The sequence below is a fragment of the Semicossyphus pulcher genome, unplaced genomic scaffold, assembly GCF_022749685.1.
Source record: "Semicossyphus pulcher isolate SPU_LCO1_2020_fin unplaced genomic scaffold, fSemPul1.0.p SCAF_14, whole genome shotgun sequence".
In the NCBI taxonomy this organism is placed as follows: Eukaryota; Metazoa; Chordata; class Actinopteri; order Labriformes; family Labridae; genus Semicossyphus; species Semicossyphus pulcher.
Window position 1 is genome coordinate 27,868,826 of NW_027211648.1, and position 144,179 is coordinate 28,013,004.

Sequence of the window (144,179 nt, forward strand, 5' to 3'; positions counted from 1 at the left end):
GGATATGTAGTAGAATCGATGAGGAGAAGACGGGGACAACCTCAGACTTTAACAGACATCTGTTCAGGAAGCACCCAGAAAAATAAGTGAGATACAAAAGTTACTTGAGCCTACTGGTCAAAAACCCGCTAACAAGCGGCTTTTTTGCTGAGTGGGAAAGGCTACAATCTGCATTCAGACCCGGGTCAAATGACTCTGCAGTAGCAGGGTAATTATCGCCTCGGCATTGATGGGAACACAAAACCTGTGTCAACACGTTAATCTCCGCCCCCTCTCTGGCGCGATGCTGTGCTCCGTCGGTAACTCCTGCGACTCCTTGTCATCTCAGCTACAAATTCCGCCCATCTCCGACCGATCAGCGCTAGATACAATAAAGACCTAACCACCGTAACATCTTCACTGTTTACTAACCCTGTCTCCGTCAGATGGGGACGCAGCAGAAAAGAGGCTGACAGGAGTATACTCCACTGGCAATGGGAAAAGAGACAAGCGGCATCTATAAGCCAGTCTTCCCGGGTCTGAAAAATCTGCGTCAACACTGGGGACTGTCACTGTGATAAACAGCCTTTTTACATGAGAGTAAATCCAGATGACCAAAAATGTACACACATATCTGAGCAGTTGAGAGACGTCCAAATAACGACGTAAGAAACATGTTTAGTGGTTCTTTAAACTGAATAATTTCCAGTGGTCCTCAGTGAGAGAAAAGAGAGATTCTTATGGCTGCGATCAATGAAATCTCTTGACCATTATGCAACAGAGGCCTAAAAATTCCCCCTCGCTAAAAATGCCGAGCACGAGAGCTGCTATAAAAGGAGAAGGTATGCACCACATTTTCCAGGCAAATAAATCAGCTGTACATGATGGCAGTAGTTTTGCTTTGAAGAGGATTTATCAAGCTGTTATCATGAGAGAGTTATGTGATAACATAATGTTTACTGACAGCAGGAAATATAACCCGAGATAAGAACAAGGAACAGGCTGAGTTAGTGGTACAGAGCAAAGATACTGAATGAAATGCTGTTAATGGTTGTTCAATCAACCATTAAAAACTGCAGAGAAAATATTTCTTCAAGTTCAAGCATTTCCCTTTGCAATCTATCTACATTTAATCATTTGAAAGTCAAAGTTTTGAAGTTATGGGATGTTGTCAGATATCAAATATGTCTCCTTCTGTGCGTGGAGAGAGTACATGACAAGTTCCCTGCAGGAAACAGAACTCATTTAGAGAGCAGAGCGAAACATTCCTACATAAATCACTCAAAAGCAAAAAGACAGAAAAACAAGCAGCCTGATAAAACCTAAATGTCACCCTGTCCATGACTTCTTGCTCATCCCCAGATCCATCCCACAATATTGCTGGTCTGGGTGATTCATATACAGTATTTCAGGAATGCAGACTGAAGTCTGATATGCCTGGGCCTTGCAAGCATAACAGAGGGCAGAAGCCTCAGAGAATAACACATAACCAAAGCCCTGAAGAATTCCCTTGGACTCAGCTACTGACCAGAAAACGGTGCAGCCGAGGGGAAGGCAGGGAGCTGACAGAAATAGCTCAGACTCCGCTGCTGGTGGCTGCCTGAGATAGACACTGAGCACTCTGGTTAGGGCTGCTTTTGGCCATAACTGAAATTAGATTAAGATACATTTACAATGCCCCGATACTGGAAGGGATGATGAATGTGTTGTGTTTTCAGAAGGATGTCTAGAAGTCAAAAGCAGCCAGACTGTTCCGGATCCTTTCATTAACTCAGTCATTTTGTAATGTGAGAAATGTTTAAGCTTCTTTCAGCTCATTGTTGTCAGTCAGCGGCCTACAGCTTCACTGTGTTGGTCCACACACACAGGGGCGGATCCAGACTTTTTTGGGGTGGGGTGGGGTGGTCCATTTGGGGCACTGACTTAGGCCGTGGTAGCATGATGTATGTGTCCCCACACACACGCAAATGAATAGCATTTAATTAACCCTTCCTTCTAAGCTTAATTCTTGAACAAACAGAAGACGTGTGGTCAGAGTAACAATTTAAAGTACGAAAGGAAATGTGCCACATTGAAATAGAAAGAAAGCTACAAGCAGCCTGTTGCAACTCAGTCCCATAGAGTGTATAAAAAGATGGCAGCTCCCTGAAAGAGAAGCCAAACCCTCTCTATCGCCCCCTGATGACTGGCTGCAGTATAGGTCATAAAGCCTGCCTCCTCCATGTTAACAGATGGGACATGAGTCAAACTATAAAATCAAAATACACGCCCGATAAATGTTTCTCAAACATGGTTTCTGTCATTATAGTTAGTTCTTATCATGCTGATTTATGTCCAAGTGTTCATTTTTCTGACAAGTTTACTTTTAATTAGTTATTTGATGCTGTCAAAACGATGATTGACAGCTCTGATGACAAATACGGCTCCTGCAGCCAATCAGTTCTGGATTAGCAGAGTAGACGACAAATAGCAAGAGGAGACATAACTAACACTAACACTACAGTCATTGAAGTTTCCATACCTGTGAACGTTAACCTCAGATCAACACAAAGAAGCTGTTCTGCTGTTAAACACGCCGGCGTGCGGGATCCTTGCTGTTTTTTCGGTAAGTTAAGTGTGTGTTTGGGTTAGCGGAAGTGGCTATGGCGGCGCTACCCGCCGATCCCTTCTGCGCAAATCTGGCTCCAAATGACATCACCATCGCAAGATGGCAGCGCCTATCGCAGGGGCTATTTTGGCATCACTTTCGCACAATGGGAGCAGATGGAGACGCGTCGCCCATCTATATATGCAGTCATTGCTCAGTCCAAATAGTTGATTTTAAGTCCCGCCTCTGACGAGACAAATAGCCATTCCTAGTTTAGGATTTTGGGGTGGCACTTGGGGTGGCCAATCAGATTTCTTGAGGGGCCCCAGGCCACCCCTGGCTACCCCTCTGGATCAGCCACTGCACGCACACAGCTCTCATTAACTCTGTTTTGGAGTGGTCCGCTGCTTTAGGGTGGCCTCTTCTGTTCTACTGAATCAGGTTTCTATCAGGGTGAAAAACTGTGCTTTTACTCATTAAACATTTGTATTGATAAAAAAATAATGCCCTAACTTCTATCATCAATATTGTTATATTTATCGTGTGAGTATATCTTTTTCTTTTAGTGCTCAGTAATGTTGAGAAATGCATTCCTTACCTATACCTTTTATTATAATGAGTCCAGTTGGTTGACATCCTATACATCCACTCATCCATCATCTATACTGCTTATCCAGTTCAGGATCACGGCGGGGCTGGAGCCTATCCCAGATGCCTAGAGGCGGGTTATACACCCTGGACTGATCTTCGGTCAATCACAGGGCTGACACATAGAGACACCTTTCGTGTTCACATTCACTGACTTACTCCCCTTCATCCTCGATGGGACATACGGGACATTTTTTCCAGCTCCTGTGTCACATTTCTGAGCCAGGTGGATTTGGGATTGTCTGTGTCTGTGTGTGATTTCCCTGGTGATGCTCTGGCTACCTGTTTTCTTGTACAGTTGGTGATTGGAGATTTTGTTTGGCCAAAAGATCTGGCATATTCGTCTGAGGCATCCATTGTAGAAAACTTCCACTCTCCTCATATCAGTTTTGTCCACTCGCCAACTCTCTCTCGTTCACATTTACACCTACGAGCACATTTAGGATCACCAATGAACCTAACGAGCATGTCTTTTGACAGTGGGAGGAAGCCGGAGAGAACCCACGCATGCACGGCGAGAACATACATACTAACCCTAACCCATTTTAAATTTGGAAGATTTGGAGATAAAGTGTTGTATAATGTGTTCTGAAAATCCTCCACACACTTACAGTCATAACAGACATTTAAACACTGGAGGCAAAGAAGCTCTTACTTCCGTTATGTTTTGAAGAGCAGAGGTGAGATGGTAAAAATAGCATACACACAGTACACATAGTGATGTAATGTAAGTAATAGTTCTTTGTTACGGTACTGAAGTATTTTCTGGGAGTATCTGTACTTCATGAGTTTTTATGTTTATGTTTCCACTTTTACTCTGATACATTTACTTAATAAAATGTGCAGTTTTACTCTGATACATTTCTCCTAAAATCTTTGTTACTCACAAATAAGTCGAATGATTTTGTTTTTTTGTTGTTTTTTTTTTACTGAAAATACGTCTTTACATGAACAGAAACTATGAGGATAAAAACTGTGAAAGGCAACACTGTGGATACCAACTGGTGTAAAAACCTTCAAGTAGAGGAAGAAGACAAAGAAGTTGAAGAAGGCAAATCAAGTGCAAACGTACAACAAGGAATTTCATAGCTGCAGTTTTGCTTTTAACTGAAGTCGCGGCAGGTCTAATGCCTATGTGAGTAGAATACCACTCGACGGTGATACTAGATGCATGATGGACACAGAGACAGCGACCGAGTCTGCACCACCTACTACGATGACAGATGACAGATGACAGAGGTTACCGTGGTGACTGTGAAGACGGTGGTGATGAAGACTAAGACTAAAATCATGATTTTCACCAAAGGGGGTCTTTAAGTTGAGAAGATCTTGTTTTTCTTCACCTAATTTTTGAGGTGGTTTACACTTAAGCAGTGTGGTGACCACGTCATCTTTACTTAAGTCTCAAGCAAGTCTCGAGTAATTTTGTCCAAGTCTCAAGCAAGTCTCGAGTCATTTTTTCTTGGGCAAGTCGAGTCAAGTCAAGTCACAGGTTATGTCAAGTCAAGTTGAGTCCTTAGTTAAGGCAAGTCAAGTCTCGATTCAAGTCACTTTTTTTCCACCTAAGATCCAGCACTCTTACCTGTAGTATCTGGTCTTTATAAAGAGAAAACTCAAAGTGTAAGCAGCCCGTCCAATAATGATATTATTGGCCAATGTATATAACCTGTTCAAAAAGTATGACAATGAATTGTATCTGTGTTATCTTGGCACAGACGCAGCCATGATGATGGTCTGCTCTGAGACCGTATTGAGGAGTAACAAGTACGACTGATGAAGCTTCTCTTTGGGGTCTTTGATGTTGCGTGTTGCCATAGCGAGGAGTTTGACTGACAGCCAGTCATCCAATCATGACAATCACATACCGGGGAGCTTTTTGAGTCGTCTAATCATGATGCCCAGTTTGCACAAACTGCACACATAACTGATAGTTAGACAGAAACTTTGAATGATATCATTTTATATTTAACAGCTAACATTCAAACTTATGAGTCAAGTCATCCGAGTCATTATGCCTCAAGTCAAGTCTCAAGTCATTAACTTGCAAGTCCAAGATGAGTCTCAAGTCATTTATTTTTTAAGTGTAAGTTCATACTTTAAGACTTTCACTCGAGTCATTTTCTGGCACTTTTACTCAGTTATGGCTATCAGCGGCGCTGGTTTAGCTCAGTTGGAAGAGCAGGCGGCCCGTGTTCAGAGGCATAGTCCTCATTGCATCGGCCGCAGGTTTGACTCTGACTTGCAGCCCTTTGGTGCAATGCCACAAAAAAGGTTGCTTTCAGGTCCTCCCTGCGTCACACACTACATGTTAACTTACATGTGGAGGTCACTGCATGGTCTAACCTCTCACCACAGAACACGTATTTACTCTGAATGTGACTGTTAGCATCTCATTTCTTTGAAACTGCACTGGTGTTATAAACCAACCTTTTTCCCACGCTCACTGGATATAGCTGTGTTAATGTGGTGTGTGCAGATGTTCCTGAAGCTGCTCCCATGCAGCTGAGACAGGAAGACCTCAGTATGAATGAAGGCGGTTTCATGTACGCATCTTATTGCTGGTAGCTCTGTATTTGATGTTTTTTCCCAACAAACATTGATGACCATGTACCCAGTGTTCAAAACATGAGTTTCCATCCACCACTGTGAATGTTACCATGTGTGTGTGTGTGTGTGTGTGATGACACTCTCAGTTTACGCAAGGCACCATAGAAGCAGAAGCTTGTCTCTAATCTATCTTTTGGTTAACGGAGCATCTTGGCATTCGACCACGAAGCCTCTGTGGTCTCCCTCAGACAGAACTGGGACTACACACACACACACACACACACACACACACACACACAGCAACATATTCTATGGAATCCATCTAACCTCAACCACTAAGCCACTGAGAGCAGCTACTTAACCGAAGCATCATCTTCTCCTGCTCTGTAATGACGGCCCGTCCGAATCTAAACCACTCTGTTTGAAAGGAAGGATGCCTTCGTCAGGGACTGATTAGCCCGGAGCAGAGGAGGGTACTCTGTTCACAGATGGGTGGAATGGGTGTGTGCACTCACAAACAATGTTCACATGTACTGTTATAGTGAATGCAGGCACTAACAGAGTCTCAGAGTGAAGGTTGTACTGAGTTTATTGTAACAAAGTGTTATTGGCAAGGTGATTAAGGCTTGTCCGAATGGGGAGGTCCCCAGAGTCCGGGGCTGGCCAGGCTGGGAAGGTTGAGGTCCCCAAGCTGGGTGCTGGAGGCACAGAGATCGCGACACAAGGAGAGACAGGGTTAACAGGACACAACTAGATTTCCAAAAGAGCCTGAGCTGACTACCACGCAGGGTAGAAGAGTCTATAAAGCCATGTCTACACGTACACGGGTATTTTTCAAAAAGTTTTTCCCTCCAAAAAAACCCCCCGTCCACACAAGCATGGTTATAAAAAATCCCCGTCCAAAAGAAAACGCAAAAACACAACAGAGACGCTGGCATGAGAATGCCACACCAACAGGCGGCGATGTAACCCAGTCATGCAAAGAAGAAAAAGAACATCGCAGCCAATCAAAAAAATCTATTGCCGGAAGACTGACGGGCTGCAATGGCGCATCAAGGAAGGGGGACGACATATCAATACAGTGGACGAGTAACTGTACATATGTGTGAAAACATGTAGTCCTGTTAGCGAGGTTAGAATCATCACTGTTTTTGGCACATCCGTCATTTTGCGAGGAATGTCACTTCATTAGTGACGCCTCACAAAGGAGATAACGGCACACAGCCTGAGGTCACCAGCCAAAAACGCTGTTTACTCCATCTACACGTCTCCATGGAAACATGGAGTTTCTAAAAGCCGAAACGCAGAGAAAAAGCTACGTTTTAAAAAATACCTGTGTACATGTTGACATGGCCTGAGGCTGAGCCGGGCTTGATTGCAGACGAGCGGCAGGTGTGCAGACTTGATTAGCATAAACGTGTGTGGATCCACAGCCAGCTCCAAGTCAATTCAAGTCAAGTCAATTTATTTATAAAGCACATTTAAAAACAGCGGCAGCTGACCAAAGTGCTGTACAATGCATAAAAGAAGCAACACACAGAAACCAAAGCAATGAGACAGAACAAAACAAAACACAGCAGGCGGTCTATTCAGGATGTCAAAGGCTCGCATATACAGGCACGTTTTGAAAGACTCGACAGAGGGGGCAGACCAGACCGAGGATGGAAGGCTATTCCACAGTCAAGGGGTCTTGACTGAGTATAAAATTGCTGAACACAGACACACACACACACACACACACACTGAAGACAAACAGGAACACACAAACACACACAGAGAATCAGGAAGAGGGGAAAGGAGAGTAGGATCCTCACACTGACGTCCTGTTATTTTCATCACCTACATTCAACACAAATATCTTCTTCTTACTATTCAAAGAAGGCTTATTACAGATTCATGACTTTATTTCCAGCATATGTTTATGTCGTATTATTATTCATGTGGGAAAGAACTGTTCTCTTATTATCCAAAAATACTTATGATGCAAGCCAGCAGAATATGTAGGCTGGTGTGTTTGGGCCTTATTTTACCTGCAAACCACATTGTTTCATGTGAAGCAGCAAGTTATTCAAAGCAAACACGTCATTATTTCTAAGCTGTTCTTTTCATTGTCTTTTCCCAGTTAGGACGCCTCTGTGATTTGTGAGAGAAGAAGAAGATGAAGAAACAACATTTGAGGGGAATTCTCGGCTACTTCTGTTTTGCATCACTGTGCACATTCCCTGCAAGACCAATGTCAGCCTTAATGGATGAAACAAGCATGGAAGGGATGATTCCTTTTCATGTCTTTTAGTGCACATCATGCACGACAGACAAAAGAAGACAAGAGAAGGAAACCACAGAGGACAGGCGTCGAGTGAAAATAAGATGTCTGTGTGTTCATTATTTTCAATGTATTGTTTTTATTCATCAAGTTAGAATAATTTAAGTTTATCAGTCTCTAAATATCTCAGAGAGCTACTTATTACTTTTACCCTGAGGACTCTTCAGAGCCTGGACTCTAAACTTTTGCTTGAGTTAAGAAGTTGAATGAGTACTTGTACTTTCCTCTTTACACAAGTATCTGTGCTTCCAAAATAAGTGAAGAATCTGCATTTCCTCTGTACTTACAGTACATTTACCCTCACATGCATGTAAATGATTACTAAGGAAGCACAAACACTCCCACAGACTCCTTGTGTACTGCTTGTGTTTGGTTGTCAGGCTACTGCTGGTGTTGTAAGCAAGCAGTGGCAGGTTGCTCTCATGTCTAATGAGGCTGGATTTTATAACACGGAGGGAAATTTCAGAGACAAATCTGTGTATTATATCAGTAAGACTTCTCAAGTTAAGCCAGTTGTTGCATGTTATTCGAGACTGTTTAATGTGAGGGCAGCATGTGTAACATCTTCTTCTTGAAGGAACGACAACTGTTTCTTGTTCTGCTGCTTTTCTATTGGGGTCATTTTCAGATTATCCTCTCTGCAGGGCACATGTTTGTTCCCATTCTAATAGAACCTGCATTGAAGTCATCTTCCAAACATCCAAACAACCACAAACCAGAGCTAAAGACTGTCAGAAGAGAGCTGCACATGCTCCCAGTCAGGCTGTAATCCTCCGACACAGAGCACACCTTTTTGATTAACTGCCAGGCCAGAGACAAAGGTGTCAAATGCTGGCAAAGATGACTGAAAAACAGGTTTTTTCTTTGCCGCTGCAGCACAAGTTGTTTTTGCCTTTAAGGTTCTACAAGTTTAGAAATGTACTTGGTTGAAGCAAGTGGCCTCCACCTTTATCTGTATCAAAACAACTGTCTGTACTGCACCTCAGTCCTTTCAGGGCTGATGAAGCATGTATGTGTGTGTGTGTGTGTGTGTGTGTACGCATGCTTGCACATGTCAGCATGTGTTACGATCATCCACAGTGACAATTCCATTGTGACACTTTCTTACTGCTTACTATCATCTGATCTTTCTGTGAACCTGACGCAGGACACATGACGGATGAAGGAAGGAATAAGTCCGAATAATGGGGAAATAATTTACTAGTAAAAACATTTAATTGCTTCCCTTTGCCAAACAAAGGAATTCAGTTTGGCTTACATGCATGCAAACTGTGTACAAATAGAAAACAGAGTGTTTGTCTCTTTGTTGAGGGTTAAAAAGTCTTGCGTCCAGATTTGAAGTTTCCGTGCGTTGTCTCGTGCAGTACAGTTGGTTGCCTCTTTTGAGGTGAAACCACAGCTATGTCAGCTAAAGCTAAAGACAACTCAAGGACCAAAACAGGATATTGAAAAAAGAGTTCACAGCTCCCTAACAAGCCCGGTCCGGCCCTCGGTTGGTGTTTACTGCGTGCACTTTTCTGTCAAGGAAACAGATTTAACTGCACGGTATAATTGTTCTGTAGAAAGTGGACGTGGCTGCTTCCTCTTTGAAACTCTGGGTCCGTTTTGAACAGGCTGCAAACCCTAAGTCATGTGATATAATCTGCATGCTTGTTTAAAGTATATGCTCACATTGGTTACTATGGCCTTCAAGAAAAAAGTAGCCTTTTCTTTTCCACTGCTAAGACAGAGGGAGTGCTAACAGATGTGTTGCTAACAGTTACTGTCTGTCATGTGTTATAAACCATGAAACAAATGTCACAACCAGTCTCAGGAGCTACCTGAGAAAGTAAATACATACAATGTTTAGAACGTTGTACTCTCTTACTAATACAGCTGAGCAGTGTTCCATAACCCACACTGACACCATATCCAGTTTCTACAAGTACAAGAAGTTATCTTTTTGGTCTGACTGATTTACATGTGATTCATACTGTGGAGCTGGTTAAGATGTGCAATTGTATGACTGTATCCTCTCGTCCACAAGTTGTGACTTTGTCACATTCTGAAGGACTTTCTGTCAATGGAGGCGGCTGAGGTGGTTGGTGCATCGCTGGAGACGTTATAAATGTCATCTGGCCCAGAGGAGCTGTAAACTGTGGTTGGAAGAGGGACATTTGTACTAACTAAGCCTGCTACAGTCAGAAACAGGACCTTGATCAGCAGAAGAAAATGGAGCGATGAGTGAATACATTTAATTTACTATTATTACTAGTATTAATATCACAGATTTTCTTGTAAATAAATGTCTGTTAAGTAACTATCTATCGCCGAATGAGGTAACACAATGCTGATTGAGCCTATGGCCCACTGATGAAAGCCTTTAGATCTGCAGTTTATTATGGACTGGGTGTCTGTGGAGACATTCGCGAAAAAAAATCACAAGTGGTGCCCAGTTAGTGACACATTTTCCATCCGCCAGCAGTGGTTGGTCTGCCAGAGAGTGCGTAGGCGGAGCTCTACAAGTGTTTCGAGTAAACAGTAATGGCTGAACAAACAAAGAAAAGTCGGATGACTACAGATACTACTTCAAAAATAAGTGAAAATCCAAAGAAAAAGAAACAAATTCGATGCTCAGATGAAGCAAACAGTCTAAGAAGGAAAGCGACCGTCAGCCAGGAAAATTGAGAGTTACAACCGTAACAAAGAGAGCCAACCGTGGACGTCTTGTTCAGTTGGGAAGTGTGCTCCTGCAATCACCGTTTATCGCCAAAGAGAAGGAAACTGAAATTATCTGAAATTATCTGTCGAGATAACAGCTTTAACTTAAAGATTATGTGGCACATAGTACTTTGTTGTCTTTACCAACTTTGCTAATGGCTTCAAGGTGCTGCAAGTTCTAGCTTTAAAAGTCTGAGAAAACAACTTTTACCACTGTACTTGTTTTTTCTCCCCCGGGACCCTGAACAGGATACGATGTATAGATAATGGATGGATGGATGGATGGAGTTCTTCTGGCCTGGTTTAACAAAAATGAACCTGCATTGTATTTGTCCAAACATGCACCTTCAAAGAACATGTGTGCACTTTTGATGTGTTTTCAACTTGGTTTGCAATAAAAGTGAGGTGAAGTCTTTTGAGACAGTTTAAAACGTTTTAGCCAAGAGCTGTGGACCTCAGACATGGCTGCCAAACGTTGTGTTACACCTGAAAGCCTTGTAAAATAGTTCCCTCTTTGAAGTTGTCTCACTGCTTCAGGGTTCTCCTAGAGAAGCTTTTGTTCAGCCATGCATGGAGAGGAGTATCTGCCTGACGGCTGCCTGAATCAAATGACTGGTAGCATAATTTACGGCCTAACACGTGAACATGTCAGCAACAGTTCCCTGAAAGGCTGCACTTTCTTTTCATAGAGCCTTAACCTATTACATAATGCAGAATATCCCTAACACACAGACTTATTGAAGAGGAGCAGGGCTGCATGTTAAAGCATGTGAAACACATCCTTTTCAATTTATTATCCTCACACAATCATCTCATGAATGCTCATCCCTGTGTGAGTGGACTGTGTAGGTTGTCCTAGTAAGTCTTCCATGCAACCTCATATCACAAGTTATAAACAAGCGTGCTTGGGGAACAGGGACAAGGAGCCTATAGGGAACATACTGGGGGTTTTCATTTTCAGAGTTCAGGAAGTTCTTCTGTCATGGTTTATGAAATATTTTTGCAACTTGGCTGGTTTTAATTTTAGATGTTGATGATGATAAATTTAGTGTCTTTCAGTTCTTTCGTCCAAGTTCCTCACACACACACTCACACACACTCACACACACACACACACACACACACACACACACACACACACACACACACACACACAGCAATCTGAAATTGGTACTGTAGAAGCAACCACACTCGTGTATAGTGCCACACATTCTTTATAGCAAACTTGGTATATTATTATCTACACATTTAAACCAAACTGCCCACTGAACTCAGCCGTATATATGGCACTATTATGCACAACAATACACACACACAAACACACACAAGTCCTTAAAAACAAGGAACCACACAAGTAGTATTTTCTGTGGCACTGAGGAATGCACTGGAACAAACATGATACATTCTGTTAAATGCCACCATGAAACCACACAGCCTTCCCGGTAGGCTTGCTGGTGTGCAGCTTTGGGGGAGGCCTCCTGGTAGGCTATATTTGGGGGGGGGCATACAGGGTTCAGGTGAAATACCAGAAACAGCATGACACGCATCCACCGAAATTGGAGACAGGGTCAAAGCCACCACTCCCTCCCTCCCTACCAAACACAACACATATGGTTCTGTGTACATCAGCTGATAAGTGAATGTGTGTTCTTTTCCCCTGGTGGATGTGCAAAGCCTCACATTGTGCAGGTAAAACGAGGTGACAAAGTCAACTTCAACCTTGTGAATAAAAAGATACACATACAGCTAAACCTCAGGTACAATAGGGTGTGTTCATGTATGTGTGTGTGAGCTTGTGCCTGCATGCAAACAGGCCGGTACCTTAAAGGAATCTTCTGCATTCCACTGGGTATATATTTTTTGCCCTCTTAGCTCCACATCATGCGTAAAACATACACACACACACACACACACACAAACACAAAAGCTGCAGTATGGTCTCTCTCATTTGTCAATCTTTAATTTCCCTTGCGGAGAATTTAAACTTTTGGTGGATCAAAGAGACGTTTGTTAAAAGCTATGATTTTGTTTATTTTTAATGCATACATGCAGTACATAAAAAGAAAGAACTGTCCTATATGTACATTTGTTTTGGCATGTAATACATGGTTATTTATGGTTTGTTGCATTGCAAATTGTGCCATTCTTTGCCTCACACTCAGATATAGAGATTGAATAGCATCTGTAACATCTGCATATTGGCTAAAGGAAGGCCCGTGTTTTAAGCATTAACAAAAATTAGAAAATAACTTTTATTTGACAAAATTTTGCGAAATATACAAATATTACTATAATATAATTGTATGAACCAATCAACTATTATATTCAAAATCAATGCATATTTCCAGAACACAATGCTTATTGAGGAATCCAAAATTGTTGTCACTTGCACATCTTTCTTCCTCAATGAAAATAAATATCATGAACAATATGTCATCAGAAATTCTATTCAAATGGTTAAATAGCAAACACTTGTAAGTTTATTACTTTAAAGAAAGTGGTTGATCTTGGTCAAATATCCTCTTGAGTAACTGAGACGCATACAAAAGTGTTCCCTACCTGTGAAATCTATTGTTGTTATTGAAACTATTTGCATCAGTTACTGCTGATGGCCTAATTTGTGTTGAGTGCCTACAGTGCTTAATACACTTCTGTCAATATGCCTGTTGAATGAGTCACTGAACATGCTGTGACCTTTTGTTTGCTGACAAAACACATGCTAAGGAGAGATTAATAAACATGAGAAGAAACAGCTTTGAATCCCTGCTTTATTTTCACATCTTACAATGTGTTCAGTGTTGCTCACATTACCCCTCCTACACACACACACACACACACACACACACACACACACACATAAGTCCCTGATCATCTCTCTGACTCATACTATCCGGCATTTGGGGAAATGAGTGAAAGAGGATTGATGGAATGGCTGTTTTATTACTCTGATGAATCATCCTCTCAAGTATAGACGATCTTTGTCAGTGGCGGTGACCAACGTCGCTTAGCAACCGGTTACAACAAACGTCAAAGAGCGTTGCACCGACTCTTGCGTTAGCCAGTGAGCTAACTGGCTAGTTGTGTTACGTGTTTAAGAAAAACCAACTGAACTAAAGAGTTTGTGTCTCAACGAAATAAAAAATGGTCAAACAGACGATACAGATATTTGGTCGCATTAAACCCACACAGAAAACTGCGGCGGTAAGTTAACAACTTAAAAACATTCAAACACTACTAAGTTTATATGAAAGCTAATGCTAACTAGATTTTATGTTTATGTAAGCTAGCTAATGTTGGCGTAACGAGGCTTAAATAGAGAGCATGCTAGTTTAGCTACATTCCTAAAACGTTAATTATCTCCGTTCACTGCAAACACGTTGTCATAGCAGGAAAGAAAAGCACAGTTGTAGCTAATGACCCAATAAATGATGGCTCACTTCCATTAAGTGTCAAATAAATCATTGTCATTGATGAAGAACATACAATGCAGCTCCAGGTCCTTGGAACTAACACACCTGAATGGAATGCAATCATTAATGTTTTCATTTATGCCTGTGCCGTGCTATGACATGTCTACTGTAAACAGGTCTGTGTCTAACACTATATAGCAACCTTAAATTTGACAGATTGCGTTTTGTGTTGATTTTCTGTATGACTTAAGTATGTGACTTAAGGATGCATGATTATTACTTATAACCCATAATGCAAAATCCATCTTGTTTGAGCCATTTGCTGAAACATATTTCATACCTAGCTTAAGAGACCTACTAGTCTCTACTCTAGTGGAATTAACATATTATTATTACTATGCCTACTTACTGTGATGTCCCAGCGGCAGATTCAGAAAATACAATGCTTTTCAAAATGTGCACATTTACTGGGCAAAATTATTTTAAATAAGAAATCTACTCCAACTTAGGTTACATGCAAAACATGCCATACTTGTTTTTGTTTATATATTTATTTTTTATGTAACATTTTCAAAGCTGCATATTGCTATTGTCATATGCAGAAATGCTAATTCCTGGCAGATAGTTATTTTAAAATTGTAATCAAATAGTACTGATGATGTGCTGATATTATCTAGCATCCTTACATGATTTGTGTTGTGTAAAAAGACATACAGATTTTTAATATTTCTCCTGTAATTTTATGACTAATGGCTAAAATCACTTTGCTTTTTGAGACCAACAATATTTAATATTAAAGCTGTTGTATTACAATCAGGTTTAATAAAGAGCTTCCCAATGACAATCACAGGCATCAATGTGAGGAAACATCCCTGGCAGCACTGTCTGCTTTCTAAAGGGCCAATGAAATGATCACAGATACCTCCCTGGAGCAGGTTGAGGTTGTACATGTGTCCATGCGAGGACCACAGACACAGTGGTGTTCAGGAGGCAATGCTGCAGGCTGGGTGACGGTGAAAAACAAACCAATCATTTCGGTCTTATCTTTTATTCCTTATACCCCGGGGACATGTAATTGCATCAGTGTCCATTGGAAACATATGTCAGAGCATATGTTGAAGCTCAAATACAAAGAGTAGGGGGTGTTTAGATTGACCCTACCAGCCCCACTTTTAATGTCCTCCACTGCCAAAGCTGATTCTATATTGGTTTAATGTTCTGCGGTTTTCTCGTCTCCCCTGAGGCTTCTGGTAAATGAAGGTGATTTTATAGAGCTTGCCCACATTGTGCACTGATCATGGCTGTTCTGTTCTAGTGCTTTCCACAGGAAATATGCTTCATAAACTACATCTTTTCATTTTGGGGCTTGCAATACCCAAACCGCAAGTGGGCAAACATATATTTTAGACCTTACATGATGTATTGTCACTGTTTTTATTTTAGGCTGCATGTATAGAACCACATAGCATAACAGCATACATATCATTGGACACATACAGTAGTGGACAACTCTTTTAAAACAGTACATGCATATGTGGCTACTCCTGAAATATTCCCGTGTGATGTTAGGCAGCAGCCTGTAGGCCTTGTTCTGCCATAGGACTGACTCTGCTGTTGTCTCTGGCTCCCTCAGGTGTACTCTGTGGACAATGAGGATCAGACAGGTGCTTCCCTGGAGTTTGTGGTACCCAGGGATCTGGCTGAAGGCTTTGTTAACAACAAGAGGGAGTGCTACAAGTTCAGGTAGGGTGAAATGTAGCAGTATTTTCTTTGTCTATACAACCTTTTATTCACTTGGTGCCGTTGCACATCAGCACCTCTATCTCCCTGTATAGTAAGTTTATTATTTATTATATTAATTCATGATGTTTTAGTGTAATTTCTTAATGTATGAATCTCTGTCTTCTAGTGTTACAGTATATCGACTGTGTATTTGATTGGATAACTTAAGTCTAATTTGGACTAATCTAATTTGGTCTAAGTGAAGTAAAGTTATTAAATCTTAATGGTTTACATTTTTTTAATACCTTCAAACTCCTAAACGTCTCTCCGTCGTTTACATCATAGAGTATTGATTTAACTTTTATATAGAGTTGTAGCAATACCGATTACAGTATCAGATTTGCCTCAGATACAGCTTCAAATCAGGTATCAGCAAGTACAAGAGACCATTACAGCCAAACGAAAGGGCGCTGCTTCATCATGTTCATATCAAACATTTGGCCTGATGTCGTGATCATTTCTATTGAGTCGTTTTGTGGAGCTCACACGAAACATGGAGGTTTGAAGACATTTTGTAGTTTTTCATGTAGGTGTTTTTGTATTAAAAGTTTCAAGGTGAAAAGTCATTTTACAATCAAACATTCATTAATAAGAAAGGAGGGCAATAGCTTTGATTTGAGCCTAGTTTCAGCTAGCACACATGTGACAGATGTTGGACATACACTGCCTGGCCAAAAAAAAGTCACACACTCAAACATTTCATTGGACCGCCTTCAGCTTTGATTACGCCACGCATTCACTGTGGCATCGTTTTGATAAGTTTATGCAATGTCACAACATTTATTTCTGTCCAGAGTTGAATTAATTTTTCGCCAAGGTCTTGTATTGATGATGGGAGAGTCGGGCCACTGCGTAAAGTCTTCTCCATGTGTTGGACAGTTCTCAACCCAATTTTAGTAGTTTCAGCATCTCCTTAGTTATTTTCTTTGCTTGATGCAGGCCAATAATTTGACCCTTCTGAAAAAGAGTCGCATCTTTTCCACAACCACAGGATATGTCTTTGACACGGTTGTTTAAGAAATGAGAAGCTACTCACTGCATCAGTTATGGTTAAATAACTTGTTGTCAGCTGAAACATTTTAATCACTGCAGTGATTTTCCAATGGAAGGCTCTTACCTATTTGCGTAGTTAAATCCAGGTGGTGACTTTATTTGGCCAGGCAGTGTATTATGTAGGCTACTTTTAACCTTTTGTAACCTACAGTATGTTATGTTTTTGACAAATCAGTTCAGAAAGAAAGTCGGCATATGAAACATTATTGTTAGAGTTCATACGTTCTCAAAGGTTTTTGATAACACACACAAAAACAAACACTTACTCTGTCTGTAAGACACACACACTCCCACCCACACAAAATAAATAGTTTAATAAATACAGTAATCATTGATTTTGCAACCCTTACTTTTTTGCAACACAACAAAACAACAGGTTTTTTTAATTACTTTTCTTTTACTAAAACCCCATTGATAACTGTAGGGACAACCAACCCTGTGGTGGGGTGTGTCAAAGTGTCTTTGACGGTTAATAACTTGCTCTTAAAATCATTGATAAGAATGAAAGGGATACCTATTTTAAGGCAAGACTTTAAGCTTCCGTCTAAGTTGGGAAAGACCACTGTAATTAAGTAAGTAAGTATTGATCGTGAGTAATTCACACGAGAGTAAAAAGCATGACAACCAACCCCGGGCTCCCCTACACTTGGGCTGTCTGTGCACCTATCCAAAACTGTAATTCATCAGCACAGAAAACTTCTTTTACAGGAAGTCAGTTCTTCTTTGATCTTCCATAAATTAGCCAAAACAACTAGTTGCACAATCAACCAATGTCGATTATGACTTCCACTTGCAACTACTGTTTTAGAGTGTTGAAGAAGAACTCATGTTAGGTCATTTATCTTTTTAACACAGCGGACAACAGTTGAATTAAATTTGAATTCAAAGGATTTATTGTCATGGAAGTTTTTAGGAACAATTTTGCCAAAGAATCAAAGTACAAAATGATCAAATATTTGGACAGTATCTAAAAACAGAAAAAAGCATGGCTGTGAGAGATGAGGGAGAGATGAGCCAAAAATCTTCTCCAGACAGAATTGTTTATTCCGAGACTGATTCAGTTATGACTGACTGTCAAACACGATATGTAAGAAAGTTCTGTTGTATTCATTCTCTGTATGAATTTGTTTGTGCTTTGTAAAAGGGTTTAACATGAGCCAGGCCATAAATCAATTACAGAAATCGTATTAAAGCCATGCAGAGTTAGTAGTATGTACTGTTTATAGAAATAGAAAGAAGACATTTGAAACTTAATTGCATAGAGTGTACATGTAGTTTCTCCATAATATCAGAATAATTAGCTACAGTCTTATAATGACCTCTTATTTAATGCTAAACTTGGTCCAAGATGTCCAAGAGTGGTTTAACAGTAGACTTTAAAATGAATAAAGATACCGTACAACATTTAAGAAGGTGTGTCGCCCACCAGAATTTTAGACCTTTAAGGTTGCATAAGAACTTTTTCCCATGAATAATTCATCCACCAGTTGTGTCGTTGCAGAGCCAGAACATCTGTTTAAGGCTGGTGGTGAGCGCTGCAGCCTTATATACCCTCTGGGCAGGGCACATGCCACGCTTCCAAGCCCTAAATTCACAGTTAGGGAGTCAGACAGCAGTGGACACTGAGAGCCTTTGAAAACCACAGAGCCTTAAAATAGCCTGCGGAGGTTCCCTTGTGCCCTTATAGAAATAAAATTTCCGCATTTAACAATCTTCCTGGGCGGATTCCTCTCACATCGCTCTCATCTTTCTGTGGGATAAAACATGGTGGCTTGAGACTGTTTTAGAAAACAGAATGACTAAACTCCTCCTAATCCTCTCGGGCAATTATATAGACTGCTTTATGTGCTTATTCAGTACTGCTGTGGGGAACTGTACTAACCCCTGGATGTTTGCACTAAACCAGCAGCATTTATTTATACTGTATGTTATGGTAGGAAATGTAAATAATTGAGAGATGTTCTGTCATGATGGTTCTGTCTTTGTTCTCTTTCTTTTGTTCAGGTTCCAGAAGGTTTTTGATCAAGCAGTAAAACAAGAAGATATATTCGACAACATTGCTAAACCAGTTGCAGACAGGTAAAATCACCTCTCCTACACTGTTCCTTTCAAAATGTTGATAAATGCTTGCATTCAAACCATTATTTTAGCCTCTCCCCTGTTATTTTAGCCTCTCCCCTGTTATTTTAGCCTCTCCCCTAAAAGTTGCCGAATTGAATCATCAGTTGAAAAAAGATATAATCTCGAAGATTGTGAACTTTACGGTCTCAAATTGACCCTAAAAATTTTGTTGTTCACAAGGTGCCGAATTATCTGCAGATGTCCCCTCTTTTCCATAGCAAATGGACCTGGTGATAAAATACAGTAAAAACACTTTAAAAAGCACCTTCACATTAAAAATCAGTGTTACTCAGATCCCTTCAGTGGACACGGGCCGTCTCATGGGCTGCAAGCTGCCACTGGCCTGTCGGTTGGTGCTCTGCTTGTTTTTAGGTCAGGATTTCTTCAGTGCTGCTAAACTAAGCTAACTAGCTGACTAAAATCCTTCATCCTGTTAAATGATGAAGTTAAAAGCAGCCATGACATGATGTGAAAGTAGTCAGCTAGAAATATTTGAATGTCTGACCAACAGCTGGCACTTATGTAACACTCTAAAAACAGGCATCTTACAGGTAAACATAAGACTGATGTAGGAGTTTAGTGGAGCTGACCTGAAAAAAAACCAGAACAAATAGTTGAAGCTTTGTATTAAACAGGCAAATTGGATTACAACTGACCAGTTGTGAGATGGGTTCAGCCCTCCAGGTAACTGAAAGTGTATGTTATTTCTTTAAAACCCGTCTTCTACCTCTAAATATCTCATTCACAAATCACATATTCAGAAGATATCCCCATCCACCTGTGCCCAGCAGTGTTCACCTCTCCATGAAGGGTTCAGGCCACACAGTCTTCAGCGAGGCATGTTGACAGGAAGTCAGTAAAGCTCAGTTTTCTTTAAGATGGAAATGGAGGGTGTCTGTGATTTTTGGCGTGCTTAACATCCTTAAACCACTAAGTGGACTGAGCTGGCAGGCAGGATGGCACACTGTGCCATCTGTGAGTGTGAGAACATTTCAAGCCACAACACAGAGTTATAGTATGTACTGTAGCTGCTCACTCAGTTTGAGCTGTTGTTTCAGTTGTCATTCCTTAATATCACGTTCATTTGACTAACCTGCTGAAAAATCTGGAGAAGATATTTGTTAACACTATTCAATTGAATGAAATAGGGGGGCTACCTGGGCCTGTAAAACGTTAATTAAATGTAAACACTGGTATCACTGGTAATCATTATATTATTTATATAATAAACTAATTCACAGTCCATTTAAGCCAATATAACTACTTTTGAAGTAAATATTTAATAAGTGGTTGATGACTTAGTATGATGATTGAAGGAAGCATATTTCCATCTTAATCATGAACAGTTTTTCTATAGGGAGTTAGTTTTTCGGGATCCAACAGCTTTATTCAGAGCTGCATTCAAAATGGGGATTATTTCCAAGCAGGCGTACAAAAAGGAGGATTCGTCCAAGTATTTTGGTGCATAGCAATCAACTGAAATAGAATACAAAATAGAAAGCAGGTCAATCTCGGAAGCCGTCAGCTATAGTCTGACAGCGACACAGCCTCTGGGGACAACGGTAAACATGTCGGGCGTGTCCGGTTTAGCCAGCGATTAGCGATAAACGATTGTTAGCTGAACTTGCTGCAGATGTCTGTTTATAGAGATTAATAAGAAGCTAAATTATCGTTAGATGCTGATTGGAGCCGGGATGTCATTACGGTGGATTACATTCCGCCTGCTTTTAGGTTTTTCCTGCATACGCCGCTGCCTGCTGATACGTGATTGGTCCGACTACAAGCGAACTACAAACAGAAAACAGAACCCTTGCCGTACCTAAAATCCACATTTCTATGTAGAATTTGTAAATAGAGATTAAAGCCAGGTGAACGAAAGTACTGCAAAAGTGAAGAAACTGAAATCTCGTAAAATAATGTAAAAATATTGTGAAATATGTGCAATGTATCTCATTTTAAAGTTCACAGTTTGTTCAGGAATGTGTAAGATATTGTCCTAGAAGTGTGCAAACATACAAAGAGCAGTGTACAGAGACAACATCTGGACGATGTGGGGTAATGTAATACAAAAGAATCAGATACTGTGACTTTAAACCTCCGGGTGACTTTGAGGCTGGATGAGAGTGTCAGGGGAGGGGAAAGGTTGAGGGGTCAGAGGCCCCTATTGATAAGGCCAGCTGCTTATTGGTGTGAGGTTTTGTTTGATGGACAGCAGCCTCTTGCTAAAGGAGAAAGTCTCAAAAGTTTGTGTAAGGGGTGGTAGAGGTCGGCCACAATCTTACCTGCACGCCTCAGGGTCCTTGAAGTGTACAGGTCATGGAGAGATGTTAGATTGGATCCAATAACCTTCTCTGCAGAGTGGATGATACGCTTCAGCCTGCTTTGCCTTTGGCAGTGGCAGCAGAGTACCAGATGGTGACAGAGGAGATGGGGATAAACTGAACAATAGCAGTGTAGAGTGCAACATCACTGTCTTTGCTGGTTGAGTTTCCTATGTTGCTGTATAAAGTACATCCACTGATTTGGATGTTGGTTGTGACAATACTTAATTTACACAGACCACACTAAAAATACGACACATTTATTGAATATACCCAATACAACATGTTTTTCATCTCCTTATCTCTATTTACAGATTCTACATAGTAGAATAGTGTACATAGTAGAATCTGTAGGCAGGCACGTGGATTTCCGGGAAGGTAAGTGTTCTGGTTTCCGTTTGAACTACACTTGTAGTCCGAGTAATATTGACCAATCGCGTATCAGCAGGCTGCGGTGTATGCAAGAAACACTGTGAGGAGAGCAACAGCAGGCGGAACGTAATCTGCTGTAATGCGATCCCGGCTCCATCAGCGTGATCTGATGATGATTAGCTTCTTATTAATATCTATAAACAGAAGTCTGCAGTAAGTTCAGCTAACAATCTGTTCTACATCTAAAATTTGACTTGAGATGAATTCATTTGACGCTGTGTCATGAAGGCCGTTCAGCGTTCAGATTTCCCGACTTCCTTGCATGCATCAGATAAATCCGACCTCCGTTCTACAAACGAGCATTTTAAAAGTTTTCTTCTCCTCTTGAGGACAGACCTGACAAAGCTTGAATTTTTACTTCTTACAAATCTGCATCATGATGTTGAAATTTGGGCAAAGGTAAGACCCATAAATCACAATAAGTAAAGTAAATCACAAGAAAACGGTTTCTCTTTCTGTAACGATGCAGCACGCGGAAAAGGAAGTCTTGGCGGGAAGTCGTTTATCGCTTACCGCCCGGCACGTTCACCCAGAGGCTATATCGTCTCAGACTATATCCGATGGGATCCAAGACTGTTCATCTCCCAATTAGCTGAATTGTGTCTCAATGACAATAATAAGTTCCTTCTTTATCTCTACGAGATGTTTTTTTACAACATTTCAACAACTGAAAACTCAGCACCCCAACAATTCACCCCCTGCCTTGTCTAAATCAGGACTGCCTAGGAGGAGAGGGAATTCATTTGGAATTTCCTGTGATCAAACGTTGGATGTGTTGTTGTTCTGTGAACAAGGTTCTTCCTCTCCCTCTCCTTGCCAAACCCTGTTTCCTGGCTCAATTTAGCCCCGCCATCTCCTCAATCACCCACCCCCAGTCTACTTAGTCACAATAGGGTCTATTTGTGGAATCCCACAAGTGCTTTGCATTATCTTTGCTATAAAAAGACATATAAACAACATTGTGAGACGTCTGAGTTGGCTGACTACAGACTTGGATGTGTTTGACCTGACTCACACAGGTTCACTGACTCGGGTATTAAGTTGCCTTCGGCAGCCCTCCCCAGCCAACCTCTTAACAGTTCCCCCTTTGTTGTGGCAGATGGTAAACATCTGGTTCAAAATTTCTGTCACAACCAGGCAATGTCTTGCTTTATTAATGTGAACTTGGCGTCTTTTCGTCTTTGATATGACTACAACGTCTGCAGGCTGAAGGACACTACTCATCCAGTCTGGCCATGACCAATCTGTCTCCACAATCAGACATTTCTGAGAGCACTGTCAGTTTAATGCTGCTGATGAATGTTCTGAATACCAAACAGTTTTAACCTTTTCAGTTCAGTCTGACCACTGTGGCTAAAATACAAGTAAGGGAGTAAATAATTATGTCCAGCCAATAAATGTTATTCAGGCTATAGCCCTTTTTAATCCAAGGAACTATTTCTTTTCTCCTACGGCTCTTCTGTGTCCGAACGTATTATTATTATATTGGTCTTGTGCTTGGGTGTTGGAAAATGGCTCTATACCGCCCCCAAAAAATTGTTCAGCACATGTATCAGGTCCAGACCTACAAAAAAGCCACCGGGAGCTGTTCCTTAATATGGATAGGAAATCAGTCATTTGATTTTTTGAGGAAAACATTGGTAAATAATTTTATTTTTCAATTTTACAGTTCTCAAACTTGTACGAACACATCCAAGGTGGTTCATGCAGTCCACCTCAAACTAAGTCAGCATATAGAAAAAGACCTTAACGAGGAAATTTGTAAAAATCATACATTTACCTCCTTTGTGCTGTGACCAAAACACGTAGAAAGTCATATCCATGTCAAAGGTTTGGTGTCTTGTCATGGGACTGTCGCTTTCAACATTGCTTGCAGCTGCAGGAAATTAGAGGAAGGCCGGGAATAAGGCCAACCATCCTTGCTACGAAGAGTTTTGAAGGAGATACTAAAGACTCCTAGCTGGTACTGACGTAGACTAAGCAATGTGAAACCAAAATGTTGGGCTGATAGCTATGAAGCTTTTGTTGATATTGACTTGGTCCCAGTTACAGAAGCCTGTCTGTTCACAGACATCAGAACCAGAATGAAATTTGGGAAGACAGATTGTTTTTCCTGCAGGCCCCGCAGTCGGGAAACATTTATTCAGATTACATCAGGAGCCACTTTGATTCACAGCAGTTTTGCTGTCACTGCACTAAAACTCAATTTTGTAGACATAAACGCATATCCTCTCAACCAGCAATAACTGTCAGGTGGTTGTTTAGGTTGGTATTCTTTCATACTTTGTGCACTTCATGTTTAGCCAAAAGCCTTAACTGGTTTACTTGCACACTAGTCTCGGTCTTTGCTGTGGTGTAACCGAAACCAATCATTTCAACCTCAACACAGAAGTTTAAAAACAAACCAGTATTAACAGGTCCAGGAGAGGAAGAGCCAGTAATGATGCTGGGCTGGCAAGGCAAACCTTCTATCTGGATTGTAATCCCATTTCACAAGGCTGTGAAACCTGCAGCCCAAGTTCAAATAAGAATCGCTCTGTTCAGATTTCTAATGAACCCATATTACCGCCAACGTTTGGACATACTGTTCCTCATAAAAAGAACTGAAATAACAAAGATCTTCTAGATGATAAGTCGCCAATCTCCAGGAAAGCTGAGGTGTAAACAGGAACAAGCATTGGGAAACGCCAAAGCCTCAGTGGCACGGCCCAAGCCGCATCATTAGCACTGACATTAAACTAAATACAGAGCGTGTCTCTGTCCATCACTGCCATGACTCACACTGGATTAAATGGTTGCCAGTGTCCGTCCAAGTCAGACCAACCAACCAGCATTTCATGAGTGGACACAGTGTTTTATATAAACTGACATACAGTTTCCCTTCGCCTTCTCATGCAGGGTGTGGAATTGTACAGCACACAGGGAGGGAAACTTGCACACTGCTCAAATACTGGGTAGGCAATTCCAATAAAATAAGTGAGAGGCTTAAGTTCGTTTATAATTCATCTTGAAAAATATACCATCAAGATATCCTTTTTCTTGCAGTTGGCAAGTCAGAGAGGAAAGAGTTTATCCTCACCTTTGATGCAAGCTCCTGTGTCAGAGGCCCCTCTGCCATTTTACAATTTCATCCTGGTTTATTTCCAAAACTAAAAAACAGTTTTTTTTATACGACAATTTATACTACCTCTTATGAGTACCATCATACTGGATGTTCGTTTCATTCAAACCGAACTAGATACAGTTGGTTTCCCTGGCTCTTGTGCACGTGCAGAAGGGCAGTTCAGTGCCAAACCAAATCTTACCGGCCTGGTCGAGTGGGTTTGGGCTCTTTCCGTCACTCATACTCCGAGACATTCCTCCCTTACCGGCAGATGTCTGTCGCCAGAGCAGCTCTGCACTCACTGCCGCCTTTTCCTGTGGATTTAAAGTGTCAGATTCAATTCTCTCAGACTTTTGGTGCCCGGGAGACACTTTAAAGTCCCTTGCACTCTTTCAAATTCAAACATTGATGTCATAAGAGACACGCAATGAGTTGATCAATGTGGTTACATACAGACCAAGGAAAAAAATCTTTACTTTCCAGTGTTAACAATCAATTATCTGAAGGCCTATTTTGTTGTCTGGTTGAATAAATTTAGCCTTCTTTAAAAGAGCACAGCAGTCATCATGAACTGTTATTATGTATGCTGTCATTCATGTATTTTTATGTTGTTATGGAGCAACATCAACATCATCTTCCATGACCCGAGTGCTGTTCCAGGAGCTCCTACTGCACATGTCAAATACGCTTGCTCTGCCACCTGAAGTCACCTTGGTAACTTAGCGAATGTTAGCTTATCTGCCTACAAGAAAAATCATCAAAAACTGATCAAATACAGCGACTGAATAATTCTAGCAAATCCCTATTGATGTTTGGTGCATTGTTTGAAGTGCAGAAGTCACTAACTGAAGTAAATGTCAGAGTGAATGGAGCTTGTGCTCGACTCATTTCAGCTAACACCAAACTTCTGTATCAGCCTACATGTATCTCGTGTCTTACCTGCTGTCATCTGAACATTTAAACATACTGAGCAAAAACACTTTGCTTCAAGTCAAGTTACCGTCCTATCCTAGCAGAATGAATGACTGTAGAATGATTGCTAGTGAGCCGAAGGTAGTGGCAGCTCGGCTCACAGTTACTGAAGCCCCACAGAAGAGTGTTAGAGACCAGAGTCAAGTCACTTTTTGCAAGTTCAAGTCAAGTCACAAGTCTTTGAGGTCAGCTGTCCAAGTCAAGTCTGTTCTGGTTTTAATGCACAGGAAAGAGACACTCTGAAACAAAAGTGTGTACCGATGTGATGCGATGCGCAAACTGTCAAAATATTGTTTTTATTTGAGGTCTTCACAGGCTAACCTACACTAACATCAAAAACTGTGGTGCTTTGAAAACACTGGATCTGTCTGAGGGACACCATTTCAAGAGGTTACACTGGGAGAGAGCAAGAGAGAGAGAGAGATCAGGCAGATTCACCAAAGCAGGACCCGTGTCTGTTCTCTGTAGCCTTGTAAGAAATATATAAATCAGCAAAGGCCAGTCTAAAAGTTAACCTCCCACAAAACTAACATTAGTAGCAGGCTAACATTAAATATCTGATGCAGCTGAGCTAAACATGTTTGCTAACTTGACTGACCTGTCTGGGTGCATTTTCAGGTGCCTGATGAAGTTGGATGTTGTTGATCCGGCATCTTTTATGTTGATGCGACAGATGTTGCATTTGGCGATTCTTTTGTTTCGGCTTTGAATGTAGTTATTAAAGCCAAGTGTGGAGTGTGGCTGCTCGCGCACCAGATGCGGATGTAATGTAAAACTGCTTTATTCATGTTTTGTTTTGAAGAGGGGAGACACCTCTGCAGATAACAGTGAAGGAATCTTAACTTAAAAACTAACTGAGAACCTAGAAAGAAGGTAGCAGCATCAGCTCACAGCCCCCAGACAAAGTGTATCTACTGCAGAGTGTCAGAGAAACACACATTTTGAATGTGGAATCTTGAATGTTGTTTTGGACAAGAGGGATCCTCCTTGTGAAAACGTAAGAACTGAAGGGACTTTTGAGACTTGTTTTATGAAGTTTACAACTCGTCATGCCGTTGTGCCTGCATTGTGTGCAATGATGCAGCCAACAAAAAAATAGAAGCGCGGATATTTGAAATTTGGACTTTCAGATGGCAGGTGGCCTAATAGGGACACAAGAGAAAGAAACGACACCTCCTTAAATAACAGCTGGAAAAGGCTGGACACCACAAAGAGATATTTATTAGTCTGAGGTTATTTTACTGATTTCACAAGCCAAGGGTCGACTTCTGTGCTCCTAATTAAAAAAAAAAAGTTTTCTAAACATAAATGAGTGTGTGTGTTTGCAGTGTATTGGCTGGCTTTAATGGCACCATATTCGCCTATGGCCAGACGGGGAGTGGGAAGACCTTCTCCATCACAGGAGGAGCCGAGCACTACAGGGATCGAGGGATCATTCCCCGCACCCTCTCCTACCTGTTTGAACGCTTCAGCCAGGTCAGCAGAGAAGTTTATCTAAATCTGAGTTTTACATTAATTCTATACTTAGTCCAATTATAAATGCTATGTTTTTTTGCTCCTCAGGACAGCAGTATGGTTTATACCACACACATCTCCTACCTGGAGATCTACAACGAGCTGGGGTATGACCTTCTGGACTCCCGGAATGAAGCATCTCGACTGGAGGACCTACCGTCAGTTCCTTTTAAATCTGTTGCTTTTTACTGCGCTGATGCTTCATTTAACATTGTTACATTTCATCTTGAGGACATTCACTCATGAGTGCTAGATAGACTTATTTTCAAACTGGAAAGACCAGTCATCCCTGGTCCCATTATTCTCTCAGACACTTGCGGGTTCAGCTGAGCTTTATTCCTTGAACTGCCATTTGTCAGCCTGGCCTGGTGTCAGTGTGTGGTGAAATATGGAGACTCTAGTATTTACCACCTCACTACAAACTGCCAGCTGACATAATGAGACTGTGGAACTGCGATGGATGTGGTCAGCCTGGTGGCGGACTCTGCCGCTGAAGTGGAGAGCAGAGGGTCATGTGGAGAAAAGCTCGCGGCTGCAGCAGCCGGTCTGAGGGGAATTCTTTTTTGTCACTCACATGTTCTTCTTCTTTGTAGCATCCCTCTCTGTCTGCCCTGTAATTCTTGCTTTGAATCTTTCCATCTCTCTTTTAATTTATAATTTAATCTGTCTGGAGGTTTTTCTGTGTGTGATCTATTTGTTACTTGTTTGCGTTTTTTGTCATACTGAACACTTATTCATTTCCAAGTAGTGGTTGCACTCCAGGCGCGACATTTAAGTTCTTCTCTCCTCGCAGAGGATCCAGCTCAAGGTTTCGATACCCACAAATCACAGTGTTCTGGAAATAGTCAGTGCCCGTTGTTAACCATGCTGCGGCCACACTTGCTGATTCAAGAGAAGCTGTGGCAATGACAGATTTCTGTAAATGTTGGGCGGCTTCTGTCCTTCACTGCCTGTCCCTTCTCTTCTCTCTGACATGCTTGTTAGGGACCAGCAGAGTTTGTTTTCAAGTCTTATATTATTATTTTTATTAGTAGGTGTAGTTGTGTTGTAGTGTTATTATTACTATTTTTAAAAGAAGAAGAAGAAGACAGACTTTATTAATCCCTGAGGGGACATTCAGTGTTTTCACTCTGTTATTACTAACATGCCACACAGACATAGGCCTAAAATACACACATGCACAAACAGGACTCTATGGACATGCATTAACGGAGAGATGTCAGAGTGAGGGGCCTGCATGTGGACATGCGCCCGAGCAGTTGGGGCATTCAGTGCCTTGCTCAAGGGCACCTCAACAGGGCCCAATATTACTATAATTCCACCCGGGTAATTTTCCTCTTTATGCATTAAACTAATCTATTCCTTGCTCATAGTTCCAGTCTGATCCCAAACCTCACCAAATGGCCCTGTGTGCTAATAATCCTGATGGTGGTATTAGAAATCTATAATGGTCATATGCTAAAACTTTTACCATACGTATCTCCTTCAGACTGTCAGATAACTGATAACTCACAAACATAGCCCACAATGCATCAAAATATTTTGGTGTCAGCAGAACTGTAAACAAACAGCTGCTGCAAATACAAAAGCAATCTTTAGGAAGGAAGAACAATTTTAATGTCATTGTAGATGTAGTGGTTAATTCCTGATCATCAAGTAAACAACTGCAGTCAATAAGCATCTTGAGATGTTGTTGAGATGAAGTCTCAGTTTTTTCATAGCTGAATATTAGAAATCAATTTGAAATCTGCCTTTCCATGCAAAGACAGCTGTTATCACACGCCTGGTAGTTGCCTGATTTTTAATGTAAGGCCACCTTCTGTTTCTCAGGGTAGCTCAACGTGATCCGGAGTAGGGATGGGCATTTCAAACAAAAATACTATTATATAATCTCTGGGAACTACTCGACTTTTAATATTCGAAGATCATAGTTGTTGTAGACTCATTATATGGTAGTTTAACCTTTCAAAGTTTGCACTTCTTGTTTATTGTCTCAGAAGAGTTCCACACAGAACTCTTCAGCGGCTGCAGAAGTCTCTGCATTTTTCTCTGGTTCTGAATCTCACAGCGCCACACCCGCTTTACCGGCACCTGGCACTAATGCACTCTTCTTCTTTTGTTATTTAATGGCAGTTAGCAAACAGCTTTCAGGCGTGCTACAGCCACCATCTGGCGGTAGTACCGCATTACAGGTGCAGGTAAAAACAATGGAAAAAAAATATTTTTGAGACGAGATCATAGTCGCATGAACTTCTTGATTTTTTTTTTATGAATAAATAATTATGTGGATATTCAAGAATCATGTCCTGGCCCTAATCCGGATGTGCTGTTAGTAGCAAGGATTGCAAGTTTAACCCCCAGGTGATGCTGTATAAGCATCCTACAGCTGCTGAGCGTATAGAGACACGACTTCGAGATGAAATGATCTCTTTGAAATGATTGGTTCTGCTGATGACCCTCCTGTCTTTCTCATTTGTCTTCCTACTCTTCATTTTTTCATCTTCCACCCTTCCTCCTGCTTATTCCTCCTCAAAATGGCCATGACAACTAGGGCTGAACGCCAGCGTATTTAAATCATCTTGACATGTATCCAGAATCTGTGTGTCAAAATACAATAATCATAACCTTTTTTGGATTGATGGTGCTTTTGAAATAGGCTACAGACCTTTAATCACATTAAGATTAACACTGTTTCATTCAACAAATTACCTGCACATGTTAGCATAATTATCTACATGTGTTCTCCACTCATTCCTCCCTCTTTGACTTCTCAATCAGCAGCAGCTACACTGTCACAGCCCTGGTAGCATGATGGAAATGATACAGTAGGATCATAGGAGTCATTCTGGCCCCATCTGTCCAAGCACGCTGTGTTTCAGAGCGCTTGATGTGGGCAAAGACCAATCACCTGTTTGTTTTTAAAAGCCAGCCCTGTCTGTTATCATGTTTTGAACCCCCGGATAGAAAAAGCACATGTCAAACGGGGTCGCAGCCCACACTGACTTGCAGATGTGGTTTGTTTGGATTTAGAGCTGAGCGAGGCAGAGGCGAAGGGAGGGAACTGATGACATAACTGACATAATGAGTTTCTTATAATTTCTCTTGTGTTGGATTATTTGGGCTTTGACTGGATTTTGTCTCTTCTAAGTCAGTTTATAATGCTAGAATTTCCTCTTAACAGTATTTTTTCCTCTTCTCCAGAAAAGTGATGATCATGGAGGATCCAGAGCAGAACATCCATCTCAGGAACCTGACGCTGCAGCCGTCTGCCAACGAGGAGGAGGCTCTGAATCTGCTCTTCCTGGGTGACACCAATCGTATGATTGCAGAAGTAAGAAATTCAGGAATTATCTGCTTTCAGAAATATGTGGCAAAAGAATGATCGCATTATTTTCTCTACATGGATCAATATCCAGTTAATTCCGAAATGTAATTTGATAAGGCTCCCAGTTTCAGGCGTATCTTTGTAATGACAGAAGCCCGAAGAAACCAGAGGGTTCATTAGATAAACATATAATCTCAAAGGTCTCAGCTTCGTTCTCTTTGGCGGCGCATGTAGTGATAAACGGTAATTGCGGGAGCACACTTCCCAGATATCCAGACAGTGCTGCATGTGTGACGTCCACGGTTGGCTCCGGTTGTAACTCTTGATTTTCCTGGCTGACGGTCGCTTTCCTTTTCAGACTGTTTGCTTCATCTGAGCGTCGAGTTTGTTTCTTCTTCTTTGGATTTTCACTTCTTGTTGAAGTTGTATCTGTAGTCATCCATCTTTTCTTTGTTTGTTCAGCCATAGTAGATTACTGTTTACTCGCAACACTTGCAGAGAGCGGAAAAGCAGCTGCTTAGCTCCGCCTACCTTTTCTGGCAGACCAACCACTGCTGGCTGATGGAAAACGCGTCACTAACTGGGCGCAGCTTGTGATTTTTTTCCACGAATGTCGCCACAGACACCCAGTCCATAATAATTCTATATACTGCAAATGCAAAGGCTTTCATCAGTGGGCCATCGGCTCAATCACTATTGTGTTACCTCATTTGGCGATAGATAGTGACTTAACAGATATTAATTTAAATGAAAATCTGCGAGATTATTACTTTAAACTTCAGATTATATAGTTTATTATGAGTAAAATTAAATGGCTGAATTCTTTAAAACAATTATGTATCATTTAAACTACTTAAAGTGAGGAAAAAAAGCAGTTTCACATTAATAATCAGCTTTTCTCAAACGCTTTTTGACACAGAATGTCCATGAGGGCTTTATGTTAATCTGTAGTTAACTTTAACTCAGCTTGTTTTTAGCTCAGGATTCTTTCAGTTCATTGTCCTTAATGTTTTTTACGAAAACCGAAATGCAAGGCAAACCATTAACATCATAATTATGCAGTTTCAAATTAGTAATTTGTGTCTTTGTCTGACGCTCTTTAAAAGACACAGGTTGCAGGAGGGGCTGCAAGCCAAGCTTTAATTTCAACTTCAACTTTATTGTCCTTCAGGGGAAATTTGCAGGCAAAACCATGAAACATTTAGAAAACACAGGCACATAGTCATAGAAGCTGCTGGTCATGTTAGCTCAGCTTGTTTTATAGGAGTTAAGTTTCGAGTGTTCTTTGTTCAGAAGGTTTTTACCAGGCCCACCATCTCCAAAACAAATGGACCCAGTGGATAAAACCAGTAAAAACACTAAATGAAGAAGTGTTAGATTAATTTGGAAGTGTTTCTCTGACGCTCCTCAGCAAACACAGGATGTCTCTTAAAGGACACGGTGTTATACAGAAGGTAGCTCAAACAGTGCTTTACAGTGGGAAATGAGGGAGACCTCTGGTCTGTACTTCACATGCAAGCAAAAAAATGCACACTCACTGGCTTATGTTGCTCTATCTGCTGTATAAAAGGCCTTTCTTGTTCTATCCATATCATGTAAAAATGTCTAAAATGATCCTCATCGTAATCATCGGTAAATTTTTTCACAGTCCCCTTTTGAGGTTATTTTATGGCCCAGCTCTAGATGTGCCTTTTAATTCACTCCCTTTACATGCACTGTTCCCAGTAAGGATTGTAGACAGCAGCAAAAATGCATACCCACTTCCTGAGTGCCGGTAAGTGGCATAAAGGGTATTTTTTTGGTCCACATATGCAATATGCACGTAAAGGTTACCTTAAGACCCTTCTAAAATATTATTTTTGTCCCCTGTGGTCTCTTTTATCGTGTTTTTCCTAGTTAAAACGGGAATTCTCTCTATAATTTCTGTTTATGTTGTGGTGTTTTTTTCTTAACTCAGACACCCAGACTCCCCACACTGATGAGGCATGCTGTGGGTTAACCTTTGCTTTGCAACCTGAGGTTTGACACAAAGGGCCGATCTCACCTTGTTTACTCTTGTTGCTAGTTTGTAAGCAAATAACAGAGAGTAAAAGTGAATCACATTATATGGTTTCAATCACAGACTGTATAAAAAGATGGCCGACATGACAGCTCCCTGAAAGTGAAGCCAAACCCTCTCTAGCGCCCCCTGCTGACTGGCTGCAGTATAGGTCATAAAGCCCGCCTCCTCCATGTTAACAGATGGGACATGAGTCAAACTATAAAATCAATACATTTTTCTCAAACATGGTTGCTGTCCTTATAGTTAGTTCTTATCATGCTGATTTATGTCCAAGTGTTCACTTTCTGAGAAGTTTACTTTTAATTAGTTATTTGATGCTATAAAAAAGGGGTGTGACCTCATGATTGACAGCTCTGTTGACGAATCGGGCTTCTGCAGCCAATCTGTTCCCAAGTACCAGAGTAGAGGAGGAACGGCGAGAGGAGATGTAACTAACACTAACACTACAGTCATTGAACTTTCCATAACCGTGAATATCTGCTTCAAACCGACACAAGAAGCTGTTCTGCTGTTAAACACGTGGACCTGCGGGATCCTTGCTGTTTCTTCGGTAAGTTAAGTGTGTGTTGAGTACTGAGCAACTCTGTCTCCAAATGACGTCACCATCGCAAGATGGCAGCGCCTATCACGGGGGCTATTTTGGCAACAGTTTCGTACAATGAGAGCAGACGGAGAGATCTATACAGTCATTGGTTTCAATCAGAGATACTCATTTTTGATAAGTATCGCAAAGTGTTTGATGTGGCCTAAGTTCGCCATGAAAAAGAAACGACACAAAATAAATTTAAGATTGTATTTGTCTGGAAGTAGCTGGTATCTAGTATGTAGTGGGCCTTTCTGTGTGGAGTTTGCATGTTCTCCCCGTGCATGCGCGGGTTCTTTCCAAGTACTCCGGCTTCCTCCCACAGTCCAAAGACATGCTCGTTAGGTTCGTTGGTGACTCTAAATTGCCCGTAGGTGTGAGCGTGAAAAGTTGTCTGTCTCTGTGTCAGACTGTGATTGACTGGTGATCAGTCCAGGTGTAACCCGCCTCTCGCCCAATGACAGCTGGGATAGGCTCCACCCTCCTGCAACCCTGCTGTATAGATAATGGATGTTCATCATATTATGAAACATTTACTCTTTTTACTCTTTAGTTTTTTTCCTTTATATATTTCAACATTTATTTCCTTACTCATTTACAGGTCAATTATTATATAAGGCACTGCTATGACCCCGTATAGGACACACTTCCAATGTCACCAATGTTAAACCTGAGGATGTATTTCATTTGAAACGCATTCCTCCATTAGTTTGTTGATCAGGCGATGGAGGCGTTGCACAGTTCAGCGGGGAGCCCCCGGCACAGTCCACCCACACAGAGACTTTGGTGAACTTGTCCTCTGTGAAACTTCTTCATAACAAGGTTCCTCTTGAGCCGCGAGCAAACAAAGCGCTGTCAACAAATTCAATTTGTCCCTGCCAGAGTCATCCCAGAAGATCACGCTCCGCATAGACTTCCAATAAAGTTAACAGTAATGCTTTCTTTCTTCTCTTGCTCCCAGCCATGTGGATAAAAGATGACACATCAATTCAAGCAACACTCAGCAGACAATGAGCTCATTCGCTTTGAGACTCAGCAATCCCCTCTACACTTTATTGGACAGGAAATAAATACACCTTCTCAACTCCTCACCCTTCCTTCAACCTCTGCAGGAAACAATTCTTTCCATCTGGTCTTTTTTCCTCGTCCCTGTTTCAGGTCTCTCCACATGTGGTAATGCAGAACCTGCGTCTTTCTCTCTTCTACATCCTAACTCCCTCTTGAACTTCAGGGGGTTAGACGGGTTCACAGCAAGTGGTTAAAAGAAAACTTCATGCTTAATCTTTTGATTCAGCAATTCCTAAGTGTTCTGGGGTTTGTAGCACCAGATTGCCTCTTTTATGCTGACCCACTGCAGCACTCTGTGTGGTCAGCATGTGGTCCATGTGAGATCAAAATGTGGTCAGCACAGGATGTAGGCAGGAACTCAGGAGAATAAAGGAAGTGACTCCGATGAGGTTAGTTTGTTCTGCAGTTCTTTCACAGTTAAGATGAACTTTGATGCCCCTGTGAGGACACATGGACTGTTTAACAGACGTGGACGTAGCATCTGGGTCTTAACAGTGAAGCCAATGTGAGCCTGCATCCCATCTGAGGGCCAGCAGGGGGCGACTCCACTGATAGCTAAGAAAAGACTGATTATAAAGATGTCTACCAGGAAATGAGCCAACCTCTCACATGATTTATTACCTCATTAATCATTTTACGAAGAGTTTATGGTCTCAATTGCTTTTTTCAAATCCTCTTAAATGCAGCATGATGTTCCTTTTGTAAAATACAGTCCCATTTAGAGTTAAATAAGCGATAACAGTCCTAACTGAAGGCTACACAGGTGTCAGTGGCATAAATCAGTTATACCCCTTTCCCACCAAAATTAATTGACACAGGTTCTTCAGACCCGGGAAGACAGGCTAATAAATGATGATTGTCTCTTTTCCCATTGCAGTGAAGTATACTCCTGTCGGTCTCTTTCTTTTGCTCGGACTGAGATGGGTGGAATTTGCAGCTGAGATGACAAGGAGTCGCAGAGAGGGGGCCAAGATTAACGTGTGAACACTGGCTTTGTGTTCCCATTAATGCCGATCGGAGCAGAGGCAATAGTTACCCGGTTCTACTGCAGAGTTATTTGACCCAGGTCTGAATGCCGGTTGTAGCCTTTCCCATTAAGCACAAAAGCCGGGTGTTAGCAGGTTTTTTGACCAGTGGTAAAGAGGCTCAAGATTGCATTGTTTTCTGTTGAAATGTCCCAACTGACAACAAGTAACATTCTGTTTTCAGCTGAACTTTTGTGGCATACCATGTTTATTTATTTCTGTCATTGCTAATTGATGTTGATCTAAAACCTACAACTGGAAGTTTAGAGTAAGAGTGTATTTTCTTTCAGGATGCTTATACCTCACTTGCTGTTGGTTTTTTGTAATTTTAAGTAAAGAAATATTTAAATATCACAATATAAAACATGTTTATCTGTTTCAGAAGTACAGATATCCACCATTGTGGAAAGTTAAATGATGTAGTGTTAGTGTTAGTTACATCTCCTCTCGCCGTTCCTCCTCTACTCTGGTACTTGGGAACAGATTGGCTGCAGAAGCCCGATTCGTCAACAGAGCTGTCAATCATGAGGTCACACCCCTTTTTTATAGCATCAAATAACTAATTAAAAGTAAACTTCTCAGAAAGTGAACACTTGGACATAAATCAGCATGATAAGAACTAACTATAAGGACAGCAACCATGTTTGAGAAAAATGTATTGATTTTATAGTTTGACTCATGTCTCATCTGGTAACATGGAGGAGGCGGGGCTTATGACCTATACTGCAGCCAGTCAGCGGGGGGCAATAGAGAGGGTTTGGCTTCACTTTTAGGGAGCTGTCATGCCGGCCATCTTTTTATACAGGCTATTCGTGAGTCTGGAAACAGTGTTGGGGTGGGTTTAACTTGTGATTGATAAATTGCTACCGCAGTGAAAGAGGCGTTGCAGTGCATAACCGCTCATCCAAAAATTGTAACTTCCGGCTCCAAAATGCCAGGTGATGTCACTGTGGCTACATCCTCTTGTTATATTCAGTCTGTGTGTTGGCACTATTTCTTCCCTGGACATGATTTAAAGTCTTTAACATATATGAACATACTGTCCTTGATGCACTCTCCATGACTCATAAAGAAACCTTTATATATCAACATGAAGTTGTTTTGGTACAAATTTGCACACACATCTCCTAACTGTCTCAGCTGGTGCCCAGTCTTAAACAAGATAAATGCCATAGTAAGAGCACAATAACACACAGAGGTAAGAGCCACTTTGTTTCATTGTGCTGCTGCCAGTAGATCTGAATACTTTAAACTGTCAAACCATAAGTGCTGCTATCGATTTTTAATCTAGTGCATGCATTAACAGTCACTTTCTACAGTATAAATGTTTCACTTGGCTAAAACTAATGTGTTTTAATAGAAAGGCCCTGCACTGAATCCAGCCTGCATGACAGTCATAATGTTCACTTGTTGAAGCTGTTTTAAAGGTGCTAAATTGCCTCTAAGATCATTTTTGGTTTTGTTCAGGGTTCCCACGCGTCCTGGAAAAGTTTTCCAGTCCTGTAAACACCGGGAAAAATGACCAAATAATCTGGAAATTATTAACAATAATAATAATTTATATTTTTGTTTGAAACATGGCTGTTGTCAGGATAAGTTGTGCGGTATGACAGGTTTGCCATCACCTGGCATGCAATGTCTCCTCCTAGTGGAGGCTGTATTTTTAAACCCATTGTGTTTCTGAGTTTTGACCCTTTGAGGTTGCTGTACCTGGTTAGTGTGCAGTATTGAAGCAGCAGATTGTTAGCAATGTAAAGTGAGCAGCTAACAGTTATATTCCTGTTAGTATGAGCACACGTCATTTTTTGTTGAGCATGTGAAATAAAATCGATTGTTTGCTAAGATATTATTGTGATGCTAATTTCTGTTAGCGCGCAACTAAAACACCAGATCTTTTGACTTAAAATGACTTGATGACATATTCTGATGTCCGCTAGCTGGTAGCACAAGTTTGTTGCCTCAGCTCCAGTCCAGGCTCCTAGAGCTGTCACATTCGCAATCGAGTCCCGCGAGCGATATAAGATTGCAGCCATGGACACTTTCTAACCAACTGAAAGTTGAGAGATAAGTATGACACTTCAATATTACAATCTTTTTTCAATATGTTGCTATGTTCTTTCAGGTGTTACTTGGATAGATGTAGGCTTAATGAACGACTTCGCCCCGCCATTCCGCCTCCGTGCGTTTACACAGAAGACGGAACATAACAGAGGTGTAATAATCCCGCCTTAAACTGGTAGTGTAAAAGGGACTTCATCGTTAACCCTGCATCGTTAAAAAAAGGAGGAATAAAACTGGGGTTAAATGTGTCAGTACTAGGCCTATAGGTACATTATATGACTGTTTGAGAGCAAGTGCTGTCCTGTATAGTCAAGAATAACTCCTGTAAAATGTCCTGGAAAGGTTCTGGAAAATTATTTCTTAAAACGAGTGGGAACCCTATTTGTTGAACAGTTGAGATGTCTGTTGTTTCTGTTATTTTTCTAACCTTATAAGGTAAGTGGACAAAATAATAGAGACACGTGTGCAATGCAATAAAGTTAAACAGACCACCACAAACCACAAATTACATCCTCTTAAATCAACTCATTCACTCAACTTGTTCCATACGTACATTTTCTTCCGCTTAACCGGGGTCGGGTTGCGGTGGCAGCAGGCTAAGCAAGGTGACCCAGGCGTCCCTCTCCCAAGCAACGTTTTCCAGCTCGTCCCGGGGGATCCCGAGGCGTTCCCAGGCCAGACAGGATATATAATCCCTCCAGTGAGCACTGCCCGGGGGTCTCTTCCCAGTTGGACGTGCCCCAATAACCTCCACAGGGAGGCGCCCAGGAGGCATCCTAATCAGAAGCCCGAACCACCTCAACTGGGTCCTTACGATGTGAAGGAGTAGCGGCTCTACTTGGAGCTCCCTCTGGATGTCTGAGCACCTTACCCTATCTCTAAGGCCGAGCCCAGACACCCTTTAGTGGAAGTTAATTTCGGCTGCTTGTATATGCGATCTCATTCTTCCAGTCAACTTTATTTATATAGCACATTTCATATAAACATGCAGCTCAAAGTGCTTCACATGGGAACAAATAGACAGAAAATAGTAACATTAACGAAAAACAAAGACCTAAAAAATTCAACAGCAAAAACAACAAAATCAATAAAAAGAAATCAGTTTAAAGTTCAATAAGACAAATTAATTACCAGAGACAAGGCTATGATAAAAACTGTGACTGTGGATATGAGCTATGTGGCTGTCCTTCCTCCAAAGTGATCATAAGGCTGAATCTAAAACCGATATTACATAAATACCTTCATAATGCACCATATAATTGTCAACTAAGTGCATTTGTAAAAGTTTCCATCAGGGGCAATATACTTTTATGATCCTCTAACAAAGCATGATGAATTCTCTGTGTTGCCTTCAGTACATACAGTATCCCATGCTAGAGCCAAAGATGTAAGCGAACTGCAGAGTCGAATTCTGAATGTGGAAAGTTGACAGAAGTTTTATTCATTTGCATCCTCTCAGAAGTGTAGCACGAGATGGGATATAAATACACACTCGGTGCATGTGTGAAATTGGATGTGAAGCGGGGGCAGAATTCAGCTTCACTGCAGACTCAACTGCTTTCATGTCAGAACTGTCATACTGTCTTTTTTTTTAGTCTCCTGTGTTCATCTTTTATCTGCTGGTTTCAACGCCTCACAATTAAAGAAGCCTGAACATCACATGAGTGAAACAGCAGATCTGACTTCTTACTGAACCAACAAATACTCTATAAAGCAACATTGTTGTTAGGGTGTTATTATGACTTATCTGTATGTAAAATAACTGCTTTTTTAATTCAACCTGCTGCAATCAGATAACTGGATTCTCCAGAGGTTTTTCTTCCTTGATGGACTGATATTTTATTGGGATATAAGGTTTGTTTATTTATCAGTGTAATTATCAGTATTATTTTCAGATTCTATTAAAGTTGTAATCTCCAAGATCTCAGTTTTGTTCTCTTTGGCGACACCTGTGGTGATAAATGGTAATGGCGGGAGCACACTTCCCAGATATCCAGACAGTGCTGCATGTGTGACGTCCACGGTTGGCTCCGGTTGTAACTCTTGATTTTCCTGGCTGACGGTCGCTTTCCTTTTCAGACTGTTTGCTTCATCTGAGCGTCGAGTTTGTTTCTTTTTCTTTGGATTTTCACTTCTTGTTGAAGTTGTATCTGTAGTCATCCATCTTTTCTTTGTTTGTTCAGCCATAGTAGATTACTGTTTACTCGCAACACTTGCAGAGAGCGGAAAAGCAGCCGCTTAGCTCCGCCTACCCTCTCTGGCAGACCAACCACTGCTGGCTGATGGAAAACACGTCACTAACTGGACGCTGCTTCAGATTTTTCCGGTAAAAGACAGTCTGTAATACTGCAAATGCAAAGGCTTTCATCAGTGGGCCATAGGCTCAAACACCATTGCGTTACCTCATTTGGTGATAGATATTGACTTAGACATTTAGACCTTTAAATATTGCTCTTTTGAATCATTAATTTATTATTTGCATGTTGCTGTCTTTTGTGTACAAGCTGCTCCAAACAAATTGCCCTTTGTAGGATTAAGAAAGTTGTTTGATTGAAGCTATAACACGCATTTCTAAGTCATGTATTGTGTTGTCAGCTGAGACTGCATAACACAAGAAATCTGTGAAGGTTCTCAGTCATCCAGGTCATGGTAATTCTAAACTCAATCCAAAAGGCAACTGGACTTGGTTAAAGTTCTAGAAGACGTTTCACCTCACATCCGAAAGGCTTCTTCTCTTCTAAGCTGACTGGTGGACGGAGCTAGAAATATAAGCCTCTGTAGGTCATTAGTATGCTAATAAATGTGTAATCAGGGGTGATTCACTGAGAGTCGTTAGCACCCTCTGTTGTTGATGGGTCGTTAGGCTCACATGATCCTGATTGTGATCTCAGCTGTTTGTAAGTGGGTGATAGGTGATGTCTCAGAACGCAGTTCAGCAGCTGGGGGTGGCTTTTTTTTGTCATTGTTTTCAATGAGAGGGATGCTGTTTGCTCGCTGCTTTTGCTTTGCAGAGCGCCTTTTTGAGGAAGTGTTTTTGAGGAAACGCTCCGAGCGCCTCGAGTTGAAAAACTTCAACTCAAAGCAGAAAAGCGCCCGACATCATATTGGTTTGGTTAATGACAGCTAATGATTCGGTGGTTGCCTTAACAACAGTAGGCAAAAAAAGCCGCCCCCAGCTGCTAAAACGCACTCTGTCTGACCGGGTGTTTACTTCCACAAAAAAGGCAGTGCAGTGCGCCTCACGTTTTACAGCCTGCAAAAAGCATTCTGTATGATTGGGCCCTTAGGCTACCACCTCTGTTAAGGGATGGTTTTTCCAGCTTAATTTATAGATGGCTTCCTTGGCACCTCTTTCAAACCAGCGGTCTTCTCCGGCCAGGATGTGAACCTTGCTGTCTTCAAAGGAGTGTCCTTTGTCCTTTAGATGTAGGTGGACAGCTGAGTCCTGACCTGAGGAGCTGGCGCTCCGTCAGGACTCACCCACGATTACACATCTATAAGCATACTAACGACCTACAGAGGCTTATATTTCTAGCTCCGTCCACCAGTAGGTTTAGAACTGAAGAAGCCTTTCGGATCAAAGGTGAAACATCTTCAAGAACTTCGACCAAGTCCAGTTGCCTTTTGGGGCTTAGAATAACACAAGAAACATATCTTTACATCATAGGATGCATTAAGAGGAAATTCTGAATGTTGGAAAGCGATTGTAACAAGCATAGAAGTATTGACATTGACACATTGTTAGTAAGGGGAATGGTTGATTCAATACAACATATGGTACTATAATACAGTCCATACATGTCTGCTGGCTGGCTGGAATCTGACAGACATAAAGAACTTATCAAGGGTTGGCCAGGATTTGGTCTGTGCAGAAATAGCTGTGAGTGTTGAGTCTGTAAAACTTATTCTCCAACATGGACACTCTGTCCTCACCCGTGACCCTTCATCCTATCCCATTATATTGGTCAACATCTTTGGTCTGCTTCATATTACTTTAGGGGATTCCCAGAGGAGCAGCCAAGGACGTGTGCAGAGTGAAGGGAATTCGGACTGAGAAAGGAGATGATAGGTGCGGGTTAAGATAGTGAAAGATCTGTCACGAGCTGTCATGACCTTAACAGGCAGGTGTTGGCACATTTACGCCAAAAACAAGTCAGGGTCAGAGCACCTCTTTAGATTGACCTGGAATGTCTGGGAGGATGTTTTTCCTGTACATATCTCAGGTCCACGACTTTACCCCTGCAGGAGAAGCATCTCAGAGCAGAAGCTCTTTCACCTAAAGATGTACTATATCATCAGCTGCTATTTAAAACCACTGTCATGTGTCCAAGCTGCCTGCATGCTATGGCATTAGCAAAAGAAAACAAAAAGAAGCCTATGATCAGCACTACGGCCGTGAATATCCATTCCCTCTGTTTATTCTCTTTGAGGGCTCCATGAGTAACACATCCTCCTCCAGTTAATAAAGCGTGTTTGTGCCGAGTGACTCACGCTCTATTTCGGTCTCCTCCTGGTCTCAACCTGTCTTCTGTTGTGCCAGTGACCATCTGAAAACCAACTTCAGCTTTTGTAGAGCCGCCTCCATGTGTTTACTGCTCATCTGATACACATGGCGCGTCTTTCATCTTCAAACCAGCGGGAGCAACAAAAAATAGGAATCAAAGTAAACATGTTTTTTGTTGTTCAAATATGAGCAGCGTTGCAGATGGAGACTGAAATTCCCCTTTTTCTTTTTTCCATGTCAAACATGTGAATCAAACGAGGATTCAGAAAGCTACCACACAGACCTAAGTGTTTTCAAAATGTTCTGTCACCCCTTTCTTTCCCTCTCTTCTGTACAGACTCCAATGAACCAGGCATCCACACGTTCCCACTGTATTTTCACAGTGCACCTGTGCAGACGGGAGCCAGGCTCGGCCACGCTGCGGCGCTCAAAGCTCCACCTGGTGGACCTGGCTGGATCGGACAGAGTTAGCAAGACGGGCCTGAATGGGCAACTGCTCACAGAGGCCAAGTACATCAACCTCTCCCTACACTACCTGGAGCAGGTGCTGAAACGAGATTACAATAGCGTATCTGAAAGGCCTTGCTGACCTTTGTTTCATGTCATATGCGTCTCTCTGCCATGTGTCCTGCCTGCCTCTCTTTATTAGATAGTAAAAAATAAAGATTATTATTTGTCAACCAGAAACAGCCGTTACATAAGTCTCTTCAAAGCCACCAGACAAACAGTAATTTAACCTCAGAGAAAAAGGGAGTGGCTTGTCTATCACTGCCTCCATCAGTAAGATGTTTGGTGTGTTTGTGTGCTACACAATTATTGTGTTGGACCCAAAGTAACCATTTAAAACACACACGCCCCACAATAACACAAACAATCGAACCAGTTGAGGCAGCAGTAGACCGGCAGCTCCCCATGTTCTGCAAGGTAAAATTAGTGGGGTTTTTTCTATGGAGTCTGGTGGTGTTGAAGAAAACGATGCAGCTGTTTTGGGTTAAAAACAAGTATCTTACCTAAACCAGTCTCAATCCCATTGGCTATAGTCTGACGATGATATACAACGATGAACATGCTGGGGCATGTAGCCGGCGGTTAGTGATAAACGACTTCCTTTTCTGCGTGCTGCATTGTTTACAGATAAATAAACTGTTTCTCTTGTGATTGACTTTAATTAACGGGTCTTACCTTTGCCGAAATTTCAAGATCATGATGCAGATTAGTAAAAAGTCAAAATGAAGCTTTGTCAGGTCTGTCCTTAAGAGAAGAAGAAACCTACTTTAAAATGAGAAGTTTGTTTAACGGAGGTCGGATCCATCATTTCTGATGCATTCGAGGAAGTCGGGAAATCTAAATGCTGAACGGCTTTCGTGAAACAGTGTCAGGGAATTTATGATCTAGAACACATTGTTAGCTGTTGGCATACAGATAAGAAGCTAAATTGTTGTAAAATAATGCTGATGGGAGCCGGGATGTCATTACGTTCTGCCTGCTTTTGCTCTCCTCAAAGCCTGCTGATACTTGATTGATCAATATCACTTGGACTACAAGCGTACTACAAACGGAAACCAGAACACTTGCCGTCCCGGAAATCCACGTCCCTGCCTACAGATTCTACATTTCTCTGTAAACAGAGATTATAAGTTAACAAATACAACCTACAATCAGTGGCTATAAAAAGCACTTTTAGTGGACATACTTCGATTAGAGGGATGTGATTTAATATGCTGGATTCCCTTTGCTGTCTGAACAGTAATGACCCTCACTGTCAGAAGAGTAATTACATTTCCTTTCAGACTTTATTTTACAGACATTTCATTCACTTCCTCATCTCTGTCTTCATTAACAAATCAACTGCTTTCTCCTCCAGGTGATCATCGCTTTGTCAGAGAAGAACCGCTCCCACATTCCCTACAGGAACTCCATGTTGACCTCTGTGCTGAGGGACAGCCTTGGGGGCAACTGCATGACTACAATGATCGCTACTATGGCAGTGGACAAGAGGAACCTTGATGTAAGGAGGGTCTAGCTAAGGCCATGTTCAGACAGAAGATTCAGATGGCACAAAAGTTAGGAGAAACACGGTTTTGAAGCGTAAAGATGTTTCAGTTTTGCCAGTAGTTTCTCTCCTGGTGCCTTATGTGATTCTATTGGTAAAACCAGCAAAAACAACAATTTCATACATTTTAAGACATACATTTCTTACAGTATATATGTATAGTATAATCTGCTTCATGAAAATAATTTATAGCAGTACATTGTGAAGATAGCACAAACATTTTCTTAAATTTGCATCCTTGCAGGCATTCACTTAAATCCCTTATAAGGACATAGTGATAATGATTAATAGTCTTATGGTAGAAAAAAAAACAATTAAACACCTTTTGTAAACTGTTTTCTTCAGGAGTCCATCTCTACGTGCCGTTTTGCTCAGCGCGTGGCTCTCATCAAGAACGAGGCCATATTGAATGAAGAACTGGATCCTGCCCTGGTGAGACAACCAAAGCTTATCCACACAATCACACCACAGAGGCATGACTCAGTGTGCTATTATTATAGCCAGACCCTCCTCGAAGCTTTCAGAGCCTTAAATTCATCAGCAAATTAGTTGCGTGAATCCAGCTTCTAAGTGTAACCCACCATGGTCACGTGTCCTCCCTTAGGTTTCCGATACATGTCTGACAGTCATTCTGAAAGAAGCAGTTAACACGTGGATGCCTGTCTGTCTTGTAATATTTAGACTGATCACAGGTCCTGTTTGCATTCCTCTGTCCGTCTCGTTTACATGCCTCTGATTCTGTTATGGCATATTTTATCTCAATACCTTTCGGCCTCTTGAGAAAGCATCCAGCTGGAGACTGATGTGTGTATATATGCTTTACTCACATTCATGTAAGGACGCAGAAGTTGCATGCAAGGAGAGACAGAGCAATCCCTGCCAAGATGTTGTGAGTCACATTGTTTAATTTCTACACCTCAGTCGGTAGTTCCGTCTGTCCGGCCAGTTCATGTCAATGGGATATCTCAGGAACACCTGGAGGGAACATCTTCAAATTTGGCAGAAGGTACCACTTGGACTAAAGGATAAAATAATTCATTTTTAGTGTGTTTTTTACTTGAAAGTTCAAAGTAAGATTCAGTGTGACACCTCGATACCCTGGAAAAATACCTTTCTAGCTATTGTCCTTGTCCCATTCTTGTGATTACAGATCTCAGGATGCTGGAGAGAATTTCTTTAAATTTGACATTAGGTCCACTTGAATCTCTATTTACAGATTCTACATAGAAATGTAGAAATTCCGGGACTGGTTTCCGTTTGTAGTATGCTTGTAGTTCGAGTAATATTGACCAATCACGTATCAGCAGGCTGCAGCGTATTCAGGAAAAACAGTCCGTGTGGAGAGCAAAAGCAGGCCAAACGTAATCCGCCGTAATGCCATCCTGGCTCCCATCATCTGAGGATGATTTAGCTTCTTTATTAATCTCTATTAACAGACATCTGCAACAAGTTCAGCTAACAGTCTGCTCTAGATCTAAAAGTCAACTTAAACGATAAATTCCCTGACACGGTGTCACGATAGCCGCTTAGCGCTCAGATTTCCCGACTTCCTCGAATGCATCAGAAATGATGGATCCGACAAACTTCTCATTGTAAAGTAGTCTTCTTCTCCTCTTGATGACGGACCTGACAAAGCTTCCTGTCGACTTTTTACTAATCTGCATCATGATGTTGAAATTTCAGCAAACTTGAGAGCCGTTAATTAAAATCAATCATAAGAAAAATTTGTTCTTTTTCTGTAAATAATGCAGCACGCGGAAAAGTAAGTCGTTTATCGCTAAGCACCAGCTACACGCCCCGACATGTTCACCGTTGGCCCCAGAGGCTATATCGTCATCAGACTATACCCGATGTTATCTGAGATTGGGTCCACTTGGACCCAAGGATGAACTGATAATATTTTGGTGGTCGAAGATGAAAGTTCAAGGTCACGGTGACCTCAGGTCCATCTCATTCTCGTAAGTGAAGTATCTCAGCGATGTCCAGAGGTGTAATGCAACTTGCATAAAACAGTGAGGCAGAAAGTCTAGTTGAAATGAGATCTGTTTACTTTTGTTATGTTTTGTATTTATATAGTGTTGTTACAATTCCTATTTCAGTTAGTTTGTAAAGAGGCCAGAGATTACACAGGAGATGTAAAGAACATTGATCTTAGACATACTTCCATATCTGCCTTTTATTTTATAATCTTACATTATTTAATGATCAATAGGGAATCACATGAGAGATTTCCTCAGGATTTCACTCAGGTTAGACCAATGGTTAATGGTTTCCCTCATTTACTTTCTCCTTTTACAGAACTTTTCACACCTTCCCTCTATTGTACTGCAGCAGGAAGCAGACCTGCTGGTTGCTGTAAAAAGGCCCCTCAGGGGATATACTGTACAGTGGTAGTCCTCCCCTCCCACAGTGACCTGCCTCAGGATCAAATGCTACTGTATTACTGCTACTTAGACTTGGCTGGCCACTTGCAAACCCTGCAGAGGTATTTTTAAGAGAGTCTGCGGCCGGCGCAGTAATTGTGACAGAGTCTGGCTGCTCCCAATCGAGTCCGGCACTGTTACAGCTCCAGGCAAACCCGAACTCCGCGGGCAAACGTCTCGTCTCCGTTTATGACTTTCTGGTGTGCTGCTCCCGTCTCTCTGTCTCTCCCTCTATCTCTCTAACTGGTTCACTGAGAAAAAACCAGCAGTGCAGTTTGCACATTACAATGATGTCATTTATTATGGTTTGGGGTGACACTCAAACTCCCATTTTTGGCCTTCTCCAGTCTGAAGGCACACTGTCTATTTGTCATGCCGGCTTCTGTAATTGTTTTGAAACCTGGAGTTTGCTTTTGAAAATGTTGCAGTTACTGTTTAAGACATTGTTCAGACCACATGCTGCCTTAATGGACCCATACTGCAGCCTGCAGGAAGCGAGACAGACCAGACCAAACATTTTACACGTCTCTCGTGGACAGGGAAAGAATGAGGTGTTGAAAGTGACCTGTGATCATAATGAAGTCAGCCACAGTGGCCGAACCATAAAAGGTTGGCTCTGTTAGTTCCTCTAAGACTACTAAGGTCAGTCTTAATCCTCCAGTTAGACCAGGCTGATCCTGGTCTGCAGTCAGAGAGAATTGTCAACAGTTATTGAAGTGGCTTCCACCACCTCGCGGTAGCCTTTATATTTAGTGAGTACCAAAACTTGAGCCTTGTGTGCAGGAGTTTGTTTTGAGCTCAAATGTCCTTCTGTAATTCTAGAGGGTCAAAAAAGTTGATCTTAATCTGTGTTATGCAGCCAAGCGGAGGAAAATAAGAGGCTTGGTGACCCTCCTGAACCTGGACCCTCCCTTCACTTAAAGATACACAAAACATCTTGCTGGAGAAGACAGCTCTGATTAGCGCATACCTGTGAGTCAAACACAAGCCAGCCTATAGCCCAGTAGAGGGACATATCCAGAAAGCGGGTGTGAAAATTCCTGCTGGTGCTTTGCTCTCTCTTGGTCCCTGCTCGGTCTCATCTGAATGGCTGATACTCACCATAAGAAGGGAGGGAGAAGGGAGTTTGTAATTGTAGTGGTGTGGTGCAGTACAGCAGCGCTCCATGCCTGTGTGGTGCCATGCATGGAACAGAGCCCATCTGTTATCATTTTGTTGTTGGGGATAAAAGACCTTGCCCATGTTAAGTGTGTGGGAAAACTATGACTCCTCTTCCTCATTTTAAAGAGGCCCAGTAATAGCAGCATGTTTGTGAGTGGCATACTACATAATACGTACGCATTTCAGGTCTAACCTGTAGTTAAACTGCAGTCCTTACTGCTCACTGTGGGTGGTTTTCGGCACCAAATGGAAAGTATGTCTTCAAGAGGAAGATAGATATAATTAGCGCCTGAGAGCAATTAGCATGGGACACCTACTCTTTCTTTCTTCCCTGGCCAAACATTTGTGGGCGGCTAAAGGTGCCGGAAAACTCACAAAAATGTGCACATGATAGCTCAATCACTCCCCCTTAAGAAGTTGATGTAATTAGCCCCCACAGTATGTTTCCCCTGGATGTATGAAATTTGGTAGGCACATGTAATATCCCAAGAACTCTTCAAAGGTCATTGTTGCCATGACACCAAACAGGAATTCAGCCATTTTACATGTATTTTGAATTGTTAGTGGGGTTTTTTGCCATCCATTGGGCCCATACTTTAACGCTCTTCTCTTAGGTGGTGTAATCGATCCACCTCAAACTCAAACAAAAGACCTGGATGGAGATAAGTTGTAAAAGGTTTTTATATTTTTGTCAAATGATGTGGCTGAGGAGGCACGCCATGATTCATTGTTCCACCATGAAACGGGAATGTTTGTAACTCAAACATACTGTGTCCAACCTGTCCAAATTCGTCCTATTCTGTTAAATTTGTAGTGTCATCCACTGGCAAGAGGAAGTGAGTGTGTGACAATCATTAATTGATTTTTTCTTTCGATGTTTAATGTAGTGCATGTTAATATGTGTTGTCGAGCATCACATAGTGGAGTACTGTATCTGTGCAGTAACGATATCTTGGCTGCAACTCATCTCACGTATGCGATGGTGCGAGGGATCGTTCAACGCTGCTTGCAGCTCTAATTTAAAGTCAGGGCTGTTTAATGTTTACTGTCCAACGTGTTTGTCAGCACATAGGAAGTAGCACATGCATACATGTAAGCTCTGTCTCAATGAGGGGGCTGCTTCCGTCAAAGGACGCGGTCTACGGCGGAGGCGTCATGCATAGCCTGTGTAGACGCTAAGGCCAAACTTAAATGAGATGATTTCCTGTTTGCGTCACTAGCTGTTCCCGCCCTCATCCTTGCGTCACCAAACGCGGCTCCTATTGCCTAGCAACAGGTAGCTAGTGGGCTAACTACCTATAATAATGTTGCATAACTTAAACTATTATTATTATTATAAGATGATTTAGAATTTTCAGTGCCCCGTTTGTATAGATAGCTTTTTGATTGAGTTCAAACCAAAAACTTTGACATTTAAAGTGTATTCCTCGGACGCTTGAGAGTCCGCCATCTCGTTTGAGTTGGTGCACAGTGAATCTCGGGATATGTTGGGCCGCGGAGGATGCACCTGATGGATCCTTCATGCCCCAGAAAAGGAGGACGCATTTGTCGGCCGCATCTGAAGGAGCCTTTCAATTTGGACAAGCTTCGCCGCAACACTGTAATGCAATCAGCCTTCAAATACGTCCTCCGAAGGATGCAGCCCCTGAATTGGGACACAGCTTGTAATGTTGCTTTTTGCATCACTATAACAATTGGCATGTTTGCATTGTTCCATTGACTTTGCTTTAAATATGACCTGCTGGCATCATCAGTCACATGGCTTGAGTCATTTCTTTATTCAGAGTGCATGAAAGCCTGCTGCGGTGCTGCGGTGCCAGTGTGGCTCTACGCTCTGAAATAGACTGCAAACTCCGCTGACCAACAACTGGCGGTCAGCTTCTCAGGATGCAGCTGGAAGAATTACATCAGACCAAAAGCTCCAAAAAAGAGATACAGGGAGTGGCTCTGGTGAGGGACGGTCAGCTCTGATGTTCAAGGTTGAAAAATACGATACGGGTGGATTAGGGATGAAATTTTCATTGAGCTAAGTGGCACCTACCCCAAACCACACTGCAGGTCTGTTTCTCCTCAAGAGCATCTCGAGTTGAACACGTCTGACTGGTTTTGACTTTCCAGTCAGAAGTTTGTGTTTGTAAGAAGTGACAGCTCTTTGCTAAGTCTGACCTTTGACCTCAATTTAGTTTTCACTGTTTTTTGTCTGCCTCACAGCACAGTGTCACCGTGAGGGTGACCGTGGCACACAGATGCCACTTTCTTATGTATTTACTCTTTCAGACAGTTCCAGCCATTCAGTGTGCTTCAGTGTTTTGCTGTGTGGTCAGACTCAGCGGGGATGGTTAAAGGGGATTTACACTGAGGCCTGCAGTGGGTCATGTGAGGAAAAAGAACAATTACTACTTGTTTTTTAGGTGGTTTAGTGTGTTATGTTCGTGGTGGGACATATGCAGAATTTGTATTCAAACTTAGTTGGCTTCATTTGAATAACTACACTATCCACTGATTATGCTGTTGGCGTATTTTCTCCGCCATTAATCTGTAATAACACGTCTGTCTTTGGATGTCATGTTGAAAGGGTCGTTGTTTTCTTGGAGTGATCCCCCTTTTTCAAGTATTTTGGAAAATGAGTAAAAACAGAGAAAACATTTCATTCAATTTGCTGCAGAGAAATCCAGCTGTCGGCTAATCTGTCCTGTTGTGTTGTATTTTATGTATGTGGCCTCTTTCAGATTTAATCACCTAAAGTTCACATTATGGCACACTGCGAGCTACGGCTCAGCATCAAGAAAGGGCACATGTCAAGTTGGCTCACCTCTAACCTCTTGCTCCTGGTGTATAACAGGGGATTATGACTTAATCCCACTTAAGAGGTCCGTTGTCGCACCAACAACAAAGACTCAAATATTAAAAGCACTTATGTGATTTCCATTTCCATAAGCTTAACATTCAAACAAATGACGTTCGGCAGCTCCTGTTTTAGTAAGTCAGACTAACGTACAGTTGATGTATCAGTTAATCTAAAACTAATAAACCTATTTAAAATGTTCTGTTTGGTTAGAATGCCTCATGGCTCCTCCTTCATACATGTAAAGCCACATTAGCTTTGATCTGAACTCACTAGATGTCTTGTAATCCTTACCCAGACTGACATGTGGCCACTCAGTCTGACCTCTCTGGGTATGGAGCCTTTCAGTAAGGAACAAGAGAGAAGCACACGCTTATCTCCAAAGATGAAAGGTTATATATGTCACTGCTCTGCACTAAGGATTTTACAAGGAGACTACTTCAGGCTTCAAGTTGTAGCTCGTTTATGATGTGAATTTAACTTTTGCGGCATCAGAATTTTTTTTCTTCCAGGGCTGAGAAAGAATGCTATAGGTAAAATGATTAACACTGTGCAACATTATAAAGAAACAATATACATTTTAAGGGGTAATACTGGTGTTGGCTGTGAAAAAGAATTTACCCACCGGGGACAATAAAGTCTAGAGTCTAATAATGCTAACAGCAAATTAGTGAATGATTCTGAATTTGTCGGGAAAAACTGCAAGTAAGGCTGCCACTAATGACTGTTTTTCTATCCATTAATCTATGCACTATTTTACCGATTAGTCGATTAATCTAAACGATAAATAACCCTCAACCTGGGGAAAAATATGATTTGTCCCCCCAATATCACTGTAGACATAACTATGTGATTTCAATAATATTAATGATACACAATGAAAGGACTTGATTATAGACACTTAATACTGCGTTTTAAAGTTACAAAAGATTTGGACACCCCCGCACTTTGCCTCACAATGGTTCGATCCACTCCCGCCCACCACTCAGAGCAGTGGGAGCTGGCAAATTCATTACGTGGGGGGGGATTTCATGTAATTGTCCCCCCCCCACAGTTTGAGATCAGATTTTCGCCCCTGGTCTTATATTCGGACCAACACAGTAATTGTGGGCAACCATTTTATGTCAACAGGTCAGGGCGTGGACACATTGGTTCATGCCTTTTGGTCATATATTCTCTTAAATAAAAGTGACAGTCTGGGGCCGTCCTAAGAGGGTGCACAGATTCGGGAACATGTTGATGTTGTTTATAAGACTTTGTCTCTCTGAGAATTTTTGACATGAATAGAAATGCTTGCTGTTACTGTATTTTGTTTTTGCAAAGATTGCTATCAAAGTCTGTCTTCAGAAACTATGTCTGGACTTGGTGATATAATTTGCTTTTTTATAAATACCGTAACCAGACACGGACAGTGGTTACTAACGGCAAGCAGCCTGTTGGCTCGGTGTGCGAAGCCGTAACCAAACACGTGTGGACAGACGGCAGCAGAAGGTTTTATGTGTTCTCTTTTTTTTGCCACTGTAGCTGTTTAATGCTAATTTATATTTGGCATCCTGCGTTTTCTCGCTGGAGCATACAGTCGTCTGGAATAACTTTAGTTTGTCCTCAAAATGCATCGGGAAGATAAGCCGCAGAAGGATTGTCTCATCAGTTGGCAGCAGCAAAATAGCCTCTGTCTGTGTGTGCTTCTTTGTGCATTTGTTTTTTCTCCAGACTGTGCAATTATGGTGAAGTTTGCTTTTTGACACTTTGTGTACACACAGTGACCCCTGACCCTGCTTTTTGTGTGTGTATCTTTCAGCTAATAGCTCGTTTGAAGAGAGAGATCCAGTCTCTGAAGGAGGAGCTGGCCATGGTGACAGGAGAGCAGAGAGACGACCAGCTATCTGATGAGGAGATCCAGAAGTATGTCACCTCCTGTTTGCTTTATTCCTCACTCCTTCCATCCTATCGCCTCCTTACACCTTATTGATATAGTTCAAATATGCCCCATCAGTTCTGTCCAATGACTGTATATATAGATGGACAACACGTCTCCATCTGCTCCCATTGTACGGAATTGATGCCAAAATAGCCCCTGTGATAGGCGCTGCCATCTTGCGATGGTGACGTCATATGGAGCCAGAGTCTGCGCAGTAGAGATCGGCGAGTGAAGCGGCCGTAGCCACTTCAGCTAACCCAAACACACACTTAACTTACCGAAAAAACAGCAAGGATCCCGCACACCAGTGTGTTTAACAGCAGAACAGCTTCTCTGTGTTGGTCTGAGGTTAACGTTCACAGGTATGGAATCTTCAATGACTGTAGTGATTGTTTTAGTTACGTTTCCACTCGCGGATCGTCCTCCGCTCTGCTCACCCGGAACTGATCGGCTGCAGGAGCCGAATTTGTCAACAGAGCTGTCAATCATCATTTTGACAACATCAAATAACTAGTTAAAAATAAACTTGTCAGAAAAATGAACACTTGGACGTGAATCAGCATGATAATAACTAGTTTTAATGACAAAAACCATGTTTGAGAAAAATGTATCGGGCGTGTCTTTTGATTTTATAGTTTGACTCATGTCCCATCTGTTAACATGGAGGAGGCGGGCTTTATGACCTATACTGCAGCCAGTCAGCAGGGGGCGCCCGAAATGTTTTGGCTTCACTTTTAGGGAGCTGTCATGTCGGCCATCTTTTTATACAGTCTATGGTTGATACTCACACATCCAGCAGAGATCTCCTTTTTTGTTTTCACTATGACCTCCCCTAATTTCACCACCTGGGAACTCTAATCACTGATAGGTAACTACCACAACACTGTTATTATATTAGAATCCCTGTTTGTAAAAACATGGCAGCCTTGACCTCGTCATCATCTTTGCATTACTGTCCTTGCAATGTTAATTTCGTGAACGAAACTTATGACGATAAATGTTCTGTAAATGAGCTAAATATTGATTGTTAATAATAAAAACTCGACGACACGTTTGTTTTGTTTTTGTTAACCAGACGTGACTAAAATGTTAGTGGTGGCTGTCGGACCGCATCTAATCTGTCTGTCAAAATACAAGCAATGCATTCCTGTAACAGGGTAACCCAGTTAGAGATAGCCCAACAGGTATCATGAAGGTGGTTATGAACTTTCTCTGTGTCACCCAGGCTTTCTGCTTCAGGCTCTGTGCACACTCGCAGACAAAGGGGCGTCTGCACAAAAAGTGGCAATCTTCGTCTGTCTTCTTCAGTCAGACTGTTTAAATGAGAATCAAAGATAAAGTGATCTTTAGATGCTGTGTCCTCATCGTTCATGTTTACTGTATGCATGATCTGCTGAAATTTTAAGTCCTAATTTTACCAGAAGCAAGCAGGAAAAAAGGAGGAAGCATTTTCGTCTTACGACTAAGACTAAGTCCAAAATAGCTGCTAAAATTAACACTGTGTCCGTGTGTGTGTTTTCCTCTAATAGAAGGTGTTTTCTTATCTGCTGCTCTTTTACTGCAGAGTAAAGTGTACAGAAACCCCTGGGGTGATCTGCACTTAATAAACTGAGGTTGAAGTCGATATCTTGGCCTGTGCTAAAGATTTACAGGTCACAGATGAGGGGAGTCAACAAACTCAGTCCAAGTCCTGAGTTAAATCAAAATGTTCTCGAGGACCTCAAAGGACACATTAACATAGTTGTACAATATGTATGTCTGATGATGATGTGACCTCGGTCATCTCAGGACTGTGCAGACGTGTAATAGTGCTGCGTTGGCCTTCCTGGATGCCTCAGACACAGAGAGGAGAGCAGACCACCTTTTTTGGATTCTAGTTTAGTTTCTGTAAGACTACAAACCCAAAGATTCTTGAGCAAATATGTTTCATGATTTACAAGTATTTGGGGTTTACCTAAAGTGGCGACATAACTTATGCTGTCGGACATGCATGGATGCTGAGTTGAAGCCTCACTCACTGAGGCTCAACCAGACCTAATGGAGTTTCCTAGGGTTGCTTTATTTCTGCTCTTATAATCAAAAGGCAGAGAGACCCAGTCGGTGAGGGCCAGAGTTCAGACGAGAGGGTCCATCCATCGGGGACTTGGCACAATGCCATCCAGCGCTGATGTATTTACTGCTCCTTGGCCACCTCAGTCTGCCTTTTTTATTATTTCCTCTCTACCCTGATTATTATCCTCGATTTCCCCCCAGTTTGTGGTCAAACTCACACAGGGAACCTTTAATGATGTCTGTTCTGACCGCATTCACTGGACATGCTGACATTTTTTGTTGCTGTTTTCCTCTCTGGTTTATGCGTCGACCCATCCCCGGTGCTGAGTGATTGCACATATCCTGGCTAATTTGTTTGTCTCTTTTCCAAACACACACAGTTTATGCAGACTTCTACGGACATTTCTGTTCTTGAGGGCTCTCAATCCATTCCCACACAACCTGAAGTTGATTTACATTTGTTTTTCTACGTATAAAATCAGTTTGCTACAAAACATATCACCTTGCCCGTTGAACAAAAATATTTGGAAACGATCAAATTCTGGCGTTTGAAAGACGTGTTTCTCTTACAGAGTGTGGCACTGAAGGGCATTCTCTAGAATCAAACTTTCGTATAACAAAAACCACTGATGTCTCGCAGGGCCCGAAACATGACCGCTACGTTTGTTTGAAATCCTTTGTCATGTAAACTTAGCGTGTTTCTGCTCTGAACACGTTACAGCAGAAAATACAAACCGCACGCTGTCGTGCCTACATTGGATCCGTCTGGACCGTTGCCTCCTGGCCTCCTGATCCAGAGCCTGAAGAACCAATGTTTGGACTAACGTTCAGTTACAGTTTATCAACAGGCTGGCTCAGTGGATCTGGAGCACACAGTAGAGTAAATAGTTTGCTTTGACCAGACCATCATTTTAAACATTAGACGCACTCATCAAATATAGATCTTAACTGTTTGTGTGTGGTGAGAAGGATGGTAACACGGAGTGAAGCGTTGGTTTAAGCTTTGGTTGGTTATTAGGAAGACTCTAAACGTGTGTGTGTCTGTGTGTTTAGGTTGGAGGAGTTAGTGAAGGCCTTTCTGGACGACCCCGACCCAGACGTGACACTGTCATTGGGAGCTGACATGCGAAAAATCCAGCAGTGTTTCTCCCTGCTGAAGGTATTTAAAGTAGTCTGTCCATGCACAGCATTCACACGCATGTCTCCCCGTATAACCCCCGTCTGTTTCTTCTCTCCTTATCACTCCATCTTTTTTTCTGCTTTGTTTTTCAACTCTCATTTCTCTGACAAAATCCACATGCCATCATTATACTAGTGTGCAGGGTTGGGAGGGTTACTTTAAAAATGTATTCCGATACAGTTACTAATTACCTGTTGTAATGTAATCAGTAACCTAATCAAAGTGTCACAATTTTAAAGTAACGTAACTGATTACTCTCAGTTACTTTTAGATTACTTCAATACTAAATCTGCAAGACAAGAGAAATGTCAATACTTTTGTAATGCGCAAATGCCTGTTTAAATTAATAGCGGTAATTATGCACATTTTAAATGTACTTTGTTAAGTCTTCTGTTCACACCACTTCACACTCAAACTTCAAGTTAACTGCCACAAACTTATTCCAGTCTGGGGTTTGTGTTTTTACCCACACCATCCCGGCCGCGGCCATCACCAGAATCACAAACTATTTTTCAATAGTCATAGAAGAAGACGACAGGTTAGCTAACATTTTGAATTCTGTGCAGCTAACATTAGCGTCTGGTCTTACCTGTTAATGTTTCTTTAAAGGTATAATCAGTAGGATTTTTCCTTGCATTTTGTCAACAACACATTCAAACTGGGCCCCTCCTCCTGGGCTCTTCGTCACCACAAGCTCACTCCCACTCTCTCGTGCGAGAACACGCCCACCCCGCCAAGCTAACACCAACAGCATCACGGTTACCTTTGCACTAGCATGCTTACCTCCAGTTACCTTTGCGCTAGCATGCTAACTGACGGTTAGTTTGTCCTACTCGGTTTTAGGCACCTACCCGGTCTGAATGGGGCCCAGTTAATTTGAACCACTCCAACACTCACCTATACTCTGCGATTGGCTCAGAGAACCACAACAGCGCCCCTCCTGAAAACGTCCCGTGCAAAGCAAAACAACAGAATAGATGCAGAGGGAAGGGTCTCACAAGGGTCTGCACACACACTCACAACACACATGTATAGAGGCCCATAAGTGATGATTTATATTATATTATTTTTATTTAAAAAAAATTTTTTCTAGGAAAGTCCTACTTATTATACTTTTCAATTAGATATTGAGTCCTTGGATAATGACAGCTGGAATCAGAACTTGCACTGTACTGCGATGTTTTCTCCTTTGAAGACAAAATGATGGCAGCATTTCCCCCCCCAGCACTTTGTTCACCACAGGACATGGCAACCACAGACTGTTGATGGCAACTTTGAGGAGCGGTGTTGTGACACTTGTATTTCGTCAGTGTCGTAACAACGGTGCGTGGTATTATCAGAGACGGTCAGGCGGAGGGTTTAAAAATGAGACGGCAGATGTTATAGAGCATCTTTGGTATTATATCGTCTTCATTTAAAAATGTATTTTAAAATTGTAATCCTGCTAGTAATCCCCATTTTTAATAAATGTAACTGTAATCTAATTACCTCTTTTTTTCTGTAACTGTAACAGAACACAGTTACCTTTGTAAATGTAACGCCATTACTTGTATTCCATTACTCCCAAAGCCTGCATGTGTGACAGCAGCTATTCTAGTTCAGAGTGAAGTTTAAATTCTTTTAATAAGTTAGTGCTTGAGTTGAATCATTGCTGTAATGGTGAATGGCTGCAAGATAAACGAATTTGATCACTGAAGTGTCAAAACTGATACACACAGTTCCCTTCAGCCATCAGCTCAGCAGTGACCAGCTGACCAGTCACGTCCTCTAAATAGCTCCCTCTACTGTCCGATGATGGGACTTGCCTTACATTTTAATAAAGTAAAATTACCTTAAATGTTTTGATGTGTATTGTACTACCTTGTTTTCACATAAAAAGCTGATGATTAGCATGATCATGTCCTCAGGCCTAACTGTTGCTTTGGCTTGAGAGAAAAGGAGCTATTTAACAACTGAGTGATGCTCGACTGTTGATTTTCCCACGACCTGACTCAAGTCTAGACGCTTGTTTTCCATTCAATTAGAAGAAAGGTGCAATGTGACAGGCAACTGTTAATGTATTTGTACAAACAAGATCTCCTCTTGCACAAAGCTAAAGAAAATGTAGCCAACACATCCCAACATACAGCACAACATACAGAACTTCTTTTAATGTTGTTTAGGCTAATATAACTATTAGGAAAATCATTTAGTCAACAGAAAGTTTATATAAGTATAGCATAGCAAGTAATAAAATCAATTTATAATTTAAAGACACAATCTGGAAGAGTCAATTTTTGTGCTCTTGAGCGCCTCCCACTGGCGATAATCAGTAATTAAGAGAGCACTCTTGTTAGGTTGTAACTCTTGATTTTCCTCGCTGACGGTCGCTTTTCTTTTTAGACTGTTTGCTTCATCTGAGCTTCCAATTTATTTATTTTTCTTTGGATTTTCACTTATGAAGTTGTATCTGCAGTCATCGATCTTTTCTTTGTTTGTTCAGCCATAGTAGATTACTGTTTATTCGCAATGCTTACAGAAACCGGAAGTGCAGACGCTTAGCTCCACCTACCCTCTCTGGCAGACCAACCACTGCTGGCTGATGGTAAACGCGTCACTAACTGGGCGCCGCTTGTGATTTTTATCCGACACCCAGTCCATAAAAATACTATATACTGCAAATACAAAGGCTGGCCAGTGGGCCATAGTCTCAATCACCATTGTGTCAACTCTTTCGGTGATAGATAGTGACTTAACAGACATTTATTTACATGAAAAAGTTTGAGATTATTACTTTAAGTACATTAGAAAGCCAACATTTTTCGCGGTTTTCAGGGCCAGGCGCTGCAGTTGCTCTCCACCGACTTATTGGCTGAAAAAAGCTTTGACACCCCCACAAGAAAGTGATGTCTTATTCATCATTAATCATTAAACTTAATGAAGTGTCAGACAGACACCAAACGGTTATATCAAAGTACTGTCATTCACAATGTAATGCTTTACTCATTCCTCATGAACACTGTCTTAATAAACATAAATTTAAATTACGTTTATATCGAAATAATATAAAATATAATTTTTTTTGAATAAAATATAATGAGAACTTAATATTGAATCCAAATAAAATAATAATGATAGTAATAATAGTATTAATAACAACAACAACAAATGAAGACTTGAGGTGTTGGTATTATAGATGCTTGACGAGGCGAGCAGCAAACTCAACAAAGAAGTGTCTGACTGTATGACTCCTCCCCCAACAGCAATCGGCTACTCTCGCCTGTTGTCGAGGTTAATAAACATGTCGAACATGCTATATGTGTCAGCTCTGTGATTGACTGATGACCTCCAGGGTATACCCCACTTCTCGCCCAATGACAGCTGGCTCCAGCACCCCGAAAAAATCCTGCTCAAGCTGTAGAGATAATGGATGAATGGTCGCTGTTGCCTCACAGCGAGAAGGTTCCTAGTTCGAGTCCCAGTTCAAACGAAGTGTTCCTCCCACAGTCATGGTCGTTAAATAATTTCTCTATTTTAGTGGAATCTGGACATTCTTTTGGTTTTATTCCCTGTCTACTGAAATTTCATGCTGACTGCTGTGGAAAAACTCCTGATTTTTTGGAATGTTGATGGAAAAAAATAAGTTTTGTTTTGGAAAAAGTCAAATTGATTGAAATTTGTCAAACAGCAGCTTCGGGTCCAGTGATGCTAAATGAGCGTAGGGAAAACACTGCAGTGCTCACACTGCTTCTGCTCTCTGGTTTGGTTTGAGGAGCCACCAGAAGCAGTTCCAGATCCCTCTTCAACATCTGTTTATCTCTCCTTCGGTTTGTTATGATCCACAAACTGTAGCTGCTGTTGGGTTTACATTCCTCTCAGCATCGGTCCTGTCGTGCTCTGGTGATTCTGTCAGAAACTGAATCTGGTTTGAATTAGATTTCTTTCTTTCTTTTTTCTTAATGCTGTCTTTAATGCTCAACTCTGCTTGTGCTTGTTTCAGAGTGATGCTCAAACACCACAGTGCGAGGCGCTGGTTTAGCTCAGCGGTTAAATTGCACGTTCCATATACAGAGGCCAACGTCCTCGATGCCGGACAGACAGAGAGAGAGATTCCGACACTATCCACTGTCCTCTCTCTCTGTCAATAAATATAAATAGTCATTGCAACCGGCCTCAACCTCCCTCTGTTTCATTATCTAATTAGTCGTTTCTCTTCTGCTCTATCTTCTCCATGTGGAAAACAATCTCCAATCCTTTAACGTGTTTACCACCTGTCCTTAAACCTGGATCATCATTAAAATCTTTGGGGGAATATCATGGAATTTAATAGACTTTCCACCACTTTCTAGGGTGAAACCACAGTGTATTTTTCAGCTTGTTTACATTCTCTGCATAGATAGATGTTTATATCCAATATTATTGAACCCAACTGTAGAAAGCAGGCTGCTTTCCCTGTATAGTTCTTATAGAGTAAATAAAATAAGGATTTAGGTGATGGAAACCCACAGTCTTTGATTGTACTCATAAAAAGTCATAGAGAAGTCATGGACTGTTAAAAAACACATCTAACTGTCACTGAAATACATGACTTTATTGAATGTGCTTCTCAATAACTGGTGCAGCAATAAGGCTGTAATGCTTATAAATATTTTGTATATGTAGTCCCCCCCAAAAGGGAAGAAAGCCAGGATCTTTCGCACTTACATTAAAAGTTAACAATTGTTCCTTTAACGTTTCTTCATACAGAACATGATGACGGACATGCGAGGTGGAGGAAATAGGCTCAGCGATGGAAAAGAGTCGCCAGCATCAACGCTGACGAGAGAAGAGATTCAAGACAACGACCACAGTGCAGCAGAAGTGGCCAAATTAAAGGAGATGCTGACACAACGAGATAATGAGATAAGTATCCTTTGAAATGGTGCAGTGGCTGTTCAGCTCGGATTAAGGTCTCTTGCCTCCCTGCCAGCAACAGGTTTGGTGGAGGCAGTATGTTTATAGATTGTTTGTCCATCCTATTCTTGTAAATGCTATAACTTTGTGAGTTGAGGTAATATCGTCACACTTAGCAAAAACTAAACTGGGTGTCAACTAGGGATGGACGGATATTCGAATATTCGATTATTCTAAATCACGTGGGTATTGGACTATAGCTGTAGCTTATGGTTTTTTTTGTTTTTGCCTTAAAGTTCATTAAATATTATTCGTTGGCTATATTAATCACATATTGTTCGTTTGTGGGCCAACGTGTAACCAGTATTATTTAAAATATGTAAAAAGTAGAAATAAAGAAAAAACATGCCCGGCACAGCTGCGTTAATTATTTAAATCTCCAGACACGCCGTCAGGATTGGACAGAATCACATGGCTGTATTCTCCTGTGCGTGCATAATGGACACTGGACAGTGTATTGATATCTGTGGGCAATTGTCGGTGCCAAAGGTAGTTATGTCTGAGGTTTATAATAAATTTACCTCTTAGTTCCGTGTGTGTGAGTGTGCGTCTGTTTCTGCGTGTATTAGAGAGAGAGAGCGTGCGTCAGAATGAGCGTGCATGATTGAGAGCTTGGTGTCGGTCTCTGGCTGTTTTTGGCCCACGCGTGGCTCGAGCAGGAATCTCCCTGAGGTGAAGCAGGCGTGTGTGGAGGCAGCGGTGAGCGTGTCCTCGTCTTCTGGCATCACCAGATCTGCACCAAACCCAAAGCAGTATCATGATGTGAGGAGCCGAGGGAAACAAATGCTTGCTGTCGCTGTCCCATAAAAAACTTAATTCCACTGTGTCAGCAAATACACTGATAGCGCTACTGTGGGTCCCTGTGTGAGAACAAAGAGAAATGTGCGCGTTGTGAACTCGACAATGTATGCAAATCTTACTAATGTGCCCTTTACATTGCAGAGACAGTCACCTGCCCACTATTTGCTACATTTCTCCTTTCGTAAAATTACAGCTGAAAACAAAACACACGTCTCTGCCATCGTTTAGTGGAAACTTAGTTAGCTTGAAATTAATTAGTAGTAATAACGTTAATGTTAGTAGTCAGTAGTGAGTTTGCAAAAATTATGATGACGGTTACAGCTGGCCCATGCATCACGGAAGTGGTTGCCATAGGTTACACATAATGACATGCATAGCGTCACCCCGTCCATTAACAGGATTGGCTCCTTCGGTTTGTGACGTCTCAAACCTGCCAACCTGAAAACGTGTTGTTCAGCCTGTCCTTGGTACACTGCAGATCAAAAGCAGACAGGCCCAGCCATGGAGATGACTGCTGATGTTGTCCCTGATATGTCTCGTAGCACATGAAGAACACCACATGGAGATGTTTACAAGGTTAAACACTTGAGTTTCACTGGAGGGGGCCTCTCATCCAAAAGGCTTCTTGGATGAGAGGACGGTCCACCAGTCAGTTTAGGACCTTTTGGATTAAACCTCTGAATTACCATGACCTGGACGACTGAGAAACTTCACAGACAACCAGCAGGCAGTAACTCTAGATTTTCCAAGGAGATGGTTCAACACTTCTGGTGTAATTAGACGATAAGTGATGATATCATTTGCTGAATAAACATTTCTGTGTTAGCGATCTTTAGTATACGTTTCAGAATAGATTTATAACTTGTTAAATATCATCAGGCTAAAGAATGTGAGTATTCTGGCTCACTTTCCCCGTCTGCAGTGCATTTAAGCAGTTTGCATTCACATTGATAAAACTGTGAAGAGTCTGTTTCAATTCCACTTTAGAAGTGTGTCTGCATCCAGCCTCACAGCTTAATCACACTCACTGTTGATTGAAAAATCTTCATTAGCAGAAAGACTGTATCCTAAAGTAAACCTGCCTGTGTTATTGTACGCTTAGATTACAGCGCCTCTACACATGAATTGAAATGAAAGTAGCCTTGCATTCTTCACCAATGGCCCCAAAGTACACACAAAATGTGGTTCCACTGTGTACGTTCAGAAAGATGTTCATCTAATGACTGCAGTTCATCATAATTTCTATTAATCATAATTATGGTGTTTGCTTTCGAATATGATATTTCTAATGGCTTTATGGGATTATTCCTCCTCGGCCCGTCTTGCTGCAGCTTGTCATTACATCACAGCACATTAGTTGGAAAATTGAGATGTCTGCTTGATTATTTAGCCACAAAAACCTCGGCTCTCCAAAATAAATAGAATATTATCTTGCAGATATTTCACCGTAGTGTTTCTTGGACCAAGTATGTGTAATGAGTAATATGAAATCCTCTTCTCTTTGTAGACTTTCCCCCTCAAAATGTCATACACTAGTCTACAATTGATGTAAATTAAATGCCAAATTTGGCCCTGTGCGTGTCTGAAAGCACATATCCAGGCCAGTAATGCTCACGCTCTGCTGACCATATTGCCTTCATGTTCTTTCATTGTGAAGTTTGTATATAAAGTTGCAGTAGCCTAAACTGTCAATCTCTAAGACAGGGTGGTCTGTCTGCAGCCTGTAACACTATAGTGTGGGTTGACCAAGCCGGCAGGGGTGATGTCATTTCCAGCCAAAGCCCTAATAACTATCTAAGTTGAGACCATTCTACAGCTTAAGCCTGCATCCGCTAATCACAAAGCTTTCCATGTCTGTTCGACTCTCCCACCCCCCTACTCTGCTGAAAGTGTTACTGGGAGCCATCGCTTTCGGACTCACTGTTCCCAGACTGACGCTGAATCCTCACAGAGTTAATTATGTGAGCGCGCCCTGTAAAACAAAAGGGTGTACCTTACCCACGGCCCCCACGCATGGTTGACTCTGCATGGGAGTGAGGCACCTGGTAACTCTTAGTGTACTCTGAGTGATGTCACATCAACCACTAACATGATGAAAGAGCAACAGGGTGAACTAACACACCAACATTGCACATGCATTCGTTTACCAGTTTGAAAAAAGGCAGAATATTGTTAGTGTGGGCGAACAGCTTTTGTGCTAGCAATCTACAGAGACTCCTGAAGTGAATGCATCCTAAACACTCTTAATAAGACCCCATACTATGTGTAAAATTCTTATCTTCACTACAGTCAGTAATCCAAATGAGCTTCAGTACATCCCTCCATTCCACTTTCTCGAGCATACTTTACCATCTATCCATCTATTATCTATACAGCTTATCCTGTTCATAGTTGTGGGGGAGCTGGAGCCTATCCCAGCTGTCATTGGTCGAGAGGTGGGTCACACCCTGCACTGATCGCCAGTCAATCACAGGACTGACACATAGAAGCAGACAACCTCTCACACTCAAACTGCGTCCTCATCCAGGGGCTGCAGCCTTGGAAGGACGTATTTGAACAAAAGCATGTCGAAGGCTGTCCCAATTCGATGGCTCCTTCAGATGCGGCCGACAAATACGTCCTCCTTTTCCCGGGCCGCAAAGGATCCATAGCGTGCATCCTCGTGGCCCAACCTATCCAAGACTCCAAGACTCTTATGTGGCAGAAGAATACACTTTCAATGTTAAAGTTTTTGGTTTCAACTCAACTGAATAGCTAGCTTTACACATGTCTAAATAAACTAAAGGGCCCTTGAAACAAATAATAGGTTAACTTAATCAATGTTAGTTATGCTAGCTAGTTAGCCCGCTAGCTATCTGTTGCTAGGCGACAGGAGCGGCATTCGGTGACGCAAGGGTAAGGGCGGGTAACGCAACAGCTGGTAACGCAAACAGGAAATCCTCCGTATCCTCCGATTGGGACACAGCTCAACACTCACACCTACGGGCAATTTAGAGTCACTACTGAACCTTACGAGCATATCTTTGGACTGTGGGAGGAAGCTGGAACCCACGCATGCACGGGGAGGACATGCAAACTCCACTCAGAAAGGCCCGCTACGCCTGAACCGGGATTTGATTTAGGAACCACAGTGTGGCCTGTATACTATATCACCTGAGATTAATTTCCTGGAAATGTTATTACAATTACTGGTCCCAATAAAACGCTTGCTAGTATGCAAATAGATCATCCAGTGTGTAAATCAATGCAGTTCTTTAAGGGAGCGGGTTGGTAATTGTTTGCTGGTTTCTGTGACTTGATTAGGACTTTGAGAGTCAGCTGTGTGGCTTTAATGTGAGAACTTTGTAATCATAAAGCAATGTACAACATTTCAAGTTGTCAAACATAGATAGAGCCAAGAAGATTTAGGTTTTCTGCCAGCTGTCATCTGTTTGTGCAAATCAGAGCTGATTGCATGAAATGACTTTAATTGGTCGTTTGCAAATTGGTAATGTTAGATGAGATTATTCAGAACGACATGCATTCTTTTATTTAGATTCTTTGTAGCAGCAGGGCTCAATTTTCTTAAAAGTGAGTGAATAATACAAAAGTCTGCTTTAGTTGTAAACCCACTCATCAGTTATTGTTCTGTTGACATTAGCATTGGCTTCTCTTTGGTATCTTTTGGACAACTGGCTCTAGTCGAGTGTGTCTCAGATCTCAGCGCACTGCACAATGTCAAAGTAACTGACCAAAAACTCTGATCTGTTTTGCATCAAACCAATTATGGTCATTTTTCCTGGAAACAATGTGGAGCATACAGACTTGACAGCATTTACAAAAAGACTTTTCCAGGCTTCATTGTTCACTGTGTTAATGCTTTCTGTCTTATTTTGACAACTTTGCACGATGTGTTCTGTGATCATCTCTGTAAAGCTGACTGCTGATACGCTCGAGAGGTGACTGATTACAGGTCTCAGATCTATGCCAGTGACTGGGTGGGAGGATTATTTAAAACGTTTTGATGTATTCTGCGTCTTAGAAGTTAAAAAAATATATATAGTTGCTTTATTAATCAATCAAGTAGTATGAGCCCTCTTGTTGTCACTGCACAGATTTGTTGCTTCATCATACTTTTGATGACAAAGTGAAAATGCTTCAAAGTGCATCTACGTCAAATTTAATGATGTCCATTTCACCCCAACATACAACTTTGCTGGACAGATTCAGGTTTCATACTTCCTCCGGATGGTCCTGATGGAGGTCATTAATCTTTAAGAATATTCCATACTTGGATGCGAGGGTGGAGCTTGATATCAGTGGGGGGTTAACAAACGCTTTTTTATCAACTATCTGCATTAAAAAAATACTCCAAAAGGCACCAGCACTACGAGTGCATTCAGACCTGACAGCTTTGGTCCCGGCTTTTCGACTTTACTGTGAAAGTTTCTTTTGTACAGGTGAGAACACGCATTCAAACCACTGGACCATGGTCCGCCAGAAAAGACAGAACTGTCCATTTCCAAACGAACCACGGCCCGGTTCGATTCAGGTGGAACATAAAAGGACATAACCTAGCACCTAATACAGGAAGCAAACCAAAACACAGTGCACTGTGGGTCGTTAACGGATGTCGACACTTGCAGACACAGACACGCAGCCAGGCAGTGAGATGAGTAGAGGACAGACGTGGGGGAGCGATGAGGTGAGGGCTCTATTAGAAACATGGGCTGACCAAACAATTTCACAAATGCTTGAAACGCACAAGAACACAGAGGAATTCAAACTGTATACAGTAATTGCAAATTTAACCAGACGTCCACGGTTCGCTCCGGTTGTAACTCTTGATTTTCCTGGCTGACGGTCGCTTTCCTTTTCAGACTGTTTGCTTCATCTGAGCGTCGAGTTTGTTTCTTTTTCTTTGAATTTTCACTTATTTTTGATGTTGTATCTGTAGTCATCCATCTTTTCTTTGTTTGTTCAGCCATAACAATATGTTTGTTTAATATGGGGTTCAATGGGAAATAACTCACCTTTGTAGCCAGCCTCAAGTGGCCATTCAAGGAACTGCAGTTTTCGGCCCCCCGGGGTAGATTCCACTTAAGACGCTCACTCGACAGCTTGTGGGTTCGATTTTTCGTAGCTTCACTCCAATAGTGTTTCTTTCTGACACCCATACTGCTCATTCCTGCTTGTTATTCTTGAATTGTAATGTGGCATCTTAAGTGGAAAACAAAAATGTCTTCTTACATTTCATATTACCTATTACTTATGTTGTATGGTGCATTGAAATTGGAGCAATTTGTGGCACCATGAGATTGGCACTGCGTCTTTGCCAGCTGTGGTGATAGAGGTATTTTTACTATTTCCTTTAATGTCTGTTTTTTCAGTCAGTATAATAGAGAGTGACAAGGAAGACGAGAAGTGGAGATTGAATGCACATCGTGAGCTGAGTTTCACCACATTTTGAGTGCATGGCATGTGAAGCAGCCCACAGATCTGACGTGCAACCCCCGAGAGAAATTTTCATCATCATCAGACTGGAAGTGTTTGGTAGTGTTCAGCATAAATGAAGATATCAGATGCCAGAGATCTCAATAATGGAAAAACCATGAACATCAGTTTGAAATAATGACTTGTATAAAACAATGACATGGGAGCCTCAGGACCAGTCATATTTCTCTGTAGAACTTGGCTTCTATAGGTCATTTGGAATTGGGTCGGCTTTAGGTTTTGGCAGTTTTGGGAAGACTGCACGGTTGGCTTCACTGGAAACTGTAATTGGAGCCTCTGTTACTTCATGTTATTGTTCCCTCTGACATCCCCTTTGTGTTGGCTGACAGGAATATAAATTAACGTCTCCAGCTCCTTCTAAAACTGCGTGCATTCATCATCCAAAATAATGACATTCTGAATTTTTGTCTCAGAATATCCCAAATGATCTGCTGACCGCCACAGTTTCAGTCTGGCCACAAGTGGATGTCTGCTAATCTCATGATAGGAACATGCTTTAAACACAGCCTAATGTGTTGCCTTGAAAGTATGGGTTGTGATTAGGCCATCAAACACACGTCCATTTATAGTGGAAAAACAGGCGCAGGTCAGAGGCTGAATGAATATTTTATGAGGCCGTGGTGTTTTATTTGTGTAGGTAACATACGAAGATCAAAACCAAAGACGAGGCAGCTTTTTTACAAGCAGACGTCTTATAGAAAAACTTAAGCTAAGCTTTTGCCCCTTCCCTTAACAACCCGAGACAAAGTTTGATGTCTTGCTCTCTGATGACATCTTAAAAGCAATCTTGGCAACTTACTTTAAAATGTCCTGAATGTGTTTTACTTTATACGTTTCCCAATGCAGTTCTACTTAATACAATTCCAATTTTCCCTCCGTCAGCAGCCCTTATTGCAAAAAAAAAATGTCTTCTAGCGATGTCTCGCCAGTAGTGAAAAGAGCAGTGTGCTCCTGTTATACAGTAAAAGTGACTCCACAAGTCATAAAGCAGGCGTCAATCTGATAATCAAATTTTAAAGTGCTGAACGAATCTGCTGTTTGCATTAATATTAGAAATATTTAAGTCCAGCTGAAAGCATTCTGAGCAGGAGGCTAAATCAAATACAGAATAGTGTCATGTGAAGGAAATGGAACAGAGGAAACTATTATAGTTAATTGCTATAATGCCTACAGACGTGCCATAGGGACAAGGGTCATGGCAATAAAAGTGTGAACAAGATCTAAGCTGCAGTTCTCGCCATCCCTTGTAGCCTCTCAGTTTTCTCCGTCACACTCACGTTAGTGCAGTCCGGCACATCTACACTTGGACTGAAAAACACAGACAAGTAGAGTAATGTGGCCTCCCTGACTCCTCTCCACTGATCCATCCCAGACCGTGACATCTTCCTGAGCACATGACAGCACTCAGCCATCATTAAAAGCCCACAATGAAGCCTGCTGTCTTCAGGAAATGGATGCTACCTTTTTACTGTATGTTGTCACTTAGTGAACAACTTTCATTAAAGGTATAATAAGCAGGATTTGTCCTTGTATTATGTCAACAATACATACTGGGCCCCTCCTCCTGGGCTCTTCGTCACCAGAAGCTCACTCTCACTCTCTCGTGCGAGAACACGCCCACCCTACGAGCTAGCACTGACAGCATCACAGTTACCTTTGCGCTAGCATGCTAACCGCCGGTTAGCTTGTCCTACCCAGTTTGAGGCACCTGCCTGTCCAACAGAAAGAAGTCCAACTCTGCATCGCTGTTTCACCATGTTCGCCGGTCTGAATGGGGCCCAGTTGCTAATTTGAACCACTCCCACACTCACCTGTACGCTGTGATTGGCTCAGGGAACCACGACAGCGCCCCTCCTGGAAACGTCCCGTGCAAAGCGAAACAACAGAATGGATGCAGAGGGAAGGGTCTCACAAGGGTCTGCACACACACTCACCAACACACATGTATAGAGGCCCATAAGTGATGATTTATATTATATTACATTTGTACAAGTCTATATCTTATTTTTCTAGGAAAATCCTACTTAAACCTTTAAAGTTCTGTACAAATGACTGTGATTTGTGTGTTGTTTATTTATATTATCAAATTTGCACTCTGAACATCATATGAAATAGATCCTTGAACATACATGTGAAAATCCCCTTCCCTCCAGTACCTTGTGAAAAGGAAGAACATTTAGAGTCCTTAACTCAGCTCCTGCAGGTATCCTGGTCAAGATGTTGAAGAAGGAGAAGAAGAGGGCCCAGGATGCTGCTGCTCAGCTTGCAAACATCACCAATAACCAGAGCTCAGCCTCGAGGTCATCCATAAAGACACCATTGAGGGAGGGAAGCACGGATACCCTCTCTGAGGACCATGGAGGACGAGCTGTACAGTACATGAAAAGAGGTACTTTAAGAAGACTTATTATTCCTGGTATGTCTCAACAAACATTTTTCTAAGTGTTAAAAATGTGGTCCAAATGTAACTGTGACATGGTTTGGTTATGTGATGCTGCCAGTTCCATCCTTGTGGCTTTGTTACACATGACCTTTACATTTGAATTAAAAGCCTCTTTGTTTCAAAAGCGAATGCAGAAGCCTTAAAGCTGCCTTCTTTCTAATGTCTCACAGGGAGATTCCTGTATGTTTATCTCTTTCTACATCTGTAGCTGTCTCTGAAGCACTTTGGTCAGCTCACGTTGTTTTAAATGTGATATAATATATATATATATTTATATATAAAATATTTGACTTGACTTAAACATTTTATTTCAGTAAAAAGTAGTTATAAAAAAAAGCTGGATTATCCGAAGAAACAGGGATTCTGTCTCTTGTAAAGGTTGTGGAATTTGTATGTCCCTGCTCGTCTGTCTGAAGGCAAAGCTTTCGATTTACCAGTCGATCTATGTTCCCACCCTCACCTGTGGTCATGAGCTTTGCGTAGTGACCGGAAGAATGAGATCGCGGATGCAAGCGGCCGAAATGAGTTTCCTTCTGAGCGTGTCTGGGCTCAGCGTTAGAGATAGGGTAAGGAACTTGGAGTACAGCCGCTACTCCTTCGCATCGAAAGGAGCTAGTTGAGGTGGTTCGGGAATAAAGGATTATCTTATCTTATAAGGGTAACATCTTCATATGTGGCACAGACTAACTTGGATTCAAGGATGAATCGATCAGATTTTGGTGTTCAAAGGTCAAAAGTCACCATGAGCTCACATCTATTCACTTCTCGTGAATGTGGTATCTCAGAAACACCTGGAAAGAATTTGATTTTTGGAAGTATTTTTCCTGCTGTCAGCTCCACAAACAACAGCCGACCCAACTTCAGTGTGTTGGTGTGGAGGCAGATTTCTCAGAGATGGTTATCTCAAACCTTGGAAAAGAAAACCAAAACAATCTGCATGGTTAAACATTGTTTTTCATTTCATGTGTTGTTTGTTTTTAGTTGTTGTAGGTGGTCTTTGGCACTGAACTGTGGCCGCTCACTGCAACTTAATAAGTACGATTCCAAAGGAGACCAAAGTACTGTCTAAGTCAAACTAAATTTTCACAGATGTTGACTCAAACGGAAGAAGAGACGACATCGTGTGGAAAGGGCGCTGAGAGTACAGACAGGTGATGTTTCTCTGTTGGAATGCAGGCAGCTCTTGGTGGTCAGGCTGATTCTCATTGTCTCTGTTGAGGTTTCCTGTGGGCCATGACAAATCCTTGATTTCTGGATTTTACTGCATCCCAGAGCTCCCTGCTCTGTCTTATTATAAACAATGTCATCAGTGGGATTGCATGTATCCAGGAGTTTCCTTTTAGAGGTCATCGAGTGGTTCACTGTAATCGTGTCAGCAGAGCAGTATTAGACGGTACACTATATTAAACCTGTAATTTGTTGCTGATGAAAAGCCGATGATTTTAAACCTCTAATACTTGCTGGAACCTGAAGCAGGCACCAAGGGCCAAGAATTCTGCAATATAAACAAAAGAGACACTGTTCAGACCTGAGCGGGATGACAAACATGGATCCACATTGTTCCATTTAAAGGCATTGTGTCCAAGTCAACGTAAAGACACTGCAAAATACCACATTCATTCTGTTCTTTGAGTCCAATGCGAGAATACACAGTACCTTATATGAGTAAACATGCCAAAGGATATTTACAGTGGGCTTCTTTGGCAAATATATACATGGAAAAATATAGTATACATGGTTCCAGTAAATGGCAGATGACTCTTCGTTGTGGTATTGGAGTGCCTTCACAGTGATGCAGCTGGTTAGTTAATCTCCATGTAGCTCTGCCATGGCACGTACCTTCAGAGAGTTAAGAACAGAACGTCTTTGAAGAGACTCGGAGATGGCACAGTTAGTAGTGTTTGACTTCAGACTTCAGACCACTTGTAACATTTTAGACATGAACTTGGTGTAAACAGGAATATGGTGGTCACTGAAAGTCGAGCCAAACAAGCTTCCAGATAGGCTGCTTAGCCCGAGGCAGCACTTACTTGGCTTTTGTTGTTACATTTTGGTTAAGTGGAGCCTTAACTGTGATGATGAACTCAAGCCCTTATAACGAGCTCGGTCATAGCCATCGGGCATGAGGCGTACGAGCCAGAAGCTCATCAAACTGAGGCTGCGCTCCTGTCTGTGCTGAACCACAGCTCCGTCATCCTCCTCCACATTTTTGTGTAATGGTGCCCAGTGTGGTAATAAGGCCAACACAGGGGTAATTGCAACAGGGTTCCTGAAAGAAGAGCCTATAAAAAAACAAACACAAGTTTGAACTCAATCCAGTCAGAGTTGGTGAGTGAGTCAGTCATTCATCGAAAGGACAATGCAGAGTATTGTGTTGGTTGGCTGTGGCTTTACAGAACCACTGATTAATGATGTGTATTAGTCTCCCAGAATGGTGTGTGATTGTGTCTGTATTCACCTGGTCTGAAGTCCTTTTATTTCCTCCGTGGTTTCTAATCCATTCAGTCCAGTGGCTTTGTGGCATCTGCTGCTTCTGCATCACAACCAAACACTTAGATAATAATGAATAATGTTTGATCAGGCTTTCTGTATGTTTTGTTTTCATTGCAGCAGAGTTCATGATGTTGAAAGAAAGTCTGCTCATGTTTCTGCTCAATTAATGTACACATTTATATATGTCTGCTGGGGAGGCAGTATGAGACACATGGATGCAAGGCAACTGGACAAACTGGTGAAAAAAGCTGTCTCTGAGATTGGAGCCAGGTTGAACCCACAGCCATCAGACTTTTTAATTCTTTAGTAAATAATAAGAGATGCCAGACAAGTGAATTTACCCTTGGGGATCAATAAAGTTGTTATTGTTATTGTTATTATATTATGCCAAACTGTCCAAAGTTTGTCCACATTTGTGATTGATCATATGCTGCAAACTCCACCGCTGGGTTGACTTACTGACTTGTGTCGTGTGACCTCTCAGTGGGATGATTTTGTTAGGCTTAGTGAAGCCAGGTCAGATATCCTGGGTATGTTTAACTGTCAGATCTCTTGTATCCCTCTTGACCACACACATTACTAAGTACCTTCATGACTCCTGTGTTTGAGTTGGTGTGTTATCCTGAATGTCGTTCACGTAGTTTAAGAGTCATACTATATCATAGAGAACATTGACATATTACACGTTAATAACCAAGCTGTTTTATAATCAGACGAGAGAGGGCACGGGTCATTACTTTAACACTAATGTTTACAAGTCATTGTGAAGAATCTTCTTGGCTCAAGCATTAAAACATCAGTGTCTGAATTAAAGTTACTTTTGGCTATGACACTCAAAAGGTCACCACTACCACTTTTAAGTTACATTTCCTCGGCTGTTTTCAGCCTCATTGAGTGAATGGTTAATATATTTTATGGTATAAAACAGTTGACCTTGTGGAAAATAGGCCCTCAGATGATCTTAACATCGGGATGATAACCGCTAAGTCTAAGCCAAGATCCTGTTTGTGCAGCCCTCAGGTCTTTATGTGAGTGATCACCAGCTCAGCCTGTATTTTAACTCAGCAGTCATTATCACACTTTCATTAATGAGCTGCCAACAGCTTGGGCAGTGGGTTCCAATGTAGAGTTACAGTAGTAACAGTTGTAATTGAACCATCACCAGCATGAAATCTATGGCATCAGCAGACATGTTTCCTGTGTGCCTAAATTAGGAAACAGACTGGTAGTGTAACACTTAATAAACTTCTCGCCAGAATACCACATTTACACATCCTGAGTCAGTGACTGCAGTCTGAGTGAATCACTCAAGGGTGCTCACATTTGCTACAGACTCTGCATCTCTTCTGTATTTGAACCTGCAAACTATTTAAAGCAAATACTCCAAAATCAAGGTTCAATTGTTTATGTTGGGTAGGGATGGGTATCGTTAGGATTTAGCGATACCTGTATCGATACCAATACTGCTAATTGATGCCGATACATATACTACTGTCCATTATTTGGTGCAAAAAATAAAGACATCTTTATTAGGGTGTCTGATAATGTGCCTCCGGAAGGGGGGGTTGTAACTGGGGCTAAGGCCTGTGGTCCACTCCCTACAGTAACAACACTTAACATTAACAGTAAATGTAGCAACAGTAACATCATAAGCAATACCAATATAGTTTTCTGGCTCTCATGGCAACTCAAAATTCCCACTTAGGCGAGCTATCAGACACTAGCGTACCTTAAACAACTGAACTCCACTGTAGTGAAGTAAATCTTTTACAGTAACCGTGCCGACGGCTCTGTGGCATTCTGCAGTTTGTTCCCTCGTTTAGTGATCCCAGATCCCACCTTGCTCATTTTTTGTTCTAAGAACATTCTGAGAATGTTACATGTGATGTTCTGGTCATGTTTTGAGCGGAACGTTTTTATTTGGTTGTCAGAATGTTCCTTTTAATAGCAGGAGAACGTTCTCTGAAAACATTTACAGTTGCAGTGAGAATGTTTAAATCACATTTCAGGAACGTTTCGTAAATCACGTTCTGATAGTTCAGGCCGCACTAACATCCTGAAAAGATTTATTTTTATGTAACATTGAGCAAATGTTTTATAAACGTTTTGTCTTAGTTTAAGTTTTAACTTTACAAGAACATTATTTGAAATGAGAAACATCTATTTGAATATTAGATTGAAACGTTTTCTTTCAAACATAATTAGAAGTTGTAGGTAATGTTAGCAGATGTTATGGGAACGTTCCCTGCTAGCTGGGATGGAGGATGGGTATAACTTCTGCTAACGTGACCCCCTGCATATGAAGCTGGGGCCGCTGCTTCACTGACGCTGTCTATGGATTCAATTGGAACATAACTTAGAAATGCTAATAACCAAAGCTAGCTAAGAACAGTGACTGAATAACTACAGGCTTATTCATAAGAACCAGGCAGCATTGTTATCAGAGCCACCGGGACTCTGAGGCAGCACCTGGGACGTACTAGCTGTAATGCTAGCAATGGCGTTAGCATTAGCCACCTTGCTAAAGCAGTCAAACACACTGCAGTACTTCAGATTATAGTTTATTATTATTATAAATATTACAGACGTGCTGGACTTTCTCCAGCACGAGACCACAACAATGTAACGTCGTTGCCTGACGTCTGCGCCTTCGTCATCACTAGGGGATGGATACCAGCTACCTTAGAATGAAACGATTGGATGAAAACTACATTAAATAACACAGAATGTTTACGTTAAACACAGATAGGAGCATCAGGTACTGGTACCAAAAATTACAAGTTCTCAATACCCATCCCTAATGTGGGGTCAGCTTGGAAAGATGACAGTACTTAACAAGTAGATATCCATAATTTTATGTTGGCCAATTTTAGCAACAAAGTCTGATTGTGATTCAGACTCTGGGGCAAACAGGACATTTTTTGAGGCTTCTCGTGTCACCAGCAAATAAACAGATAACTGATAACAGACATCCTGGGCAACACTACCTCTTCTGGCCCAAGTGTCATAGTTTTGATCCAAAGACATGCAAGAATGGAGTAGAAGTGCACTCATATGTAAATATCTTCTTATATAGATTAATTAAGTGCTAAATTGGGGTCTGATTATAGCTGATGGGCTCTGGATTACATTTCGGTTATGTCTTTTTTTCTACACGTGGACTAGTTTTCTTGATCCAACCACAGCCAGCTCAAACATGATTGGTCAATACTTCTCAGACTACGAAGGAAACTAGAACGCTTCTAATTCCAAACATCTTGTCCCGCCTCGTCTACAGATTCTGCATTCTTATGCTGATATCTTTTTATAAGGATTAGACAGTAATAAAACACAAGTAATCATGGCCAGACTGGATTGTTATCGCTGCAGGATGTTAGCCTGTCAAAGTGTCAGCTCTTGAATAGATAATCAGCTCCATTGATTTCAACATTGCTCAGATGGTGTTAGCATCTTACATCACTTGGAAACACTTCTTTATAATGACTTGATTGGGTATTTTTGCCAGTGGCGTTGATACTGCATATCATTGTCCAATTTGTTGGAAAATTCCCAGACCCTGCAGTCCCCTGGTCGCACTTACATGTCCACTCTGGAATGTTCATCCACTTTTCTCACACTTCTTGGGAAATCTCGGCCTCTTTGTGCTCTGTTTGCAACCAGCGCTGTGAGCTGGACACACATCCAACGTCATCAGCTGTGAACCTGCAGGGAAAGCATGATGGTGTCCAGGACTCCTCTGTGGGAAACAAGGGCTTTTTAAGAACACCTTGAGAAGTTCCAGGGTGATCAGAGAAGACACTTCTCACACTTTTTGTATCTTACTTTCACAACGTGGAATCCCGGAGCAAACCCGGTGTCAGCAATTATTAACAGCATCAGTTACAGTGTCAAAAGTTTGTGCAAGAGGCTGCTATATTCAGTTACATATTGAATATGCTGAAAGTGCACAATATTAGACGTAGTTGACACCGTTGTTTTAGACAGTGCACTGTGTTATATATCTTTCACATCTGGAGAGCCTGTTTTCCATGACCCACTTGGAGACTCGTAACCAAACTGTATGCACATTAGATCATTGTTCTTTACTCTGTCCTAATTCAAAACAAATGCACTCTGCTTATCCTTTGCTTATGTTCGATGGGTCACAGTATGTTTGTGTATGTTTTAATTTCTCTTTAATCTGAGGGTCTGGTGCTGGAGCCTGAAGCCTCTATGGTTACGGTTAGGATAATTGCTGTCCCCTGAAGATTAACTGTAAATGTAATGATGATGACCTTTCCATGGAAACCATTCATGCTGATTGAATGGCATATAATCGGCTGTACTCTTTCCATAATACATTCTTCTCCACTGGGCTATTAGCTTTGCCAGCACAGGATAGAACATGAACATTTATGTCTTTTTGATGACCACTGTCTCTGGAGAAGTCATCTGCACACATAACAAGGTCTGGAGTTCCTTGTAAACTAAAGTCTACTACGCACAGTGTTAATTGCAAACTGGACATAAGGGTCTGAAAAACATCTGTGAGTTTACCTTGTCGTTATTGAGTCTTCTTTCTCAGGTACAGATGAACTCTTTAGAGCTGCTCCGAGTAAAGATTTCCCAAAGCAACTAGCAGTTTGAGTCATTAGTCAGCTTGTCGTGGCATGATGATAATATGAATTTAGTTTTTTGACTATTTTGGGTGAAAGTTCCAGGCCTGAAAAAAAAACTGTGGCTCACACATAGAGACAGACAACCTTTCACGCTCACACGCACAGCTACGGACAATTTTAGAGTCTTTGTCTTTGCACTGTGGGAGGAAGCCGGAGTACCCAGAGAGAACCTACGCATGCACGGGGAGAACATGCAAACTCCACACAGAGAGTACCCACTTCGTCCAAGCCACTCGAACTAGGAACCTTCTAGCTGAGAGGTGACAGCGCTAACCACTGCACCACAATGCAACCCCACTGTGATACATTACGGAGCAATGCAAAATCATAACAATGAAAATCTAAAATCAAAATTTTACATGTGCAGACACAAGGCAGGCTGCCTTTTAGGAACAGTGCTAACTGCATAAGTGGTACAGATTCTGAATGTGTTGGACCAGTATAACAATGTCCCTCCCTTGTCTCTGTCAACTGGATCTCTGATGGCACCAAAGAAGGATTAGCATGATGGATTCAACGTTCACTGATTCATGGATTCAGGTTCAGTCTAATATAAACAAGAGCAGGGCTGGGAATCGCAGGGTAACTCACAATACAATACGATACTCGATAAGTGGCCCACGGTAGCAATGATATAACAATACAGCGAGTCATCAACAATCATCTACTGATACATCAAGGTATATGAGTAACTCATTCTTCTGCCGATTCATTTCCCTTTATTACCCTCGTTCATGACAAAAACGCCACCATGAGGAGTCATGAAGCAGTGAGTGAGCAGTGAGTGAAAATCACAGGGAAATCTGTTTAAGCGCCAAATATTTGTAAAGTAAGATAAGTGTATTGCACGAGTCAGGATGACACTATATTGCTGTATCGATATTTTGTCCCACCCGTAACAAAGATTACAGACTAGTCCTGAGATAACTTTTCTTATGATTTGTGGCTATATAAATAACAAGTGATGGATTGACACTTAGCCACTGTTCCAGCTGCTGCTCCCTGATCTGCAGTTAGGAGACCACTGGTTTCTTTTGGCTGATTCAGTTAGCGTTAGCTTGGCTTAGACAACCCTAACCACAACCATTGTACTTCACTCTGAGCTTATCTGGTAAGCATGAGCTTCATTGTGTCTGAAGTACATCCTGCTGCTTTTCCTAACTCAAGCACAGACGAGACATACTTCCCACAACGAACTACATCACATGCATACACTACCCACAAGGCCACCATCCTTAAGGGCAAGGCTTGGCCAGACTCTTCTCATTGCTTTGTTGTTTGGTTGAATATTTGGGGGCATTCCAAGTTCAGTGTCTTTTTCTTGTGCTCCAAAGATTGTTTGACGTTGTGTAAAAAAGAGGCTAATGGATGGACAAGGTGTTCCTGTTGTAACTCAGGCTGGTGATGTATTGATGATGTATTAAGCTCACAGAAACTAGAGGACACTTGGGAGATACAGAGAGAGTTAGATCTTACTGTAAATCCTGCTTTCACATAATGAGACACTGATGATTCCAACAGGCCCTTCATATTTTTCTCTGGAAGCATAATGCGGGGTTCACACTACAAGATAATCAAGCCCATTATGGGCCCAACTCCCCTCTTCAGACAGAAGTAAGCAGAGTCCCGATTGTTTGATGGTTCTAAAGACGATCTCTCCAGATGTTCCTGTGCTGTGAGGGATGTTAAGTGAGTGATTTTACTTCCACTCCTCTGCTCTGAAGAACGCCATGGCCGCACCCATTTCAAATCGAACCCATGTTCAATATTTACGATCCGATATCCTGTTGTGTGGGGGGAATCCCGATGACAGCCGAGCACACTCTGTGGATCGTCACCATGGAATCAAATGATAGCCAATTGGGAAGCAAGCTGACTGAAGCAGGAAGCACAACATCCACAGCCATGGCAACAAAAGCAAACGTGAAGCATAAAGTAACATGTAGAGCCCATGTTCACGCCGTCTCCACCACTTCATCCACAGTTTGTTCTTTTTTCTTCATTAATTTTCAGTCAATCATCGCCAATTCTTCCTGCCCATCGTCCGCCATGTTTGTTTACTCTAAAGTCTCTTTTGACCAACGAGATGTTGTGAGATTTCCCGCTGTGAGAGTCGGACTCTGGTTGTTGGTGAATGAATCTGTCAGTGTGTGCTGTTTGAGTCATATCGTTGCTCTCCTCACACTACAGGAACCCTACTGTTCAATCTATCGTTATTTGTCATCGTGTGTGGGCTCTCTCACATTTTACACATCTGCTAAGATTTTAAAAATCTTTTAGTGTGGGCCAGTCTAAAGACAATAGGGAAACCGCCAGTGAGTCAAAAATTACTGTCCCTCGTAGGAAACCTCAGTAGAAACTTTCAAGGTACCAGAAATCTTGCTATTTTTCTGACAAGCTCTAACTGTTTTTGCAGACAGTTAATAGCTGGTGTCAGACTTGATGGAAAAGAATGGTCATACTTCACTTTGCTGGTATTTCATTTCTAAAATCTGTTGAAACAGCAACAATAGTCACGACACATTCCTCCGCTGTAAAACCTCTGTGGGTTGTCAGCACTCGAAGCACGGAAAAGAAGAATTAGGAAAGTTGGCCTAAGGTCCAAGTGATCTCATTACCACAAATTATGTTAGTACAACATTATATGATGTCATATCACTCTGAGATATTCCTGGAATGTTGCTTTTATACAAAAGTCAAATGGAGTGCATTTCCCCTCAAGAAACCCCTTCAACTGATTTGTTGGGGTTGGCTCTTGCAGCACGCTGTATGTCCATGAAGCGCCTGCTGGTTTCAATCACGACATTCCAAAAATAAAGAAACAAAATTCCTGACTGTCCCACAATTAATCTCACATGAGTTACTGTCCTGCGTGTGTCTTTGGTTAGAGCAGTTTGTCACAAAGATCCACACATTTTAACAAGGGTGGAATTCATTAGAGATCACTGTGAGGCTTTGGTTTTTCCACGAATATCTTGCAAAATACTGGTGGCTTGTATTCTATTATAAGATTAGGTCACACACAATCCACTGCAGTCTTACGTACAGAAAAGTTTGTTTGCTGCAAACACAAAACTATTAACTAAATTATATTTTTTTGTGTGGGGAGAGAGCTTCGATAGACGTGCAAACTTCTCTTATAACTCCAGGAAGTAGAAATTCTTAACTATAGCCAATCCCAATTCCAGCCCAATTTCTGCACCTTGGCACGTTTCATCGCACTATTCCATCTTGGCATGTAGGACCAAGGTGCTGGAATTGGACTGGGCTGTGCCCCTGACTGGGTATCCACCCTTATGAATGTAGTTGGGGTTTCAATTTTCACCTCAGAAGTAGGACACCATTTATTATGTCATTTTAACCATTTACGAAATATATATATTGCAAATGGTAAATGGTAAATGGACTGTACTTTAGACCACTCACAGTGCTTTTACACTACTTGTCACATTCACACACTGATGGCAAAGGTCAAAGTGTCAAAATATCATGATTTGGGAATAAATGTGATGTTCACAGGTTAAAACAAACACGACACGTAATCAGAACTAACTGTTGTGTTTTGGTTGAGCTCTTTTGTAAAGGTATTTCAAGCAGATGTTTGGCAATTGCTCATTTAATAATATTACACGCCTATGAAAATATTCCCAAACCTCTGGATGTTGTGTCCAAAATTATGTTGTTTCCCTTCATGTGGCACGTTGCCAAAGTCAGGTTGGGGGCATCCGCCATTTAATGCTGACATGTGAAAAGTTTCTGTTTATATTTGTGTTTATGTTCTCTTTAAACAGCGAATAGAAGGCTAATAGCCCCTTAGTTCTCTAATCAGTAATAGGTGGGAGGTCAACTACATGAGTGAGGCTCTAGCTGGCATCTGGCTGCCAGATTGGAGTTGAGTACCTGTGGATGTGGGAACGTGCACAGCTCAGGTCTCACAGCAGGTTCTGACACAGCTTCCCAGAGTTAGTAGATTTCTTTTCATAGCATGACAAGCATGTAGTCTCGTTAGGATGGTATTTTCTGTTGTTGGTTTAATTAGGAAAGTGTTTTCTGCATGGACCAAGCCTCTTACTCATAATGAAAGCTTAAGCATTGCACTGGATCTTCTTTTCAGGTCCCCAGCTGTCCATGGGGAAGCAAGAGGCCTTTGAGACCTTCATGAGGGACCATGAAGACCATGTAACTCTTGAAGACAACAAGAACCTACTCAAACAGAGGTTAGTCACAGTAGCACAAGTAAATATACTTACTTCCTAATATCAACATAAAATTCATATCTTATTTTCAGATCTCATATAATGCTATTTCTCATGCATACACTGTTTAAGTAACAGGCAGTGTATATGGTGTTTTTTTTTTGTTTTTTTTTATAATAATCATCAGCAACATCAACAAGGTCATCATCATGAATATCCTAAACAACATAAACAACATCCTCAATGTCATCATCATCCGAAGCATCAATATAAGGTCAGAGGTGTTCTTAAAGAGCTGGGTCTTTAGCTTCTTCTTAAAGGTGAAAGGGACTCTGCAGACCGAATGGAGTTTGGTAGCTCGTTCCACCACCGGGGGGCGACAGAGGAGAAGAGTCTAGTTAGAGACTTAGGGCCCTGTTGTAATGGGAGTACCAGGCGCCTTTCATTGGCAGAGCATAGCAGACAGGAGGGGGTGTAGACCTGGATGAGGGTGTTCAGGTAGGCAGGAGACGTTTTTGTTGCCGTTTTGTAAGCGAGCAACAGGGTTTGAATTTGATGCAAGAGGCGACTGGGAGCCAGTGGAGGGATATCTCTGGATCATCTGCAGAGGTCTGAATGTGCATGCAGGAAGGCCTGCCAGCAGGGAGCTGCAGTAGTCAATGCGTGATATCACGAGTATTCAGTAAGGCTTGGGAATAAAGTCACTCCATTGAGGTCCTCCCTTTCAGTGTGGACCATAGACTGTCATAGACATGACAGCTCCCTAAAAGTGAAGCTCTGTTGACAAATACGGCTCCTGCAGCCGATCTGCTCCGGATTAGCAGAGTAGAGGACAATCAGTGAGAGGAAACGTAACTAAAGCAACAATCCTCGACGTTTCCATATCTGTGAACGTTAACCTCAGAGCAACACACGAAGCTGTTCTGCTGTTAAATATAGCGACGTTCGGGATCCTTGCTGTTTTTTTCTGTAATCTGCACCTCTGGCTCCAAATGATGTCACCATTGCAAGATGGCAGCGCATATCGTGGGTGGTTTTCTGGCATCAATTTTGTACAAAGAGAGCAGATGGAGACGCGTCGTCCATCTATATATACAGTCATTAGTGTTGACCAATTTGCCTACACTCACGTCCGTCCTGTTGGCAGTCTTTTCAATCCAAACAGCTCCCCACAAGGTTTATTTACTAAATACTGTATCACCGTTTTCTTTAAATGCCTGATTATGACACAATGAAGGAGAAATGCTGTTAAAAAGTAACGCCGCCAGCCTGGTGCGCGTTGCTAGGTTTCTCGGCACAATGAATACAGGAAAACTTTTAGCCGCGTCAGTGACGGTCACTGGGTTCATCTCACAGTTGGCGTCCCACAAGTTTACTTTGACGTATTATTTCATGCCAAACCATACTCTGTTCCCAACATAGTGTTTGCAGTCTGGCACCAAAATGACCTGATCAGGATTTGAAAATATATTGTGGCGGACTGGGTCGGTATGTTTGTGAGAGCTGTCGATGCACCTGTAGAGACAGACAGGTTTTATAAAGGTATTGGTTTTGTCTGAAGCTTGCTGAAGTCTTTAAACCTCTATCTAGTAATGCGTTTTTTAAATAACATGCCAACAGAGATATGGTATCCTTTAATATTTGATGTGATACGTCATTTTGAATCCTTTAAATCCTTTCCACATAAAAATAAAGACCTTCTGGCATATTGTTATTTTTATTCACATTCATTTAACAATTTGTCTTTTCACTCCATTGCATCCTTCTTAACAGGTCAGCTGAGGCCAGAGGACTCGGGGAGCAGCTGAATGAAACCAGAAACAGAATCAGTAAGTTGTCTCAATGAATGTAAGACGCCCTCCAGGAATCCCGTTACATTTAAGAGCTGTGAAAACGTTAAACTCTCCTTTTGGCAAACGAAGGCTGTGGTGCAAGAACTCAAGAACGCTGATAATTTCTCTTAATGTTGTCTGGGTCCCAGAAGACAGCAGCCTACCTGCCTGGAAAACGTTAATGAACACATCACTGTCGGGGTTCCGCTTCCCTGGAGAGCAGAAATGTCGTTCAGCACATTCCTGAACTTTTCCAGGACGGAGACGCGTTCTGATTTCCACCCACCGAGTCTTCCAACCTGTGCTTTTACTAGCCTGGCTCAGGCTGTTTTATGATGGCTCTGTAAGCACACCCATGTGTTCTTCTGGGCTATGTCCCTGACAGGTAGCCTTACTTTGCCAAAATGAGGCCTGGAATAAACCCAGCTTCAGTCAATGCTGAGCGATTATGAAGATTACCTACAAGAAATCTCTTTCTCAAACATACATGTGTGGACTTCTGTGTGTCAGTGCTTTAAGACTGTGATAGTCCGTCTGCATGAGTAAAAGGTACTGTAGTAAAGGATATTTTACTCAAGTAAAAGTAGAATAACTTGTGTAAACGTTTGTTCTCTTAGTAACGTGTTGTTAAAAAGGGCGGGGGGTAAGAAAACAGTGTTTCATACCACAACTATTGAATTAAAGTTATAATCTTAAAGATTTCCATCCATCCATCCATTATCTATACTGCTTATCCTGTTCAGGGTCGTGGGGGAGGCTGGAGCTGATCTCAGCTGTCAGTGGGCGAAAGGTCTTTGGACTGTGGGAGGAAGCCGGAGTACCCAGAGGGAACCCACACATGCACCCTCCTTGTAGCTGTAAGGAGACAGCGCTAACCGTTGGTTAAACAACACAACAATTGGTCCGCTGACCTTGCATTTGAAGTATTTTTTTTTTATTTTTGGTATTGTGAAAGGGGTGTCCAGTCAGCATATCCAGGAAATCACAAGGGCGTCACACATCACCCAGCAGCGGTTGGAGAAGCAGAAGCGTGATACTGTTTTCTCTCTGATGAGTTATCAGTTACTTGGCCCAACAAACAAAGAAAAGACTAGTGACTACAGAATATGAAACTACAAAACAAGTACGAATATAAAGAAAAATAAACTCATTTTGACTTTTAGATGGAGAAAAAAAAGGTCAGTGAGAAGCTGTTATGTCTCTGTTGAGTGAAGTCTAATAACAGTCCTATATTAAGGCCACTTGTGCTGCCAAAGGGAAGAAGCCGACATCTCCATGATGTTACTTTAAATACCACCTTTATGTGAAAAAAAAAGAGTGCATAAACACGTCAGTTTATACAGAGGGAAAAAACATCAATCTGTTTGTCGACCCACCAGCGAGAATGAGTTTCCTAACTGAAAATGATGCACTTTTGCAGCCTGTAATTACAATCTATTAACGATTTAAAAACTGCAGTCGTACTGCAATTATCCAGAAAGCTGGACAAGAATGACAGGACACTGCAGAGGGTGCAAGAAACATTAATAATCTACATGAAAAAATAACTGGCCACTTCCAAAGAATAAACAGCATAACAAAGCATCACTAAGGCACAGAGAGGTAAACATTTTAAACTCCACACTGGCTGCAGCCACAAATACACAAAGAGAGGTTGAACAGATTCTGCACACCACGGGGTGCACACACACTCGGACATACAGTGCAGTGTAAAACCCCTTTCCCACTGAAAGTAGCGTGTTGACGCAGGTTTTTTAGATAGATGCCGATCGTCTCTTTTCACATTGCCAGTGGAGTATACTCCTGTCGGTCTCTTTTCCGAGTCGATAATTACTGGGGTCTACTACAGAGTCATTTGACCCGGGTTTGAATGCCAATCGTAATGTGTGTGTTAGCACGTGTATTGGGTTTTTTGACCAGTGGGAAAGGGGCTTTTGTGGGTTTGTTGTTTTACTCACCAGTCTAAACATTATTCTGTGCTGTCCATTGTATACTTTTCAAGCATTTTGTATGTGATAGGACTTATTTGCTGAAGTGATTAACTTAATTTGAAGTAAGCAAGAAAAAGCCTCATAATAGTTGGAAATAGTCCACATTTATTTGAAATCACAACACAAGTCGTTTAATTCAGTAATGTTTCATAATGAAGCAGCTTGAAGACGCGGCCTGTCACCGCTGGGAATAAGTCTAAGTGATTTCTCTTTGGTTGAGTTTCCAGTAAACTCAAAGCAGTTACAAATGTGCTTTTAGAGCCAGATCTGGTTTGCATTTACTATTGCAAGCTACATTTATGAATTTCCCTCCACTGTGTGTGTTCGTGGCTCATTTCACATGCCAGTGAAATGGATAGGTTTTCCTCACACCAGCGCCTGGCATCGCTGATCACGCTTGGTGGTTTGGTGGCATTCGCCCGTTACCCTCACACATGCCGGCGTACACTTATCATCCTTAGAATGTCTTTCAGCCGTCGGCCCATGAAGCTGCATGAAGCTTCCTGCAGAAATCAGAAAGGAGAATCTGGATTGTTAAATTACTGTAGTTTTATGATTTAACATATCAATTCTTCATTGTGTTCCAGTTTGGAAAGATACCCAAAAATCCATCTTGCTGTCAGATATTATTACCTTGTTAGCTGCATGGAGCTGCATTCCTCACAGATGAGACAGACTGTTTTTAGTGGAACGTGGTTGCCTCTTCTGGATGGAAAGTAGCACCATAATATTCATCTGTGTGTTTCCGTGCCATCTTGGAACCCCGGCCTGGAAATTTTACACTACCTGTGTCTGGTGGTTGATGCAGAACATGGAAACATTTAGCATAGTATAGAGAAAAGCTTGATGCTGCTTCTCCTGATGGATGTACCCAGCAGGAGGGTCAGTAAGCAGGGGAGAAAGGGAGAGGCGGTAGCCTGTGGAGACATCAGACTCGATACATTCCCCTGGTTTGGGGTATTGTTCTTGGCCACAGCATAGCGCTCTGGAATCCAATCCCACTGGAGGAGCATACGTTCCAAGCCCTTAGGTGCAAAAAGTGCAAAGATATACTGTATGTTTATTCTGAGGGATCAGCGATGCACATCTTCGACAGCATGAAAGGTGTACGGCAGCTGGAAATGAGCAGCATCCCTTGATTTCTCTGCCAGATGTCGGGAGGGATTTATGCAGTACAGTGCCTGATGGAGCATGAGGCTCTGGTATCCCACTTTCGTTTTCTGCTCACCTTTGCTGAAGTGACCCCAATACTCAGGTGTTTTGGCATCTAATCTGTGATGGAAATCTGGAGCTGGGCATTTATTGAAAGCAGATCAGATAGACCTTTACTGTCATTGTAGAGCATTGCACATTGCGCCCTCCTGAGTATTGCACACACCCATGTATTTCACATTTGCTTGTGGAATTGTAATCCTATTGATAATGTTCAGGTGTTACAATGTGTTGCTCTGCTTTTCTTGCAGTGGTTATCAGCTGCTCATCAGAGTGGTTTATGCAATGTTCCTGGTTACAGCTTTAGAAAACACTGTCATAAACACAGCTGTCCAATAAAACACAGGATGCTACATCCAGATCTCTTGGAATGAACAAACTTTTATGTTTTATTTAAGCTCTTTCGGAGAGTTTATCATTTAAATCATATTTTTGCACTGACTTAACAATAGATTCCTTTTCAAATACACTTGAATTGGCATGGACCCAGATATTGAGAAGCAGGAAAGTTTGCCTGCTCCTTGGATCCTAAGCTCACTGTGGTATTCATGCGGCATATCACATTTAACCTCCGACCCACAAAAATCACCAAATATTTATTGAGGCTTGTAGTTTGAAACCGGTGTTTTAGGACGACGGCATGTCTCTCGACGATGTGGGGGAAACCCTGCACGGTTTGGAAGGGGCTGTGGTGTTGAGGCCACAGTCTTGTCCTGGAAGGCGTGCAGGAGAACTGAAGTTTAATGAAGTATTGCAGTAAGCACACCGCACACCACTGTTACTTGACACGTCTGAAAATTAATCTTTAAGGAATTTTTCTTGTCACAAATACTGTTGAAGTTACCGTCAGTTTTGCTGCTTCAGTGATTCGTACTGACAAAATAATCTGTAACGTTTGACTCTTCAGTCATCACTGAGAAATATTTATTTTTTGGTATTTTTGCCAGTTTTTTTAAATGTTTTTATCCTTTAACACATACAATTTGACAACGTTACAATTTCATTTAACAGACGCTTTTGTCCAAAGCGACGTACATGAGAGTTTATGAAGCGCAAGCAACGATCAAGGAGGGAACAAAGTCAAGAAGTGCCAACAAACAGCTCCAAGTGCGATCCGACACAGATTGCACAGAGAAAATGCACAAGGTGTATAAAATCTCCTCATCATAAACTACATCCTCATTATCATCCCCATCATCATCCTCAATATCATCCCCATCATCATCCTCAATATCATCCTGATACTGATGATGATCATCAGTATCATTAAGGTCAGAGGTGTTCATAAAGAGCTGTGTCTTTAGCTTCTACTGAAAGGTGAAAGGGACTCTGCGGACCGAATGGAGTTTGGTAGCTCGTTCCACCACCGGGGGACGACTGAGGAGAAGAGTCTAGTTAGAGACTTAGGGCCCTGTTGTGATGGGAGTACCAGGCGCGAGTGTAGACCTGGATGAGGGCGTTCAGGTAGGCAGGAGCCGTTTTTTGGTGCTGTTTTGTAAGCGAGCAACAGGGTTTGAATTTGATGCGAGCAGCGACTGGGAGCCAGTGGAGGGATATGAGCAGTGGAGTGACCAATAACTGTATATATAGATGGACGACGCATCTCCATCTGCTCTCATTGTACGAAATTGATGCCAAAATAGCCCCCGGGAGCTGCCATCTTGCATCGGTGACGTCATTTGGAGCCAGAGTTGCACAGTAGAGACATAAATCAGCATGATAAGAACTAACTATAATGACAGAAACCATGTTTAAGAAAAACGTATTTGACGTGTATTTTGATTTTATAGTTTGACTCATGTCCCATCTGTTAACATGGAGGAGGCGGGCTTTATGACCTATACTGCAGCCAGTCAGCAGGGGGTGATAGTCATCCATCTTTTTATACAGTCTATTGGAGTGAGGTGCTGTTTTGGGTTGGGTGAAGAGCAGTCGCGCTGCTGCGTTCTGGACCGTCTGCAGAGGTTTGAATGTGCATGCAGGGAGGGCTGCCAGTCGGGAGTTACAGTAGTCAGTGGGTGATATAACAAGAGCCTGCACCAGCAGTGACAAGACATCAGAAAGACATACCAACGTTACAAAAACTGTACAAAGATACGCAAAGCAGGAATCAGGGGCTAAAAAAATCATGTGACTTTTTCAGTACAACAACATTGTTCTCTGACTGACTTTGAAACATGTCAAAAGAGGGTCATCAAAGTGAGGTGAGCATTGTAGATCATTCCAGTCTTGTTGGTCGTGGAAGGAAAAGTTAGATGTAACAGCTCTGTTCGCGTGGTTACTTAATAATACACACATTACATATGAGCCTCTCTATTGAACTCTAGAATTGGGAGTGCTTGACTTTAAGTGTTTGTACCATGTCACTGACAAATACAGATAGTCAACATGTGTTATTGCTTGGCCCTGGCGTCCTCAGTACGTGTCATGACTGATGTAAGCCACACGGGTGGTGTTTCCCTCTTGTGTGCTTCATGTTGCTGCTTTGTGCTGTCTGCACTTCTTCAGCCTGTCAACATGGCGTACATATTTCTTAATCCTTTCATGTTACAGTGAAAGCAGCAGACTATACATGCATTAGCTGTGGGTCGTGTTTGGGAAAGTTGTGTCTGTTAGAAGACTCAGGGCTGACCACAATGTGAAGCCACAGGGCATCTCAGTTCATTTACATCTTCAGCTACACCAACCACTGACGTTGTACGAAAACATGTTTTTGTGCGGATTTCCCAAACCCTGGTTCATATTCCAGAAACATGAGGGAAAACAGTGTCATCATGGGAAGAAAATGTCCCTGCTAGTCATTTGTACGATACCACATCATACATCCTCTACAGGCCTACAGCTTATTGACACCTAGAATAGTGGTCTACATTAAAAAAAAAAAGTGTTTGTGGGGTGTTTTGAAAAATGAGCATGTCTGTGTGTTAAACTGGCAGAGTGCAAATCCAACAATGGAATGATTTCTAGATGGAAGGAATTTTTCGGGCCTGTGTCCACTAATGCCGCAATTTCAGAGCGCTTCTCGCGGGCGCTTACTGTTGCTAGATTACGAAAGATTTTTGGCAGCCCTTCCGCTTCCCTCTGTAGTGATCGTTAAGTCTGTCACTCTGTATGCTTAATATTTGCTTTTATTCAAGGACATTTTACAAATAAAACATTAAAAAACAATGTAAAGGAATCGTGTCCTAACATTAGCAGCAACTCTACACCTAGAAATAAAATCCTCGCATAACAAAATGATACGCTTCTCCTCCACCATTGTTGTTGACAAAGTGGATATCTGAAGTCCCGCCCCTTCTTGATTTTGATCAGTGAGGGAGAAGTGACATTGACGAGCGGAGTGTTGCTCCAAAAGTTTAACTCTTTTCAACTGAGAGCGCTGTGAGCCAGGGTGTTTTTGCGCTGAAAACACTGAACTGCATTGGTTTTGTATAGAACATTGGCGCTGCCAGCGCAAAACGCCTGCTATAAAGTCATTGAGAAATGTATTACTCACAAAGTCATGAAAAATTGTAAAGATAGAATAAAGCAGCTGATCTGACTAAAAGGTACCCCAGTCAGTAGGAAGAGCATTAGGGCCTGTGTCCACTAACAGCGTTTTTGCGCTGGCAGCACCGAATTTTTATACAAAACCAATGCAGTTCAGCGTTTTCAGCACTCAGCGTACTCAGAGCGCCAGCTATTTTTTGTCGCTGCGCTCACAGCACATCAGCTGAAAATAGTTCAACTTTTGGAACACCACCACGCTCGTCAATGCCACTTCTCCCTCCCCCACCAGTCAAAATCAAGAAGAGACAGGACACGATTCCTTTCCATCATTTGTATTTTTTCTTTTTTTTGTAAAATTGATTTAAAGCAAATATTAAGCATACAGAGCAATTTAAAACAGACTTAACAAGCACTATTTTCATAACCTAGCAACAGTAAGCGCCAGCGAGAAGCGCTCTGAAATTGAAAAAACCTGAAAAAACGGCGTTAGTGGACACAGGCCCTTTAACGCTGTCCATCTCTTCATCTTGTCCTGGACAAAGTGGGAGCTATAATCCCACTGGTTTATGGCACCATGAGAGGTGTTGCATGAAAAGGTAGCTCCCCACTCACTTTCTTTTTTTTTTGCAGACCTTTTTTGGCGGAGCAATACTTCATCTGGTTTTCTCATATTTGGACCTCAGCTTTCAGATTGGCGACAGGATCATATTACAGACAGAGCTGCAGCACAGCACCGTCTACATGTTTATACGACCTGAGGGATCGTAATGGAAACTCACCGCAGCAGATACTGACGTTCAATGTCTCTTTTAGCTTTAAGTCTGCCTGGTAATTCATCTGCTCATTCTTTCTTTTTTTCAAAACAGGTGCTTATAGAGAGAAGTGAACTGTAATATGTGAACTTTAAATATCACCCAAGAGCAGGCAAGGACAGTTATAAATATATATGTAATAATTACAGTGCATGGAAGAGAGCAGTTTGGGGTGGATTTGGGGCTGTGGTGAAGTATTATATCTGTAACAGAAGATGAATGTAAACATGTATTAATGCAAAAAATGCCCTTTGCCTTTTTATTGTGGAAATGTTTTTTCTTCTCTGTGTTTCTCAGATGAGTTGAAGAAGCGGTTGGAGAAGCAGAGGAGGCAGAGGGAAGCTCACGGTAAGATCAAACTGACAGTGGAGATTCCCACAGCAAAACTTGAACCATGTGTCATCTACCCACACCAACAGCTAAACAATGCATGGAGCAATTACATGCATCTTAAGGTAATCTCGACAAATTGCAGCTGTTTTCTAATCTTTCAGCATGAATTCAAATTCAAACCGCTGGCTTCTAAAACATCAACTGAAAGGATGAACAGATCTGTCACAAATGGCAACATCTTTTGATATTGGACTCCCCTCAGAAAGGGGGCGGTAAACACTGTGAACACACTGTGGGCGCTCGTGTACATGCAGTAGTGCCCACTTCAAAGCACGTGCAGTAGGCCTCACTGACTGAAAGCTAAGTGACCAAAGCCTGGGCGTGCAACCATAAGACTCCCTCATTTACTCTTTTCTGACTGTTTTGATAAATGACATGAATGCTTTGATGAGGAAATCTGGTCGTAAAAAACACACAAACATCTCCCTCCATTTCAGCCGCCAAAGGATTTTCTTGTTATTTTGTGACCAGCATCAGAGGATACTTCACAGCAGCCTGCTTTCTATTATCCAGGGCCAGTGTTTAAAAGGCTGAAGGACATGCACTCACATGCAGAGGAGTAGAAAAAGAATAAAAGAACAAGCAAGTTAATAAAAATATGTTGAATATAAAGAGAAATCAATTAAAGGAATACGTATTTCTGTAAATATAAAGACAGGATTCAAAAGAACTACTATATGCTTTTATTGATTCCTGTTTATATACAACGATCAGCCATAACATTATGAGGCCTAATAATGTCTGGGTCCCCCTTTTGCTTTCAAAACAGCCCTGACCTGTCGAGGCATGGACTCTACTAGGCCTCTGAAGGTGTGCCGAGGTACCTGGCACTAAGACGTTAGCAGCAGATCCTTTAAGTCCTGTAAGTTGTGAGGTGGGGCCTCCATGGATCGGACTTGTTTTTCCAAAGACTTGTTTGTCTAAAGAGTTAGGCCAGTCTTAATTTAGCTCATACATTAGTCTAATGCAAGTTAGACCGTTTCACAAAAATAAAGACTGACTAATTTTAAGCCAACAAAAATTAGACACTTGACCCCCAGGCTAACTCAGCTCTAATGCCATGTAACCATGTAACAATCAGTGACACCTGCTGACCAGTAGCACCAAATTGGACGTCTTTGATGATTTTCCATGTCAGGTTTTTTGTTGTTGTTACACTCTTCGCTAAATTTTATATTGTCCTAAAAACTTTTGAATTTTCTACTCGGGAAATGCGGTTACTGGGCGGCCATTTTTTTGGTTTTGAAAAAAGTCTTAATTTACCCAGAATTCAGTGCACCAAAGTCCTGCTTAGGATATTCAAGAACTAAACTGCTTTGTTAAACGGATGAGTTTAGACGTATATCTGAAGTCTAACTATTTGTTATATCTAAGCCATAGTTAAAGTCTATCTTTGTGAAACTGGTCCCTGGAGAATTGTGAGGCCGAGTCAACACCTTGAACTCGTTGTCGTGTTCCTCAAACCATTCCTGAACCGTGTTTGCAGTGTGGCAGGGCGCATTATCCTGCTGGAAGAGGCCACTACCATACTGTTTCCATAAAGGGGTGTACTTGGTCTGTGACAATGTTTAGGTAGGTGGTACGTGTCAAAGTAACACCCACATTATTGGCAGGACCCAAGGTTTCCCAGCAGAACATTGCCCAAAGCATCACACTGCCTCCATTGGTTTGCCTTTTCCCATAGTGCATCCATGTCTTCCCCAGGATAGAGACCCAAACGCACCCGGCCATCCACATGATGTAAAAGATAACATGACTCATCAGACCAGCCCGCCTTCTTCCATCGCTCTGTGGTCCAGTTCTGATGCTCAGGTGTCCATTGTAGGCGCTTTCAGCGGTGAACAGGGGTCAGCATGGGCACCCTGACCAGTCTGCAGCAAACTATGATGCTCTGTGTGTTCTGACACCTTTCTATCAGAACCAGCATCAACTTTTTCAGCAGTTTGAGCTGCAGGAGCTCTTCTGTTGGATCAGACCACACTACCCAACTGCTCCCCACATGCATTAATGAGCCTTGGCCGCCCATGACCCTGTCGCCGGTTCACCTGTTTTCCTTCCTTGGACGACTTTTGGTAGGTCCTGACCTCTGGAGATCGGGAACACCCCACGAGAGCTGCAGGTTTGGAAATGCTCTGACCCAGTCGTCTAGCCATCACAATGTGGCCCCTTGTCAAAGTCACTCACTTCCTTACGCTTGCTCTCTTTTCCTGCGTCCAACACGTCAACTTCGAGGACAAAATGTTCACTTGCTGCCTCACATATCCCACCCACTGACAGGGGCCATTGTAACGAGATAGTCAATGTTATTCACTTCACCGGTCAGTGGTCATAATGTTATGGCTGTATCGGATATCGGCGAGTATGCCAGTCAATGCCCTGATTGGATCAGCTGTCAGTCCCCCAAAATCAAATGATCAAGGTAAATTATCATGTGACAACAACAAACAACAGCAGTGTGGTGCTAGCACACAGTGTACTCTTAGTCAAAACTAGCGAAATGTCAGCAGTGTTTTCCCACCAATATTAGGGGTTCTCTGTATCGACCAACACTCTAGGTATTGAAATTAGCACGGGAAAGAAAAATGTTAAAGGGACATCTTTGACTCCAAACACGTGTAATCATTATGATTGTATTTTATATTTTGTTCATAGTATGTCATTTCTGTCTAATCTGTCTTTCATACATTTCTGCTGTCTCTCCGGTCTGTCCAATTCAACCCTAGGTGTTCTGGGTAATCACATGGACACTGAGGACGAGGTCGACCCAGTGGAAGAAAACCTGTGCAAACACATTGAGCAAGAAAAAAAGGCGTGAGTGTCGTAGGAACTGGACGCTAATGTATTACCATGCCAATGTTTTCATAGTTTCTCCAAAGCCCCTGCTAAAGATTGATTGGACGCAGCAGATGCTCAATAACGTGGACAAAAGATGAATTCTGCGCTAATATCTCCCGTCAGTTACAAGAGCACCGTCGGCCGTCTGAAAGCGCTGAGGACAGAGATCGAGCACCTGCAGCTGCTGCTGGAGAGGGCAAAGGTCAAGCTGCAGAAGGACTTCCATAAGTGGTGGAGCCAGGAGGCTTCCAGTGTGCAGGTGACTTTACTTCCTCTCCTGTACCTATCTTTGTGACAACACCACATAAAGCTTCTGTAAGCATGACTCGAAGGCACGACTAGTGTGTCAAAGACATGTTTATGACATTAGAGCGTCTGTTGGATTTTGTCTCTGTATTTATGGATGTTTTCTTTTGTGTGGTTTCTGATCATTGGCCTCTGCGGACGCATTAGTGTGTGTGTAAGTTGATATGCATGTGTCTCTGACTTTGGAGGCTTTTACGGCACCAGTGTGACCCTTGCAGCCTCTGCTCTGCATCATGCTGAACGGGCCCTGGTGGGAAGATATGTAGGAGGCAGATACATGGAAACACATTTTTACAGGGTTCCATGTGACCCAAACAAGAGCCAGGAGAGCAGCTTAGAGGCAAGACAGCAACAGCATTAATACATAGTCAAAGCAGTCTTAAAGGGGAATTCAGGTATTTTAATAAACCTGGCTCCTTGTTCTACATATTTTGACGTATAAATGATAAATATATATGAATGACTTACAGGTGAAAAGTTTTGGAATTGCTCCAGTAGTTTGCTTCAGCCAGAAGCAACATAACAGGTTGAAAACGCTTATACGTAATCCATGGGAGGAATTTTATATGATCAAAGTATGATCATGTAAAATTGTTGTGAATAAATGTTCACTTAAAGGGCTTGTTTATGCCGCTCACAGGCTCAGATTATGTTTTTATTATTTTACAACATTACTGAAAGGATCCCTACAGAGACAAACCTCTTTGTTAAAAGTAAAATACATTTATTTAACCCTGGAGAAACCATCACATCGCTTTCTTCAAGTCTTAGTGTTTGTCCATCCATCCATCCATTATCTGTACTGCTTATCCTGTCCAGGGTCGCAGCCTTAGTTTTTGTGTTACACAACTACTGTGTGGGATATGAACCAACCACTTAAAACAAACTGAGAGTCACACAATAACACCAACAAACTAACAGATCGAGGCAGCTGAGTGAGTTCTTTAGAAGGAGGCCAGAGACTGAGTTCGGTAGAAGGGTTACAGCGTTACAGTGGTGATCTGAAAGATCTCACTTTCGTTCTCTTTGACGCAACCTATGACGATAAACGGTAATTGCGGGAGCACACTTCCCAGATATCCAGACAGTGCTGCATGTGTGACGTCCACGGTTGGCTCCGGTTGTAACTCTTGATTTTCCTGGCTGACGGTCGCTTTCCTTTTCAGACTGTTTGCTTCATCTGAGCGTCGAGTTTGTTTCTTCTTCTTTGGATTTTCACTTCTTGTTGAAATTGTATCTGTAGTCATCCATCTTTTCTTTGTTTGTTCAGCCATAGTAGATTACTGTTTACTCGCAACACTTGCAGAGAGCAAAAAAGCAGCCGCTTAGCTCCGCCAGACCAACCACTGCTGGCTGATTGAAAACGCGTCACTAACTTGGCGCCGCTTGAGATTTTTTCTGTGAAAGTCGCCACAGACAGCCAGTCTGTAATACTGCAAATGCAAAGGCTTTCATCAGTGGGCCATAGGCTCCATCAGCATTGTGTTACCTCATTCGGCGATAGATAGTGACTTAACATTTATTTAAATGAAAATCTTCAAGATCTTTAAATTTGTGTTTTTGTCAAAGGACTGTAGCGGCTCCCAACAGAGCTGTGTAACAGCTGTTTCTGGTTTAAAAATGGTCTATCACTGTAATGATCATTTTAGTCATGTTGAAAAAACGCTTCGCACATCTGTTTCAAAACAGCTGCGTAGGAGAGGAACAGGTCAAACAACAAAAAAAGTGTGAACTCCTGCACACGGTCTAACTTGCTGAAATGATATTTATTTGCAGCGTGTCGGTACTAGACCTTCATCGGGCAAATGTCCTCTGTCACTGAAGATAACAATTTGTGAGAGTCAAAAAGAAGAAATTCTAGTGGATGCACTTTGATTGTACACATTTGCCTGCACACTGGGGTTTTTGTTGCAGCCATTGTATCCCGATTTACTGCTTTCATCTGAAGAAATCAACTGGAGCAACTCCAAAATATATGCAACAATTATTCATTAAGACCATAAAATATGGGGGGAGATAGAAATATCAGAACAACCCTTTAACAGAAGAAACAGGTGTTTACGGGTTATCAGCAACACAGTGGGGAATAAAATACTTATAGTGATAAGCATGCAGAGAATTAGGAGTGAAATATTCCCAAATGGAATAACACTGACTTCTAGGGAACTCAGTCTCTGGTCTCCTTCTGAAGAACTCAGTCTCTGGTGTCTTTCTAGAGAACTCAGTCTCTGTTCTCCTTCTGAAGAACTCAGTCTCTGGTGTCTTAGAGAGCTCTCTGGTCTCACACACTTTGCTCGGCCTTCGTGGCTGTTGTGCACATTTTGGAACGACAAAGAAGATGTTAAGCCGAACATCTGAGCAGCAGACATCGCTGGCTCTACTCAGCGGTTTTGATCTTAGGAATAGAGAACAGTATCTCACTCACATCTGAGCAAGCTTTGGGATTTTATCACTGAATGACAAATGGAAAGGAGAGGAAGTCAGACAGACGGCCCTTACATGTGCAGTTTTGGTCGTCCAAGCAGGAAACTGGAGGTTTTCATGCCAGCACTTTCACATCCAACACATTTGTTCAGCTAACTATTGTTCGTTTTTTGGAAAACAGTGTAAATGATTCATTAATCTTAGAGGACACTAAATATCTTCAGTCCTCTGTTCCATAGCTGTGAGTTACATATGGCCACATTGTGTTCAACATTGTGTCAGCATGGAGCGGAGCTTTTTGCTGAGAAGTGATCCAGAAATATTTAATGATTGTGAGCAGGAATCTGAGTCAGAGGCCTCAGCCAGATGTCACACAGCGTCACCAAGTGGGACCTTGCAGCCGTCTTCACCTCGCACTCCAGGATTTTGGTGAGACACATTTTCTGTGAGTTATGTAATAAGTGAACGACTGTCTGTCCTTTCATCCCTCCAGCAGATGTAAATGTCCAACTAATGTACAAGTAAGAACACCTTCCTCTAACTGACATATTTCCACTCAATTCATCAATGTTATTTACGAGTGCCCGACTGATAGGTGGCTATGAGACTGATTTTGATAAGGCTTGGGCGGTATCACAAAGTTACAGAATACCAGGGTATTTATAAAATCCCGACGGTATGAATTTCAATACCGAAATTATGTTGAGGTGATGTGCTGTAATGCACAGCATGCACCAGCAGAGATCAGGCCGCTGCCGGAGGAACAGTTAAACGGCAGAGCCGAGAAAGGCGGCGACCACAAGCGGGATGAACTTATAGAAAAGAAAAATACCTCTGCCCCCGTGTGGGAGTTTTTTGGGTTTAGACCTAATGAGAAAGGTGAGCCAGCAAACGCTGATGAAGCAGTGTGTACTATCTCTGGCTCCGGAGAGTTACAGAGGGAGCGTGCCCTGGAAACTTGAAACGGGCCATGCTTGCTGACACGGAGAGCGGAGAGAAGAGAATGAGAATGATGATGATGAGAAAATGATCGGTGCAGGCATGTAGCTGTCTCAGTGTTGTGCCTGGAGTGTTGATGTTTACATTTAGCGCAGCTAGCCACCGCTGTGTAACACCATTATCACTCAACAGTATAAAACACTTTAAGGACGCGTAGGAAAACAATGTCCTCTAGTCCCCACCGTGAACGGCACTTTGTCATTTCCATAATATTGTATTTTATTTTATTTGTTGTCTCTCCTACAAACCGCTGACGAACAGCTGATACCGTGCGCTGCAGGCGTGATAAAATAGTTGTGATAAAATATTGAAATACAGCGTACACTTAAACTGAAATGTTTGTTTATATGTAAGACTTTTTTAAGTCTGCAGCGGTGATTTGGTTCGCTTCCGTGTACAAACTCCGGCCGGCTTCTCCTAACAGGGTCCGTGCTGACTGTTATCTACTGTACGTAGTACACTTACTATTGATAAGTACCTCATACAACCCCACTTCAAACAAACCGAACTATCCCTTTAACATTCATGTAATCCTGTGTTGTGTAGCAAGATATGTACAAGTAATTGCACAACCATGTCAAATGTGTGACAGCAACTCTTCCCCCTCCAACCAGCCGCTCTGAAGTTTCCCAGCAGCTTTTCAAATACTTTAATATACCTGATAACCTGGTATTATGGCTAGAAGGTATTACAGTATGAAAAAATGGATGCCGCCCAAGCCTAATATATAATTTAAAGGGGAAAAACGCAGCAATTCCAGATATAACGGCCAAAATCGTTTTTAATTTTCAGCTTGAACCTTTTGTCTTCTCAATTTTAGGGCTTGTTGCCATGAAACATAAAAGAAATGTATAAATAGTTAAAAGGTTACTGTCCTTGAGTTTGTTCGCCTCACCGGCCCGGGTGATTTTAGAAGCGGAAGTGGTCCATATGATAATTGGCCAATGATAAAGCCTTTGGTGACTTTCGATATTGCATCACATGAACAGAAATGATGACAACAACGTTTGTCCAGATTACATCAGGATGTCTGCAGGACTTAAAAAAGTCTGAAGAAGCATTGATTTCAGTTTCCCTAAATAAAGTCTTGTGACAATGGTTTTTAAGGGTCTGTTTTATCCTGTTTGATTTGGACCTGTAGCAAACACTGTCACTGCTTCTACAGTAGTGAGGAGGCTTCCTGCCTCATAGGAGGCAAATGTCAGCTTTGGCAACTAAACCTAAATAGATGAATCAATTTATCTTTATCTCTTCCTTTGTCTTCTGTTAATCAGCGTCCAGGTTGCATTTATTTGATAAATAATGTCATCTTTTTTTCTGAGGTATTAAAAATGCCTTTACAAGTCTGAAATGTGACTTGTTGAACCCTGCAGAAACACTGTTAATGAAATGTTAGCACTGTAGCTCCCTCTTGTGGTGCCTCCTCTAGACCCAACATGTGAGTTTCTAAATGACATTATGCTGTATAGAACCTATTGATCAAGACAGATAATCTGTGGGATTATGGCATAACAATATTTGTTAAACCTTAATTGTTATACAGTGCACCTGGTTTTAGCAGCACTGTGAGAGACCCTCCAGCAGGCGCAGACTCTTCCACCACTTCTGTTCAGGACCTCAGGTCAGTATAGCTTCAGTAAATCTCTTTTCTGGAGTACTGTTGGGTTATCCTGTGTGTACAGACTCCGCCCTTTGCATGATAAAATTGTAATAATAACATTTCTGTGAATTTCAGAGGCTTCATGCCCCCCTTTAAAGCATGGCAGGAAAAGTCCCTGGATGGGAGGGTGTCAGACTTCGCTCCTTCGTCTGAGTGGAGGTAAATGGAGCCCGGCTTGGCACGATGGGAACCAATGGATGTCTTTAAAACTACAGCACAGAGCTCTCTGTGCATTTCTCTACATGCTTAGAAATGAATGTGACAACTAGAACCATACAGAGTTCATATTTTAACCACGTGGCAACCTTTTAGGATCCTGGTGAGGCCTTTTAAAAAATTCAACCTGGAACCCTTACCCTTACCTAGAACCCAATACAAAGAGTTTAACATGGAACCATCTATGAAAAGTTCCACAGAGAACCTCCTTTGAGAAGTTACCTTTGAGGTTCTGTTGAGAAGAGAACCCTTCTTTTGTGTAATAGTTCAACCCCAAACCTTCTATTGGGGTCCTATCCAGAACCTCCCTATCTTCTAGGGTTGATAGAAACAATTCGCCCAGGGGTTCTACTGAGAACCTTGTAACATTCCCAAGGTCTAGTCTAGAACCCACATGAGATTCTACTGCGAACCCTTTAATAATGCAAGGGTTTCATCCAGAACCCACAGAGGGGTTTCTATTGAGAACCCTGTACTATTCCCAAGGTCTAATCTAGAAGTTCTACAGAGAACCCTTCAATAATCCGAGGGTTTTGTTTAGCCAGAAATGTTTCGTATTCAAGTGGTTTCACCTAGAACCCTCAAAAGGAGTTCGACAAAAAACCCTATTTATTGCAAGAATTCAATTCATATCCCACCCAGAGGTTCTACTGAGAACCCTTTAATAATCCAAGGGTTTCATCCAGAAACCAAAGAGGGGTTTTTTTCAAGAACTACTTTAAATTCAAAGGTTTTCCCATAGGACCTAAGGAGGGTGTCAAAACGGTTCCCCCTGTAGTGACCCCCTTGTCTTCTCTTTTCAAAGAGCCATATTGTTTTCTGAAGACACGGATCCACCGTTGAACCAATGACTGTATATAAAGATGGACGACGTGTCTTCATCTGCTCTCATTGTATGGAATTGATGCCAAAATACCCCCACATGGCGGACGTCATTTAGAGCCAGAGTTGCGCATTTGAGTTTGCCATGTGGCAAATGAACACTTGGACATAAATCAGCATGAAAAGAGAGGGTTTGGCTTCACTTTTAGGGAGCTGTCATGTCGTCCATCTTTTTATACAGTCTATGTGTGGAATCGTTATTTCTAAGAGTGTTGTCACCATTCATAAAATACAGCGTGAAACAATTCGATTTAATTTAATTTACTGTGGATTTTGTAGCCCATTGAGTTTACTAACTAACTGTGTTTACACTACATTTTTCAATAGTATTTGAAAAAGCAAACAATACAGTAGCATACTCCACATGTTTGCAGTAACTGTAATATACATGCAGCCTGGACGTGTAGATTTTACAGCTGTGCCGTGTTTTCTCTACACTTATGAAAATGGCCATAAAGTTTTATTCCTTTGTGAAGTAATGTCTCCAAACTGTGTTAACAAATCAAAGACCTGCAGTCTCGCTTGAACGCTGCTGCTGAAACTACAATTTTACAGCCATAGTAAAACATTAAAAGCATAACATGTATGCTTTTGTCTCCAGCCGCAGTTTGTAACACAGAGATTCTATTGTTCGTACGCTTCATGATATGTGGAGCTGTTACCTGTTAGGGCTCTTTAAGATTTTGGAAAGAGAACAGTTAAAACATTTTACAGCAGCAGTGTTCAGGATGGTAGAGGTAAGATCAACACACACATACACACACAGGAGTTCCTATAAGTAGAAGCATGGACTGCAGAACGCATTAGGAATTCGTAGAGCCCACCGTGACCTCAGGTATTTTCTATAATATATACTTTTTATCCTGTCAAAAAGATCGTTATCCACCATTGATTGACTTAGCCTACTGGACACTGCTCTGCTCTCTGTCTCTCCCATACCTGGAGCAGCATCTCTTCACATGCTCCTCACAGAAACACACAGAGAGAGAGAGAGAGGGAGACGTCCACATCCCTCCTCTAAATGCATAGATGCATAGACGTCATCTGTTAAATAATGACCTTCAGCCGTGTAGTGTCGGCCTCATTTGTCAGTGTAAGTGCCTTCATATAAACAAAACTAATTTTTACCTAGATAATGATGATGAGGTGCGAATTCTGGAATAAGTTTGGGACGCGTGCTCTAGCCGAAGTAGCAAATCCAATGTCCACATGCATCTTTCCATTTCGGGGGCCAAATTTAAACTTAGAATTTAAACATGTCTTGTCATATACAAATCACGATGTCCATTAATCCCTCCGTAATATTTAAACATAAACACTTCAACACCTCAACACTCCGACACGGTTTACCTCATCGCACACCTGCCTGCAATTACCTGAAGCCATGGCTTTATGCACTTAAACCCAGACTCCAACCCGGTTTCCATCTAATTCAGAACAATCTCTGTAACAAAGTGTCTCATGGCAGGATAAAAGAAACACAAAATAAAAACCACATTTTGGCTCCAACTGTCGGTTTTGATCGTTTTGACACGCGATGTCTTTAACAACGAGCATCCGGGCCGTGCGTGAAGGACGCTCCTTATAAGATTCGTAAAGGCGACTTTGTAAAAACGTACAGCTCCTGATGAATGTCAACAGAGCAGAAACATGTAGAGAGAAGCACAAAGTAGTCTAATTAACAGTTATTCACACAGTTAGGCTATTGAGTTTTAAAGCTATAATAAGTAAGATTTTTCCTTGCATTTTGTCAACAACACAAACTGGGCCCCTCCTCCAGCATGCTAACTGCCGGTTACCTTTGTGCTAGTATGCTAACGGCCAGTTAGCTTTACGCTAGCATGCTAACAGCCGGTTAGCGTGTCCTACCCGGTTTAAGGCACCTGCCTGTCCAACAGAAAGAAGGCCAACTCAGCATCGCTCTTTCACCATGTTCGTCGGTCTGAATGGGGCCCAGTTAATTTGAACCACGCCCACACTCACCTGTACGCTTTGATTGGCTCAGGGAACCACGACAGCGCCCCTCCTGAAAATGTCCCGTGCAAAGCAAAACAACAGAATAGATGCAGAGGGAAGGGTCTCACAAGGGTCTGCACACACACTCACCAACACGCATGTATAGAGGCCCATAAGTGATGATTTATATGATATTTGTAAAAGTCTATATTTTATTTTTATAGGAAAGTCCTACTTATTATACCTTTAAACAGGGTGACATATTGTCAGCTGCAATGTTTTATATTCAAAAGCAGATCGGTCCTGGGCCCTCCTGGCCCTACCCGTTCCGCGGTCCACGAGTAGAAGTAATATACTGTGAAGAATTTAAGCTTTTATTGCGTCAAAAACATACAGTATGTTTATTTCAGGGCTCTTTCCTCCACAAAGCTCTCATCCTCCTCTATTCCCCTGACTGGAGACCAGCAGGCCGACGCTGACATCCTGGCTTTTGTCAGGGCTAGGCAAAACCTCCTCAACAGGACAGGTGAAACACACACACACACACACACACACACACACACATACACAGTGCACAACAAACTTTTAAATAATATGCATTTTACATCCAACTCTGCCCTCTGGTGGTGTGAGGCTTTAGAACACGTTTAAAATACCTGTAAGAAACAAAAACACTTTTACATACTGTAAGCTGAAAATTATTTAGTAACATCCGATAATTCAGACATTCTAAAACAGTTCTTACAAAACAACCTCTTTGCCTCAGCAGCCTTATTTTTACTCGCTCTATAACTGCTCATCTTTTGCTCTTCTCTTTTCCATGGCTTCTCTCTCCTCCTTTGACCCTTGTGTGGCTGCTTACTTTGGCACACAGTAAAGTGGACTGAGGTTTGCCACTAGATATCCAGAACGGCTGAGGTCATGTGAACAGACGCAACGCTGGCCAAATGAGCAGAGACACCACACAGAAAAACAGCTGCATACTCTCCAGGATCTATCCATCTTTCTTTTCTTTCCCCTCTCTCAGCAAAGGAAGACTGGTTTCATGCCTCTTTACCTTGGCACAATTTAGCTGGACAGTGACTGTGTTTTAACAGGAAAGCCCCTCTCCTTGGTTGTTTGGTGACCCCTGTATTGTGCTGTTCCTCCAAACCAAACAGCTTTAAAGCCACTAGTGCATTCTGGGAAGTGTAGGGAAGCGGGCAAAAAGAAACAGACAGCACGATTTCAGAGCGGAGGCTGTTAATGTAACTGCTATTCTATTACCCTCAAAAAAGTTTCTCTATGTGCTTTGTATTGTCATATTCATTGATTATGATAGGCAAAACCTTCAGCCATTTTCTGATGTCTCTAATACTTTCCAATGTTTTCTAACTTCCTGGTGTTTTTATATGTATTCCAGGCCAACCTCAGTAAGAGCACAAGCTTGTGAGAAAGCCGGCAGGGCCATGTTACGGCATCAGACTGCTCATTCAACCTCCACGTCAGCCAGGTGATGAAACCTTATATTAGATATAACAGAGAATAGATGGACTGACAATGAAGGTGTGTGCAGAAATGATCTCAGCTAGATTTCTCATGAAAGACACTGCAGCTAAACCCAAGCTACACATCCTGTCTCATGTATACACGCACACACATGCCTGTATAATGGCAATAAAAATCACAGTCTGCACCATTTCATCTAAACAAATGTTGTCTCAAGATATCAGAGGAGAAAGGAAACCAGTGTGTGTCTGAGGACGTAATGAATCATGCATCTTCCACATGCACAATGCATTTCATGTTTTTGTCTGTTTTTATTTTATTCCCAGTTTAACAGATTTTGTGTAACATGTTGTAAATAGATTGTCACATATGTACAAACTTTTTATTTAATTACTTCCAGTAAAAGAAAAAGCTGTATTGTTTTTAAGCATAATGCAATAAGCATTAAGTAAAAGTTAAAGACCTCCAGTGAGAATCCAGTGTTTAACCTTTTAAACATCTCCATGTGGTGTTCTTCATGTGCTACAAGACATATCAGGGACAACATCAGCAGTCATCTCCATGGCTGGGCTTTTAAACTGCAGTGTACCAAGGACAGGCTGAACAACACGTTTTCAGATCGGCAGGTTTGAGACGTCACAAACCTAAGGAGCCAATACCGTAAAAGGACGGAGTGATACTATGCATATCCTTATGTGCAACCTATGGCAACCACTTCTGCGATGCTCGAGCCAGCTGTAACCGCCATCGTAATTTTTGCAAACTCACTACTGACTACTAACGTTAACGTTACTACTACTAATTACTACATTTCAAGCTAGCTAAGTTTCAATAAGTTGCCACTAAACGATGGCAGAGACGTGTTTTGTTTTCAGCTGTAATTTTACAAAAGGTGAAAGATAGTGCATAGTGGGCGGGGCCTATGCAGATTCATGAATTTTTAATGAGGCAGAAGGAGGAGATACTTTGGGAGGATGTTTATAAAAAGGTAATTAAACGTATTTTGCAGAAAAAAACACATAAGACACAATTTATTATTTCAAGTGGAGCATTTTATGTCTTAAAACATAACTGGAGCTGCTCTTTAACAAAATATTTGGAAACACATATAAAGGTTCTTGGAATAAGCATTAGATCAAAGTTAATAAGCCCCTTTAAAAGTCCTTAAAAGGTTCTTATTAATTTAATGTGTTAATAATAACACAGTAAACATTTGCACCTAAAGAAGAACAGTTTATAGACATAATCATTGATGCTTACTATTATTAATAAATATGTTATTATGCATTTATTGGCAATGAACTTATACACCAATAAAAATACTGGAAGTTAACAAGCCGCCGTTACTGCAGTGGCATCTCCCTACAATATCTGCGCGTTTGAGTGCAAGTTTTCTAAGTAGTGAACATGATTCTACTTTTACACTTACTTTCTGTGTAACTCTACTTTGACAACGATGTAAAGAACATCGGGAAAAATCAGCTGCTCTAAGAAACGCGACAAACTTTAAGTTTGGAAAAAAAGTACACAATACACAAGCCTTTATGTCCTGAAGAGTCCCTCTGTATGAGACCAGGCACTTTACAAAGATTCACAGGCTGCGCAAAGGACTAAGATGTCCTTCAAAAGTGGATCAATAAAATTAAAATTATTATTATTATTATTATTATTACTATATTATTACGGTAATGTTATCCCTCTCTGAATGACCTGTAGATGTATTTTGTTGTTCATCGACAGTTGATGAATATAATGATTGAGTATAAAGTTCCTCTACTAGCTAGTTAGCATAATCAGGTAAGAACTGCACGTAATCATTACAGAGCAGCTGCATTAGCATTTAAGATTAAATAAGAAAATACTTGCTTCATGGATATCTATGAAAAACGCATGTAACTAGTCTGTGAAGATTAAGTGCAGCTGTTAATGATTAAGCTAAGTAGCTAGTAGAGTAACGTTATATTACAGCACTTCATCACAAACATTTCTCCATTATGTAATCAGGCTGTTAACCGATGTCTAATTTTTAAAATCTAAATAATGTTAAAATGGCCTGATTAAGGTACCTTCATCAGTAACTGGAGGCAGCTGTGTAACATCTTTACTATCTATGCAGCTGTCACAGTCAGCAGGCAGCAGCAGACGCTGAGTGGCCACCGCAGTAATGGCAGGACACACAAATTGGTCTCCGGATTAGTGTACAGACTATATATAAGGAGTGGGCCAGTTCAAGAAACCCTGCCCCTCTGCGTTGTGGATGGAATGATGAGTGGGAGGCTTCTCTGTCTGTTTATGCCGCCGTTTATTACCTGAACAGGAACAGAGTAAGTACTGGTCAGTCATACAGTTGGCTCGTCATCGACAGCTCACGCAGCACACTACAAAAGGGACAGCAAGTTATTTTAGCACACAAGCTTATTAGCTAGCTGGCTAATTGGACATTTTAGCATCAAAACAATACAGTAACCCACTCAGGGCTTATCAAAATATCTTTGTCATAAGTCACAGTGATTTCAACCCGCAATATGTATATGCAGACATTAATATATGACATTTAGTACACAGTGCTGCGCGCTGCGCCACACCTCGGGCATGTCTCTCAAATACTGGCAAAGCATTGCAGTTGCCAATCGAGTATATCAGGTACAACTGAGAGAGAGCGCCCTTGAGCCATGAGCCAAACAATATAGGCAAGTGGAATTAACATGCAATATAAACTCTGAGCTGCTGATAGGAGTGAAATAAGTCTTATGTCTACTTTGTTCACTCAAACTAGCTTTATCAAGAAAAATGACTGTCTGCTGGTTTTTTTTAGAAGTTTTCAGATATATCAAAGAACAAATGTTTCAGAAAATTCAAAGTTAATAAATGTAAAAAGTCATGAAGACTTTTAAAGTAAAAGAAAAAATTGCATCAGATCTTTAATTTAAAAAGAAGAATCTAAATGCTGATGAACAATCTGTCCACAAAAACAAAACATGTATTAAATTTGGATTTAAGTTTAAAAAATAAACAGAACATGTTTGATCTTTTAACATTGTTCCTAAAAACAGGACATTTTCTGATTCGTGATGATGTTTGGGCTGCACGATGGTGCAGCGGCTAACACTGTCGCCTCGCAGCAAGAAGGTTACGTTTGTAACCAGGTACTTGTGAGGTGAAAAACAGGACAGGTTCTTTTATTTAATAGAGTAACTTTAGTAAAACTAAAGAACACTTTTTATATGCAATGGTATTGTTTCTGTACCTAAAACACTTGTTACTTCAATGTACCAATAATGTATTCTAATAATCTCAAGAAAAAAAGGTTTAGCAAAAAAGGAGTGATGAGGAAAAAGAAAAGACGGGCAGCAGCTTGTCTCATATTCTGTGCAGCACATATGTAAATGGTGGTGGATATAATGTTGGTATAACGATAATGTGGAGGTGTATCAGCTCACCTTGTATCACAATGCATTCTGGTGCATCATTAATATCATCAACACAAGTGACAAAATGTTTTGACAAAACTATGACGACTTCTACACAAACTATTATAACCTACGACATCAACATAAAGCACACAAATCAAAGTGTTTCATACCAAGACAGAACAACCAAATCAGCTCATTCTAATGACTTTATTTAAAGACTCAGGGACATCCATTCAACATGAAACTCTGACATCAACCATCATATTACCTGATTTGTACAAAGTACTGATATGTGCAGCTTGTTTACAGAGCAGTTTCTTATACAGCGCTAAGAAATGACATGAAAATGTCTATAAGCTCTTTGCATTATAAACTGTTTATATGAAAAGAAAAGTAGAACAGAATAAAGACGTGTTTTTAGGTGCTTTAAGCTCAAAGTTAACCAGTAGTATCTACATTTGTAAAAACAAACAAACATGCATATAAAGAGGCCATTGTATGAAATGATTAACTGCAAATATAGAAAGCATAGATATGTTGCCATCTACTTTTCTTTACTACTTTACAAAAAAATATCAAAGCTCTTTTGTTCTCTGCAGTTTTAAATGTGTGTTGAATTCCAGGGTCATTCCCTTTACAATATCACTCTGCAGGGTTCAAACCCAGGGCCCTTTTGAACACCCTCTGTGCATCCTCAGCAAGTAAGTCAAGGATTGAGCTGAGACATTTGTAGGTTGAGGCAAAAGAGAGGCCCATTGATACTGGGATTCCAAGTATTGGAATTAATCTGGAGGCTTCCTCTGCTGCCATTAATACGACTATCCTGGAACATTGACCAAGCACCTTTAATACAAGATTAGAAGTTATTTCTTCTACTGCTGCCAGAGGTGAAATGATGACTTCCTTCAGTTCTTCATAAGGAACACCTGTTTTATTGGCAAATCTCTTCAGTGACGGGATATCAAGACCAAACCCAAACACATATCTCGTGACAAGACCAACCAGCAAGACTACATCAACAGCAATAGAGAGCCCAGGAACTGGTACACCTGCTACACCTGCAGATAGAAGAGCAACAAATTTTATTTTGGAATGGAAAGCCTTTTTCTTCTTGTTGATCATGTCCAGGCTGATATTGGGCATGGCCAACAGCAGAGCATTCCTCTTGTGTTCAGGAAGTTCTCTCTCCAGTGTCTCCTCCAACAGAGGGAAATCATAGAGGTGGAGCTCAGAGCTGGACACCAGGAACACCTGAGGAGACTGGACACCTGCTGCCTGAAGACCTGAGTCACAGAAGGAACAAAAAATATGCTGATGAGCCAGTTTTTTTCTGCCTAGTTGTGCGATCTCAACAGAGAACTACTACAAATAAATACACTAACTTTACTGGTCTGAAGTTTGAAGTGGCTCTCATATATTTCTTTAGCTACATGACATGACAAGTGAATGTTAATCACACCGAACCTCTCAGTTAAAAAGTTCACAGTTTAAGAGCAAATGTAACCCCAACATTAAAACAAAAGTAAATGAGTACTGATATCCCTGCAAACACGTTGGTACACCAGGTGCACACATAAGGTTTCCTTCAGAACGACAGCATGGAGTTGTTATTCTTAAGAAATAATGTTTTAAGGCAGATCGGGCAGAAGTTAAGTGTTTCATTATTTTGTTTAAATTTTCATTTATTAATTTGTCGCTGAATGAAACCATAGGAACGTAGAAAATATAAAAACATCCTTCATGCGTCTTCAAATTAACAGAAAATAAAGCGTCACAGTGATGTTTTTACTGCCTTTGAACAAAACCTCTTTGGTTACTGAGAGCAAACATTGTCACCATGTCATTAATCTGTTAGTCAAAACACTAAACCTGCACTATATTTAACCTCACACATACATTTTGTGTTAATAAAACAGAACCTGAGCAGTTTCTTTTAGTATTTAATCACTGCTTAGGGTGCTTAATTATTCATCATGTGCACCATCATTTAAAGGTTATTTTATTATTATTTGTATATCTTGTGGCACCATGTGCTTTAATTTAATCCTCACTGAAATGTTCATCAAGAAGGAGAAGATGACCTTCTAGGGTCATGGGTCTGGGGCTTTGTGGCTGCAGGTTTCTGAAACAGAAAGTTGTCTGACTTCTGTATTTTGAGAAATCAATGTTTCAGATTAAAGAAAACATTGAAGGCAGACAAACAAAATAGGCACAGAAGTAAAAACAGACACATTCATCTTCACTGTTCTTTATGTGTCACTCACCTTGACGGCAGTTGTCCCTGATTTGTGTGAGAGTCCTTTCTGCACTGAACTCCATCTGACTTCTTTCCTCATCACGTATGTTATTGTCGATCTTTGAGCGAACAAAGTAAAACTTCTTCTTCATCCTCTGAAACTCCTGAGCCAGCTTCACATCATTTTCTCTGAAGCGATCAGCTGAGACGATGATGAAGAAGTCAAACTTTTCAAATCCAACATGCTTCAGGTACTTGGCAGCTGGAAATTTGGTGGTTCCAATACCAGGAAGATCCCACAGTGTCACATTGGGGAAGTTTGGATGGGGGTACGGTGTAACCTCAATGGTGGTTTCTACACAACCAGTAGGAGCAGCTCTCTCATCGCTGTTCTCTATGCCTCTTAAAGCATTAACTAAGGTGGATTTACCAGAGCCGCTCTCTCCTGTGACGGCAATATGTAGAGGAACCTTATTCTCCTTTTCCAAATGCTCCTGGATCTTTGCAAAAGCTAAGGCCTGATCTTCGTTTTGTAGAGCTTCTCTGACTTCTTGTTGTATTTCTCTACGACTAAATAGATTACCCATGGTGCTTCTTTAAAGCTGCAGTAAAAGAGAAGTTAAAAAGTCATTATTATCTTCTGGTGAATGTTAGGAAATGTTTGCACAACGATAATTTAACATCATGAACAAACAAAATGTGACAGAATGCAAATGACAAAGTGGTCGAACATCAACACGTTAAGCTGTTAGCAGATGCTCTGCATAAAATCAGTGATTTAATACTTCAGACAATTCAAGGTGGGGCTGAGTGAAAATGAAAACAGTTGAGTGATCTTCTACACAGACGCCCCTATGCTGCAACTGATGATAAGAATCAACAGAAATCTGCTCTCAATCAGACGAATCATCTTTACAGAACATCAGTGTTTTTACTTCCTTTAAAGTAAAACACTGTGATGCTGAATCATTTAACACCAGATCAGAGCACCATGCCAACGTGTGCAGGCTTACATCAATTCATGAGCTCTACAAAAAGCAGAGCTACTCATAGAGGAAGGTGACATCGATTCACATTAAAATATAGATAATATGAAGCGGGAGACAAAACAGGCTGCCCTCTGGGTGTCAAATCCAGACGCTTTCCTGCTAGCAACAGTACGTTCATTAAGCTACCGCCTGTGGCAGTCGCGGATCGTCGGGACTTTGCTACTGGGCCCTTAGCCCTCGAGGAATGGTTGACTCAAGATTCCTATCTTTGTTAATAATATTAAGTACTTTCAATCTAATTTTAAAGATTACATTTAGGCTCTCCTGTGTGATGCTACCACTGGCCTCCGTAGGTCGCTAAGGGGAAACACGGAAACCTACGGCTGTCTCTTTCTCCGTCTGAAGAACCTATAATGGTCCCTGGCCTCACAGAGCCTAACAATTAAAAACTTCTAACCAGGCCTCAGCCTGGGGAGGGGCCCTGACAGGTTCTCTACCCTGTGTGTGTGTGTGTGTGTGTGTGTGTGTGTGTGTGTGTGTGTGTGTGTGTGTGTGGCATGATCATCAGTGGTGTAGCCGTAGTGTGAATGTGCTGGAGCTTACCTTCGGGGGCGCCACGAAGATCTTTGAAGAAAAACTCTCTGAAGTACACAGCACTAACAGAAACCGAGAAACACAAACTTGACTTTAAAGTTTAAAGGGTCTTTATTCAAGCCAAATGCGTTACAACCAATTTGTAGTGAAAAACGAGAACTGAACGGAAAAACAAAAACAGATAAAACAAAACAAAGAGCTCTGGTGTGAGTCTGTCAAAAAACTTCAAACCTGTCAAAAAACTCAACACAAGCTGACTGACAGCTCGATGTATCTGCTTTTAGACTGGGCTGCGCTGAATAGGGGAAGTCTCTAATTTCTCAGTCTAATAATAATATCACACCAACGATTATATTTTGCTTAATCACAATGTAATAAACTCAAAAAGTAAAGTCATAAATCTAAGAGGTCATATGAAACAAATGTGACAACTGCATTATTCTCCTATTCTTCTAACAATATCTTTTACCGACTGTGATAAACAGTGTGAGGGCTTTTGCTAAGATTCGAGGTTACTCACCCCGGAGATCTAACGTAGAAACGGATGAGACAAAAGCAGATCACCCTATGAGTTATTCAACAGCAAGAAACACACACACACACTTTATTACTATGAGAAACAGGCGAAGAGTTTTTCAGAGTCCAGCCCTTTAGACAGTAACCAATAGTAAGTTCTTCTGTGAATCAGCTGACTTTCAAGAAACAAGAAACATCTAAAGCTGCACCCTCACTCCCCCTGCAGGCCACTAAGATCATGACCCAATATTTATGATGTAATTCACCTCTTTTTCTCCTCATGGCTGCTACTGGGAATAATCCTTCCTGCTTTTGTTCATAAAAACTTTGCTCTGTTTGAAACCACTGATGTTGGGAGCCCTTATGAGGCCTTATTGAGACACTGTATGTTATAATATTGTGTGATACTTTCAACTTTCACTCTTCAGCTCTGAACAACTAATAAGCACCGTCATCATAACATTTGGCCGACAGCCACCTGAAGCCGGATAACTAACAGGTCAGATAAACAGATTTCTAAAATGAACCCAACCACGCCTCCTTATCCACTGAGACACTTGGCTGTCGCTGTCTGTGGTGAGTCCACCAAACAAACAGGGCAACAGTTGAAACCAAAAGGCTAAATCAGGTGATCGGTGACGTGAAGTGTTTGCTGTGAGACCGGCTCTCATGTCCCCTCTCCTCCGTCTCTATTAAAGTCATTCCTCAGCTGTTTGTGAGCAACAAGGGGGACGTAGACGTGGAGGAAAACTATTCAAAATGCTGTTTTTTAAAGGTTTAACTCCAGCTTTTCTTTCCAGTTACATCAAACACCTCCTCTTATCACCTGCAAAATAAGATAAGAAGAATGAGCTCAAGGTGTAGCCTGTATTCAGCTAAAATGTGATCAAAATCCTTAATAATTCTGAGTATTACACGTCAGACTGAACACAGAATCTATTTTAATATCAGCGTGAGAACTTTCCTCTCAGAAGCTTTTTAAGTGTGTGCATCGAGGCGACGTCTTTCTTCTCATCTTGTATCATTGTCTTTGTTCATGAAGGTCTCTGAGCTGAAGCTCCAATAAAGTTGTGTACTGTTGGGTCACAATGACACAGCTGAAATGTGAATTATAAACAAGTATGTGTGGTAGCTGCTGAGAGGGTGAAATAAGTCTTAGGGCCACTTTGTTGACTCAGACTTACTTTATCAAGAAAAATGAAGTTTTCAGATATTTTAAAGAACAGATGCTTAAATGTTTCATAAAATTCAGAGTTCATAAATTCATTAAGTCATATTTTCATTATTATACAACAGATAAAGACTTTCAAAGAACATTTATTTAATTTGGATCAATAGTTAAAAAACAGAACATGTTTGATCTTTTAATATTGTTTCTAAAAACAGGACATTTTCTGATTCGTGATGATGTTTGGGCTGCACGATGGTGCAGCGGCTAACACTGTCGCCTCGCAGCAAGAAGGTTACGTTTGTAACCAGGTACTTGTGAGGTGAAAAGCAGGACAGTTTATTCTATTTAATAGAGTAACTTTAGTAAAACTAAAGAACACTTTTTATATGTAATGGTATGTTGTATGTTTCGGTACCTACAGTATCTGTTACTAAAATGTACCAACAATGTATTCTAATAATCTAAAGAAAAAAAGGTTTATCAAAAAAGGAGTGATGAAGAAAAAGAAAAGACGTGCAGCAGCTTGTCTCATATTCTGTGCAGCACATATGTAAATGGTGGTGGATATAATGTTGGTATAATGATAATGTGGAGGTGTATCAGCTCACCTTGTATCTCATTTAGGGGCGGCGCCAGGAATTCTGGGTCCCATGAAAAGATCTCATCGGGCCCCATCACCACGGCCCAAGCCAACCATGCACAATTGTTATAACCACACCTCCATCACCCAATGACCTATTAAAAGCAATAAATGACTTTAAGTTGTTTTACACCCCTGAAAATTGTTGATGAATAATCAAAGGCGTGAATGTAATATTTAAGATCGGTAGTCATATTTGTTTTTACAAACACAGAAACACATTTATTGTTAACATACAGGAAGGAATATAACCTTTAAACGCACAGTAGCTAATATAGGCTACATTAGATACTTACAGAACACCGTGTAAGAGCCATATTTATTAAGAATGATGAAATAATATAATTTGAAGAATGTTAAAACTTTGTTTTGCATATTTCGTTTGCATTTTTGTCTATTATTAAAGAGTCACTCCAAACTTAAACATGTTTTTTGAGTTGTAATCTAAATTATATTGCTGTACTGTGATGAAACATCAATGCTGGTGTTAATACTGACAGTTCTTACCAAATTTATAAAAATCGGCATTTCATGGGTTGGTAATGGCTCGACCTGCTATCTACTGTTTTAAATCAGTACTGGACCTTGCCAGCCGATGGTGACATAGACGTCTGACGACTGTTTAACGACCGTTAAATTAAAACATGACATTTATTTAAAAAAAAGAATGTTATCGCCTGTCAATCAGAGGTGGGCGATACCAACCCCCCACCCCGGCCCCGACTTTGAGAAGAGTCTGTGAAACCGCGCTCTTTTACAAATATACCCTGATCGAGACGCATCATTCACTAGAGTTTACACTATGCACGGTCGGCGCACTTGCCTTGCCTTGGCTCCGAAAGCTCGGGCTTCAGGCTTTAGTGGGGCTGGAGCCAGCGGCTCGAGCTGATAGGGCTCGGGACCACCACGGTCCTCCACCACACGAAAGTGGTCTCCAGGGGACTCTGGAGGGGAGAAGTCCTCCACCTCAAAAGAGCCCTCTGTGGCATATGTGCCTTGTGACTCTGTGTCGCTCTCAATTTTTCTCTGGCCAGGGCCACATCAAGAGTCGGCAATTTTGTTTCTGTAATTTGTATAAATAACATTCTCGTACATATATATATGACGTCACAGTCACAGCTTTTTGTGAATAAGGACCATAGACTGTATAAAAAGATGGACGACATGACAGCTCCCTAAAAGTGAAGCCAAAACATTTCGGGCGCCCCCTGCTGACTGGCTGCAGTATAGGTCATAAAGCCCGCCTCCTCCATGTTAACAGATGGGACATGAGTCAAACTATAAAACCAAAATACACGCCCAATAAATGTTTTTCAGACATGGTTTCTGTCATTATATCTAGTTATTATCATGCTGATTTACGTCCAAGTGTTCATTTTTCTGACAAGTTTATTTTTAATTAGTTATTTGATGCTGTCAAAATGATGATTGACAGCTCTGTTGACAAATTCGGCTCCTGCAGCCAATCAGTTCTGGGTGAGCAGAGCGGAGGATGAACAGTGAGAGGAGACGTAACCAAAACAATCACTACAGTCATTGAAGTTTCCATACCTGTGAACGTTAACCTCAGACCAACACAGAGAAGCTGTTCTGCTGTTAAACACGCCGGCGTGCGGGATCCTTGCTGTTTTTTCGGTAAGTTAAGTGTGTGTTTGGGTTAGCGGAAGTGGCTACGGCCGCTTCACTCGCCGATCTCTACTGCGCAGACTCTGGCTCCATATGACGTCGCCATCGCAAGATGGCAGCGCCTATCGCAGGGGCTATTTTGGCATCAATTTCGTACAATGGGAGCAGATGGAGATGCGTTGTCCATCTATATATACAGTCATTGATAAGTTCAATCTTACCCTGGAGACTTGTTTTTTGTTGGAGTCAAGCTCATTGCTTCTCGTGGACATGACGAGTGTTTGGATCATACGATGCTACATTATGCTTTTATGTAGGGGTGTTTGAACTAAGTGCTCTTATGTGCTTTCATGTTTTATATATTTTTCTGTTTTTATTTGTGCTTTTTATTCACTGTGTAGCACTTTGGTCAACTTTAATGTTTTTTAAAATGTGCTCCATAAATATAAATCCTGATTAACTGCCTCCAGTATAAGCTACATATCAATTAGTTCAATTTCTAAACTGTAACTGCAAGTGTTTCATTCAGGATGAGCATATGCTTTTTACCTGCCTATCATGCACATTATTGCCCTTCAGACTGCTCTGTTTACACAAGATTATTTGAAGCTAATTGCTGAATTACAACAAGGGGGCCTTATTTGGTCACATTCAGCCACACTTGATGCTATGACCCTAAAATTGGAATTATTCCCCTCAGTTAGTTTACTTCTTTTAACACTGTTTGTAGTGCATTAGCGGGCTCAGTTGTAAAGCTAGTGCGAATAAATCATATGTATCTTGAGATTGTAATGAATCTGTTAGCTCAGTGAGAAATGAGTTAAATATGGTTTCAAAGTTGACTGACTTTACCGCGAGGTAATAGGTCTATTTATAAATTTAATGTCATATGAGATTGTACCTGTGATGCTGAGTCATTTATGAATATGGTCAACTTTTATATGAAACACAAGTACAATCCCAGCTAGACTCCTGCTGGCTGACTTGAATCTAAATTGCTGGAATTAGCTTAAACCAGTGATTCCCAAACTGGGGGGCCCGGAGTAACAACACAATTCTGCACTGCTAACAAAGCATCGCCAATTTTGCGAAAGGACTGCCAGGTAAACATAAGGCTGACGATGAAACAATATGTGTGCTTGTTTACAGTTTAGAGGCTGTTGACACACAGACTGCTGCACAGCGGTCAGCTTCCTGCGTGCTCTGCTGAGGAGCTGCAACGTGATATCAGACTTTTCCTGTAGATAAGTCGTGGAAAAAACAGAAAATGGAGAGTTTTCCTTTTTGGCACCAAGCAGCAATAAAGTAGCAGCTTTACATCTTTCAGTCAATTTGTCTTACTGTCACAATTCTAAACTGTGTCAGTTGTGCTCACCTTTCCCTCAGCCTGCTTTCTTTCTTTCTCCTGTCTTTCTTTTCTTTCTTGAAACCCCGACTTTGCTTTCTTTGGGGGAGACATGGCGTTGCAGCTCTCTTGACTGACAGCTGCCCATTAAGGGCCCCCCTCCCCACAGGGGCCCTGTCAGTCAAGTGTGTTAAACAGATATTCTTTCTAATGAGCAGCAGGGGGCGACTCATTCATTGTAAAAAGAAGTGTTATTGAGTTAAACCAGATGGAGACACTAAGGCTAAGTTGGTTTATAACATCAGTAAACATATTCCTAATGAGTTTATGGTCTCATCTCTAGTGTCAAGTCTTCTTTAAGCATGCTGTTTAGTTTATAATTTCTGGTCCAAGTTAGAGTTAAGTAAACAATAAAGAGGGGAATGCTTTATGGCGTGCCTGTGATATTCAAGTTGCTATGACAGTGACCTGTTAACTTTCAAGCTTTCTATTGGATGTCAAAACAGTGGATACTCAGCCAGCAAGCATGCTTGGAGATGCATTGTGTATTTATTAATAGTCATGTGTGCAGTCTTGTGTGTGTGTGTGTGTGTGTGTGTGTGTGTGTGTATACATACTGTCTTATGTCTATGTCTTTTACAGTTTCATAGTTTTACTGACCTGCCCTGGGACTCCGGGCGGAAAATAGCAGTTTGCCAAAACCCAGTACAATACATCTTTCCTTGTTTTCTATAAGGTTAATGTTCTTTTTATGAATCTGTTGCCGTGTGTTTAAACTCAGTCGGAGCTTTATATTTTTCGTAAACATCCTGATCTATGAAAATGGGGTCTTATATCCCCACTGAGGACTAAACCTCTTTGGTATAGCTCTTACTTTGCAGTTAATCCCTTGCAAATGCGTGGGGCTTTTAGTGGTTCATTTTCCTGTGGAATGGAACCTGAAAATTATCTAGTAAAATGAACTTCCTAAAGTGATTCACCAACTTCAACCATGAAGGGGAAAAGGAGAATGACTTAACTTGTGTCATTAGATCGGAGCGTTGGTAGTCAAATTGATTCTTTATGACTCCAACACTGGTGTCCTCGAAATCCACCCTTAGTTATAATCTGAAGCCTGTTGTGACTAGTTGACTATGTTTGTAGGATGTCATTGTAAATATAAGCCAAGCATTGTGCAGTATATTGATAATATAAGCAAATTCTATCATTGTCAATCAATTTATTTACAACTCATTTGCTTATCCGGTCCTCATATTCTGCTGTGCTCACTGCTGCTCATGGACATGGAGAGGAGGAGACTTTCCCAGCATGCATGTTGCAGAAGGCGGGCAAACGCTCCTGTCAGGCCTTCAGTCTGTTTTTGTTATGATCCAATATTTGAAATTCAAATATGGTTACAAACAATTCTTTGCTGGCAATGCTGATTATTCAGCATTTAAGTGAATTTGAGACTTATACCCAGCTAGCAGGGAACGTTCCCGTAACATTGGCTAACATTACCTACAAGTTCTAGTTATGTTTGAAGGATGTTTATCATTTCAAATAAAGTTCTTGTAACGTTACAACTTAAACTAAGACAAAACGTTTTATCTGCAACATGCTGAGGATATTTTCAGAATGTCATTGAGGCCTGGGACGTCAGAACGCCTTTTATAAAACATTACCTCGATGTTACATAAAAACAAAGGTAGAACATGCTGACTGCAACATTCTGAGGACCTTTTCAGGATGTTAGTTCGGCCTGAACTATCAGAACGGGATTTATTAAACGTTCCTGAAATGTGATTTGAACAGCAACTTTCTGGGAACCAGATAAAAACTTCACACTCAAAACATTTCCAGCTGGGTAGTCAACGTTTGTAACGTTTCATGTCATAGTTAGTAGTTGATCATCTCGGTTAAATTGAATATTGCTACAACAAGCTTGAATGTTTGAAAATGTACTGTACTGTCTGTCTGATTCCATGCTTATATACAGTTACACACAAATATGCACTTACTGCCACTTCACTACATAAACACAAATCATCCCATCAGACAGCTCCTGACATTCAGAGCATCTGTCAATGTCAGACGACACTTTAGATCCGGTCACCTGTTAGCTTCGCTCCACACCTACACAAACAGAAGACAACCTGTGAACATAGTAGCATCCTGTTTGCATGGCTTTGCGTTGATTTGTTTGGCAGAAGACACGCAGAAGCACGATTTGCATCCGGGCAGAGCTGCCATGGAGAAGAAGAGTCTTCTTTGGTTGTCTCATGATATCTGTCATTTTTCTCCTTCATGATGTGAGTACGGCAGGTTCTATTAAGTGAAGAAGTTAACAAGAAAATAGAAAAAATAACATGTCTACCTCAGACTAAATGTTGCTGGTTAAGTTTATATTTTAAAAATGATGACACATGACACAGAGCTTAATATTATCAGATCCCACACATACCTTTTTAGACCATTGTTCAATTTCAAATGTTTTTTTATTTTTTATTATATGTCCTTATTCAGCTCCTTTTAAACATTTGTTATCCACAGGCTTGGTATCTTTTTTTTTCTTTTTTAACACAAACTTAAAGTGATAATCGCAAGATTTTCATTTAAATAAATGTCGGTTAAGTCACTATCTATCGCCAAATGAGGTAACACAATGGTGATTGAGCCTATGGCCCACTGATGAAAGCCTTTGCATTTGCAGTATTACAGACTGGGTGTCTGCGGTGACTTTCACAGAATAAATCACAAGCAGCGGCCAGTTAGTGACACGTTTTCCATCACCGGGCAGTGGTTGGTCTGCCAGAGAGGGTAGGCGGAGCTAAGCGGCTGCCTTTCCGGTCTCTACAAGTGTTGCGTGTAAACAATAATCTACTATGGCTGAACAAACAAAGAAAAGATGGATGACTACAGATACAACTTGTGCGACGCTCAGATGAAGGCAAACAGTCTAAAAAGGAAAGCGACCGCCAGCCAGGAAAATCAAGAGATACAACCGGAGCCAACCGTGGACGTCTGGTTAAATTGGGAAGCGTCCTCCTGCAATTACCATTTATCACCATAGGTGCCGTCAAAGAGAACGAAACTGACTCTGCTAACACAGAGCTTTGAAATAACATGTCAGGCTTAGGTAACCTACATATTTAATTGTAGTGCTTTTTGAGTGCTCATCATAGAACAGTTTTTGGCCGTAAAACATTTTTTTCCCCTTAAAAGCAAATAAAACTTAAACTGCTATCTATTTGCATATAAAGTTATTTTATTCCAACTTGTTTATTTCTTTTTCATTTAAAGGTTAATGTATGCCTCTCAATTACTTCTAATGTAAATAATTAAATTAAAGAGGCTGGGGTGAAGTTACAGAAAACGCAGCAACTCTGGTGCACAGGCCCAGAGCAGGACAGAAACTTTCATAAGTGCTGCTTTTCTGACACCCTCCAGGTGTTTGTAACATGCCAGCTATATAAAACATAGGCATCGAAATCCATTAGAATTCTCTTATGACACTTCTTTCAACTCAAGTAGTGCTCTCTGCAGCACTCCAAAATGTCATCTCCTTCCTCTCCATGTGGCCATAAACCCGCCTGGCTCCTGAATGTGTGGAAAAGGTCTCATGATTGTTCTAGCAGACTCCTCCGGGTTAGAGAGGTCGAGCTTTCAGTGTGATGACATTCTGTCCTTGCTTTATCTTCCTTGACTTGTCTAAATGTTTTTAATTCAACAGTAATAAGTTGGTCAAGTCATAAATCCAGTGGTTTGTGGCTGAAATACATTACAGTCCCTAGCATCAGCACACCACGGCTGTCTGTGCTAGAACAACCAACAGGTCAAATATTAACTTTTGTTCTGCTGACAAGATGCTGCCGTCGCTTCCTTATTAGTGGAAACAGTTGAAAGTGAATGTGTGTGTCCAGATGTCGCACTAATGGAGAGGAGGAGTTTGATCGTTACCCAGGCAACCCATAACTCAAACACCCAACATCTGAGGTCATCTGGCCAATCAGAGCGAGAGCCCTTAGTCGAGGATTATCCCGTGAGAGATACCACCCTGGGATGCAGATTTACTAAAACATCAACCTTTCTTGATGCTACTATAAACGGGCTAAAAGAGCACTTTTGTTTTCACTTTCACTTGTTTCTCCTCTTTCTGGATGAGAATGGCAGAATCTGCATTAATGGATGCTTTTATTGGGGAACCACTCATTAGAGCTGCATATTTCATCACGACTTTGATTGTCAGTCTTTTATGAATCCATTAACCTCTCATCTGAGTTGGATTATCAGCGTGGTGATCTGGGAGGTTGATGGCGCAGTTCCAGTTGTTGCGGGTCACAGTGAGCTGGACAGTACTCTTGACTCTGGCCCACTTCACATACCTGCTGGTTGGGGCCACCATCTTCCAGATACTGGAGCGAGAGGCCGAGAGCAACAACCGGAACCACTTCCAACTGGAGAAGCTGAATTTCTTGGCTAATTATACCTGCCTGGACGGACCAGCGCTGGAGAAGTTTGTTCAGGTTTTCCTTCACTTTGTTCTGGTTTCATAAGTGCCATGGAGGGTTTGTCAAGTGTAATGGCCTTTATGGTTTAAAGTTGTTGCTGTGTTGATTGAAAAAATGCCCCCATTCATATAATAGTCGGCACACATACAAATCTTTAATAACTGTGTAAATTTGATGATGAAAAGATCTCATTAAACCAAGAAACTGAAAGATCAACTTGATGATGAGGTTTTGGGACAGTAACCTGAGCTTGTAAATCTACAGTTTCATGTGTTATGACCCAAAATATTTAATGAAATAATTGGGTACATTTTCTTTTCTAAATTTCTGTGGTCTTATGAACCTTCTGTTCCCTCTGTGTTTGTTTGCAGGTGATTTTGGAGGCCTGGGAAAAGGGAGTGAATCCCTCAGGCAACTCGACAAACCCCAGTAACTGGGATTTCAGCAGCTCCTTCTTCTTTGCCGGCACGGTAGTCACAACTATAGGTAAGAATCTTTAAATATTCTAACAGTAACTAAGTAAAATGCATCTATATACAGTATATTATCATAGACAAAAGTCACAAAATGCTTATTTATCATTTTATCACACAAGAATAAAAGCATAAAAGTTTTGGTGACTACTCGAGCAATGTGACTGGCAGTGGCAATTAAAGATATAAAATACACAATACATACAAAAGAGACCTTGTGCAAAGAGGTCATCTAAATGTCTGTCCAAAGAGTCAGCAGACAGTAAGGATGCAGGCAAAGCATTCCTTCGGTTATGTGCCGTGGCCTCAAAAGCTCGATCACCGCTTGTCTTAAGGACTGTACACGGCACAGATAGCAAGTTTAGCATATTTGACCTAAAGGAGCAGGGTGATGAGTAGTGATGAATTAGTTTTGCCACATGTGCAGGAGCCTGACCTGGTTTTGCTCCCCAAGTAAGGGTGAGATTTTTGAGCCAGATCCTTTATGCAGCAGGCAGCCAGTGGGGAGATGTATGGATGGAGGTAATGTCAGACAAAGTGTTTGTTGTAAATGTAAACTACTGATCATTGTTTCTTCAGTTTTAAGTGAGAGAAAATGATATCGTTAGCTGCTTAACAAAGGTGTAGAACAAAAAGCTGTATCAAATATTACCCATAGATAATGCAGGTTGAAGCAGGCAGCAGAAGAAATAGGCCAATATTTGCATGACCATGGGAGCAACAACCAGAACCTCCCTCTTATTAACATTGAACTGTAAAGAATTTTCTGTCGTCCACTTCCTAATAGCGTTCAGTCTCTGAGCCTAGATATCCCAAAGGCCTCACCGGGTTTAAATGGGAAGTAGAGCTGGATGTCACTGATTATTTGTTATTTAATTATCTGACCCAGGGACAGCAAATATAAGTAGAATAGCAAGGGCCCCAGAAACATGCCCTGTGGGACACCACAAGAATTTCTAAGGGAATCAGAAAATGTAAGTACTGTGGTAATGTGAGACCATGTGTTTGTTGAAGAGTCAATAAAAAGAGAAATAAAGACATTTTAAAGCACCTCAAATTTTGAGTTATAAACCACAGATCTTTGTTTCTTCATAGTTTTTTAAGTGGAAGAAATGAAATCTGCTTAACATAGGTGTAGAACAAAAAGATGTATCAAATATTACGATACATATTGCAGGTTGAAGTGGGCAGCAGAAGAAAGAGGCCAAATACTTTGCATGACCATGGGAGCAACAACTAGAACCTCCCTCTTATCAACATTGAACTGTAAAGAATGTTCTGTCATCCACTCCCTAATAGCATTCAGATATATGAGCCTAGATAACCATAAGGCTTCAACAGGTTTAAATGAAAAGCAGAGTTGGATATCATCTGCATATTGATTAATTTGCTATATTTTAATCTGCTCACTATCTGACCTAGACAGCAAATAAAGGTGCACAGACAAAGCATAAAGACATCAGTAGTCGCAATAAAGTTTATAACTTTTTTGGGGCCTTTTATGCCTTTATTGATAGTGAGGACAGTGGATAGTGTCGGAAACAGGCAGAGAGAATGGGGGATGGCGCTCGGCAAAGGGCTGAGGGTGGGAGTCGAACCAGGGGCTACCGCATCGAGGGCTACGGTCCCTGTACATGGGCCGCCGATTTAACCACTGAGTTAAACCGCAGCAGCTGACAACAACAGCTTATATAATTAGAATAGCAAGGGCTCCAGAACCATGCCCTGTGGGACACCACAATACATTTTTTGACAGATAATTTTCTTATCTGCAGGCTACGGTAACCTTTCCCCCAGCACTGTATCTGGTCAAGTGTTCTGTGTGTTTTACGCTCTGTGTGGGATCCCGCTGAACCTGGCCTTCCTCAAACAGCTGGGGAAGTGTCTCACCGTCCACCTGGGTCGCTTGGAGAGGGGAATGGTCTTAATTGTTCCACACAAGGTACTGACGCTTTAGCCAGGAAATGTTTTATGTTTGCTACCAAATCATCTGAAATACGGTTTCTCGACAGACTCACTGTCATTGTTTGCTTTTATCTTTTTATGACTACCTATTTCCAAACCCGTACGATAAGACATGAATTGCAACTTAGCTATTTGAACTGATGACACCAAAATTCTAGTTTTGCTGGGTTTTTTTTCCTAGCAAACAGTGGAGGTTGTTACAGTGGGCTTGTTCCTCATCACTGGCAGTCTGCTGATTCTGGTCATCCCTCCTCTGCTGTTCAGTTACGTGGAAGGCTGGACGTTTGGCGAGGGCTTCTACTTTGCCTTCATTACCCTCAGCACCATTGGTTTTGGAGATTATGTGGTGGGTGAGTAGAGAGAGCAAACAAGCACTAATGGGGTGGAAAGACAACAGTGGTTACGCCTCTGTTTGATTAATATGCCTTACTGTCTTACTTCAGGCGTGAGAAAATAAAACTAAACTAGCATGTTCTAACACGGTAACGTTGATTCTTGCAGGGACTGACCCAGGCAAGAAGTACATCTCTCTGTACCGAAGCCTTGCAGGTGTTTGGATTATCTTTGCCTTGGCTTGGCTCGCTCTAATCCTGAACATGGGAGCCAGAATAATGGAGCATGCGATCGGCCTGACTCATCCAGGCTTTAAGAAACAAGAGGAGGAAGAGGACGTGTCATCCAGAAAACTAGAGGACATGTCAAAGATCTGATGGGACTATCTAGATGTAACATGGGCTTGGTAGAATGTGTTAAGTGTAAATGTACTTTGTTCATGCTGTCATAAATGGTACAGTAAGAAAAACGATGTAGCAGCTACCTCTTAGTTAACCTCAGCATATTTATTTCTTTAAATGTATCAAATTAAACAGGCATCCGAAAATGTAAATGCAGATTAGGACGAACGACGATACATTTTGACTGTCCGTTTTAAAGTGGTAATTTGGAAGATCTCCGATTTATTCTCTTTGCCTGCGGTTGGCTCCCTTTGTTATGCTTGTAACTCGTGATTTTCCTGGCTGAAGGTCGCTTTCCTTTTTAGACTTCATCGTTTGCCTTCATCTGAGTGTCGAGTTTGTTTCTTTTTCTTTGGATTTTCACTTTCACAGAGAGGAGAAAAGCAGCCGCTTAGCTCCGCCTACCCTCTCTGGCAGACCAACCACTGCTGGGTGATGGAAAGCGCGTCACTAACTGGGCGCAGCTTGTTTTTGTCATTATAATATTGTATACTGCAAATGCAAAGGCTTTCATCAGTGGGCCATAGGCTCAGTCAACATTGTGTTACCTCATTCTCTCTTGGCAATAGATAGTGACTTAACAGACATTTATTTAAATGAAAATCTTCGACATTATCACTTTAATTTCAAGCTGAAGAAATGCAGTGCAGCGAGGCAAAGGCTGAGGCTTGTTCACAATGCATCCTGGTCCACACAAGCTCTGAAAGCAGTGTCTCATTAACTGTAGCACGCACTGAGGAATTTATTGTTTTAATTGATTAACCATCAACAATGATTGGTCGTCCTTATAAAATGTAGAAAAAAATCTCTTTAAGAATTCACTTGAGAGCATGAAATGCCCGCTGCCTTTGAGCAATAGTTTATAAACGGACTTACTCCCAATGAGTGTGCAGTACAGCATAACCTTTTACAGCAACTAAGAATTTGTCACATGATCATTCTTTTTAAAGAATCCTTCGATTTCACAGAGTGATGTTATTCATCAAAACTGTAATTTATATAAATGTGAAATCTTAATTAGAATGGGACGTGAAGATACTATAATACCGACATTGGGAGCAAAAACCAAACTGAAAAACAAACTGGAGCCAGAACATAACAGTCCTGACAGTGAAGATCAGAGGATATATTGCCTTTTTTTCTGACTTGCTTTTAAGTTAAAGAGTTTGAGTAAAGGTAAAGCATGTTTACTTTTATTTTTTTCACTTAAGTTGAAATGTTTACTTCAGCAGTTTGATATTAAGCGAAGAAGTCTAAATATAAATCTGTGTGTTAATCAGGAGTAGAACTGTGAAGGACTGCTGAACTTTGTATAAGTGGATACTTTCTGTCACCCACCTGCATCATTTGAATATTCTGATGTCACAAGGTGCAGGGTGAATGTAAATATGTATGTTTTGTGTGCATGCTCATGTGCGACCACGTCTGCGTTTGTTTGCTGATGGTAAACTGTGGTGAGTTGAGCACCGAGTGCTATCTTAAACAAACCCATTACTAAGGATGGAAATGTGAGATGACCCGAAAGCATACAGGACTGATCCAAGAGAGGCAGCAGAAGGACGGGAGGAGGAGGACTTCTGTCTGTCATGTTTGCCTGTCACTTAAGCCCTTTTCCCACTGGTTAAAACACCCGCTAACACCCGACTTTTTTGCTTAGTGGGAAAGGCTACAATCTGCATTCAGACCCGGGTAGTTATCACCTCGGCTCTGATCTGCATTGATGGGGACACAAAACCCAGGTCGGCAAGTTAATCTCCGCCCCCTCTGTGGCGCGATGCTATGCTCCGTCTGTAACTTCTGCGACTCCTTGTCATCTCAGCTACAAATTCCGCCCGTATCCGTCCAAGCAGCACTCTGCAAACAAATTTGTTGGCATCGAGTTTGATAAACAGACTGAATGAGTAATAGATACAATAAAGACATCTTCACTGTTTAATAACCCTGGAGTTTACTCCACTGGCAATGGGAAAAGAGACAATCGGCATCTATAAGCAGGTCTTCCCGAGTCTGAAAAACCTGCGTCAGCATGCTAATTTTGTAGGAAAGGGGTATTAAACTGGCCAGATCTGTGTGCAAAGCAAGAACTATCACTTTCTGTCTCAAACCAGTCTGAGTGAGAACTGTTATCCTGAAGAATGATGTGCAAACATAATTTAAAGTGATTTATATTCTGTATGTGGATGTGTTTTTGCTTTGTCGACGACAAACAACATAAAACCTCCTGTGACTGGTCTTGAATTAAATCTGTGACCTCAGAGATGATAACCAGAAACACCACACCTTGACCTTTCCCATGTCATCCTCACAGCCAAACCTCTGCTGCTGTCTCTTCTTCTTATTTTGTCCCTCTACATTTGCATGTCAGGCCACTGCAGAGATTGAAACAGTGATGTGCACGGAGGTTCATTTGCCTGCAATGCACGGAAAGACGAAAAGCCAAGCAGGCAAACTCTCACTCCTCGCTGTCTGCTGCTGCAGAGGTTCAAGGCGCTGAGTTTTCCCCGGATCATAAAAGTTGCACCAGGGGAGGCAAGATGAGGATAAAGGAAATTTGCAAATACGCGCGGGTGCCCTCCATCCTCCTGCTCGGGGTGGTCTACCTGATCTACGTGCTGATCGGTGGGATAGTTTTCTGGAAGCTGGAGGGAGATCTTGGAAAGAAGGACATCGGTTTGTTGCTGTCAGCCAAGAAGAAGCTGCTTTCGAGGTACACCTGTCTGAACCAAGAAGGCCTGGAGGCGGTGGCTGTGGTGAGAAATTACAAACACAGGACATTAAAGAAGCAGATCAATAAAAACCTCCACCTTCTCCCCGGGGGAAGAGGAGAAAATGTTTTCAAACAGCAACACGGGCGCTCCTGCCAGGGACATTAAATAAATCTATTTGTATAATCTGATGTAATATCTGCTATATGTGTACAGTTGTTTAGTGTATGTGTCAACCTGTTGGTTTTACACAGACGCCACTTGATTTACATCTGAGCCACAGCCCGACTCTGTTTGCATTTTCATGTATCTGAATAGAGAACTTCTACTTATGAAGTAAACATGCTTACATAACCATACAGCTGTCGCTGGATCTCACAAAAGCTCTAGTTCTATTTGTTTGTTATTACTGTAATTGTAATTTAAGTAAAAAGACAATGAGTGCCATATTAATAATTACATGGATAATAAAAAACACTCCATAATAATTGTAAAAGAAGGTGAGAAACGGGACCGCAGGAATCAGCACCTGACTGAGGTTTTCTGTCTCATCACTCTCAGAGTCTGATGACGTTTTCTTTCCCATTCACCGTCTTTAAACACGTACTGTGTTCTGTTTAATGTTCCCTTCATGTGCCGTCTTCAGTTTTGTGCATCTCTCTGTCGTAGCCTTCAGTCTTTGCATCGTTTAACCTTCTTCGCTCTCTCTCCGCTGGGTCGTCTCTTTTCTTTTTTCTCCCTCTGTAAACAAGCCGACGTCAAATTCACCGGACTTCTTTTAGCAGATTGATACGATTTAAATTTAGTCCTCTGGATTGTGTGATTAGAGCCAAATCCCTAGCAACGGTCTGTTCTTCATAGCAATGGTCTGTTATCAAGAAAAAACAGACCTCAGAATGCCGTGATTAACCAGAATCAGAATCAAGTATTTAACACAGCCGTGTAATAACACTTGATAACATATGATAGAAATGTGACCGTATACAGAGGCTATAGTCCTTGATGAGGCAGCTCCGAGTTCAACATCTTTGCCGCGTGTTGTTCCCACTCTCTCTTCCCCCATTTCCACCACTATCCAGTATCCTCTCTCTGAAATAAAGGCATTAAAATAATAATAATAATAATAATAATAATAATAATAATAATAATCTTTAAAAAAAACAAACTATGGGAATATCAGTTGAGTTAAGAAGGTGAGGTGAAGACATTTTAAGCCTCTTTTTGAAGCTCCTGTGAGGAGTTTTCAGCTGGTTATGAAACGGACTGAAATGAATACTGATGCCTCTGTATGAGCTCGAGTAAAACAGGATGAGATTCTTTGTTAAAAAACACTTCTTATACATGCACAGGACAAGATCTGAAAAGAGATTAGAGGTACCACTTTGTCAACAGGGGTCGCCAAAGTCAACATAAACAGAAACATCCTCACAGGAGCTTAAAGTATTCAGTGAGCCATCTAACCTGATATCTTCAGGTAAAATGTTCCAAAGCTTTGGAGAGTCAATTCCTCATTTTCTTTGGGCTGTTGCTGGGAACCTCAAATACCCAGCAGTGGATGTTCGCAGTGTTGTGATATAAATCTTGAGGTTCTAAAATTTACACTGTTTCCATGTTTAACTCTTATTCCTCCCTATCGCCCAAAACAGCCTCTATTACTAAGTTAAAATACACATAAGGCTCTTTCATCTTTCGTCTTTCATCTTCACTACTAATGAATCACTTCAATAATAAACTGCATATGTGGTATAATAGTTGAACAGTAGTGGCACCAGTAGAAACACATATTTGAGCCTTTAAACAAAAACAATAAACTATTAATTTGCAATCACTCTTTGGTCCAGAATGAAAAAACATAGAAATGAGTGATGAGAAAAGAAAGAGCCCAGTTTGAAATCCTGGCTCGTGTTTACATGACAAAGAAGCAACTTAATTCATGCAAATATCAGCTCCTCAGTACGACGTGTTCTGCATTAGGTTGAGCCCTGACCTGATACACACAGCAACAAACTCTGTCTCCGATAATTTAAAGCAGTTTATGTTGCACACAGTTTGCAGAATAAGAAAAAGAACATGTGTTTAAGTTAATTTTCATGGTTTAAAACAGAAATATTATCATATATAACAACATTTAAATAAATTTCCTGTCTGGTTCTAAAGTAGGGCAATATTACAGTCACACATGCTTAATATGATTACATCATCACTGAGACACTTGGATAACAGGGTCACAGACTGTTATGTATTTCTTTGGGAGTAATTTCCCACTCTGGTGATGAACTCAAGACATTTATGTAACAGGCTGTGTCAACATATCTGCCCTGCCTGACACAGTGCTGAGAGCATGTTGACCTAAAAGGCCTCAAGGCGTCCAAATGAGTTTTGGATCAACACATGTTCAGGAGTTACATAACATGAGGCCTGAAGTCTGACCTCAGCCACTGTTACATCGCCCTGTGTAAACTCTGTGTGTCTTTTTCAGGTGGTTCAGGATGCGTCTAAGGTCGGCCTGAGTTTGAAAGGAAACAAAACCTCGGACGGCTTCTGGAAGTTCACCAGCTCGGCCGTGTTTGCTGCCACCGTGGTCACAACTATAGGTTAGACAGGTTTTTAATCATGTCCCATATTAGATAACAGATTGTATTTATAAGGAACATTTTATATAAACAAGGTAAAAAAAAAAAGGGTAGCAGTGGTTAGCGCTGTTGCCTCACAGCTAGAAGGTGAAGGCATTTCAGTGTGGAGTTTGTATTTTCTCCCTGTGCATGTTTGGGCTCCCTCCAGGTACTCTAGCTTCCTCCCACAGTCCAAAGACATGCTTGTTAGGTTCTTTGGTGACTCTAAATTGCCCGTGAGTGTGAACGGTTGTCTGTCTCTATAGCCCTTTTCCCACTGGTCAAAAAACCCGCTAACACCCGGCTTCTGTGCTTAATGGGAAGGGCTACCATCGGCATTCAGACCCGGGTCAAATGACTCTGCAGTAGACCCGGGTAATTATCGATAAATTAAAAGTACAAAAAGTCGTATTTAAAGTGTGAGAGTATTGGCAGGTTAAGTAAGGCTCATTTTTGCCACTGAGGCTGAAGTGCACCACTACCTCAGGCTCTTAATAGGACTGATAGCACTAATATTAGGGATGCACAAAGACAAATCAGCATCAGCAGATATGTCATTTTTCTGCCGATATTTTCCACCGATAAAACAACGTTTTAATTATGCCTTAATGCTCAATGATTCCCTTAAAAAGCTTGCTGTAATGCTACAACATTAACTTGGCGCGAGTGTGCGCGCACAATGCCCGCACCACGCCTCTTTTCTCTGCAATAAGATGGAAAAAAACATGCCTTATATATCGGTATCGAAATTGGCAACCTGAAAAAAGGGTTGGAAAATATCGTCATATCGGATATCAGCAAAAAATCCAATATTGTGCATCCCTTATTAATACGTATATGTATGTGTAATATTTCCTCGTGCTCTTTTGCCAATAAACTTATACCCAAAAAGAAAGGCATGACAGTAATGTCAGATAATAAGCTAACACGCTAACTATTTAGCTACCTTGTGTTCTGAGCAATGACTGTATATATAGATGGACAATGCGTCTCCATCTGCTCTCAGTGTGTGCTAAAGTGATGCCAAAATAGCCCCTGTGATAGGCGCTGCCATCTTGCGATGGTGACGCCATTTGGAGCCAGAGACTGCGCAGCAGAGATCAGCAGGTGGAGCCGCTGTAACCACTTCCGCTAACCCAAACACACACTTAACTTACCAAAAAAAAACAGCAAGGATCTCACTCGCCAGCGTGTTTAACAGCAGAACAGCTTCTCTGTGTTGGCCTGAGGTTAAAGTTCACAGGTACGGAAACTTCAATGACTGTAGTGATTGTTTTACTTACGTCTCCTCTCGCTATTCGTCCTCCACTCTGCTAATCGGGAACTGATCGGCTGCAGGAGCCTTATTTGTCAACAGAGCTGTCAATCATCATTTTGACAGCATCAAATAACTAATTAAAAGTAAACCTGGACATAAAACTTGGACATAAATCAGCATGATAAGAACTGGCTATAATGACAGAAACCATGTTTGAGAAAAATGTATTTGACGTGTATTTTGATTTTATAGTTTGACTCATGTCCCATCTGTTAACATGGAGGAGGCGGGCTTTATGACCTATACTGCAGCCAGTCAGCAGGGGGCGATAGAGAGGGTTTGGCTTCACTTTCTGGGAGCTGTCATGTCATCCATCTTTTTATACAGGCTATGGTTCAGAGTGTGTGAAGAAACCTGAACTCGCCTGGAAGCACACGAGTTCTCCTTGTTCTATAATAAACATGTGGTGTTGATGCCCTTTAGCTTATGGTCAAAACGAGAATAATTTAGACTTAGACTTAGACTCAACTTTATTGATCCCTTTGGGATGACTCCCTCTGGGAAATTCAGTCATCCCAAAGGGATCAATAAAGTTGAGTCTGAGAACAACAACAAACACTTTGCCTTAAAAAAAGCACCTCTCTTTTCTCCCACCTGTTTCACAGATGAAAAAGGTAAAGGAGCTCAAAAAGAATAAGCTGGAAAAAAGAAGGAAGTTAGGTAATCATAAGCATCATTAAATGGATCAGTATATTTTTTCCCCTTGCCCCTCAAGGCTTATAGATGTGCAGCTCTTTTCAGTGGTGCATCTCCGTTCACTGTTTCAGTGAAAGCTTAAATGAAGAACTAATTAAACTATTTGTTTAACAATTAAATGAAAAGGCTATCAGGAGGGGTCTTGCAGGTTTTTTCTCCCTCCTACATAGAACCGATGAGATACTAACAGCATACAGTTTCACAGGTTACGGGAACATCAGTCCCAGGACCACTACTGGTCAGATCTTCTGCGTGTTCTTCGCTGTGTTTGGGATCCCGCTCAACATGGTCGTGCTCAACAGGGTGGGCAAGTACATGCTCGTCATAGAGAGGAAGATCTCTGAGTTCCTCGAAAAGAAGACCAAGAGGAAGGTGAGGAGATCTTTGATGAGCTGGTCTGGTATCACTCCAGACTGTTGATCATATTCATGATGGACTTGTCCCTCCCTGCAGAGGTGCACCCGCTTTTTGGTCCACCTGGTGTCCTACCTGTCGGGGGCAGTTCTCTTCTTCGTTGTGCCGATGATTGTGTTCCAGCTGCATGAAGGCTGGACCTTCTCCCAGGCCATCTACTACTGCTTCATCACCCTCAGCACCATCGGCTTTGGAGACTTCGTGGCAGGTAGGGCTGGGCGATATGGCAAAAATTATTATAAAACTTGTCTTCTATATTGATATATATAAAACTTTCACTTTCAATAATGCTGCCAGCTTGAGGAGTAGCCCGTTAAAGACGGACGTAAAGCTAATAAGTTTTAAACACGTTTCTATTTGAGGCCTAGTTAGCTTATCTTGTTGCTAGCAGGTTAGCTTGTTTGTAGGTTAGAACTTTTTTCAGTCTTCATCGTCTAGAGGTTTTAAACAGGAGCCAAATGATCCACAAAGGTTTCCTAACTCTAAAACAAAAGTACCCGGTAATTAAAACCAGTGAAAAAAACACAACATTAAGTATTTTAATTTTAAAACCAATGTGTCTCCAATGTTCTTTAACAGACACAGGGCGTTGGGGGGGACTGCAAGCCGAGCTGCTGCTTTACATAGATTGAAAAAACAACATTTGAAACCACATAAAAACATTTAAAACACAAGACGAGACATCAGAGAAATATACAAACAACCTCAAGACGCATGAACAACAGTAAACAAGTGGGTCTTCAGCTTTGCTTTAAATACCTCAGCCGAGCATGCCTAAAGTCTAGAGGTAGACTGTCCCACAATGTTGGTGCACGGAACGAAAAGGCCCGCTCACCATCAACAAGCTCAGTTGCACCGGGTTAAGCTCAGTTGGTAGAGCAGGCGTCCCATATGCTACAGTCCTCGACGCACTGATCGCAGGCTCGACAGTCTTCCTGTCTCTCTTCAGCTGTATTATAAATAAAAGCCGAAAGATTTGTCTTTACCCATGTATAGAAGCTACGGTCCTTGACGCACTGGTTGCAGGTTAAACTCTCGACCTGCCGATCACTTGCTGCATGTCATGCCCAACTCTACTTTGCTTTACAGAAGATATCTTCTTTCTTTACTGCAGCTCAGACAATGTTTTGCAGTGAGAAGTTGGTGTGTACCCGCCTGTACTTCACATGCAAGCAAAAATACTGCAGACGAACTGGCTGATGTTTCTGTTACAGCTTTTTGATCTATCCATATCGAGGAAAAGCATCCAAAATGTATCAATGTCTAATAACTGACTCTTTTGTTTGCAGACAGCAATCCAGACAAAGTTTACCCGGAGTGGTACAGCGTCCTCATGGCCACTTGGATCTTCTTCGGCCTGGCCTGGCTGGCTCTGGCAATCAACCACTCCATCGACATCCTGGAGCGGCTCAACACCCACTCCAGACTGTGGTGGAATGGTGGACAGAAGCAGGAAGAAGAGCCCGGCAGTGTGGAGGGCGACACCCCAGAAACACAGGAAACACAGGTGGAGGAGGAGGATGTGGAGGTGAAGAAGCCTCCGATAACTTAGTAACATACAATTAATATCAAGAATTCAGTGAGTTGTTAATTACATAACTCTGTATATGGATCATGATGTGAGCAACAGACATAAATTATAGAATATGACTAAGCTAATGTGGGATGTGTGTGTGCGTGCATGTGTGTGTGAGAGAGAGAGATGTAATGATTGACTATGTGAGCGATGGTTTGTCCGTTTTGACCCTTTTTTTCCTTAACTGATAATATAGACTCATTTCTGTTGAGTCAGGATTTTGAGAGCTCTGCTTCCTAAAGTGTAAAGTCCTGTATTGATTCATGTGAGATTAAACGCCAGGGAAGGATTCACTGTATGGTACTGGGTCAACACTGTAGATGGGTAATAAGAGGTGGAAGCTGGTTTGAAAAGTGAAGCCGATGCAGAAGTGCCTCAAGCCTGTTTTTCACTCAAGCAGAGGGAGAATGTCAATCTATTGGAAGCCTACTTCTCAGTTGATTTCTTTCCTCAGTAAACATTTACCCAATGAGTTCATAGTCTCAGTCCCGCAGTTCAAGTCTTCTTCAGTACAGCAAAATGTTTGCAGCAGTGTGTTTGCACCCTCTCGTCCAGATGTGGTCACTTCTGGCTCCAAAACCCAAGATGATAAAGTCAAGGTTTTAAAACAGTAGCAGACATCACGGTGTGTGCAGACAGTGCGTCTGTCTAAGGGTTCGAGGTCGATGGAAAGCTGCCGTCCCTCTCAGTGCGATTCTCACCTCACTGACCACTCAGTGAATAACTTACCAACTCAGTGGCATTTTGCAGCTATCTTTCTTGCAGCTAATGTCCTGTGAACCAGGTATTTGCATGACTGTTTATGTCCACAATCAAAACCACAAGTTGTTTAAAATTTTGCAAATAAAGCCCGCTTTGGGCCCGATCACACAGAACGCGTTTTAGCAGCTGGGGGCTTCTTTGTCATTGCTTTCAGTGAGCTTTTTGCTCGCTGCTTTTGCGTTGCAGAGCGCCTCGCGTTTTCTTGCTCTGTGCACCTCGCGTTTTTGAGGAAACGCTCCGAGCTCCTTGAGTTGAAAAAACTTCAACTCTAAGCAGAAAAGCGCCCGACGTCATGGCTGTTTTTTCTCATTGTCCAATCGGATGAAAGGAGAGGCGGGCCTTCTGTCAGTAGACAATATAACGGTTAGGTTGTTGCCTTAACAACAGTAGAAAAAAAAGGCGCAGTGAGCTGCTCTTTTCTTAACCATCGGCTTCAACAAAAAATGCAGTGCGGTGCGCCTCTGTGTGATCGGGCCCTTGTGCTATATTTGTTGCTAAAGCAGCTAACATGCAGTGATGCTGAGACAGCTTCCCAGAGCCAGCACACCTGCTCCACACAGTTATCCCCAAACCTCTCAGCTAACATCACAACAGCAAACTAGAAAATAAGCTGAATGTGTGTGAGCAATTGGTGTGTGCGTCGCTCTTTGTTTGTTACCCATTTACAGACGCTGTGTTCAAACCCCAGGCTTTTTTATGCACAGCCCGCCTTTAAAACATCTCTCTGCTTTATCGTGTCGGGAATCCAAGAGTGATTCATTAATATATTTAAAGGTAAATTATCTTTGTTTTTTAGTAAATAATAGAAGGAATTGGCTGATATAAGGCAAGGCAGGTATCTTTAAGTTTCACCTTAATTATTTAATTAAATGTTATACATGTAACGTTCTATAAAATGCTAACAAAACAACAGAAACAGGAAGTGGAAAAAATACAAGAGCGATGAATGTGTTTAGATTACAGTAAAAATTTCCTGTTTGCCTTTCTTGTATGTAAGTATATACAGACAGTTACAATTATGAATATCTGCAGGACATTTATACAAATATTTTATCATTATTTTTAATCGTTACTTTTTATCCCTGTCCTATGTTCGTTTTGCTCATTATCAATCCCCTGAGACGCTTCAGTTGGTTGATAACGAGCAGATCATTCAGAGTATGGAGAAACCTAAAACATGCAGGAAGGTAGCTCTGGTTGGAGACCCCTGTTCATTTGTGCCACTCCTATTGGCTGCAGTTAGCCTTAAATCCACTAGGGGGTGTTACTGTACCAACACTGGAGAAACAAATCATCCAACCAGAAGCAAAAACGTTGAGTATATTGATCTGTGTTTTGCTGAAATCATAGAAACTAATCATTCTGTTCATATTCCTCTGTGAGAATATCCCTGCACTTCAGATAAGAACACTTTGTCTCAATCAAAAGGATATTTAAATAAATCCAAACAAGCTTCGCAAATAAATTTCCATCAAATGTAAATGTTTGTCCTTTTTGCATCATTAAATAAACATGTACAGTCGTGATTTCACTCTGTGTGCAGGTCTACTTTTCTTGACACACTAGAATAGATCAACACAGCAGCACTGAGAGGAACAAACCTCTTGAGGCTCGTATATCACAGAGCCGGTCAGGCAACACTGAGGAGGAGTGAACGACAAAGACAGACGGCCAGCAGCAGCAGGGAGCAGACGATGGAAAAGTGCTGGAGAGACGGAGAGGAAGACAAAGGGAAGAAGGAGAGAGAAAGAGGACATCTGTTTTTCACTCTGTGGAAAGTATGAAAGGGAAAGTGACAGGCGTGTTTCTGCTGTACAACAGAACGCCACATACCTGTTTCACCACGGTTCAGTGAGGACTCAGTATGTGTGAGGAGACGGGAGCCTCTCACTCTTTCTTTGTGACCGACTGGATGTTTGGCCCTCGTACTGTCCAGTGAGAGCAGACACTGAAATAAAGCTGCCGACTCTGTGTGCTTACATTTCATCTGCATCATCATCATCATCATCATCATCATATTCATCTATTTTTATTTGATGTACCCCAGGAGTACATCTCAGGCTGTAACAATGATAACTTTTCAATGTTGATCAACATCGATATTAAAGCTCCTGTGAGGAGCTTTTGGTTTGTGTTGATTTTGGCGCCCCCTGTGGACAAAGCTGCACCTCTTATCTCTCAAGACAATGAATAGGAGCAGAGGTTTAGCTCAGCGTGTCCCGTCTGCAGAGGCTACAGTCCTGGTTTTCCTCAACAAGACAAATGGCATTGATGAATAAAACCAGTAAAAACATGAAACAAACCAATTTGACTTAAAAGCCAGTGTTTCTCAGATGCTCTTTGGCTGAGGCCGTCAGGGTTCAGTGGCTGTGAGACAAGCTGCTGCTAACTGCCAGATATCTGATGACTAAAATCCTTAAGTCTGTAAATGTATACAGTTATTGTTACATGACTTTAAACAGAGGGAGAGGCATTGATTGGAAATGTTTAATGTCTGGTCTGTGCAAAAACTTGCTGACTGGATCCAGATCCATCTGTACTGAATAAAAACTGTCCAAAGTTTATTATTGTTATCAACATAAATGTAATCACAATCCTGGTTAATTTATTACCCAGCTGATAAACGATCAATGCTGACAAATTACAGATATGAAATATTAGCCTGTGGGTTTGGCTGCTGTTAATAACATCCAGAACAACAACAATGGCACCAGTGAGAGACCTTGTGACTGTGAGATGTCTGCACGTGCTCTAGACCTCATAATAAACTTAGCTGCTAGCTAACTAAATCCAATGAGCAAACAAGACTTTAAACTTCAACCTATACAGTGTAAGAGAAAGTAGATGTAATGTTATTTTGGCATGTATTATCTGGGTTTAAATGCAGTCTCATGAAGTAGAAAGGTTTGACACTTTCATCATTTAACCATCTTTAAACACTGACTTGATCGCCTGGTTTTCTGTGCTCACACAATGACAGCATCGTCATTTACACTCCTAAAAAGGGGGCATTACCATCCCACCAGCTACAGGGCTAATGGGGCAGAAAACATGTTGAACTTCCCCTCATAGAGTTCATACCAACATAATGAACCGTGTGCAGTAAATTCTCACGAGCATGTTAAATGTGCAACAATCCACAGCTGAAAATAACAATTTCTATTTCTATTATTTAGTATCATTTAATAAGAACTACAACAACTAGCTTGTGGGTGAAAGGAATGAGCGCTACAGACAATCAGGTGGTCTTGGTGTCCTCATTTGATTTTCCTCTTTAGCGAATTCCTTTCTAATTTCAAACCAGTTTCAGAGTCCAAGTGAGCTCAATAAACTATGGACTCTCTCATCTGATACTTTCTAACAGATGCTCCTTCATACGGTCCAAAGGTGGAAGGCATTACTGAATGATAGAGGATCTTTGCAAAGCATTTATTGCAGATTCATCAACTTGTGCTTTTTCAATAAATTAAAGGTACAATAAGTAGGATTGCATTTTGTCAACAACACATTCACACTGGGCCCCTCCTCCTTCGTCACCAGAAGCTCACTCTCACTCTCTTGTGCGAGAACACGCCCACCCCGCCGAGCTAACACTGACAGCATCACGGTTACCTTTGCGCCAGTTAGCTTGTCCTACCCAGTTTGAGGCACCTACCTGTCCAACAGAAAGAAGGCCAACTCTGCATGGCTCTGTCGCCATGTTCGTCGGTCTGAATGGGGCCCAGTTAATTTGAACCACTCCCACACTCACCTGTACGTTGTGATTGGCTCAGGGAACCACGACAGCACCCCTCCTGAAAACGTCCCGTGCAAAGCGAAACAACAGAATAGATGCAGAGGGAAGGGTCTCACAAGGGTCTGCACACACACTCACCAACACACATGTATAGAGGCCCATAAGTGATTATATTATATTACATTTGTACAAGTCTATATTTTATTTTTCTAGGAAAATCCTACTTATTATACCTTTAAATGTTACAAACTGCAAAATCTACAGAGAATATTTGAAGTATGCAGGCGTGTCTGCGTGTGTGGTTTAATATAACTGTGTGCATGCATATCTGTGCAGCTGCATGCTGAACAGCTGCAAGTGGGTGTGCATATTGTTTCCTCTGAAGAGAACGCACGGCTGTCAATCAAGTTTAAGAGATCAACTATCAAGTGGGGTGTAAAAATGTATATACAGTCATTGGCCTGAACACACACACACACACACACTTATTCACCCAAGACATTTAACCAGAAGCAGCTAACAAACAATTCACTTTTGTTCATATGAACGTCACACGCATGATCCGCAGGCACACAGGAAACAACACAAATCCCAATATGCACACACACACACACACACACACACACAAACATAAAGCTCTTTGTGTTTTCTTTATCTCATCTGCACACATGCGAGCAGCAGACACGTCACATGAAACACATCTAAACTCAAGTGGATGTGCTGTAAAGGTTTACGTTGCTAGCTGCTGCACTGTCTGACCCTTCATGCTGATACAGGAAACATCCTGACATTTGTTGTTTTTTAGGAATATAGAAAAAATTTGAAAAACATAAACTAGATGGAAGAACTGTTTTTTTTAAGAATGGCTTTTAGCATCACTTCTCTGTTTACACAGGAAACACAGCAGGCGTTGCATGTGCGGACTTCGCTTGTGATTGAGATGTTAATCTTACACAAAGATCAAACAATGTGCAAATGAGCCACTGTAATCATCACCTGTTACATGACGGTCACACGTTATAATAAACTAAAATCACATGGTGTAATTCTTTTTCACAAGCTTTTGTTCATGATATAAAAACATCTCTAACCAACCTAACATTCAAAGTTGTTTTTCTCCTTTTCTCCGTTCTACCATAAGTAGGACTTTTGGCCTGGAAGCTGTTTCACCCACGAGTACAAGAGACTGTTCATATCTTGTATAAAAGCAAAGAGGACCTAGCATTTTAGCCCAAACAATGATCTTTTTCTAAACTTACCCACATAGTTTAGAAATGTTATGTGCAAATAAAGATTCTACATATGAACCTTTAAATTTGAATCCATTCGACAGGGGCTTAACTTAATTTCCAGGACATATAATGTATTGATCCACCAGCTAGGACTATAATGCGGGATGCCTGGGTGAATTGCATCTCTACTACTAAGACAATTCAATTCAAGGTGTTTTACAGAATTAATTACGCCAATGACAGACTAGCTCAAATATATCCCTCTGTTAACCCTAACTGTCCTAGATGCGGTAACCCAGTCTCGTTAGGCTACATGTTTTGGTCTTGTCCCTCTTTGGTCATTTTCTGGTCTTCCGTATTTGACTGCCTTTCTGTTCGATGTAATATATCCCTTGAGCCCAACCCTCTCACCTCTGTATTTGGGATACTGCCTGTGGAAATTCATGCCACAAACGCACAAAAGAAAGCAATGTTTGTACATGTGTGCCTATGTGTATATGTTATATGTAAATGCAAAATTCCATAAATAAAGTTATACAAAAAAAAAAATGTTATGTGCAAATCTTTCCTAAAGTAATACTTAGTTAATTTAAGGAGCCAAAGTTATTTGGTTTGAACAGGAAAAGCTTGAAGTTTGGGTTAAAATATTTATTTATTTAATATAGTTATATTTCAAACAGGACACATTCAATAGTCTACTCTAGTGGAAGTCTTATATTTGTACCATAGACTGTATAAAAAGATGGCCGACATGACAGCTCCCTAAGAGTGAAGCCAAACCTTCTCTACTGCCCCCTGCTGACTGGCTGCAGTATAGCTCATAAAGCCCGCCTCCTCCATGTTAACAGATGGGACATGAGTCAAACTATAAAACCAAAATACACGTCAAATACATTTTTCTCAAACATGGTTTCTGTCATTATAGTTAGTTCTTATCATGCTGATTTATGTCCAAGTGTTCATTTTTCTGACAAGTTTACTTTTAATTAGTTATTTGATGCTGTAAAAATGATTGACAGCTCTGTTGACAAATACGACTCTTGCAGCCGAACTGCTCCGGATTAGCAGAATGGAGGACGAACGGCAAGAGGAAACGTAACTAACGCTAACACTACAGTCATTGAAGTTTCCATACCTGTGAACGTTAACCTCAGACCAACACAGAGAAGCTGTTCTGCTGTTACACACGGCGGTGTGCGGGATTCGTGCTGTTTTTTCGGTAAGTTAAGTGTGTGTTTGGGTTAGTGGAAGTGGCTACGGCGGCGCCACCTGCCGATCTCTACTGCGCAGTCTCTGGCTCCAAATGACGCCACCATCGCAAGATGGCAGCGCCTATCACAGGGGCTATTTGGCATCACTTTTGTACAATGGGAGCAGATGGAGACGCGTCGTCCATCTATATATACAGTCATTGGTACAAACTCAATGCATAACTCACTAAGAAGGGTTTGAAGGTAAAAGGTATTTTTTCATTCAAGCTCAAAAATTCATTGATTTTGCCTCCATGTTTGTGATCAGTGAAATTTTCCCTCTAAATAAGGTCAGCAGGTCATGTTTTGAAACATCTGTATCTGATATCTTTGAGGTTAACCGCAGTCACAAGTGAAATATTCAGTTTGACCCATATTACGGCCTGTCAGCAGACCAACTTTCATCACTACATTTCTGTGGTTATTAATCATTGACCAGCAGAAATATCTGCTCTGATCTTAGCACTGACACTCTGAGATAACTGTGGAAGATAAACTAAAGTAGGGCTGCTGTTAATGCTGTAAATAAATAAAGCTTTAGTGATACGTGTGTGACCTAAAGAGATAAATCCAAAACCTACGGCGCCCAGAGAGATATCTCCAGATACAGCGGTGTGTTAAAATCATCAGGTTTCCTTACTGTATTCATCCTGTCTCCTGTTTTTATCCCATCACATGGTGTCTTTCACATTAGGCTCTAGTATTATTCGACTGATATGTTTGCCTTATGCGTGTCCCTCTCCACCCCCCTCATTGGACCTGTGCTCCCTGTTCTGAGCCAATGAGAGAACAACATTCACATCCTGCCTCTAAAGTCCCGTGTGAATTACTTTCTGCCTCCTCCTCCTCCGTAACTCTGCTCCGTCTCTGTGACACACTTAAAGCTCAGAGCTGACCCTCCTTAACCTCCCCAGAACCCTGTGACTCACGGCTTTAACCTTTGTGTTTGTGTGCTCTCCTGAAGCTGGTTTACCTCCTGTTAAGAGATATCCACTCTGCAGCATCCAGAGAGGAGAAGAGACAACGTACAGATATTAACCTTCTACTTTTAAACACAAACATCTGTACTTTGAGCCCTCACATTTTCAGGACTTGTTACTTTAGCTTTAATGATCTTGACGAAATGATTGTTAATTTCTTTTTGCATCATTGAGCTCTGTTTTCCCAACATCAAGACTGATTTTAACCTGAACGGATGAGATGATTTCTTTTAGAAAAGACCACAGATTCCTTGATGTCTCCATCGATGCATATCATGCATGACATGATGATAATGACAACTTGTAGCAACATGAATAAAAGTGGACCAGCCAACATTGTCGATGATTGAGGAGCAGATTCAGAGCGGAAAGAATTTCCCCATTACAACTAATTTGGACTTTGGAGGAAACTTAAAAAAGCCACTGTCAGTCAAAGCTGGTGTCCTCTGTAATCGATAGAAGCGATAAGATTTGAAATTGGCGCCATAGCTGTGGAGAAAGTTGTACAAACAGCTCGTGGTTTCGCCCATTCTACATTCCTACAACACCCAGCGTGCATTGCGCCCCTCCCTCTGAGAGGAACGGCCCAGCGAGAGACGCTGGAGTGAATATACTACCGTTTTCGCTGCAGGCGACGGCTCAGAGCGGGACAGAATCCGAAATACGACAAGAATATACGGGTGGAGCGTCTAAAAAATCTTCAGGTCTGCAGTCTACATTTCAAACCTTTTTTTGGCCTTTGATGCCTTTATTGACAGAGAGCAGAGGATAGTGTCGGAAACAGGGGAAGAGAGAGTGGGAGATGACATGCGGCAAGGGGTCGAGGGTGGGAGTTGAACCCAGGGGCGCTGCATCAAGGACTACAGCCTCTGTACATGGTCGCTGATGTACTGGCTGATGTAAACCGGCGCCCGTCTACATTTCAAACCTGGCGATTGTGAACAAGACATAAAAATCAGAGGCATCCTAGATTGAGGAAGTGTAGTTAAGCGAGCTCCCTGGCCTCCGCCACATGACGCGTTTTTACGTAGTCTGGCGGAGGTTTTCCAGGGCCCATTGGAGAAGCGGAAAGCGTCCTCCAAAGGCACAGGGCGAAGTTGCATTTATTTTTCAACCGTAATAGCATTAGCTCCACATAATAGCATGATGGGACTGAGGTTGAAAAACAGCAAACTGGCTCTTTAATGCTCATTATTTTATTTATAGTTGATTAGTTAATATTAGTTTAATAGTTTCATTAACATGATATTCAGTTACCTTTGCACAGAAACTGCTGATAGAAATGTCCCTAAGGTTATTTCTTACTTTTATTCTAAGAGGACTTTTTTACTTATACTTCAGTCAAGACATTGAAGTAGCACTTCTACTTTTACCAGAGTTATTTTACCTAAATAAACATTTAAAACATCACACAAGTCCCCAACAATTACTGTACGCGGGTAAGTAGACAGATAGACTTTTGTTATGATGTTAGCAATTGGTGCAAAATATACGGAAGCCCTAAGCGGACAAGCATCCACACATAATATTTACTCAGTTCTCCCGTGGTAACGAGTAATTTCCGGTTGTTTTCTCGAGATCTCGACTTATTTATCCGGAGATAACGACACTGCACCGCCAAAATGTAAGATGATCATAGCTCGTATCCCCAGAGCTGCAAAAGCACAAAACAAACATAGAAACTTCCCTCATCAGTGTGGGCGATGGCAGCATGGCATGTCCTGCTCTGTAACATCACAGTGAGCAGCCTGTTGTTCTGTTTTCTAGATCGCCAGAAAATTATCCTGTTATCACGAGAAAAACAGCTTTGTTATCTCGAGATAAATAAGTCCAGTTCCTCGAGAAAACAACTGGAAATTACTCGTTATCACGAAAAAACTGAGTAAATAAAATGTGTGGATGCATGTCCCCTGAGGATACAAAGATGTATCCAGAGAGGATATTATGATGCAGCCATGATGCACGATGGCACGTGTGCTGAGTCACTGAAATGACGGACGTGTGTCCACCTGCATCTGTTAATCTGGTGAAGGTCGCTGACCTGCGAGCGCCCCTTTTGCTCAGCTGTGTTTTGGTCTTTGCTGTGACGTCAGAGCGCCTGAGGCTAAAAGCACAACGTGCCGAACACAGAAGAACAGGATGTTAGCCAGCAGAAAGGGCATCGCCTACCTGACAAACACAGAGGAGCAGGCAGCAAGGACTCGCTCGAACTGTCTCACTGACAACACACAGAACGAGCTCAGGCTACACTGCAAAAAGTGAAACTTAAGAAAGAAGACACATTAAATCAGGAAATATGTCCTTGTTTAAGGTTTCCAAACTTTGAACTACCAACCCAAACTTGTCAAGTACCACTTTCCATTACAGTTACCATATAATGTTACAACAAAAGAGCCGTAATACAACTACCACTTATAATAACTAAAACACTAACAACACTGTTTCAGTGAGACAGATACTGTCCATTCTGCGGTGTATATTCATATTTCAAGATGCTTCCAATAGCATTAGATGCTACATTTAAGCACATTTCCTCCATATTGAGAAAAAAAGACAACAAAAAAGTTGGTTTAACGATAACTTGACAAAAGGCCGACATTTGAATATGATGGTGCTAGCATTTGAGACGTTTAAGCACATTTTCCTACATATTGATAAAATAAATACTTTCCAGTATCAAACAGATGTACTTGTCTGAAGTCTCACTGCACTAGTTTTAAGATGTCTGTGGCTTCCTTTAGACAAAAAGAACATTTACTCGTCTTAAAGTCGAGCTGAAACGGCATTTCGAGAGTATCTAGCTTCCGTATCGTGACGTATTTCCGAGTGAAACAGGACGTGCAGGCGGGACATATCATTAGAGGGATTTGATTTGATCGTTGAGAAGTGGGCGTAGACAGACGTTCTCCACAGCGCAGTAGCTAGCTAACTGACCGAGCGTTCTTGGTGCTCTGCGGCTAAATGTTGCAGCTTGATTGGTTGCAATTGTTTGGTGCTAACTTACGTAAGCACGCGTGAAATTTTGTTTTACCGGAAGAAAAAATGACCGGATTTTGATATAAGAATATGAAGAAATGGATTTTCTGTATTTTTTTTGGCCTATATTGTCAAATAGATGCACAATATTACCAGGGATGAGATCTAAAAGGATTTAAAAGGCTTTTTCTTATTTCACCTCGACTTTAAATATTCTCTGCAGGTGAAATTTTCCTGTTCACTGAAAAAAACTGGGAGTGCGATTTACTAAGAAAAACCTAGGTAACAATTTCCACACAGAAAATCCTAGTAAACTTAACACAGGATATTCTCAGTAAAGTCGACATACGAATAAGCATTTACTTTAAGTTAACCAGCAAAATTTGGTGTTCATGAGTTAATTTTGCCCATGATTCATCAGTAAAGTTTACTCATTCTTTGTAAGTACATTTTACAACTGGCT

General features: G+C 41.5%; 4 protein-coding genes across 4 annotated transcripts; 3 read left to right on the top strand and 1 right to left on the bottom strand.

The window, feature by feature from the left end:
- The first annotated feature begins 13,925 nt into the window (after positions 1-13,925).
- On the top strand, positions 13,926-103,211 carry kif6 (kinesin family member 6). The gene is made up of 23 exons (XM_069661123.1): positions 13,926-13,985; positions 15,828-15,937; positions 19,034-19,108; positions 27,307-27,454; positions 27,542-27,651; positions 30,695-30,824; positions 42,459-42,665; positions 43,986-44,129; positions 44,520-44,606; positions 52,405-52,508; positions 55,630-55,735; positions 60,482-60,641; positions 69,186-69,371; positions 80,691-80,793; positions 82,546-82,601; positions 90,406-90,456; positions 93,225-93,312; positions 93,460-93,595; positions 96,407-96,495; positions 98,609-98,686; positions 98,801-98,884; positions 102,190-102,349; positions 103,182-103,211. Exons 1-23 carry the CDS (start codon positions 13,926-13,928, stop codon positions 103,209-103,211), a joined length of 2,502 nt encoding a protein of 833 aa, XP_069517224.1.
- A 3,947-nt stretch (positions 103,212-107,158) lies between these two features.
- On the bottom strand, positions 107,159-111,094 carry LOC138591422 (interferon-inducible GTPase 5-like). Its single transcript, XM_069662014.1, has 4 exons — positions 111,020-111,094; positions 110,509-110,561; positions 108,945-109,518; positions 107,159-107,963 (listed from the first exon to the last, which is right to left on the bottom strand). Exons 3-4 carry the CDS (start codon positions 109,501-109,503, stop codon positions 107,323-107,325), a joined length of 1,200 nt encoding a protein of 399 aa, XP_069518115.1. The 5' UTR covers positions 109,504-109,518; positions 110,509-110,561; positions 111,020-111,094; the 3' UTR covers positions 107,159-107,322.
- An 8,995-nt stretch (positions 111,095-120,089) lies between these two features.
- LOC138591757 (potassium channel subfamily K member 16-like) lies at positions 120,090-123,435 on the top strand. Its single transcript, XM_069662444.1, has 5 exons — positions 120,090-120,302; positions 120,659-120,773; positions 122,536-122,702; positions 122,907-123,075; positions 123,227-123,435. Exons 1-5 carry the CDS (start codon positions 120,090-120,092, stop codon positions 123,433-123,435), a joined length of 873 nt encoding a protein of 290 aa, XP_069518545.1.
- A 2,558-nt stretch (positions 123,436-125,993) lies between these two features.
- LOC138590766 (potassium channel subfamily K member 17-like) lies at positions 125,994-132,756 on the top strand. Its single transcript, XM_069661124.1, has 5 exons — positions 125,994-126,209; positions 128,644-128,758; positions 130,996-131,162; positions 131,244-131,412; positions 132,494-132,756. Exons 1-5 carry the CDS (start codon positions 125,994-125,996, stop codon positions 132,754-132,756), a joined length of 930 nt encoding a protein of 309 aa, XP_069517225.1.
- Positions 132,757-144,179: the final 11,423 nt, after the last annotated feature.

Coding starts and splice junctions, on each gene's coding strand:
- LOC138590766 (XM_069661124.1), top strand. CDS start 125,994: ATGAGGATAAAGGAAATTTGCAAATACGCGCGGGTGCCCTCCATCCTC. Junction 131,163..131,243: donor AAAAGAAGACCAAGAGGAAG/GTGAGGAGATCT, acceptor CCCTCCCTGCAG/AGGTGCACCCGCTTTTTGGT. Junction 131,413..132,493: donor CTTTGGAGACTTCGTGGCAG/GTAGGGCTGGGC, acceptor TTTTGTTTGCAG/ACAGCAATCCAGACAAAGTT.
- LOC138591422 (XM_069662014.1), bottom strand. CDS start 109,503: ATGGGTAATCTATTTAGTCGTAGAGAAATACAACAAGAAGTCAGAGAA. Junction 107,964..108,944: donor CAGGGACAACTGCCGTCAAG/GTGAGTGACACA, acceptor TCTGTGACTCAG/GTCTTCAGGCAGCAGGTGTC.
- kif6 (XM_069661123.1), top strand. CDS start 13,926: ATGGTCAAACAGACGATACAGATATTTGGTCGCATTAAACCCACACAG. Junction 93,313..93,459: donor ATTGAGCAAGAAAAAAAGGC/GTGAGTGTCGTA, acceptor ATCTCCCGTCAG/TTACAAGAGCACCGTCGGCC. Junction 93,596..96,406: donor AGGAGGCTTCCAGTGTGCAG/GTGACTTTACTT, acceptor GATTGTGAGCAG/GAATCTGAGTCAGAGGCCTC.
- LOC138591757 (XM_069662444.1), top strand. CDS start 120,090: ATGGCGCAGTTCCAGTTGTTGCGGGTCACAGTGAGCTGGACAGTACTC. Junction 120,303..120,658: donor CGCTGGAGAAGTTTGTTCAG/GTTTTCCTTCAC, acceptor GTTTGTTTGCAG/GTGATTTTGGAGGCCTGGGA. Junction 120,774..122,535: donor CACGGTAGTCACAACTATAG/GTAAGAATCTTT, acceptor TCTTATCTGCAG/GCTACGGTAACCTTTCCCCC.